This window comes from Pantherophis guttatus, chromosome 1 (genome assembly GCF_059756535.1).
Source record: "Pantherophis guttatus breed Tessera chromosome 1, ASM5975653v1, whole genome shotgun sequence".
NCBI lineage: Eukaryota > Metazoa > Chordata > Lepidosauria > Squamata > Colubridae > Pantherophis > Pantherophis guttatus.
The window spans coordinates 268,752,649-268,896,827 of record NC_142063.1 but is presented as its reverse complement, the minus strand read 5'-3'; the positions used below and the strand labels follow the sequence as shown (position 1 = coordinate 268,896,827).

Below are 144,179 nucleotides of genomic sequence, written 5' to 3'. Positions count from 1 at the left end.
CACAAGCTTCTCAGACAACCCTAGGTCCTACCAGAAAATGCTTTAGAATGGAAGTGCCACATGGACCAAGATTAAGTGTGGAACTATTAAATTTTCCTTCTTAACTTCTTCTCAGAACTTTATGATGGTTGGGATATATCCTGTTGGTATCTCATGACAGACTTCTTGTATCAATACACTCAATATGTACACTATTTCCTTCTATGTGCAACATAGACAATGTTCTCTAGTAAAGAAATAGGTATCCAGTTTCCTCCAGCTTTTTTTTTTTAACTGTAACTCTCATATTATTTGCCATGACAATTGAGTTGATGGGAGTTCTAATTCAAGAGCTGGGAAGTTTATCCCAAGTTACCTGTCCTTGAGATAAAGTGATGGGAGTGGTATAGGGAGAACATCAAATTGAGAAAGCTACTCTAAGAGCTTTAGAGAAACTGGACCAGTTTCAGAGAGGAGTATGCCAAAAGTTGTATACTGAAAGTCAGTGTTTCACTAACACTGCCCTTACTTGCACCAGGCCTAAATTTAGCAAGCATATGGTATTGCATAACAAATAGGGTGTCTTTAAGGTAGGTGTGTTTTTTGATTCCTGTGTCTCCTTTAGTATTCTGTGATCAGAGGGTAGTAAACTCATAATGAAAAATAAATGTGGAACTCCCATAGATGTAATACATCATACATACGTATCTAAGCATTATTTTCTATGATACAAAAATTTGATGACAAACTGAGTGAGAGTCAGCTTTAAAAAAAAGTCAGGCAATAATTTTGTTAACATCATATTTCCTATACCTTTTTAGTTCACTTCTATTTAATTATTTATGCCGAGTGTCAGAAAACCCCTCGACACAAGATCCACACAGGCGGTTCCAGAGGAAGCTGACAATTTAATTGTTTCATTAGAAATATTAGCTACAGATCTGCCAAACTCTTTGTATGCATAGGAGGGACATTTCTAATTTATTTATTTAGCAAGTTTACATAGCTGCCCAACTCAAACATAAGTAAATCCTTGTTCCCTCTTGCTGGTAATTTCCAAATAGTTTTTTTTAATGTCATTTTTGAAATAATTTTCTTAATTTCAGATAAATTTTGGAGTCTTGATTGAAGTTGACCTGATCTATCAAGACCATTTAAAGGCAGCTTGTGTTGGCTTAAGATATTATTACACTATTGTGCTTGTCACCATTTCTGCACAGATATGAAGTTATGCTACTCTGCTTCTAATTCAATTCTCTTCCCAATTCCATGAATTGTATAACGAATTGTATGGAGGTTTAGCATAGCATGTGCATTTACCATGTGATCTAACCAACTCATGCAAGAATACCTGGCTAGTGAATAACAGTATGTTTGACCCACCTAAGAATTCAAGATTTGACCTAAGATTTTTTTATAAGCATTGTTACAGTGCTTTTAATTGCATAACTTAATTCAGTTCTTCTCCAAAGCAATTACTCAGTACAAAGCACTCTCTGTATTTTTAAAATGAGGTGAAATATTTCTCTAATTGCTCATACTTGTAGAATGCATTGACTTTTAAATCTGGACTCAGGAAGTTTGCAGTTTGCTTGCATAATAGGAAGAGGTAAATGCTAAGTTTCAGTGTGAAATGGTTAGCAGAGGACAAACATACACAGGCAGCAGACAGAAATCTAAAACATTAGCAACTTATTTTGTTCTAAACTTTTTTTCCCTGAGCTTCATAAATGTCATTCACAGTATTTTAAAAAGTTTGTGTCTGAGCAAATAATTTACGCTTCACATAGATACGAGAGCAAATGGGATATTGTTAACAGCTTCCTCATTTATGCAATCTACAGTTTTCCCACTCTTTTTCAATACAAATTAATATCCATCCCCACACTTGTCACTCCCAGCAAGCTTTGATTATTCTAAATTGGAAACTATCTGCCTGTCAGAATAAGAGTTGGAAGGGTCCTTGGAGGTCCTGCTCAAGCAGGAAACCCTATACCATTTGAGACAAATGGCTGTTCAATCTCTTCTTAAAAGCCTCCAGTGATGGAGCACCCACAACTTCTGGAGGCAAGTCATTCTACTGATTAATTGTTCTAACTGTTAGGAAATTTCTCCTTAGTTCTAGGTTGGTTCGCTCCTTGATTAGTTTCCATCCATTGCTTCTTATTCTGCCTTGAGGTGCTTTGTAGAAAGGTTGACCCTCTCTTTTTGTAGCAGCTCTTGAACTGCTTCAAGAACATCTCTTCAAGACTGCTATAAATCAGGAAAATAGCTAAGTCATCATCAGTATGGAAAGTCAGTGGTGAGAGTTAAATGAGATTGCAGGTATGGCCTGGCTCCAACCTATAGCAGGTCTTTATGGGTCTTCACAGATATAATACCTAACACCTCTAACACCTTGATTGATTATAAAGAATCTAAAATGAAAAATGATAAGGTTGGTTTGGCCTTGAGGGTTGTTGAAGCTCAATACATATGGAATTCCTAAGGTTAGGAAAGTTCTCTTTTACATACAGGTTCATCTTTGCCATTTCAATAAAAAGCAAGCATTTTCTAATACTGAAATTCATAAAGCTATTTTTCATAATCTTTCCTTCTTTTCCAGCAATGCAGACTCGCAGTAGCAGTGAGATAGACAGCATAGAAAATGAATGAATGAATGAGTAAATAAATAAATAAATGTTTCCAGTATTAAGATAATGTTAGTTTACTAGGCAGTCTCCCTAATATGCAGTGATAAATCTTTTAAAACACTCAGGAATACTATGCCATTGTCACCTTTTTCCCACTGATTTGCATAAGAACTTAGGCATCTGATTAGTGTTGCTTCTGCTTAAATATTCAATCAAGTTGGAATGGTTAGCCATCCAAAATTGCTCCCTATTTTATAAACACATAAATAACACCTCCTCTCCCCAAAGGGCTTTTGGTTTACAAAAATAATAATTATGTCACAAGGAAACTCCTCTGCCTTTGTATAATTAACTAACTGAAAATAAACCTCCAGTTTTACTTAGACATCAACCACTTGTTGTTTGCCTGCAATATATTTATATGTTTCAAAGGAATCCCCTTTTCTTCCTAGAAATTCAAAGCAAAGCATGCAATTTATTTCTCATATGATTTTCCATAGCAGCTCATGGGAATGGCAAGTGTCCAAAGATTATCCAGTAAAATCTGTGGCTAACTGAAGAGATATGAGTTCAAATCATCAATATTGCATATTAAACATGAATAATAAAATTTAATGTGCCTATCTTGAATTCTTTAAAAAACATTAATATATTTCTTGATTATTCAAAATACTTATATCCAATCATTCCAAAATATTTACACTGCTTGGAGCAGTTACAAAAATCAAAAGAAACAATTCAAAACTGAAAACAGAATTAGCAAATAAAATTACATAGAGCCAGTGCAGAAATCACCATCTACCTGAGGATAAAATCTACCTCAAAACAGTCAAAATCTTTGAAGACAAAATTTACCTCAAACAGTCCAACAACGATAGAAGCTAACAAGTAAATGGACATTTTTTTGTATCAAAGAAGTCTACTATGCCAGCATGGCCATTAAATCTTTTAATCTCATTCATACCTTCACTACATATTGGATATATATCCCTATCATATCCTAGGAAGTAAGTAGCTGCTACTTGTGGTGTCCCCTTAAGTTACATCTGGAGAACATTTGGTCTGGAGACTCATCTGGCCCACAAAGCTGGTCTACCTAGCCAAACCTATTCCCCAAACCCATAAGATATATCTACAAGCATGACTGAGTCTTTGGGACATGATATATTCTCTAAGAGCTGTTCTGGATAATGAGATGGGTGATATATAAATTTAATAAATAAACAAAAGGAGAAGTTGAGATTGCAAGATGTTATGCTCCAAACAGAAGAACATCTACTTTCATCTCAGCTGTGCTACACCATCAGTAGAAGATACGGTACAGCAGAAGACAACTGAGACCAGAAGGTGCAGGCATCCCAGCAGAATGTCAGGAAGCATAGCTCTTTCACCCAAAGCATGGCTGCTCCATTCAGAAAAGAAAGAGGTCAGCTTTGCTCCAGCTTGAGGGCAGCAGTCTGGTTATGAGTAAGGTTTCCTTCATGCAGGGGAAGGCAGGGAACTGTCATTCACTTCTGCCTTCTACAAGAAAAATGCAAGTGTCAGGGGTAGGACTTCCTCTTCCTAAATTCCAAACCCCTGACTATCTAACCTGATAGAGGAAATGAAGGACTGAATCCAGTCCTCAAATCATAGTCAGTTCCCTATTCTGGCTTAAGTACTTTGGACTTAAGCCATTTATGGCTTTCAAAGTAATCACCAACCTTTGTGCTCAGAAACTTTAGTTCTCATTGCCACTGTTCATAGTTAAATATCCCAAGAGAACTTCTCCACTAAACTCTTAGGCTGGTCCAACTTTTTTAAAAATAGGCTTCTGTAGGGAGCTCTATAGCAGGGATGTCAAACTCAAGGCCTGCGGGCCAACGGGATGCTTAGATCTGGTCCGCGGGGCCACCCTAGAAACAGCAAAGGACTGGTGCTTGGGAGGGCCACATGAAGCCCTCCCTGGCTTCGTTTTCAGCCGTGACGGCCTCCTGCCACCCTCTACCAGTGAAAACGTAGCTCGGGGGCACTGCGCGCAGGCCCCCTGAGCTCCATTTTTACTGGCAGAGGGTGGCAGGAGGCCGTAACAGCTGAAAACTGAGCTCAGGGGCCTGTTTTCGCTGGCAGATCACTCAGGCCACCACAGACCCCCCTGACATGAGTGACGTCAAGCTGGCCATGCCCTCCCTGGCCACGCCCACCCCGGCCCCTAGGGTCAAACACAACCCTGATGAGGCCCTCAATGAAATTGAGTTTCACACCCCTTTTATAGGAAGCCCTGCAGTAATAGACTCTACCATGTTACTCAGGAATGTGTCTTCCTGGCCCATGTCATCTTGCTTATGAAGTTATTTAGACTGGTCTCAGGCTGACAAGATGGGATAGTGATGTTATCATTGTGCAGCACTTAATAAATTGTACATGTTCTAAACATAAATAAACAATTATGATCACATTTCCTCACAGAAAACATATGTATATTCCACATGAATAACACTGCATGACATCGATTGAAAAGGCTATAAGAAAATACTGGTTTACCCAAACATTACACCATGTTTACACCCACTTGCACATATACCTGCATCATATATTCCAATATTCAGTACAAGAAGCAATGTGTATCTGGATACAAGGTGCTAGATCAGGGGTGTCAAACTGGCAGCCCAATGGCCGGATGCGTCACCCGCAGGCCACACCCATCCCAGGTCCATGAAGAGAAAAAACATTGCTAAACATCATGTGGCGGCAATGTGACGCCACAAGTTTGACACCCGTGTGCTAGATTATATGCTCAGTCAAGTGCAGTTCAGTTGAAATCTTCCCTTCTGCTTTCCAAAAAAAGTTTTCCAGATTTTTCCTATTTGATGACCATTGGCCTTTCAAGCCGAGAATGGCAATCTCAAAATCTAAATTTTGACACTTAGATTTTATTAATTTCAATAATAGGTTAAAATAATTTTGTTAATCTTTGCCCATTAAGTCCCTACCAAATCACATTGCAATTAATTCTAAGATTTAACTGTGTGTGAATAAATAGCATATACATGGAAGGCAATCTGATGGAAATTATATGCTATAAATGTTAAGGCTTATTTCACACAAGCCAGGGAGGTACCTTCCTTTCCTCCATCTTTGCTTCCCAGCTATAGAGATAAAGTCTCTATGGCTGAAATGATGAAGTGCAATAATGATTTCAACTACCGTATTTTTCTAACAAAATATACAATTTCTTTTAGCAAATTTCATAAGCAAGTAAGCTTATGCATCTAGTGACTTGTAAATTACATAAACAAGTCACCAGATGTGTTGAGCGCACTTTAAAAGCCATGGAGATGCACATGCTTCATTGGTCATTAGACGTTTCTCTCCCTGACCATGTCAGCAATGACACAGTTTGGAAGGAAATGGACATCACACCAATATCAGAAAATTCAGGAGAAATGCCTATAGTGGTACAACCATGTTCCATGAGCACCACGCCATCACCTTCTACTTTAATACAGATGGCAAGTGCACAAATGGAAGGCCGAAGCAAAGTTGGCAAAATATAATACATGTGAACATGAAAATGTCCAGTTGGATCAGGATGCTGCATTTGGTCATCCTAGATGATGCTTGTTGATCCAAAAAGCAGACCCTACACCTGAGGAAAAATGTTAGGATGGTGATGAAAGAAGCAAATAAAGTTTCAGTTTGAGATTCATAATGTGGACATTTACTCACATGTATGCATGCACACACAAACATCACCTTCTTGCTATTTTGAGTCCCATACATACATACATACATACATACATACATACATTCATACATATACACATTCATAGAGGTTTCTGGATTCCTGTAGTGGAAAAATAGAATCCACATATGGAGTCTCTAGAAGAAGACAGGAATCTTTATTTCTTTTTTAAAAAACTTAAAGGAAAAAATATTTTTATAATTTTTATTTTAATTATGAATCAGGGTGCATTTTCAAGAGCTCTTTCTTATTCAAACCTACAATTATATGTAGACAATATTTCTTCACCACACTGAACTATGAATTGCTCCAAGTTAGCTTTGGCACCATTTTCTCTTCAATAATACTGTACTTAAGTGCAAATGCAAACCAAATTAGGGAATATAGTATCACTGGCCCAAACACTGCTTTGAAAAATTAATCCATTAGAATCAATTATCTCTAGCCAGCAAAGACAGAAACAGAGGCTGGGACTCTGTCTGCACAAACTACTTAGCCTTCAGCTCATCATTGCAATATTTCATGTTAGATGCATGCTTTTTGCTACCTAAACTGTGAAAATACAACTTTATATAAACCAAATTGAAGGAATTTATATCCCAGCTACAAATTTATGAGGCAAATACTTAAAGCATATATCAAAAGTTAAAAGAATTGTTTCATAGATTGAAAAAAAATAAAGATATAAAAATCTAAACACTGTTCTAAAAAAAATAATAAAATGGGAAGTATCCACAATAAAAAGGCCATTAAATGGACTGAGTGGAAAGCATATTCTTTTACACTTGCTCAGATTTTTCATTGCTAATGTGTTAGTAATTATAGCACATACCAAAGAATCCAATGTTATTATTGTTCCTGTATGGAATAGTATTTTTTTCCTTTGCTTTCACTATAGTCTTTAAAATCATATAGTGTTCATAGTTATCTATGACCAATATACTGATGCATCCTTTACAGCTGTCAAGATGTTCTACTATTGCATCTCAGCTATCATTCTGACCAGGCTTAGAGCTATTTTCTATATAATGGCAACAGTGATGGCATATTTGTTACTTTGAACATATCCCCCTCCACATATAAAGTACACATGTGTGGGGGGTGCAGATGTGGGTGGGTGGGTTTGCACCTAACCGAAGTAGAAATATGTGCTGAATGTTTTTTCTGCCAGGTCTCCATGAGTTGAATTTCACCTCATCCCATCTCCAATATGAGCGAGACAGTTTTAAGGTACCCAAAGCCATCCCCGTGCTAAAGTGTCCTACCCCATTAAGGTAGCAGCTTCTAATGGCAGCCAAAAGTTGTGTAAACTCTGTCATGCATTACCACCTTCTACATCAAGGGTGTCAAGCTCACATTGTCACTTAGTGACTATTTGACAAACGCCCTGAAAAAAATGACTTATGACTGGTTTTCACACTTACAGCCATTGCAACTTTAATTGCAGCATCCATGGTCACATGCTCAAAATTCAGACACTTGACAAAGTCATAAAATGGGACAAAACTCACTTAATAACTGTCTTGTTTAGTAATGGAAATTTTGGGCTGAATTGTGGTCATAAGTCAAAGAATATCTGTAAATCAGGATAGTACATTTGACACTGGCTCAGAAAAGGTGAAATAACGGCGGAGTAGGCATTGGCAAAAGAGATTTCAAAGTTCATTCCAGTATAGTGTTTTGCTGACTCAAAAGTGGGTCAATTACAATTTAATTGTGACCCATTGTAACCTCCCATGTACTTGCGTTACTCTTTTCTGCATTTTTCCTATTCTAGTATCCTGCACACTGACTTTTTATTGGTAACAGGAACCACTTATTTGAAAGCAGCCTCCATTTGAGGTTAAAATTTCAGTTATGAGAGTTTAAACTGAACTGAGCAAATTTAATTTTAAATATCTTGTGGCTTGACATCTGCATTCATTATTCGTAATAACACCGGCACAATGGAGTTACTATGCCTGCCAAGGTGCTGTGCATGGAAGAATGAGTCTTAAAGATTTCATGGGGCACTGGAAACCTTGTGTAGAAAAGTTGAAAGGCATGGAATGTACAATAAAAAGAACACTGTAGTGAATGTCTAGAAAGGTAAGTAACAGGAGTTTTGTGGCTGCTTGAAAACGATCAGATTGTGCTTTTGTGGGCAGGAATGGGCAAAATGGACAGAATATAGATAAAGATCTAGCATAGATCTTTAAGTGATTTATAATATATCAGCAGCGGTTTGTGATTCCCAATGAGAATCACCAAGCCACTAAAAGAATTTTATAAATTAAGTAGCTAAAATATTTGGAGGAAACTAATAATGTAAAAGATCTGATGAGCTTGGATTTGAAACTGATCATAAAAATATGGGCTATGTATACATATAACCTTCCTGAGTCATTGAGAGTCATGTGGCATCCAAGCTTAAATTATTATGGTTGGTCTCACAGTCATCCAGATGTCATCCAGACTGGATTTGGCATTTTTGTCCCTCTATAAAGCCATTCCCATGAATTTGGGATACGAAGATGTTGTTTGGTGGTGTTAAAGGTATCATCACAAGATGTAAGTTGTTCCAAGTAAAGCTGCCTTTTGCAATTGACCAATGGTGATTTTTGTCAATGCCAATGGTGTTCAAGGGATTGGATCCAAGAGGCCTACCGTATTTTCCGGTATATAAGATGACTGGGCGTATAAGACGACCCCCGACTTTTCCTGTTAAAATATAGGGTTTGGGCTATACTCACCATATAAGACTACCCCTCTTCCAACACACACCAACTAAAAATTTAAAAACATCAACTGGCTCACCCACAATGTAAAAGCAGCTGTGCTAGACCCAAAATGGCCCCTGCAACAAGCAGGAACCTCACACAGCCACAAAAAGCCCAAAAAACCAACTTTCACACTTTACACACACAAAATTCCACATACAGCTTTGTGAGATTTGTGTGTTTGTGTAGTTAGAGTGAAACACTACAGAAACACACTAAATCTCAGAAAGCTGCACAAATATTATTTTATGTTTATTTTTATATGAAAACTAAATTTAAAACTTCCTAAACTTTAAATGGCTAGGTCTAAAAAAGAACAACTAAAAAAACCCCAATTAACTATTTTTTTTAAAGCTCCCAAAGGGGAAAAAAACTTACCCAATAGAACAGGGGTCTCCAACCTTGGCAACTTTAAGACTTGTAGACTTCAACTTCCAGAATTCCTCAGCCAGCTTTGTTTTGCTGGCTGAGGAATTCTGGGAGTTGAAGTCCACAACTCCTGTCTGCTTGATTGCAGGCAGGGAGTGGCTTGCTGATGGAATGGATTCAGGCAAGCGAAGCAAGGCAAGCGTTGCGATTAGCAGCTAAGGTAAGCAAGCTGGAGGGGGAAAACTTTTTTCCTTCTCCATGGCTCTGGCGATCCCAGCAGAGTTGCCTGATTAGCAGGCAACTCAGCTGGGATCGTCAGAGCTTGCAGAGCCACGTAAAAGGAAAAAAGTTTTTTCCTTTTACATGGCTCTGGCATCCCAGCTGAGTTGCCTGATTAGCAGGCAAAGCTGGGATCGTCAGAGCTTGGATTGCCAGAGCCATTTAAGGCTCGTCAGAGTCTTTTGGGCTGGTCTGCCTGGTTACAGGAGAACGACACCCGGCGTATAAGACGACCCCCGACTTTTGAGAAGATTTTCATGTGTTAAAAAGTCGTCTTATACGCCGGAAAATACGGTATTACTATTTGAACTATCTTTACTTTCTTTTGCCAAAGTTGTTCTACTTCAATTTGCAGGTCTTTATATTTTGTGATTTTCTCCAGTTCTTTCTCTTATTTTCTGCTGTCTCCATATTCCAGTTATTAATGTGGTCCTGCAATGTTCACCAACTCAACAGAGTGGACTTAGTCACAATCCTGGCCCCCTTCTAGAACACATTATCACAATCAAAATGATGGCATCCACAGAGAGCAGCGAGTAGCATCATTTATCAATATAAGGAGCGATAATTTCCTCCATTCTTTGTCACTTTGCACATCCAAACAGACTAGGTGCGCTTGCCAAATGTCAGAGTTCTATTAAGAAAAAACAAAGTAGATTCACCAGGCTATTCACTACTAAACTGGAATCTATGAAACCTTATGCCACAATAAATGTTATTAGATTTAAATGAGTTACATATTGTCTCTGAATCATAAATATTGATTCATGGAAGTACTTAAATCCCTACTTGGACATGGATTATTTTATCAGAAAATCCAGGCACTCCATCTTCTTTTGATCTCTAGTCCTAATTGAACATTACAAGCTGATTCTGAACTGCAGTTCCTCTCATTCCATTTATGAAACAAACCAGCAAAGCCATCACAACCAGGATTTTCCTGTCCCTTTCAGCCAACTATCAGTGAAGTGGAATGGGGAAGCTGGAAGGTTCCCCCCGCCCTCAGGAAATTTATCTTACATATGTCTATATATGAAAAATAATGGTTAAATCATTATGAAATTATCTCTGTATTTTGTTCAGTTCCCAGAATAAGTAATCCTTGATTTCCCCATATGTGAAAAGCTGAAAAAAAGAGGTCATGAATGTAAACACTAATCTTTAGTAACATATATACCAAAGATATGAAACTGCATTCATGATTGGACAGGCCAAAGAATCCTCATAATGCCTAGATCAGGGTTTTTCAATCTTGACAACTTCCACATTGTTGGCTGGGGAATTCTGGGATTTGAAGTCCACTCATCTTAAAATTGTCAAGGTTGAAATACACTAGCCTAGGTCAATGCAAATTGTACAAGCTCACACCAAAAACACTATAAAGCCAAGCTCTGTGTATGCCAGAATTCCATCCCCAAATAAGGAGAGAAATTTTGATTTGTAACTATTTTTAGCATCTGTATGTTGTCCTACAAAACTGTTTTCTGAACAACCCGTATTTTAGAAAAAAACCATGGGGGGGGTGTATCAGCCCCAATCTCTCTCTCTTTCTCTCTGATCCCTTAAATCTAACCTTTCCTCCATCTGCTGTTTTCAGGATTTCTTTTTGGCATGGCTGAAAGAGGTCTTACCATTTGTTTTTCCAAATTTTTCAACACTTATTGGCTTCCTGAAAGTACCGTATTTTATGCCCTGTCCCAAAAATATCCTTTCTTACAGCCTGAGACCATGGATACAATTAAAAGCTACAAAAGCATGAACTGTAGGGATAGGCAAAATTCTCAGGTAGATCAATAAATCTTCTTCTTAGATATTTTTAAAAGAATTAAATGAGAAGTCAGCTTGCTATTCAATAAGGCCCAAGCATCTAGCATTGATTGCATGTCTCTGGCCCACCATACAAGCATTTTAAAATAAAAATAGTGAGTCACTGCAGCTCAGTGCTTTGTTTGCCAGGATGAACACATGCCTGCCCTACTCCCCCAAATAAAAAGGCAAAATGAGGCAGTAATAAACATCCTATAACATTAGAAAACATAAGAGGAGAATTGCAGCATTCTGCATAAAATGGATATTTCATGATTGGCGTATCACAACTGTTGTTCCAATGTATAAGCATGTCCATGAGAGCCATTTGGTGAAGACACCGATGTAACAAATGTACTCATTGGCTAATGAGTTGTCTACTTCTGTCCTGCAATATAAACATGTGCAGTTCAGATATGTGCCACGATATATGTAGACATCTGTGCTGCCTATAACACTGTTGGAAGAAATATCCTTCTGGGTTCAGCTCCAAGTGGGGAAAAAGACACTGGAAACATGGAAACTGCTTGGAAAGATGGTTTACTGGCGGACAGGATCACATGGTTTGAGTTCCTGAACAGAAAAGGGGCAAGATACAGTGAGTCCCTGGGTTTTATGCTCTCTCTGGCTTTGAACTTCCTGGGCCCCCAAAAGAGTATCCTGATTGGTTGTCAGACTCCCAGGGGGTGGGGGTCTTAGCTAGCCTTGCTGTCTGATATAATCTTCCCAGGTGCCATGTGGTGAGTTTTTGTCCTAGATGGGTCCTATTGTGTTGCAGATGATGGTCCTTTGACTGTGGCCCATTAACAAAGGGGGGGGAGGCAGGAAGGTGGGACCTGCTTTGTCTTTAAAACATGCTTCTCCATTTCTCATACATAATATTCTGCCTTTTTAATATTTCCTAAAATATCTCATTCTTCTAGGAAAGGGGTGGGTGCTAACTTCCTACAACACAACATACTTTAAGTTAGAACTGGAATTATAAATTTGCTTCAAAGAGTTTGCTGCTCATTCCCTTCTGAGGAACTTTGATTTATGTAGCAAAACAACAATTGGGGGTTATACATATATAGTATCAAAGAACTTTTCAATTATTTGTCCCTTTCTTCTGTTAGGACACTAGATAAAGCAAAGAAAAAGAGAGTATACATTAATGAATAATCTGTGTCAAAGTATCCAACCAGCCCAAGTAGTAAAGCATTTTCAGAAGATCAGTAACATTGTGTTAGGCCATGGGTTGCTTACTCTGTCATTGTTTCTTCTGCACTAATTATTTATACATCAAACATAAATAAGATGTCCACTTCAACACACCAATATTATGACACCATCTGCTTTTAAAAGATTCTTCCAAAATTTTGGTAAGCTCTCTCTCTCTCCTTCCTGATTTTATCTGGAGTGAAGAGACTACATTGTCCCCAGAATTAAAGCACCACAAAGCTATTGTATTCTGTTACTGTTTGGGGTAGGAATAGAACCAAGGAATAGAACTGTTTTGGGACAAATAGAGCCCCGAGTGAGCTTTCCCATAGCTGACAGCAATAGCAAGATTAAACTGCTGATGTCAAAAAGTTAAGCAATACTAGACAAGGTGAATATTTCTAGACCAGGAAGAAATCTTACAGGTGTAATTAGATAAGGAATAAAGGTACCAGCAAATTAGTTTCATAGTGTTTAAACAAACACACATACACACACACACACACACACAAACATTGGACCATCAAAGAGTTCAGGTCAAGATTTTATCTTGGTCCCCGAGTCAAAGTAATATGAGTATCTTCAATGAATTCCAGATAGGGTTCAGGTTATTGTTTTAATAAAATTGCTGCCCATGTCTATATCATTATATTGTATATTGTGATGCTGTGCAAATGCCTATGGCTACACTACACATTCATAAGGGCTAGGCAGAAAGAGAAATGATACTTTTTCTCCCACCTTTTGCTTCCCTGGGGTTGTGGCTTGGACTTCCTTTTTTACTGCCACCTGCTTCTCTTAGGTGATCCGTTTTCTGCTTCAGGAAGTTTGGAGACTTCTATAGCCTTCACTTGTTTGGTCCTGTTTCATTAAATTCTTTCCTCAATGAACAGGATCAATGGACTAACATGGACACCCTCACTGGGGTGGCAATGATAATAATGGTTTGAGTCAGAGGTGTCCAACCTTGGCTACTTTTAAGACCTGCGGACTTGAACTCTCAGAAATGCTGGCTGGGGAATTCTGGGAGTTGAAATCCACAAGTCCTAAAGTGACCAAGGCTGGACACCCCTGGTTTAGGTTTATCTATCTAATCTTAATGAATTTCTTTCCAAGACTATTATTACTTCAAGCCGGTTTGTGTCCTGGTTTCCCTAAGAACCTTTCCACTACTTCACCATCACTGTTGCACCTTCCTTCAACAAGGTACAAGCAGCGAAGTAACTTTTCAGGCTGCGTCGGGACAGAAGCGCCCGGCAATTGTGCGTGAGGGTGGAGGGCCGAAACGGACCAGACGCGCCTTCTTTCTTTCTTTCCTTAACAAGAATCTGAAAATAATTGTCCGGGCGCTTTGCAAATCACAGGACTCTGCCAGGCTTAACACACCCGCTGCGGGCATGTTAAATCTTTCTCCTCCGGTCCTCCTTTCTTCGGGTTGACAACCAGCTGGGAGGTCGCTGCAAGCTTTCGCGCGTTGCAGGCTGCAGCACGTTGGGCTTGAGGGGCTTCGGCGGCAAAGCGAGCGATCGGCTGCGCTCGCCCTCTCGACGCCGTCAGCCATATTGACGCGGCCAGCCGGGGAGGGCCCGGGAAAGGCACGCCCAGAGAAAGAGCCAAAGCAGCTGGAGCAACCGCGCCGCAGCAAAAACCGCTCCACCCGCTTGAAGAGAGAGGACGCGCCGGCGAGGTAAGGCCGCCGAGAGAACCTTCTCTCCGCAGGTTGCCTTGCGTTGGCGGGAAAGGAAAGCAGGTTCACCACCCACCCCCGCCCCCCGAAGGATCCGAAACGGTTTCGGGAAGCTCTCGCGTCCGAGGCGGGAAAGGAGGAAGAAGCGCCGGGGGTGGGTGGGTGGTGGGGGACTGACTAACAAGGCTTTGGCCACAGGTGCCGCGGCGGGGGATTCCCACGCTGCGCTTCTCTCTCACAGGGAATTTGGCCTTTTTTTTTTTTTTTCCGGAGCAGGATTTGCGCCTTCTCTTTTTCCCCCTCAGCCTCCTTCGGAGTTTGGGACAAACTTCGCGCTCGGCTTCCCGGAGGTTTGCGGAAAGTAGAAGTCTCTCGCTCCCTCCCTCCGCGTCCCACGGAGTTCAAGGAAACTTCTACTCCAGGAAGCGTGCGAAAGATCGCCGCTTCCTGGAATCTGGTTTTTTTCCACTACGGTTTTTTCCCCCACCCCTTTCCCTCGCGCGAAAAGCCCCTCTTGATTTAGGAAGACCCAGCCACCCTTCGGCGTGGGTGGCGTTGCGCTCCTCTTCGGGTCCGCTTTTTAAGAGCGCGTTTACGGACGTTGAACAGGCGAGCGTTTCGTCTGGTTACTCGAAACGGAAGAACTGAGCTACTGAAAAGAATCGAGCTCCCCTTTTCGCGCGCGCAAGGAAGGAGGGCGAAAAATAGAAATGCTGAACTTCCCTGTACGTGAACGTGAAGGTGGCGCTACCAGTACAAAAGGAGGCCATTTGTGTCCTTGGGGGAGGGGGGGCGGGCGGGGGGCGTTAAACGAAGGGGTCTTCCCCACCCCCCAAACATTGAGTCGCTGAAAAAGACTGCGGGTTACATCGGACCTACATCATCAGAAAATGTCTCCTTCCCCTGTTTACAGTAGTCTTGAAGGGCACCAGGGAACAATTACCGATGCCCCCCCCCCAGGGTTAAGATCGACCCCTCCGTGTGTTTTAGTCCTATGTGGACTGGGCGCCTGCAGCTGGCTTATTGCGGAATAGTCCTAATCAGATTGCAGCCATTGTCTTCTAAAAGGAGCCGACTTTGAGAAATACGAGCTATCAACTGGTGGCCTGAGAGGCTTAGCACAAGTTTTCCTTCCGAGGGGTTTCGTTGATTCTCTTGTTGCTGGGATACTGGCTTTAGATACCATCCCCGAGACAGTCTCTCTTTCTTTCTCTCCCTCTCCCTCCCTCCCTCTCTCTCTCTCTCTCAAGAATCTTGAAGCTGCTCTTATGGGTGTGGCTGGCAAAATGACCTTCTCTACTTACAATTGGACTCTTTTTTCCCCCCCCCTCTACTGGGTGAGGCTGCTGGTTCTGTTTCTTTGTAAAGTGGTAGTGTTACTAAGTAATTATTGGTCATGAGTGAATCATTTTTGCTTACTTAACCTGCCTAAAGCTCCTTAACTATGTCATGTGTCTGAGTTGGTCTTCCTTGTAACCCATTCTACCAGATCTCCTGGAAGCAAAGAGGATATCCATAAACTGCTGTATGAATATTTGGTCTTGGATCGACAGGAAAACCTCAGGAACCAAAAATGCCGAAACCGGTAAATAAAAACAAAGAGCTTTACTCTTGTTTTATGATATTTGTTCCATTAAAGTTCCCTTTAGTATGAGTTATAGAAATTATCGTTTAATTTCTTACATGCACTTACATGTAAGATGTTCTTTGGGGGCCTTCTGAGTCTAAAAATGCAAAGAAATTTATAATCTTTGATCAAAATTTAATCAAATTACACTATTAATTGTGGGTTTTTATCTTCTGATTCGGAATCTAGTCCATTTTAATTGGAGTAAACCTCCTTAACGTTATAAAACAACCCTGAATTGACAGGTATAAAATTGTCATTCATAGAAAAAACTGCAGTTTTTTTCCTGGCAAGAAATCTAGGGAGAGAGAGAAAGATTTGGATGTCATATTGTAGATATGAGACTAAATAGATTTATATAAAAAGTGGTTGCATTTGTATAGTTTATATATAAATGCAACCACTTTTTATATAAATCTGACACATTTTGTGCTTGTATATTGTCTGGCTAGATTTTGATGGTCCTAAGTAAAACTAACCACACTAATGTTGTATGAGATCTAAATTTCTCTTGTGTTGTTATTAATGTGGAAAGAATTGATTGAGGCTCTAACAAGTGACATGGAGGTAAAAAAAGGTACAGTTTCGGGTTCTTAAGGATTTTGACAATAATAAATAGCAGTTCCTACACAGGCTGGCTGCAGTGCTTTGATACAGTAAAAGGGAGTGGCAGGCTTTTGGCTTTCTTATTGATCTTTTCCCTCAACTTCCAATTCCTTAAGTATCACTGTTAGCACCATTTTGCAGACTGCACTTGAAGAATATGTTCCTTATTTCTCCACTTAATTTTCTTCATGCTATTACTTGACCAATGTGCATTTTTAATATTTTAGTTTATTAGAGCATGAATATTACCACCTATGGTTGTCTTATTGTCATGTATGGGCTGCTTATTGCAATTATAATAAAATATATTGTTGTCCTAGACTTGCATTGGCTTCCTGTTGTCTGTTGAAATGTAAAGATAAACAAGGACACCATACCATATAATTATCCTGAATTCTGCATAGCTTTTATGCATGCTCAAGTCTTGCTGGTAGATTGTGCTCCTTTAATTCATCATATGAATGTACATTTCTTAACAAAATTAAAGTTGGATCCTTTAAAAAAAAAGTTGATGTGAAGGAAGTCCACTGTTTCCAGATAAGAAATTGAGAAATTCTGTAAGACATTTCATGTGTTTTATCAGTTTCCTCTGTGATTCTTCTCTCTATATTGGAATGCTTTTTCCTTTGTCTTTGGTGGGGTTGATGATGTTATATTGTTTATTCTTTGGACCCAAGATTGCAGATATTGATTATGCAAGAATGGATTCCTCTGAAAATATCTGGACCTTGCTTTCTCTCTCCAACACCCTGTTGCAGTAATTTACACTAATTGTATCTGGCATGCTCCTTCCTAAGTATCGGTGGCATTAGCTATTGTTCTTTATTGATTGACAGGAGAGAAAAGCCTTTGTGCCTTTGACCATGTTTTTCTCTGTTTATTTGGGCAGTGGGGAATATTGGCGGGGGGAGTCCCACCTTTTCCCCAGAATTAAATTTAAAGACTTATCCAGAGCTCCCTAGATGACATCAAGTAATTCAGTATACCTTTATGAAGGCTTCCACTATTCAAGTGTTTCTTTTCAGTCCAGTAATATGTACTGGAACACCTCTTCTTGTATGAAATGTCATTTGATTATTTATTTATTTATTTTAAGAAATTGTCTCATTTAGTATGATTTGCTGAATAGCTGCACTTAGAATTCTAGTGTCAAGCATTTACCTGCATTTACTCTAGTGCTGACATCTAGCTTAGTCAAAAAACTTAAAGCAATTAATAACTGTGATTTTTTTAATTTAAAAATTGTATCCAACTGCTTTTACGGACAAAAAGGAGAAAGTAATATGTGCAAAATAGTCTGTTCCATGTCTAGTACACTATAAGCCATTTCTTGTCCTGAAAGATTAACTTCCGGAAGATTGCCAGACTAACCCAGGAATGGCTGGATTGTCATAGTCCAGAACAAATATGGAACATTCTGTAAATTCCTCAGAGGTTTGATCTCCAGAGCAGAATGTTTTGAACGGTCAAACTCTACAGGTAGTCCTCAATTTATTATTGTAATGGAGCCTGCCCATCACAGTCATAAGTCATATGAGTCTTAAAATGAGTTGGTCACATAACCAACCCAATTTTATGACCTTTTTGTAAGGGCCATTACATTAAGAGCAATTGTAAAGTGGTCACTGCGGTCATTAAGAATGCCACAAAAAGAATGGAAGTGCCAATTTTCAGAGAAACTATTGTAAAATGTGATCATGTGACTGCAGGACACTGCAAATGACAGTAAGTGTGGCTGTGATGCCAAGACCCATAAGTACCACTGGGGAAACAGCCATTGAATTTTAAATCCAGGTCATAAATAGCCCAAGTTAGATCCCGCGTAACTTCAAATGGTCGCAAGTCAAAGACAACCTGTAAAAAACCTTGGAAGGCAGGTTCTTCACATTTCTCATCCTGTAGTTCAAGTTGTAAACTTTTTTTTATATACACACAGATTAACAGGAGTGATTGCTGTAGTTCCCCCTATGACCTTGGACTGTGCATTTGCACTGAATGACTGCTATTCTGAATTACTTTTCCACAAGTCACATGGAAGCCAAGAATGTGCTTCTCCAGCAAAACTGGTATCTAAAAAGCTGTTTAATAATGAACTTGGAATTCTGAAAGATGGCAGAGTTCATTAGTTTCACTAAAGTAGGTTTCTTCCAAGAAGATATTGCAGTATTTGTCTGTGTGGTTAAGGCTAAAGGAGCTGTTATTGCGCAAACATATCTTGCTGTGCAATGGATTGCCAGAAAGTTTTATTAACTTTCCACAGAATGCATATTCATTTTTTGCAATGACAGGGTCAAGGCCTAGAGCCAGGGGTCCATAGTTACTGTTATTCTAGTCAGCTGGTTTAGAGAGATGCTTGAATATCGTAGTGCTCAAACTGCAGTTCTCATTATCCTATCCTGGGATTATTGTAACCTTTGCTTTCTGTGACATATCTACAGAATGCTCTCTTCTTCCTAGGCTCCAGTTTTCTATGGACACGTTAAATGTAATGGGAAGTTTAAAAAGCAAAGAAAAAAAATATTAGACCATAGGAGAACTAGAGTTCCAATGTTACAAGATTTATTCCTGAATATTAGTTGCTTTTTAAGAATGTGAAACATTTACTTCTGACAAGCACGGTAGTTATGTAACTCTAAAAACCTATTAGGCTATATTTGTGTTAGCAAACAAAAAGGCCAGCACAATTCATGGAGGGGAAAGGACCTGACTGATACCTTAAAAATCATGGGCCACAAAGGAACACCTGGTGCATTGATCAGCTGTTCAATGGCCCAGTCAATGAAGCCTGGAGGCACTGCAGGTGCTCAGCAGCTTGTCTTTGGGGGCAGAGATGGCAGCAGATTCTTCTGGCAGCAACAATGTTTAGTGGAGGGACTTTTTAAAAAACACCAGTGAGCCACAGAAGGCTGCTAGGAAGGCCATATTATGTGCAGACCTGTAATACAGTATACTAAATAGACTTGGTAATGTTAAGAAAATCAGACCCACTCCAAAGCTTTGGAAGACTGGAAAAGTTGAGGTAAAAGAGTCTGATGCTTAGCGGCATTTTGCTAGTGCAATTTCTACTTTTTTTAAAGGAAATTTGCAGGCATGAAATGGATGCAAAGATGCAGCTCTTTGACCTAAAAGATAAAATAGCTAATTAATAGGGTGAAGGTATAATGGTTCTATGTGTTCTTTACAGCTCATAACATATCTGCTATAGGGTTTTTTGTAGGTACAGCATAGATCCACAGGTTCAGTAAGCTGGACCTATGGAGCAATGGTGGGTTTCAAAATTTTTTACTACCTGTTCTGTGGGCGTGGCTTGGTGGGCGTGGCTTGGTGGCGTGGCTTGGTGGGCGTGGCAGGGGAAGGATACTGTAAAATCTCCATTCCCACCCCACTCCAGTGGAAGGTTACTGCAAAATCTCCATCCCTATCCCATTCCAGGAGAAGGTTACTGCAAAATCCCCATTTCCTCCCAATCAGCTGGGACTTGGGAGGCAGAGAATAGATGGAGGCGGGGCCAGTCAGAATTTTTACTACCGGTTCTCCGAATTACTCAAAATTTCCACTACTGGTTCTCCAGAACTGGTCAGAACCTGCTGAAACCTACCTCTGCTATGCAGATTGTAATAATTAAAGCTATGACTTGAGAAAAAGGAAGATAAATATGCTTTCACCAGTGCTGCTTTTTGTGTTTCCACAAAAGAAGGAAATTTTATAGGTAGTTAGCAAGTTAGCACCTTAACTTTGAGAGACAAAAAAAAATTAGGGTGCCAAGTTTTTTTGTATTTTATTTTTTAGAAAGCCTGAGGATTCCATTTGTCTTTTCTTCCTTCCTTGTATTTATTAATTAGCAGTTAGAGAGTTAATGTGATACTGAGCAAACCATGGTTTTAAAAGACCACACAACACAGGAAGCCAACCAACATACCCAAGTTATGACAAGTTATGACCCAAGATATTATCCTTAAGATCATTAGTATTGAAATGATACAGTTCTGTAATGCTGCGGTCTTCTTTGCTGCAATGATTAGGAGTATTATATAGAGTTCTGATTGTTAAATCTTTATGAGCATTGTGCATCTGGATAAAAGTTACAAAGAAAAATCAAATTTATCAAGCAATTGAAGCAAGTCCTCTCTAGGTAAAATTGGAACTCATGATGTTGACCTAGTTTAGGAATGAAATGCTGCAGGAAGAGAAAATAACTTGAGAATACCAAGAACTCAACACTGAGCTACATATATTCTTCATAATGGGAAAAATTTAACACATATGGATTTTATTTGGGGGGGGGAGTGATAAGGGTCATAAGATAAAGCTCTTTAAAATTATTCATGTTGTGGATAAAGCGGTTAGAGAGGTTTGTTTTCTCAAAATGCTACATGTGGAATCTACTTAAGGTTTTTCATAAGGCTGAATGATTGACAAACAGAAGTACTTAAGACAACATATAGGTAACATATGTTAAAATATGGTAAAATATGAACATATTTTTTTATAAATCTTCAGTTGATCATTGTGAGAAATCATTGTAAGAAATAAATTATTGGATTAGATAGATCTTTGCTTTGATCCAGAGTATAGTTTTTGTTTTCTTCTGTGTAGGTGAACTTTCATGGCCCGCCAATAAATTTATAGAAAGGTTTATAATTGGTGCATTTTTCTTATTATTTATTGAAGTATAGTAAGTAGAGGTTATTTTCCTAGCCGGAAACGTGAACTGGGAGTAATTTATTTTGATGTCTTTTATAGTAATAATTCAAATTAATGTTGAATTCAGTATATTTATTAGCACTTTCTCAAGTGTAGTTGCTGTACCTTTAAATATACTCTTGCTGTTTTCTGCTGCCATTCTATATTTCCACTGCTCCTTCACCTCTCGATCCTGAATAGTCTGCACTGATAAAAAGAAACTGCCCTCCTCTACAATCAGAGGCTTTCTACACTTCTCAATTAAGCAGCATAAAGCAATACAGTGAATTTGCTAATCAGGCTCTGTGATAGGGTTCTGTTTCAATATGACCTCCTGGACTTTATGTCTAAGTTACACAAGAATGTTCTGTGGGCTGAGGAAAAAGTTCCTTCATCTAATCAACAAAAGCTGCTTACAGTATGTTCTTAACCGTGCCCGAGTTAGATTTGTCACCTGACATTTAGAAAAAGTTTTTTTCCAGTCTTTCTTTTCCCCCTTTCTGCTGCTAATTAATGCTAGGAAGCCGAAATGCTGACGTATTCTGAAATGTATTGTAAAAGGAGACAAGAGGCACTGATTTTTATATTATGAATGTGAGGATAGTCTAAAATTTGTAAGCATGGCTGAGTACCTTAGTGCTGTCCAGGCTCATTTTTCTACCTAACTAGTAATTACTAAGCAGTTTTTTGACAGGATAATTAGAAAAGGAAAAGAACCATCATAGGGGATTACCCTGTTTTAAACATATTAGTCACCTTCTAGTTTCAGTAGGGAGAAGATGGGGATCATTTATCTTTTTCCTCAAGTTCTGTGGTTCCTATCCAGTACTTAGCTAGATGACCTAGGATTAGAAGTGCTATTGCATGCGAACCTGACCATTATAAATTGCCCTAAACACCTTGCAGTTTGTTTAGATTGCCCTAAAGAATACGGATAGAGACGTAGTGGCTCAGTGGCTAAGACGCTGAGCTTGTTGATCGAAAGGTCACCAGTTCAGTGGTTCGAATCCCTAGTGCCGCGTAATGGGGTGAGCTCCTGTTACTTGTCCCAGCTTCTGCCAACCTAGCAGTTTGAAAGCACATAAAAAATGGAAGTAGAAAAATAGGGACCACTTTTGCTCGGAAGGTAAGAGCGTTCCATGCACCTTTGGCGTTTAGTCATGCCAGCCACATGACCACAGAGACGTCTTCGGACAGCGCTGGCTCTTCGGCTTTGAAATGGAGATGAGCACCATCCCCTAGAGTCGGGAACGACTAGAACATATGTGCAAGGGGAACCTTTACTTTTTTAAAGAATACGGGTATCTTAGATTAACATGGCAAGGTGTCTGAAACAGACACCTGTTTTTCTTAAGAGAGAAAACCTTTGGAATATAAAGTGCCCACTGATCTATTTTTGTAAGTTGAAGAGTGGCTTACATATGGCAGCAGGCCTCAACTCACTGCAAAATAAACATTGATTCTTGAGCTTATTTTTTTCCTGAATTGTTCTGAAAGCCGTCCTATGATACTATGAGCCTATGAGCAGTGATGACGCAGTGGTTAGAATTCAGTATTGCAGGCTGACTCTGCTGACTGCTAGAAGTTTGATCCTGAGCGGCTCAAGGTTGATTCAGCCTTCAATTCTTCCGAAGTCGGTAAAATGAGGACCCAGATTGTTGGGGACAATAGGCTGACTGTAAACCAATTAGAGAGGGTTGTAAAACACTGTGAGCGGTATATAAGTCTAAGTGCTATTGCTATTATGTAGCTATATTAAATCATAGGCTGAAGGATAAGATTATTAATGCATCCTTGTGCTAGTCATTAATGATTGGATATATTCAATACTTATTGAATAGCTTTAAATTTGGTCTTAAGCCTATTCTAAAGCATAAAGCTAGAAAAAAAGTCAGATTTAAAAGTAATTAATTGGTGACAAAAAATGAAACCTATGTATGATCATTACATGGTTTTCCTATTTTTTCAAACTATTCTTTTATTATCTTGTCTTTCTTCTAGGAACAGAAAGTAGAATATTATACAGAGAAGTAGAATGGCAGAAGTTTCCACCAAGCTTCTGTAACATCAAATTTGCATTCTTTATGAATTATGCAAATTAGGGGATGTGTGTGATCTCTTGTTTTGCAGAAATTATTTTGCTAGTTATGCTTCACAGTCCATTTGTTTACTTAAAATTTTTGAGTTTCAATTGATATCGGGAATACATGTAAGAGAAAGCAGCTTTACTTAAAGAATATGAAAACTGAGTTTTTGAGTCGAGAAACACAAAATAATGATATTCAAAATAATACAAGTATTTTCTACATTTCTATGGAATTGTGGCTTGCATTCAATTCTATTTATATCCTTAGATGTTGGGCGATAATTGAATTGTAGATAAAAGAGAAACAGGAAAGGGATTTTTTTTTCATAAGAATGTAGAAAAAGCATCTATTTTCTCTTGCTTTGTTTTTGGGACTTGAGCTGGAGCGTGATTACATTGTTATAGATTAGCCATGTGTATCTTTATGTGCATGTAAGTTACTATTGCTTTGAAATAAACAGCAAGTTGGAATGGAAAGCTTATTAATCAATCCTGTTGCAATGGTAGCTGCCCAACTTAACTTGTAGTGTGTTATTAATTCAGAAAATCTAAATAGAACTAAGGGCTGAACTACAGAAAATTCATAGAATTATTAATAGTAACAATTATTTCATTAGATTAAATGGTAATCTAATTAATTCCAGTTTAAATTAACATATTAAGAGCAAATTTTTAAAATTCTCATACCACTAGCAAAATCCAGATTTCATTCTCGATCAGGCCTTCTAGCATTTGACACATCATATTAATTGGTTCTTGAATGAGACATATTTAAAAATATCAACATATTTCTTAAAACATATTTTTGGCATGCATAAATCATAACATTAGCCTCAAACCTATCCTGATATACCTTCCCCCTGAGTATTAAAATTGCATTGTTAGGATAGGTAGAAGAAAATCACCAGACTTACCGGGGAAGGGACGGGAAGGGACGGGACAGGAAATTTCTCTCAATTGATATTCATGCAGGTGAATATAATTCTAAGCACTTTCTAAAGCAGGATGTCAAACTCGCGGCCCACAAGCTGGATGCATCACATGCTGGCCACGCCCACACCCAGTTAACGAAGGGGAAAAAAGTTAGGATAGATCATGTGACGATGCGAGTTTGACATACTTGTTCTAAACGAACAATACAATAGTTATTTGGGCTGGTTATTGGGCTAGTAAGCAAAACCTGATGTTAACATCTTTATATTATTTGTGTTCCATTACATTTTATATTTTAGGATATATCAGAGCATTAGCAAAATCTTAGGAGAATATATCCAGTGGAAAGATTAGGAAAAACTGAACAGTTGGTTGTAGTACCAAAAAGAAATATAGGTGATCTGGAACATGTAAATTGTGTTTGAAAATGATGCTACATTATTGTCTCAAATATTCCATTTCTAGCAAACCTGATTTAAAACAAAATTTTCATTAGTATACTTAACCCTATCTTCTCAACATGCAACCCTGTCCCTCCAGATCTCCTCCTTTTTAATCAATATTTAATCTTCTACCTGTATTTAGGTTTCTTGCTGGGCTAATAAATCAGTTGGTTTACTTTGGATTTAGCACGTGGACCTTGTGGCTTATATACCATTATATATATGTGTGTATTATGTGTGTATGTGTATATGTGTGTGTATGTGTATATGTATACACATACACACACATTGTGTCACTGTATGTATACACACACACACATACACAATATATGTGTGTGTGCGTAAGCCAAATTGCTATGGCTTGTTTAGTACAATATGTCAAGATTAATACTATTTGCAGTATGTCAGTGTAGGAAGTTAGCACCCACCCCTTTCCTGGAAGAGTGAAATATTTTAAGAAATATGAAAAAGGCAGAATATTATATTTCCCTGAATGAGAAATGGAGAAGCATATTTTACAGACAAAGCAGCTCCCCCCTTCCTGCCCCCCACCCTTTGTCAATGGGCCACTAAGGCCTGGGCTAGTCTATTCTACATAACAAAGATCTGCCTCCTTCAGGCAGAGCCATAGTAGGAATTGCCATAGATCCAACAAAGATAGGATCAGCCCTCTACACAATAGCAGCAGAAACTCACCACATGTGACCTGGGAAGCACATGTGACCATCAGACAGCAAGGCTAGCTAAGACCCCAACCCCCTGGGAGTCTGACAACCAATCAGGATACTCTTTTGGGGCCCCAAGAAATGCAGAGCCAGAGAGAGCATAAAAACCCAAGGATTTACTGTATCTGCCCCTTTTCTGTTCAGGAACTCAAGCCATATGATCCTGTCCACCATTAAACCATCTTTCCAAGCAGCCTCCATGTTTCCAGTGTCTGTTTCCCCACTTGGAGCAGAACCTAGAAGGATGTTTCTTCCAACATCAGTTCACAAGTAAACTGGGCTTCACTGTGACCTAGCCATCTTTTCACGAAAAAGGTTCCATTTTATGAATTCAGATCAGAGAAGGGACATTTGGGATAAAATGTGATATTTTAAACATGATCTTTAACTTGTATAATAACACAAATTATGTTTCTGGAAACAAGAGTACTCATAAAAAGACAGTTTGTTGGGTTTTGTTGTGTGTGACACCCAACAAATGAACTGCTTTATTTCCAGTATTTAGTAGATAGAGATTGCTTCTTTTCTTGCTGCAAAGCTGCAAAGACAAGTAAGTAAGCTTTTGGAACTTAGAACTATTAAGGCTGAGCAACTGTTTTGTACCATCATCATTAAAAAAAACCAAACTTAAGTACCGATTTGCATACAGCTGTTAAAACAATGCAATCTGCTTGGGAAGACATTCGCTCAACTGCTGCTTTTTCTCTTTGTCCTTTTCCGTCTCTGCAACAGTAGAAACATGAATCACTTGTCATACTAATTGGACAGTGATAACCCAATCAGTGTAAATATATGCAGCATAATTCAACCTCAATTGTTTTAATTGCTTATATTCTGTGATGAGTCCTGCAACCTGCTTCGCCCAAGTTTAGCCCTACTTTGTGAATCAAGGCCCAATAACTAAAAGAGACTCCCATCCTCTTTCCAAAACTGTACAGCATACACCCAAACTTTGTCCCAAAGAATTGGAGGATTAACTAATGAAGAGAATATATTCTTGCATAAGGATGTTATGTTGGATGTCGCTCATTATCTGAAACAGTGCAGTGTCAACAACAATTTTAAAAAGTGGAAGACTCTTAAGAACTCCTCTATCCTATCGTTTTCAAAATGGCACAAATGCTACAGCTGCCACTTAGTATAAGTAAGTGGAATGAATTGAGGCATATAAAGACTTTGCTGAAAGGAAATAGAAAGCTTGATAGCAGCTTTCAGAAAAAAAGTGAGCCGCTTCTTTTAGATGCAAACCCAATAGGAAATTTAAAGATAGAGAAATAAAAATACATTTTTAATTGCATTATGGAAATTATTATGTAATATTTTAAATATATCCTTAAGCCAATCTTCCACAACCTGTTGCCTCGCCTTACAGATATTTTGGTCCAGTTCTTATAGTTAACAGGTTTTTGTTTTTGTTTATTGTGCTAGCATTTCAGACTGTTTGCTTTTTCAAAAGATTAAAGTAATATACCTTGAAACTAGACAGTATGTAGCATTTTCGCTTCTAGATTTTACTTATGATAATTTAATTGCAATGTATAAGAAATGTAAAAGGTTTAAACAGTTTTGGTTGCCCAAGGCTGAATAAGATCAGGGTTTTTAAGCTATAAAGATCAAAGTTCAAAATGTAGTTTGTGACTTTACACTCGTATCACTTGTTTTCTTCTGACAACAGAACACAGCATACAAGTAACACTTCTGCAGTTAAAAAATTAGAAATAATAAAATAGACTCAAGCAGCGAGGTTATTTTTTTATAATTCCTTTTAAAATTTTGTATTACTTAATATGATTAAATGTATAAAATCATGAGATTGGGAATAGATCACAAGAAGTAGAGTAATTGTGCATAAAATATAGAAAGGTGGAATTCTCAGTGAAAATAAAGAGAACATTCTTGTCAAGTATAAAATTTGCACAGAATGTTTACGTAGCTACTTAACTCCAATGTTCAGATGACCTGTTAGAGTCCACATAGTTTAGGCCAGTGATGGCTAAGCTTTTTCTCATGTACCGAAAATGCGCATGCTGGCACCCATAATGCAATGTACTGCCCGCGCATGCACACATGACCCCCCCTAACTCCCCCCGCCCCCCGTGAATGTGCGTGTGACCCCCCCCCGCCCCCCATTTTTGGCCTAGCAGGCCTCTGCAGCCCCCTGGACCCAAAAACAGGCCATGGAGGGCACACCGCACCCCCTGTGCATGCGTGCATGACCCCCGCACATGTGTGTGCAATCCCCCTGCGCATGCGTGTGCATCTTGCGCATGCGCACTGTCCGCCCTGTGTATCCCAAAAATCAGCTGGCCGGCAGGAGGCCTGTGCACGCATGCAGAGTGGAGCTAAACTGGGCGACGGCTCGCATGCCCGCAGAGAGGGCTCTGTGTGCTAGCTGTGGCATGCATGCCATAGGTTCGCCATCACAGGTCTAGGCCATTTTATCCCTTTTTTTCTACAATTCTCCATATTCTTGGAATTTAAAGCACTGTTGACATGAAATGGCTTTACAGCCATTATATTATCTGCAGTAAGATTTGATAGTAGAGAACAATCTGTTCCCCATAATCCTGTGCAATCCCTGAAAGTCTTATGTGCAATTACCAGATCTCTAAAATTGTGTAATGTTTAATGTAATAGAAGTGGATATATGTTATAAAAACTTGAGTAGGAAGTAATTCTTTTTTGTTGCATATAACAGGAAAGATTTTTGTAGGTAACAGCATCTAAGCTACTTGACTTATCCCCTCAAAATTGATAGGGTTATATAGACCAGGAGGGGGTAATTAAGATATAAGCTAAACTGAGAATTGCATAATAACTCAGAAGTGGCCATTGCAAATACCCTTCTGTTTACTGCTTTGCATGGTGCTAGTACTAAAGTTTTTGATTTGTTAACCTTTTAAGTTTCAAACAGCAAGGTGCTATTTTGTGCCTCCCAGGTTTTTGTTAATAGCTGCCTGCATACATGTGAGTTTCATTCAGAGCATCCAGGAAGAAGGCAATAATAATAAAGTAGTCTTTGACTTACCAGTCACTTAACAAATGTTAAAAGTTACAATGGATTTCAAAAAAGTTAGTTATAATCCATTCTTGAAGTTATCATTGCTGTACCACCCCAGCAGTCACAGTCACATGATCTCACTTCAGATGTTTGGCAGCCAGCTCCCATTTATGACTTTTTTTTGCCATTGTCTATTGGTAAACTGAATTCAGACTTATGACCATGTGGTTCACTTAACAATGTGGTGACTCGCTTAATAGACATTGTAAAAACAATTGTAAAATTGAAGTCACATGGTGACTAAATTTATGACTACAACAATGTACAGCCAAAGTCCCAGGATCAATGTGGTCATAAATCAAGGACTTCTGTACAGAATTCTCATACTTGTTCTGTGTACTAGTGCAGGGATCTCCAACCTCTGGGCCGTTTGTCCACTAGTGGGCCATGAGCTGTTTGCAACCAGGCCGCAGAAATGGTGGATGAGCGAATGCCCATCCCCACTTCCCACGAGCAAATGGAGCTGCGTGCACCCTTGCCAGCCACTTGTGCGGAACTGTTCCCTCTCCCTCCTCTCACCCGTCTACCAAGCTGGAAAGATTGGGGAACTCTGTACTAGTGTAAAAGTATTTCATTGATAAGTATAATTTAATTGTACATGGCCAACAACACTAATTGTTGTTCTATATTTCCAATGCTATGTTCTCTACCATATTGATAGCCATGAAAATTTTCTTTCTGTGACCTTTAATACAGTCTTCATCAACCTAGTGCCCTTAAGATGTGTTGGTGAGCATTAATCATCTAGCCAACAGGGAGTTGTAGTCCAGTAGTATTTTGGGGTATTTGAGAAGGCCACTCATATATTCATTATGCACACCCTACCATATTTGAATTTATAGAAGAGCAGACCTCAATCTTCTGAAATTAAAGAATGGGGGGAAAAATGGATGTGCCCAAAATAACATTTTCACATTATCCATATATCAGATGAAAAGATAAAGATGTGGCTGTCCTGATATAAATCTATTGATCTTTTACTAGCACCAAAAATTTAAGTACCTAAATGGTATAGTTGGTAATGTTTGAAAGAAATGTTGAAAATTGCAAACTAATAAGTTAATCTTAATGTGCAGTGGAATCCATGGAATTTAATGTGCTTTGTCATAAACAGCCAACTGATAACTAGTAATAATAGAACAAAAAATGGCCAGTACAAATTGCCAGTCATTTGTTTTGCAGAATGGGATTGTGTAATTGTCTTCATGGCAAACATTCTTCCTTGATTACATAATGATATGTTCAGTAAAAGTTAAGTTACTGTTGGCTTCTGAATAGGTAAGAAACCTGGTATCAGTCTTTCAATGTTTGGACTAGTTGTCTTACCATATGTGATATTCAGTATTAAATAGTATTCAGCATTCGAAAAAGAGGTCATTTCATACATTTTGAACCTAGAATGATCAGTTTTAATATTTTGCTAATGCATTGATTTTAGCCAGAATCATGTGCTAGAGCAGGGGTGTCAAACTCAAGGCCCAGGGGCCGGATCCAGCTCACGAGGTGCTTAGATCTGGCCCGCCCTGGAAACAGCAAAGGATTGGCCCATGGTGTTTCTGGCAGCAAAAACGGACTCCTGAGCTCTGTTATTGGCTGCAGTGGCCTCCTGCAACTCTCCCAAGCTCTGTTTTCACTGGCAGAGGGTTGCAGCAGGTCGTTGCAGCCAAAAATGGAGCTTGGGAGCCCGTTTTCGCTGGCAGAGCGCTTGGGCCACCACAGGTGCCCCCGACACGAGTGATGTCGACCTGGCCATGCCCACCCCAGCTACTCCCACCTGGCCCTCCGACATCAAACATAACCCTGATGCAGTCCTCAATGAAATTGAGTTTGACACCCCTGTACTAGAGATAAATGGATGTATGAAACAAACATTATAGCTCAGATTTTCAAATTAATATACTTTCCTGTAACTATCTATAAACTGGGAAATTATTGGGCCTATTTTTTTTCTTATGCATTATTTTAATCTTTTCTTCTAGGTCAATGTTCGAGTTACCACAATGGATGCAGAACTGGAGTTTGCCATCCAGCCTAATACTACAGGGAAGCAGCTGTTTGACCAGGTTAGTGTAAGCATGCATGGATTTTTTTTAAAAAAATTGCAAGTGAGAATTTGATTTCTGATAAAACATAAACCTGGAAACCATGGATACTACAGAATAGTATTCCTCTCCTTTTTATCTCTTCAATCCACTGACCATCTCTACCTATTCTTAAGCCCAAGAAAATAAAACTACCACCTATATATACTGCTATCAGCTGCAGATTCAGTAAATGTGGTAGTTAACATTTCCCTTGCCATTCTATTTAACGTTAAGCTAGGTTTTTGACCTTTCATTATTGTATTTTCATAATACAATACTATCAGCTAACAAAAGTTCTGCTGTGTCCTTTAATATATTTCTTATAGATTAAAAGACAATGTACATCCGTATCTTATTCTCCTTCCTATTCTGAAGCATTTCATTTTCCCAGACTCATTTCTTATAGCAATTTCTTATTCATTGTAAAAGTTCCTCCGAACAAATAACACAGATATGTTATGACATGTCTGTTAGCCTGAATATAACTAATATTCTGTCACCATTTGCAAATCAAAGGCCTTGTTGTACTGAAGAGAACAAATTTAAACTTAATAACTTTTGTTCTCCTTATTACTTATCTTACATTAGCTATCTGATCACGTATCCGTCTGCCTTTTTGGAAACTTGTCTGTTTATTCCGCATAAAACTCATCATTCTTCATAGGATATTAAGCAAAATGTTGTTTTATTTAAAAAAAAAAGTACCATGGTTTTTGTTTTTTGTTTTGCTTCTGTTTCATCTCTTCTTCATTAGTAGCTTTACCGTAGCTGTATATTTTCCCGTGATTTTTCCAAACCTCAAGTTGTACCTTATTTTTTCTTTTATTCACTATTTATTGATATTTTTGACTGAAATAGAAGGATCTAGGGAACCATATGCAGTCCACCGGTTGCCTGTATTATCCAGCTATAAAATATTCTATTAGCTTCTCCCCACACACACACACCATTGGGGTGGGATGGCATGTTTATTGGATGTTTAGTAAGTCTGAAAATATTGAGTTAAAGTTCTGAGGAACAAATCCTAATGCACTTCATTAGAATTCTAATTAGAATGACATAACATTAAATAGTCAAGACTGATTATTGGTGATGTTACCTTAATAAACTTTCAAGTCTTTAACAGCAATTTGCAAGATGTTCAGTCTAGACTACTATTATGTTCTCTGTTGAACAATTCTGCTGCTGTATCCTCCCACTTTTCAGTTTCAGGAAAGGCAATTTGTCTAATGGCAATAAGGCCAAGCGCTTATTTCAGGGTTCAAAAAAATATAAGACAGGGTCTTATTTTGGGGGAAACACGGTGTGTGTGTGTGTGTGTGTGTGTGTGTGTGTGTGTGTGTGTGTATAAAAGCACTAACATGGACATGTATTGCAGGCACAGCATTTTTTTTTTTTGCTTTTTTTCCTGCTTTTCCTGACTAACACCTGCTACAGATTCTTTTACAACAGGTTTTCCTTGCTAGTGTAATAACTATAAAACTTGCTTTGTTTCCCCTATTTGAAATTCAGCAGGGTTTTTTGGGGGTGGGGGTGTTTAATTACTATTTTTATTATCCTGAGCTACCTACTTTTTCTCAATGTTTTAATTCTGGTGCATATATTTTCCAGCTCAAGTAAATAACAATCAGAGAAATCATACACCTTGAGCATACCTATCTCTGAAATGTGTCTTTTAAGGAAGCAGTTCTCAACATTTTTTTTTCATTAATTTTTACAATCTTCATTTGGGAATTCAAGCTTCTATATGTCTTATGTCTTACTGCCATGAGGAAATATGCCCAGTAACTTTTTTATTTTTACCTTGCTTATATCATTTTCCATTTCCTACATGAAATGAAACCAAGTAATGCACTTTATCATGTATGATAGCTTCATGGTCATAGAGTTGTTTTATGATGATTACTGCTAATTAGAAGTTGGAAGAGACTTTATCTTAAATTAAATGCAGTAACCAGAGGGAAATTACAGCTACTGGATTATTGTTTGGCTGGAGGCAAGTTAGTCAAGCTATCTATCAATAGCCTACAATTTGTTCAAATTGGTGAACAGGTCAGAAAAAATAAATAAGTTAAAAGCAATTGTCGCGAACTGTAAGTAATCAGAACATTTGTCAATGCAATTAAATATTCATTTGATACAAAAATAAATTGATAATGCTAAAGTAAAACTTCAACAGTAAGATAAACAGCATATAAATGTAATGATAAATAAATAAATAAATAAATAAATAAATGTATTATTTTGAACCTGATTTTCTGCTTTAGCCATTGATTTCTCAAGGTAGGATGATCCCCTGAAGGCTTTCATATCAGTATACAAAATCTCTCTTTCTAATATCCCTACTACCATTGTTCTTCAGATTCTACAAATATGAATCATTCTTCTATTGCACAAAAATTTCCTTTCTATTTTGGCTGCTTACAGGAAAACTGCATTCCTCTGGCTTCTAGCTGCTCCACTCTTCTTCCCTTTTCTCTGAATCATGCTTACGATCCACATTGAGACACTCTAGCCGAGAGCTCTGCATTTCTCATCTCTCTACAGGGGCTTATCCTTATTGCTTGCCAAGTTTATTACCGGTATAAGTGAGCCCCATTTCTGGAAGGTGAGGACAGTGTCACCCACATATACCCAATCACAAATTCTCCACTTAGAGAACTGTATTTTCTTACTTCTTTTTTTTTTTTTGAATTTTTTTTTTTTACTTTACTTTACTTTTATTTGATTTATATACCGCCCTACTCCCGAAGGACTCAGGGTGGCGAACAGCCAACAATAAAATACATACATACAAAATTTAAAAAGCAGAAATAAAATCGAATTAAATAGTTTGGCCCAGACAGATTAAAACTCCAATCAATTTAAAACAAATTTAAACTTTGAATATTTAAAAATACTAAAAAATATTAAAAATTGTTTAAAAAGAGGGAGAAAATTAGACCAGGCCCGCCTGGTGAAATAAAAAGGTCTTTAGAGCGCGGCGAAAGGTGCATATTTAATTATGGTGCATTAGTCTTCATTGATTTATAAAAGATGCAATATTGAAACATCATTGCCATGTTTTATTAAGGTGTTGTCATTATTCAAAACTACAGTATGGGTCCAAACTGAATTTTCCTTGGACAACACTCTGAGCTTAATGTTAAATAAATAGTAGTACTATTATAAATGATCTTATTTCAAGCAGAATTACATTTTAGTTACTTTTAACATTTTGAATAGTATTCTAAATAATTGTTTTATATTTTAATCTATCAGCATGAACAGTATGTCAGTCTTCTTTTTTTTCTCAACCGAGTTTAGAAAGTTAAGCGTGGATGCAATACTTTTTGTCATTTGCTTGATATGACAAAACTTTAATGGTTTAATATTGCCTGTATGAATTGTCTTAGGAAGTGTTACAGCTTTAAACCCACTGCTTCAACCTTTCCTAATTCCTTTCAGGTGGTGAAGACTATAGGTTTGCGGGAAGTATGGTACTTTGGTCTTCAATGTATGGATAATAAAGGTTTCCCAACCTGGCTGAAGCTTGAGAAAAAGGTAATGAAATGAGCTCATTTTGATAGCAATAGCACTTAGACTTATATACCTCTTCATAGTGCTTTACAGCTCTTTCTAAATGGTTTACAGTGTCAGCATATTGCCCCCAACAATATGGGTCCTCGTTTTACTGACTTTGAAGAATGGAAGGCTGAGTCAGCCTTGAGCTGGTCAGAATCGAACTTCTGGCAGTCAGCAAAATTAGCCTGCAAAACTGCATTCTAACAACTGTGCCACCTCGGCTCTGAAATATTGTTGAAATATTGGCCAGCAAAAGCCAACAAGAATAGGATATTTGTCAATTCACTTACTCCTATCCCCTTTCTTTAGGATCCAGTGCTGTTAAAATAAAGCAATTTGTTGAGATGGTGTTTAGGTTGGGTATTGATAAGAAGAGATAATCACAGCTATTCATCTGTCATCTCACTTGAATAATAAGGGCATGTGCGCTTATAATTCAGAAAGAGTTACAGATGTCATTGTCCATGTGCTAGGACAATAATAGTCTGTGATGGACTGTAGGGCAAGAAGCCATTTACACCTTGAAGTACTCTTAGCAGACACAGCAGAACCATCTAAAGCAGATTTTCAGTACAACTAGCATTTGGTTTTGTAATTTCAGGTTTTTGATACCGTCTTGTATAGGAATTTCATTTTTTTAAATGTACAAATAAAGATTCTTGGCTGTCTGGTGGGGACCAGTGAGTTGGCAAACTGAGTGTGCACTCACAGTATATGCATACATACTGAGAATCTGAACACAGTTTAGTCTCAACATTCCTTTAATCTACTCATAATACGAGCATTGTGTTTATTTCAGTCATCTCAGTCTCTTGGTACATGTACATAAGTTTCTAAATACTTTTCAAGACTAGTCAATCTGCCTAGAGTGGTCTGTTCTTACAGATACAATGGAGACTAGTCAAGACATAGGACTTCATAGTCCACACTGATTTAAAGAATTACCTCACAAAATTATTTTTCCACTGACCTATTTGTAATCATTCATAGGAGGCATAAATAGTATTAATATCTGTTAAAGAAAAAAAGTGAAGATATAATCTGGTCCTGCACAACTTAATACTTGAATAGATTAAAACAGTATGATGGTATTTAAAAAAAAACATATGAAGTTTATGTTAGTTGTTCACAAGATTTTCCAGATTGTGCTCAGTTCATGCAAAATAGAAGTTTCCATCTCCCTCCCCTTAATTTTATAAAGCTATATATTTATAGATTTTGCAATCAATTCAGTTGAACTGACAATTGAAACAGCTATGTCAATTATCAACGTTAATTTAGTAGATGCTGTTTAAAATGGCTAATCCTATATGCTTAACACAGTTTATTTTGTGCATAGTAGGAGTGCTGATGCAGAAAAAGCAATTTAAAGGGACTATATAAATGTGTAAACTCAGGTTATGTTGTGATACCGAGATAAAGAAGTTCCAAGCAGTCAAGAACACATAATCTAAGCGAGATAATGTTTAAAATACTTAACACCATTTTATTTTTCATTATTGTAATCCAGATGTGTTATAATGATGGATAATTTTTCCCTAGTGGGCTCTTATTAAGCAAATAAACAAAGAACAAGCATACTCTGGTTGACACATGGAGGGAACAAATATTAGGAAGTGTCTCCAGCGTTCCTTACCACAAAGCCAGATGTGTAAACAGCAGCCTTTTTGATTTTTCGAAAAGACATTTCACTTCTGTTAAGTACTAAAGCAATTTCCAAGCTCAGAGAGCACCAAGGACCCTTTATGACCTTCCTAATAGTTACTGAGCAACATTATTGATCAAGTCATAAGAATCAGAAAGGCAACTGAAATGGTTGTTTTAACACTGGTATTTTGGGGGGAAGAATAGCTTTAACTACTTCAGTAGACGCAGTTGTTTTTACAGATTTAAAATAAGTTGATTCTTTGGAGTTGCAGACAACCATACAATTCAAAATATGTAATAACTTAATAATAAAATTTTATTATTGATTGGAATTGGGCAACACCTACATTGAATAAATAAATATCTTTGTTTTCAACAAGTTAGTATTTCATAATTTACCAATACTTATTATTGGTTTTCTTAATTTATCTCTACTTAGGTCTCTGCTCAAGAAATCAAGAAAGAAAACCCTCTCCAGTTCAAATTTCGGGCCAAGTTTTTTCCTGAGGATGTGTCTGTAGAGTTGATCCAGGATATCACGCAGAAGCTGTTCTTCTTGCAAGTGAAAGAAGGAATTCTTAGCGACGAAATCTATTGCCCACCTGAAACTGCTGTCCTTCTTGGATCTTACGCTGTGCAATCCAAATTTGGAGATTATAATAAAGAACTGCACAAGGCTGGATATCTCAGTTCTGAACGCCTGGTCCCCCAGCGGTAAGCACTTCTGTTGAAACCCTGAGGCCCAGCTCTCCCCAATTCTATTGAATGAACTTCCAGATAAGAATGTGGGATATGTAAAAGACACTAGAACAGCTTTTGCAACTGTTACAACTGATAGCCAGTGTAATAAGAAGAGAGTGACACAATAAAATAAAAAGTCAGATTTGTTTTTCAAAATGTTGATAAAGCCAAAATACCAGTAATAGAAAGGAACTACAATATGTTATAATTTTCATGAAATTTAGCACAATATAAGATTTTTAAAAATGTTTTAGAATATTAGGAATGTTCATTGCTTATGGGGTTCTAGTACTGCACATAATAGCAACTAAACATGGTAGTGAGGCTAACACTTAAGGTTTTGAATCAATCACTATCTCTCTTCTCAAACTACTTCAAAGGATGGTTGTTATAGGGAAAATTAAAGGAACTATGTGTACCACTTTGGGGTCCTGAAGTAAAATGTGATCTAAACCTAATGAAAATTGCAACAAACAAATGGGGAAATACTATCAACATAGAGTGTCAGTTGAATAGGTCTATTATTTCTCAATTCACTTCTGGTTTCAGTTAACAAACTAATAAATTGCTGCTACTTAACACTGCCTCAAGACATCAGTTTTTCCATGGAACATTTGAGTACAAAATTCATGGGCCCAGGGACCTTTGCAGACATCTGCACATCCTTAAAGAATAACTTTGTAGTAAAGCTAGAGTTTAATCATTAAAAGACTAGTGTTGGAACTTGATCAAGGTTCATCTTTTTTAAAAAAATCTCAAAAAAGTGACCTTTTTTTACTTTAAATGTTTTGTGCCATCTTTTCCATATACCCAACTTTGCAACACATAACATTTTTGTAAATAAAACAAATTGAACCTTAAATTTCATGGTATATCTTTATATTTTTAGAGTAATGGATCAACATAAACTATCTAGAGAACAATGGGAAGAAAGAATTCAAGTATGGCATGCTGAACATGGTGGAATGCTTAAGTGAGTTATATCATTGAATTTTTTTATTGACTTTTAAAAATTGGTCTTAATTATTTTCAAAATGTCCAATGTTTAACATTCTTATTCCAAACCCACATCTTATATGAGATATAAGCACTAGAGAAGATTTTTAAAGCACCACTTTCTTTGAAGTACCTTTTGTTCTGCACTCATATTAAATTACTATTGATATGAATAAGATATCCAGCATGTATATACTATATAGGCAAAGCCAAGATGATTGAGTAGAGTTAGTGAAATAATAGTGAACACACAAATGGGAGAAAAAGCATAAAAATTGACAAATGGTTAGTAAAGTGCTGATATTCCATAGGGAAGTGAGTTGATTCTTTTAGATCTATTACATCTAGCAGTCTGATTATTTTATTTTCCCAGCACCTCAAAGCTCTGCATCAGTCTTGAAAACAAGTCTTAACATTTCCCATTTCATATTAACCAGAGAAAATGCCATGCTGGAATATTTGAAGATTGCTCAGGATCTCGAAATGTATGGAATCAACTATTTTGAAATAAAAAATAAGAAAGGAACAGACCTTTGGTTGGGAGTAGACGCACTTGGGCTCAACATTTATGAAAAGGAAGACAAGTAAGTGGAGATATTTGTAATCCTTTGTAAGACTAAAGAGCTGCTCTTGTGCCAAAGAATTACCTCATCTGTGATGTGTACTTTTATAGAAATCATATCTGCTAAGGTCACCTTGCCTTTCAGAATATATGCTAAATAATATTGTGCTGGGGTGCATATGACTTCAATGTCACTTACCTTGCTTTATCTCTTTAACTGCATTGTTTTCTCCTTAAATTCATGTACAGGCATGTGGTTTCGGAAGGACAGACAGGGGCTACAGTGAAATAATCAGTGCATGGCTTGTCTTTATTATTATGTATCATACCTTAATGATAATTCTAAAAAAAAAATCAGAAGCCAAGTCCATTTTCAGCTGTCAAATTTTTCAACAAAAGCAAGAACAATCACCTGCATGATCTAGGCTTCAGATATGAGCCAAAGGATAATGTAGACAATCCATGATCCATTAGCACATTCTGCTTTCCATATATAATATAGGCTTGTGATGTTTGCCTCCCCTCACAAATTTCAGGAGAGCTCTGGTGAAACTACTTCCTCCACCGCTTCAGCTGACCTACAGAACTTCCTCCCATTTTGTTGGAGGGAGGAAGAACAAAGGGAGTGACAGACCACAAGGAAAACTGCATCCCCACACCCTATTCTGGCATGTTCCCAAGGGACCTCCCTCCAAGGAGAAAAATGGCTCACCCTTTGACCATCAACACACCCGTGCCAGCAGGCATCTGAGTCACTCATTCCTCCCTTACCGGCCACCACTGTTAAGAGATTTCAGATTTCAGCCTCAGTTCCTAAGCAATTGGGAATAGGGGCCAAAGGGAGATAGGGGAGTGAAGATAAAGTCCTCCCATTGTGCTGAATAACTTAAGGGTTTCTGGGAAGTGTACTCAAAAGGTATGCTGCTAAATTAGGCCACAACTCTGCCAAATTTTAATCCCTTGGGAATCATGGGTTCCAGTTGTTGGATGTATTCTGTAAATTAGCCTATGATGCATTGTGTCACTGAATTGAAGATTACAAAGTATCAAACAGATACATATATTATAGTCTTATAGTCTTAATAACCTGTTCTGTATTGCATGTGTTACATAGTCAGGGAAGAGTGCACATTTTACCTGTGGAGAGCCTCAGATTGAATTCCTGTCATCTTTAGTTAAGGCTAGGGGAATCTCTGTTTCGAGAGCTGTGGTTCATTAGAGTAACCAAGTCTGAGCAGAATGTATTCACAGTATCGCCACCGTGTAAGAAACCTTGCTTAATCATCCAGGATTCTCACTCAGCTTTCTCCCCAATGGAGAACTTTCATTATGCTCAATTGACAGTTTTTTATAATCGGTTATTCCATGCTAGGAGCCATTAGTGTGAAATGATTCTTAGCCAACAGGTTGGCTTTTATCTGGAAATAGCTCAGGTAAAATCAAGTTAAATCCTTGGAATACCAAATTGACAATCTTTGTTATTTTAAGCCATAGCTCTAGGGTTCCTTATTAAGGAAGAGATTTGAGGAAACAGCATAGTGATAATCTGGAAATGAGGCAGAAGTAATTGAATGATAACAATTGAATGTAAAAAGGAATGGTTCCTTTTCACATAATACTTGTTCAATACAGCAAGGATGTACAAGTTTTGAATTAACTTGAGCTTACCTTTGAAGCATAGTAAATTATTTATAAATAGTAACTTGGCTTTGTTTCCAAGACACATTTTAAGCCGTATAAACATTCAAACAGGAGAAATTGCCAGCAAACATTAAAAAAAGGCTACATGCTAGGTCTTTCTTGATGTTTTTAATCAAAATTATACCAAGATTACCGAATAAGGTTATTTTTTTTTCTAGCAACCCTATCACACCTAGAAAATAAGGAGTGTCGCTCTAAGGATTGCATGAGTGAAACTACTTCTAGATTCTTGAATGACAGGTCTCTTTGTGTAGCCACAGTCATTCAAACTGGTTTTACAAGCTATATAAAGCCTGCAGGAGGAAACATTTGCTTCTGAAGGAAAATCTGGGGAGGGGGATGTGCACAGACAATTAAACATTGGCACATCTAATGATATGGAAGTTAACTTGTTGCTTCCCCCACCTTTATTTTTTTTAATACATACATAGAATGCATAGAAATTGCTGGAGGATGGAATATGATAAGGCATACCTTATGATACTGAGTTTAGCATATAATACTGAGTTTAGCATATAAATAACAGCACTTCTATTTTTTTATTATTTTATTTTTATTTTTATTATAATACTATGACAAATACAAAACACACAACATACACACACTCTCTCTCTCTTTTTACAGCTATTTCGTGCTGGTCATCTTCTAATATTTACATTCTCCCCCATTTCCTTTATACTATTCCATTTTCTTCTTGTCCCTTTCTGTTTTAATCAATATGATTGTTAAAAAACAGCACTTCTATTTTTCATTATGAAAACTACCTTTGCATTCCAACACGTAATTACCGCATCGATATCTTTAAAACAGGCTGTATATGTTGAGAAGCATTAACACACAATGCTCCAGTTATAATATTCTGTGTGAGTTATATACTTGTGTGTATCTTTGTATGAGGAGGATTATCTTTGCTCAGATTTTAAGTTCTTACGTAAGCCCTGCTCTAACATGGATCTCTACCAGATAAAATTTACCTACATATTGTAAAGGAGATTTAAATGGATGAAACTTATGTGGAAGAGTCTTTTGTCTCTGTGAGGATGGCAATGTTCCACTTTAAAAATCGTGATGTAAAGATGAATACAGGTGTTAGAACTATAAGCGTACAAAGAGAGAAACTTTGAATTATTTCTCCCCAATCCCTGGTATTTGATGCTATGGAGAAGGGTATAAGCAGTCATGCAGCTTGTGTACTCAGAAATGCTATTTACTATTAATTGGTGCTAATGCTATTAACACCAAGTACCAAATTGTGTTTGGCAAAACACATATTGTCATGATGCCTCTTTGATCGCAAATCCAGGGTGGATTTGATTTAAATCAAATCGATTTAAATCATGATTTTTAAGAGCATCTCTGTCATCTCTCTCCTGCAGCAGCTCCTCCTCTGACCCGCTGTTGACTCACTGACAGTCCCAATATTGCAGAATATATAGCTTCATGCTACATAACTAAGCTCCATTTCATGCTGAATAAACTAAATTATTAATGTATCTTAAATAGAAAACTATCTTTAGATAGATTTTTACTCCAGAAGCATTTTATTAAAATAAATTTGATAAAAATGAAAAAAATTCCGATTTAAATTTTAAAAATCTGATTTAAAAAAAAATCATTGATTTTTATCCACTCTGCATTAAACCAAGTAATCTGTCTTTTTTTTGCTTGGTATCCATCTGGTAAAAGCCATGTTCTGATGTTTGTGAAGGTTGAAGTAACTTTTGTTAGGTGCCAGCTGTTCAACTTATTGCAGAAATCTATAACCAGATTTCTATAATCCGTGACTTATGTCCATTTGTTTTTAATGACAGTTTGAAGTTACAGTGCTCTTGGAAAATGTGACATGCCCATCCTCAAAAGTTACTACCATTACAACAACTCCCACAGTCACGTGATCGCAATTCAAGCACTTGACAACCAGCTCACATTTACAATGATTCAGTGTCTTGTGGTCACATGATCACAATTTCAACCTTCTCTGCCAGCTTCTGACAAGCAAAGTCAATCGGAGAAGCCAGATTTCTTTAATAACTGCATGATTCACTTAATGACTATGTGATTTGCTTAACAACCATAGTAAAAATATTGTAAATTTAAGTCTGACTTGCTTAGTGACCAAAATTCCAGTAGTTGTGGTTGTAAACCAAGGACTACCTGTAATTAAGCCAGATTTCCTGGACTGTGTTGTGGATTGTTTCCTTACCTGTATCTGCTTTGTTGTTTTCAGGTTAACCCCTAAAATTGGCTTCCCTTGGAGTGAAATTCGAAACATATCTTTCAATGATAAGAAGTTTGTTATAAAACCGATTGACAAGAAATCACCAGTGAGTATAACTGATAATAAGAGTTGCTCCTAATGAAAGAGAATAGTGGTTATTTATTTATTTTGTAAGGCCCCACCTGTTAATTTCCATAAATCTTAGAATGAAATTGCATGCTCATTCAGTAATTGAATTATAGTGGAAACACTGGTTTCTATAAAATAAATTTGGTTAATGGCTGAAATTGCTTCAACAAAATGCGGAATGCTCCCTTCTCTTCATCATGTCCATATCAGTATGTTAGACTGTTTGTTGAATCATTTTACTGTATTTATTGAATATTAATATTACAGTCATTACTTTCTTTCTCTTATATTCCACAAAATTGCAGTCTTAAAATTGCAGTCTTAAAAATGATAACTTGTAAAAAAAAAATTATCATAGAAATATTTCCTTATTCAGTAACAGCTTCTATCGTTGCATTGTAGAATTTAATTTTCCAGGTAAATTTGAAATAATCTTTCTGTAAATCTTTTTAAGAGGTTGGCATATTGAAAAAGATGTCTTGTTTTGCTTTCTTTTAAATGGGTGAATGGGTCTCACCAGAAGCTGCTTCAGTTTCAGAAACAACTTCCTCTCTTTTAAATATTTGATTAGTAGAAATTCTTTGCAGGTAAAGACAAAATTTAGTCATGTAGCTATTAACCATATTGAAATTTTGTATTCCAAATATTCACTGGAGCCCTGAATAACTTCATTGTGTTCTTTTTCTTAATGTGAGCCTCATTTTCTCCTTTTGGTATTTCATAATTTCCCTTCTGTCTTTGTTCCATCCTGCAAATGTACTTGCTCTCATACTTTGCTATTAAGAACCTAGGGACAGAAGTTTTGAATTTGGATGATTTCCATACCATTACTAACCCAGGCACAAAGCACAATGAATATCACAAAAGAGGCTGTTAGAGAAGTATTGTTGTAGCAGTTATTAAATTGGTTGGGCTCAGAAATTATTAATGTATTTTTAGTGCTGAAATTAGCAATCATCGGTCAGTTGCCGGAAAAGATCTAATCCCTATATGATTAAGCAGGTTAATTTGTTACTGCTTGGATTTTCCATTAGAAAGAACTAAGGGGCAAGTGAAAAGTTTTAACACAAAAACTATAAAGTAGGGCGCTGCAAGTCTGAAGGTGCATGGGTGTCTTTTTAACCTTTTCATCTCTTCTTGCCAGGACTTTATATTTTATGCTCCTCGCCTAAGAATCAACAAGAGAATCCTGCAGCTGTGCATGGGAAATCATGAGCTGTATATGCGCCGTAGGAAACCTGATACCATTGAGGTCCAGCAAATGAAAGCCCAGGCCCGTGAAGAGAAGCACCAGAAAGAGCTAGAAAGGTGTGTGCAGGAGCATGGGAACTACAATATGGTATAACTCAATTGGGCCCCCTACATTAAGTGTGATCATTCTGCAGTACATATGTTGATAGCCTTACCATACCATAGCATACATGGCAATTACAGGGTTACCAGAAATTAAACCTAGAGTGAGTATAGATTGGTAAGAGGTTGAGTTGCTTGAGACCTTCACATCTTCTTTGCTTCCTTCATGGTTCCTTAATAGAAAAGTTTAGGTCACCAATCATGAGTGATTAGAAATGCGATAAGGGGATATAATTAGAAAAAATTGGGATTCTGCTGAAATGGATAGACTAACTTTAAAAATTAAAGATAAAGAAGACTCAGAATATTATTGGACATGGAATAAATTTTATGAATGGATAGACACAAGAGGTAGAAATGAGAGAAAGTAAGAGTATGAATGTTAATAATTGTTAGTATGGAAAATAAAGATGTATAAATCTATAACTATAGTAAGGGATAAAAATTTAAATAAATAATGTAAGAAGAAATTTAGTTTAAGTTTTTTGGTTATACTATTATAATTACTGGTATTATATTATTATCGTTATTAGTTTGTGTGTTAAGATTTACTATTAATTTTTCTTTGATTTTGCACTATTTGTAAATGATATCTTGACAAGGCACTGTTTTTCAAAAAAAGAAATGCAATCATTATATAATAAGTACTACTCTTGATTTAAACAAATGTTCAGATACTTTCATGTTGTTCTGTCGTGGATATTATGAAAAAAATCAGAAAAGTGTGCTAAATGTTTCTAGCAGGTAAAAAATAAGTTGTAGTCTGTTCCAGTTCTAAAAAATAATTTAATTTTATATCTAAAGAGAGATGTTGGAAAATGAGAAGAAGAAAAGAGAGACAATTGAGAAGGAAAAAGAGCAGATGTTGAGAGAGAAAGAAGAGCTGATGATAAGGCTGCAGGAGTATGAAGTGAAGACACAGAAAGCAGAAAAAGGTAGTACTACCATTGTGTTGCCGAAACCGATACCCATCTTTCTATGTTCCCACTTCTGATCCGAGAAGCAGTATTTTTAACAAGCAATAGCAACATAAAATGTCATGGTAGTACCATGGATTGGGTTTCCTAATTAATAGAAATACCCAGACAGGTAAACGTGTCCTTCTGAGAGGAGAATAGTCTCACCCTAATGACCCCCCCCCCAGGACCTTGCTCTGAGGGAGAATCCCTCAGAGTGGGGAGCAGGAGAAGGGTTCATTTTGCCTGCAGTAACAGGGAATCATGATGTGCTGTTGCCATCTGGATCTGATGTTTGGCAGCAATGCTGCATAGTTCTAAAGTATCAGCCTCCTATGTTAATAATTTGGTTGATCAAAAAATTAATCATTGAAGTAATGTTTGTGTGGTGTCAAGGGCATTGAAAACAGAAGTAATCAGCACAGATTATCTTGGCAGATACTTGGTTTGGAGTGAGTTGGTCTAATACCGTGATGGCGAACCTATGGCACGCGTGCCACAGATGGCACAAAGAGCCCGCTCTCTGGGCATGCCAGCTGTCACCCCAGCCCAGCTCCACCATGCATACGCGCACATCTCCTGCCGGCCAGCTGGTCTTCGGGTCTCTGCCATGCATGCACGGGGGAGGGGCCTTCCCCGTTCTCCACAGTTTCTCACCCCCCCAGCGCGCCCTACCTTTCTCCTTCATTTCTGCCACCCGTGCCTTCCCCGATCTCTACAGTTTCCACCCTCCACAGGTGCCTTTCTGTGGCAGAAATGCAGGAGAAAGCTAGCCCACGCTGGGGGGAGAAACTGAGGAGATCGGGGAAGGCAAGGGCAGCAGAAATGCAGGAGAACCAACCTGGAAGCCAAAATGGGGGTGGGGGACACATGCATGAGGAACGTGTGCTCAGGTTGTATGCGCCGGGGGGCGCTCACATTGCATTTTCGGGATTGGGGCATGCTTGCGTGCCCCATACTCTTTGGGTACTCGGCACCAAAAAGGTTAACCATCACTGGTCTAATAGATACAGGTAGAAATAATCACACTATGATTATAAAACCCAAATGGATGACATCTGCCTTTAATATATAACTTGCTCACAACATGGACACATCCATGTTGGTTTCTTGGCCACAAAGCAAAGGTGATTTTCCTCTGCTTTCTTCTAAGATGTCCCAAAGGTACTTTTTTTTAAAGCCAACTGGGCTTTCTAGGGTTTTTTTTCTTTAAAAATGTTTTGCTTCTCCTCTAAGAATTTGGTTGAAGCTCAGTTCATGAAAAAAAAAACCCTTTGGGACAAACATGAACTGGATGATTGAGAATAGACATTTCTTCTAAGATGTTTTCCAGTCTTCCACTTAGTCAACAGCCTGGGGACTTCCTGCAAGTTGGCCAGTGCTGTCATCTCTGGTGACTAAAGCTGTAACTATTTATCTTCAAAGAATATCTTACACATAAAATGAGCACCAGCATTCCAAAAGCATAAATGTATGGAAGTCAGAAGTTGCACGTCATACTTAGCCATAAAATGATAAGGTGAAGGAACTGCTCTACCTCTCTGCAAATACTAAGGTAATCCTTGACTTACGACCACAGTTGAGTCCAAAATTCATGTTGCTTAGAGAGACGTTTGTTAAGTGAGTTTTGCCCCATTTTACAACCGTTCTTGCTACAGTTGTTAAGTGAATCCCTGAAGTAGTTAAGTTAGTAATATGGTTGTTAAGTGAATCTGGTTTCTCCATTATCTTTGCTTGTCAGAAGGTTGCAAAAGCTGACCCCATAACACTGCAACAGTCATAAATGTGAGTCAATTGTCAAGCATCCAAATATAAATCTGCTGCAATGGTCATAAGTGTAAAAAAATGGTCATAAGTCACTTTTTTCAGTGCTATTGTAACTTCGGTCACTAAGCGAACTGTTGTAAATCAAGGACTACCTGTACTACCTTCTCTCACAAGCAGCCAGACTGGTGCAATTTCTAAAGAGTAGTATTTTTTTTTAAAAAAATCAACATTTAAAATATATGTAGCTGATTTTTTTTTTCCTTTTTGCCAGAGCTCTCAGACCAGATAGAAAAAGCCAGGCAGCTGGAGGACGAAAGAACAAGGGCCCAGGTGGAAGCAGAGCGTCTGGAGACTGAGCGCTTGATGGCTCTGAGAGCTAAGGAAGAGCTGGAGAGGCAGGCGGTTGACCAGATAAAGAGTCAGGAACAGCTGGTATGGATCGGCGGCATTTCAGAAGGAAACTAGGAAAATTGATATTTTGTTTGTTTGTTTGTTTGTTTTTCAAGCATATATAAGATAACAGATAACAGTATAAACATAATTTGAATACATGAAAAGAGTAAGAGTAAAAAGGGACATTAGGACAGGGACAGTATACACGCTGGTGCACTTATGCATGCCCCTTACAGACCTCTTAGGAATGGGGTGAGGTCAACAGTAGACAGTCTAAAGTTAAAGTTATGGGGGTTTGGGGAAGAAACCACAGTCAGGTAGTGCATTCCAGGCATTGACCACTCTGTTGCTGAAGTCTATTTTCTGCATTCGAATTTGGAGCGGTTTACCTTGAGTTTGTATCTATTCTTTGCTTGTGTATTGAATATGAATCTTAGCAAAGTAGTTGGGCTAAGCTCCTCAAGCATCATCAGTGGTTATAGCTTTTTAAATCTTGCCTTTGGTTCTCAAAGCCTTCACGGCAACCTGTAGTGTATTTTCAAAGTAATTCTAAAACATGTAAAGATGATAACGATACCTAAAACGGATACAGTACAGAAAATGGACAACATAAGCCAAATATTTCCTGGATCAATGACAAAATAAAATTTAAGGACACATCACTTTTTACAGAACAGGGATTTCTACAATCTAGTGCTGCTAAAGAGAAAGTGGTTGAGCTGCATTTCGAAATAAATTAAACCCCTGCAGGGATCAATGATACCTTATAGAAAGAAATTATATTTTCCTATCACTCGTGCCGTCCTGAAATGTTGCATTACGGCTCTCAGACTTTCCAGCCGTTATGGGTAAAATCTGGCTCAGGATACTGATAGTTGCAGATCCATCATACCTGGAAGGTACCAGATTGGAAACCGCTTGCTCAAGTTATATTGGCTATAAACTAGTTTTTAATGTTCTAACTTACAGCCAGAAATAAAGTAGCCATTGTTGATACTGCAAGAATAGACAAATGGGTTTCTTATAGCTGGCACTGGCAAATTTTATTTGGGCGATATTTAATAAAACTTGTGAACGTTCTCTTAAGGCCAACTTAATAAAGTTGGATGTTAGTTGTCTAGCCTTAGCATAACTAAAGTTTGCCTGCCTATGTTTTACTTTTTTGTAGCTGCTACCGTGTCATTTTCTGATCCAAGAACAGACTCTGAATGTCCCACCCAATCCAAGCCTGGAGGCTCTAGGAATAGGGAGCAGTTCTCTTGCTGATCCAAAGTACTTCTATCTCATGTAATTTCTTTTTTCCCTCTCAAAAAAGGCTACAGAACTTGCAGAATACACAGCCAAGATTGCTCTTCTGGAAGAGGCAAGAAAGCGCAAAGAATCTGAGGTTGAAGAATGGCAGCACAGGGTAAGCTAATGTGTTCCACTCTGTTTTACTTGCAGGATTTTATCAACTTTAGGTCTTCCCTGGATCGTGATTACAACATGGTTCATTGGAAATATAGATTGTACTGTCTATTGTCCTATAGAATTTACTACACTATAAGATGAGCCACACTGCATCAGAACTGATATTCCATATTTGCTTTCCACAACGGCTAACAGAATGCTTCCAGAAAGCTTATAAAGAGTGCATGAATTGAGTGCTAAAGTGTAGGTCTGCTATTTAAAAAAAACAAACAAGTATTTTTTATTCAAACTAGAAGTATTTCTATAACCAGAAAGGTCCAAGTCAAATTCAGAACCATCCTGCTTTGACTTTTCTAACTTTCCCTTTGCAAGCTGCATGATAGTTCTGTTTGATAGGGGCATAACGTGGAATGGAATCCACGTAAGGAATCCATGTACAATTTTACAAATTGTCTGAATTCCATTCTACCATTGCAAGATAATCTGTTTTTCTGAAATTCAAATATATAACTATTTTGGCCAAGAAAATTGGCAAAATTTTCATATGCAATTCTCAGTTCTCCATTAGTTCTTCAATACATTTCTAATTCCTGACAGTCTAAAAAAATCTTACATGCTTGAACCATTATCTCAACTGAGCAAACATAACTAATCAAAAGACGTATTGTTGATCAGTAAATTTCCATTAAATACTTGACTGTGTGACTTCTATATTTTTATATATTTTCTGGACCTTGCTTTCTTTACTGAGGCCCTTTCAAAATAATTTTGTTTAATAATTATAAGGACCTATCATGTAATGTAACATATTTACATTGTTTTCTCTCAGACATCGATAATAATAAGACCTCATCCTATCAGTATCAGTACAATCCAAAACATTCATTTATCACTGTTAAATTAAAACAAAAACCTCTAGACATCTCAAAAAATATTATTTCCTTTCCAGGTTCATTAGAAATGGATTGCAATTGATAGTTTTACAACATTAGTAACCATCATTGACGCAGTCTGTATAATGGTTTGCTTAAAATAGCTTTCAGAGATTTATGATCAGGCTGTACTGAAACTTCTTCTCCATAAAAGAAAGCAATTTAAAAATCCTGACTCTACATGCATATAGAACTCCTCACTGAAGCTATACTGCAGCTAAACCAGATACGCTGCCATCCTCTGACACGGTTTTGTCACATTATAATAGTTGAATGCAGATTCAATCATTATTAACACTTAAAATTTATTAACTGCTTCTTGTACTGATACCCACTGAAATCCCATGTCCTGTAACAACAATTGACTTATGGAATTGTCACAGTAGTCATTCTTGGAAAAAAATTGGCCATACTGAAAAAATGCTGTTCACTTATTTTCTTCTTGGTAGTTTAACAATGGGTTCAATCTTTGTTTTTGTCAGGTTTCTTGCCACTAGAAGTTAGCAGATGTCTTAAGTACTTTACCTCAGTCCAAATCAATACAAGATTTAAATCAGTAATTGCTTTTAACTCTGAACAATTTTATACAGGCTATAAACCTAGTATTTATCCCCCTTATGAATTTTAAACATTACAGTTTTACATTAATAACTAAACAAACAGCACATTCAACTTCTAAACCTTCCATGTAATCAGTCCATTACAAAGCTCTGAGGAAAGTTCTTCTTCCTCATATAACATACAGTACATAATGTTTTAGTTTTAACTTTTTTTGTTCTTAGTTCTTCACTTTTTATAAAAAATTCAGCCACCCACATTTTCTGCATTCTTTTCCAACCATTGCCCAGGCGCCTTTGAGAAACTCTGTATCTCAGACATGGGTGTTTCCAATCTTTGGTCTTTGGCATTACAATTGATGACAGGCTTTCTCATTACTTCTCAAAATAACCAATTCCTTATCAGTACACCCAAGGTCTTTTAAGTGAGTTACAGCCTACTCCTTAGCTCTACAAACATCAACAGCATGTTCCAGTGTTAAATCATCTGTCCCTAGCAGTCTGACTCTTACTCTTTCAAGTCTTATTCCACGTAGTCACGTAGTCACGTAACTGTCCAAACTCACAAGACTGCACTAAAAGTTTTAATTCTGTTACGTAAGCCTCTGTTTCATTGTAAGAAATGTATTTTGTAATGTTCCTTTTGTAATGTCCTTGTTTGATACATAGCAAGTTTCAAATTTCTCAACACCTGCAAGAGCTGCTTATTAAATTTCTCTTCAAATTAGAATGTATTAAATATGTCTGTTGTCTCCTCCCCAGCAACAAGCTGAAACAAGACTGCTTGTAATTTCTTATTATTTGTATTGACCCTACTTGCCACAATAAAGCTCAGACCTTTGTTTCCATCTCCAAAATTCTAACAAAACCTAAACCTAGAGACTGTTGATTATACCTACACCACACTCAAAGCTTCTCAGTTGACTTCTAACTCTACATTATGTTTACACAACAGACATAAATAATAAGAAAGGCAAATTCAGGACACAGCTAGGCTTTATTGATAACTTGCAGGCTACATCAGCGATAGAGAGCATTCATGCAGAGATGACTCTTTTTATCCACTAATATTCTTCTTACATTACAACATATAACTATACCAATTTGTGTTTTCCAAATATTATATTCAAAAGCATATTTGAGAGTCAGGAACATAGTCATTGGGAAAAGGGAATGGAGGCATGGTTGAAAATTAAATTATTAATTGAGATATTATTAAATTATCATAAATCTGTATATTTTAAGATTATTTTGGGAACACATAAAATGTCATATCAGATATCACCTATTTTCTAAATAACATTATCTCTGGAAACATATTCTTGGTTTCCCTTTTCTAGGCTAAAGAAGCCCAAGATGATCTGGTGAAAACAAAGGAAGAATTACACCTGGTAATGACTGCTCCACCTCCTCCACCTCCACCTGTATATGAACCAGTGAACTATCATGTCCATGATAATCTTCAAGATGAAGGAACCGAGTCCTCTGGCTACAGTGCAGAATTCTCAAGTGAAGGCATATTGAACGATCGTAATGAAGAAAAGCGAATTACTGAAGCCGAAAAGAATGAGCGTGTCCAAAGACAGCTGAAGGTAGGATTTACCGCACAATCTGTTAGCATTTATTCTCATTCTGAGTACCATTTTTTTTTTAATTTATATGCCGCCCTTCTCCGGAGACTCAGGGCGGCTTACAATGCGTTAAGCAATAGCCTTCATTCTTTTGTATATTTTATACAAAGTCAGCTTATTGCCCCCACAAACTGGGTCCTCATTTCACCTACCTTAGAAAGGATGGAAGGCTGAGTCAACCTTGAGCCTTGGAGAGATTCGAACCAGCAGAAATTGCAGGCAGCTGTGTTAATAACAGGGTGCACTAAACCACTGTACTATCAAGGCTCTTTTTGTAATTTCCCCAAGAAGGGAGAAAGATGGTAATTGAAATTTATCTTTTTTTCAAAGTCTTAAGAAAGGTTTCACATTTTATGGAGAAAGAAGATAATGATGTAGGACATAATCTAAAAATCTTTGCCACCATGTATCTTATAGTGGAAGGTAGAAATGGGTTGGCAAATTTAAATGATTCAGATCTTGTATCTTTTTCTAACGCTAACCATTATAGGCTCTTAGATGTGACTATGCTTATGGCCATAGAATGATATGTACAAAACTCACCCTCAGATAGCATTTGCAGAATTTCATATTAGTTTTTGTGTTTTCCTCATAATGTCAGTTTCATAAATTTATTATTTGTGCAAGTGTGTAATACTGTTGTTTAAATGTTGCAGACGCTGACTGATGAACTAGCTCAGGCCAGAGATGAAGAGATGAAGACTCCGAATGACCTAATCCACACAGAGAACATGCGACAAGGCCGAGACAAATACAAGACACTGAGACAGATACGACAAGGGAACACCAAGCAGAGAATTGATGAATTTGAAGCTATGTAAATGTAGTTTCAATGAAGACTCTGGGAAATGCAGATTTTGAATGTTGACGTTTCTTCGTGAAAGGTCACTTGCAAAGTCATAGCAGTAAATAAAGAAATAAACTCCCACACTGTCAGGTGTCAGCTGAATTTAATAGAAGCAGCCGCCAGGATTTAAGTATAAGGAGAATGGTCACAGAGATGTAGTAAAATCCTATTAATATTGTGTCAAAAAACTAATGTCAAAGGGTGTCTCGGAATCACTTTTTTTCTACATGTTAAAAGAGTTTTGCAGCTTTAATAGAGGGCTTTTTACTACCACAAGTATATCCAGATTTGTTTGGGGTGAGGGAAAATGTTGTGCCATGTTTCTTGTTCTTAAACACTCATTGTATTTGAAGATTATGATGTTCTTACGTCTCAAGTCAGTCCTCCATCTCACTTCCTCTTATTGCTGTAAAAATGTCACAAAAGAACTCTAAAAACCTTTCATCTTGACTCGGACAGGTTCCCGGTAATCATTCAAAGGGAGTACATGATAGGCACACTTGGATGCCTCTCTTATATCACAGATAGAGGGAAATTGTCGGTGTTCAATATTATTCAAGTGTTGAACTGCAGCTTAACCAATCAGCTGTAGTATCATATTTATATAATATATATATATATATAGATACGTATATACATATGCGTGTTAAAGATATAAATAGCATATAATTCTAGTTTGAAAAGGTTTTTTTGCTTTGTATATTTTGTTATTTCTTGACTTGTTAAACGAATGATATTTGGGGGGAAAAAATCTAATCTCTTGGGTGAGGCACGATCTAGAAACCATTTGTAAAGATGATTTTTTTACTTGAAAGAAAATTGTAATGCATGCCTGTGATTCAATACAAATAATTTCACTATTCCTATTTTTTTCTAACAAATTTTCTAATTTTTAAAAAATGGTACCGTTTCAGACTCCTGCCATGAAGGGACTTTTATCAGCTTTTTAAAATGTCTCTGTTGAAGAGAGTTGCTATAGATTTGCCTCAGTATCCCCTTGCTAACCTCCATTTGACCACCATCACCTCCTAGCCCGCCCCTGCCTCCAATCCCATTTTAGGCTTTGGAAATCATCAGTGTCAAGAGTACCGTATGTTGCTAGTCCTGCTTTACATACAACTTTCTATGCTGCTTTGTATTTTGAAGTTTATACCTCTGGAATCCTGATATAGTGTGGTGGGATGATTTGTTGAATGCAATCGGCCCATAAATAAAAATCTGCAAGGCAACATTTTTTTTTCTCTTAAATTTCTCCATTTCTTATTTCTGAAAAACTATGAAGCAAACCATTTGTTCAAGCAACATGGAATATTAATAATAAAAGAAAAAGGTAAAATAATTATGGAAGAAATTATGACACTGAAGGTAAATTTTTAATAAAGTTCAGTATGTAAACTAGTAACACAGAACAGCAAAATGTTTGCCTTGGACGCAAGATAGAAATTAATAACTATAAGCTTTAACCAGTATGGTAAGGTTTCTAAATAGTATGACCCATGTTTAGCCTTAATCATAGTTAGCAACTGAACCAGCTGATTACTGAATAGTACTAATGTTAACAATAGGCATGGCAGCTGCCATCGCCTCTATTGCCAACATCAGATAGCCAGCAATCTGCACGATACTACTACTGAGGAAGGGTGGGTTTTTTGTTTTTATTTTTGCTTTCCTGTTTTCTGTAAAGAACAAAATCTGCAATAACCTGATCAGAGCCACCACACCCAGGAGTCTGAAAGGCTTATTGTTTGTTTCCCAGGAAAGATGCTCCTACCTGTGGGTGATGAAAAAATCAAAGTGGAATGAAAGAACTGGTGGCTTCTGCATTCAATGTTATTTTCTTGGAAGTCCAAGATTGTTTAACTTTAGGCTAGCCTGGGTTTGGAAAACATTAGACTGAAGCCGAGCTAAACCTGTAACAGGCCATAATTACATCTTATGAGTAAAGCATGTCTCCTTAGCCAGGGTCTAACCCATTGCTTAGATTCTCCACTTGAACTTCACATGATTTGTGGTCCTGTAAACGTACATCTTTGTTTCATCTCAGTTCTAGGTAAGTTTGCATTGTCTGTAGCCTTGTGAATACCAAGAATAATTACTTGATAATGAGAAAAGGGGTGGGTGGGTGTTGCCCCAACCTTTTTTGAGCTTCATTTGTTCACCAGGACAGCTGCATTCACATTTGTTCAAAAGCATTCTGCACTCCTGTTTTATCAGGACCTTGAAGATGTGTACAACCCAACGTGGTATTTTGTAATTGCCAAATTACCCATATTATTAATTCATTCCATTTTATTAAAATGATGTTTGTAATTTAGCTAAATGGGAAAGTAGCATACTGTAAAAATTAGTAGCATCTTTATTCATTTCCCAGATGATATTGGGTTCAATATAGTTCCCAAACATATTCTTAGTAAAAAAAAAAAAAATTGTAGATGGCTACAGATTCCCAGATATTTTTGCAGACAGTAGTGTTAAAAACATTTAATACTTCTTGTAAAAGATCTTTCAGAGTTACTATAGGATACCCTGAGTATATTTGGTATTAGTCAGTTTTCCTTTTAATTTTTCCTATCCTGAAATTAGAATATATGTAATACTTGCCTAAATAACTTAGCACTTCATAAAAAGACTGAAGAATGCTGCTTTTCTATGTAAAGGAATATAGGCATATGGAAAGGACAAGAGATAGACACAACTGTCAGTTGAGTAAATAAGCTGTTCAAGGATTCCTCCTGAGCTGCATTTTTATAAACAAAATAGTATATAACTTCCCCATAAAACTGCAGTAGTCATGGCCATGAGAAAAAAAAATAAAAATCAATACAGAAAATATTTTTATTAGGGCCAATAGAAGTTTCATAAAATAATTACAAGTTTCAAAGTTCATTTTTATATAATTTTATACAAAGTTTTAAAAAGGAAGATAAAAAAACTAACGCAAACAAAAGGAATTGGAAAGAAAAGTCTAATAAAGGGGGGAAAATAGAAGGCTTCTGATCTTTACAGCAAGTTATAAGTAAAATTATAAATTTAACTTTTAAGTTTACAAATGACTTCTCTTTCTATAATCTATTCTGTTGAATTATAAAACCATAAATCAAAAACCATTTTTCTGTTTTATGCAAAAAGTTCATAAAGGGGTCAGTAAATCATTAAGAAACATTGTCTTTTCTCTGACCAGAAAATATACATTGATATCTATTAATCTTTAAAATTCTCTGATACTGTATACCAGTGGTGGGTTGCCCCCGGTTCGCACCGGTTCTATAAAACCAGTAGTAAAACCGGCGGGAGGCTCCGCCCACTGACTCTGACGTCATCAAAAAGCTTCTATGTTTTGAACTCTCTGACATCTTTCCTCCCTGTAAAGGGTTAATTTGTTTTGTAAAGATTGTAAAACGTTCATCCTCAAAACAGGCATAATAAGAACCTGATAATCCATCTGGCCGGGTTTGCCTGGTTTAATCTTTTTTTATAGTTTCAGAAACTTTCTCTATTTTTATAGATCCATTATCTGCTTCTGTTCCTCTATAATCCTTGGTAATTTTTGTTTTTTTAGATACTCATTATTTTCTCCAGAGAGATGACACTTTCTTTAAACATGTTGGAATATTGATAAAATACTTTTTATATAACCATGCTTTCCATTAATACAGTATCTCCTTGAAGCAATTTGCCTTCAGTTCTTAAAGACTTTCAGATGGGATTAATTTACAACTAAAGAGAGAATTTTCTATGTGGCAGGATAAGACAATTCCATTTGGTGAATCAACATTTTCACTTTTGGATTACAATATTACAATGGCACCTATTTAAAAACTGCAGAGGGGATGAAAGGATCACCAGGGAGAGGAATTACACCAGAATTACTTCAGAAAATGTTTCAGAAATTAGGCTATAGGATAGCTGAATCCCTTGATAATAAATTGAGAGCAAAGACAAAAAAGGAGATGAAATGAAGTTGTAAGCTGTGTAAAATAATCTTCTGGGGATGTAAAAACTAATGACAAAGTGGTGATTCTGGAAACTAAGACAAAATTTAAAGGAAAGAGAATTGGAAAGACAATAAATAATTTGGCTCTATTGCAATTCAGAGGAATGAGATGTAGAGCAATCCCAGAAGATTCTGGTGAAGGTATTTGAGAAAAGGTTATTAAAGCTATATCATTTTTTTTTACTGGAATAATGGGGATACAGAGGCTCAAATATGGTTATAAGTAGAGGACTACCTGTACTGTTTCATAAAGGATTTACAGAGGGACTAGTAGGTTTCTCTTAGGAAATTGGTGTTTGGTGGAGGATTGGGATGGAGTGATCTCCACACAACTGGATAGAACTTTTGAGAAAAATATTAAATCAGACAGGTTTCAGAGTTCGTAAGAATTCTACACAGACACAATTCGTTAGAAACCAAACAAGATGAGGAAAGGAAAAATATTGGCCGATTCCTGAGCCACCTTTATCCCAGTTTTCATTCTTAGATGGATTATTCATTATTTCCTCTTTGTTTAATATCAAATAAAACCTACACAACTATTTTACAGTTGAACTGGATGTGGAGTAATTATTTGGTTCAGCTATACAACCTTATGCATTGGGTTGGCATTTAACTGTATATGAGTCATTTGGCAGTAAGGAAAGAATTGATTGCCACAGAAAGAGACTAACAGGATACAAATCAAGCTGAGAATTATTCCATTTACCATTGTTAGTGTCATATCTGCTTACTTTGGTCCTTGGGTTGTTTATTAAACAGAAGGCTATTAGAAAGAAGGCTATTACAATAAGGAGCAATAAAGTAATTTCAGCATGCAACAACTAGATCAGTAATTAACATGGATGGGTTTCAAAGATCATAAATTTAAAATGTGAGCATGAAAAATCAGAAAAAGGTCTTTAAAAAATCAAAATGGAAAAGGCAGTAGTAAAACAGAATAGAGCATGAGAAAGAAATATTTATTCTTTATATCTGTGATAGAAGATGTGTCAGTTGAAAAGTTCTCACTGAAGAAACTATTCCATTAAGAGATTGTATTAGCTAATAGCTAACATTACAGGAGTGTCTAATTCTTTGAAACATTGTGGGATGACTCTGGACTACATCATTTCGGATTGAAGGTGGAAGCTTACATCACTGAATATGTGTATGTGTGTGTTTTGTTTTTAATGTAATACATCAGGGGTGTCCAACTTGCGGTGTCAAGTCGCCACATGATGTATTGTGACTTTTTCCCCCCTTCACTAAACTGGGCCAGCGTGTGATGCATCTGACCCACGGGCCGCAAGTTTGACACCCCTGTAATACATTCAATCAGATGGTCATTCTCTTTGGAGTTTTTGGTGCTCTCTGAATCTGGTCGTTTGATTGCAGAAATTTCATTATCCACACTCCCTAGCACTGATGATGTTACCTAGAATGGTAATGAAACATCTGCAAGCAAACAACCAAACTCAGTGAACACAAAAAACTCCACAGTTCAATCCTGAGCTACATATATTCTCTTCTAGAATAGAGTAGAGTAGAGTAGAGTAGAGTAGAGTAGAGTAGAGTAGAGTAGAGTAGAGTAGAGTAGAGTAGAATAGAATAGAATAGAATAGAATAGAATAGAATAGAATAGAATAGAATAGAATAGAATTTTTTATTGGCCAAGTGTGATTGGACACACAAGGATTTGTCTTTTGCATATGCTCTCTGTACATAAAAGATACATTCATTAAGAATCATAAGGTACAACACTTAATGATTGTCATAGGGTACAAATAAGCAATCAGAAAACTATCAATATAAATCGTAAAGATACAAGCAACAAAATTACAGTCATATTGGAGTCATTCTATTGTATGAACTCTTAACCTCAGAAACAAGGAACAATGAGCATGTTTCCTGATGTTCCATGTGAAAGCTTTGTCACCACCTGAAATATTCTACAAAGTGTGTAATTTTGGGGGGGCATAACATAAACAGGCTGAGGACTAGTAGCAAAATTAGCATATATTGTGTTTTGTATTTTATGCTTAAAACTGTTACACAAGAAAGGTGATGTTAGTAATTTAGTTTGTAGATTTTACAGGTGAGGTAGATGTCAAGAGAATAATATTCAAGAAGAGTAGTTGAGAGTTTTGCTTTTAATGAGATGTAGGATATAAAATTGTAAAAATAAATAATAATAAATGCCACTAGCCCCTTCTGATGAACCATTCATATAACTGGCTGACATACATATAAGCTTACTTCTAGTAAACACATAAAATAAGAATACAGGAGCCAGCACCATCTTTTATTTATATATGTACAAAATTAGACAAGTGGTTTGACTTTCATACAGATCAAGCTGGAAATCTTCATTTGTTATATTTTGAGAATGAAACTGGCTTGGGGAATATCTTGCTACTGATATCAAAATAATTGTTATGTTGTTGTGCTTTTTCCACGCAATCAGGAAATGCAGTTTTCTCCATCTACCACCATTACCATTTTACTCATTTTCATACTTAGTTCTTAGTTGAACTGTGACAATAGGTCAGTTGGTCTGAATTGTAATTCTTAACAGACCAAGAAGCAGAAACTGAAAGTACTTCATGAAAATTCACTGAAATCATTGATGTTATTCCACTACCCATTTGAACATCAGATATTCACTAGCATAGTGGGTAACCCACTATACTAAGAAGTACTGGGTAGCTAGAATAATGATCTTCTCAAAAAAAAAAAAGAAAAGAAAAGAAAGAAAGAAAAAGAATTGACCTTGAATCAAATCTAAGGCCAGGAATTTACTACATCCATTCAAATGCCGATGACTTTATTTCATTAGATCTTTTTTTCCAGATATTTTCAAAATAGAAATCCAGAAGTATTGCATGAAAGTCATAGTTACCTCCAATTGTTTATCCTCCAATATTAGGTTTAGGTTAGGTTTAGGTTTATTTGATTTGTATACCGCCCTACTCCCGAAGGACTCAGGGCGGTGAACAGCCAACAATAAAATACATAAATACAAAAAATTTAAAAACCAGATAAAATCAAATTAAATCATTTTGGCCCAGACAGATTAAAACACCCCAATAATTTAAAAACAGATTAAAATTTACATATTTAAAAAGGGAAGAAATTAGGCCAAGCCCGCCTGATGGAATAAAAAGGTCTTCACAGCACGGCGGAAGGAGCGCAGATCCGGGATCCTCCGTATCTCCGGGGGGAGCTCATTCCAGATGGTAGGTGCCCCCACAGAGAAGGCTCTCCCCCTAGGGGCCGCCAGTCGACACTGTTTGGCTGACGGCACCCGGAGGAGTCCCTCTCTATGAGAGCGTACTGGCCGGTGGGAGGCTATTGGTGGTAGTAGGCGGTCCCGTAAATAACCAGGTCCTAAGCCATGGAGCGCTTTAAAGGTGGTAACCAAAACCTTGAAGCGCACCCGGAAGACCACCGGGAGCCAGTGCAGCTCGCGCAGGAGAGGTGTTACATGGGAGCGCCATGTCGCTCCCATTACTACCCGCGCGGCCGCACTCTGCGCCAATATTATGTCCATTAAACTCTGGACTAGTTTTTAATTATGTTCTCTAATGCAAGCTGATGGCTATCATTATACCTTGAATGTATTCAGTCCAGATTTTAAAGCAGATGCAATGGCTGTCTACAAATATTTAAAATAGTACAGTATATATCATATGACATTTTTTCTTTGCTCCAGGGACAGAAGAGAAACCAATGGGTTCAAAGGTATGTGAAAGGGAACTTTGATTAAACATTTAAAGAATGATGAAGCAGAATGCACTGAAAACTTCTGGTTTTTCTTCATTTGATATATTAAGCGGAATATATATTTATTTAAATAGTTTATAAAGCCATACAGTTCATAATAATAATTCTGGTCAGCATAAAAAGATTAAAACACAACAATAAAATATAACCCATGATATTCTGGTTAAAATGACAACCCCAAAACATAAAGGCCTATCATCAACAGTGCTCACCTAACTACCTGATCCAAATGCCAGGGGGAATAACAGGGATCTGCTGACCTAGATAAATCCTTAAAAAAAAAAAAAGCAGGGACAAACCTGGTTAATGCTTTGGATGGGACATTTGTGGAAGAGTCAGGAAATTCTATGGTCACAGGGCATATTTGTACTATGTGCAAACGTAAACTACTTGGATGTGTTTATGAAATTTCCAGGAGTCAAGCTCAGCAATTTTACCTAGCTGGCACAGGGAAGGGATTACATGATCTCTGGAGTGCATTCTAATTGCACTCTATGATTCTAGTATGAAAATACTTTACACCTACTTCATTGCAAGAAATGAACTGCTTACGGCACATTTTTTCTTAAAATCTGAAGAAACAGGAAACATGTATAAATACAGTAAACATAAATAAATCGAATGCAGTCATGTCATTTTGGCTTTCAATTGGTACCAGTTGAATGACTGAGTAGAGTAGTTTTCAAAATCCCAGGAATCAAAATCTATCACCACTTCTCCAAGGAATACAGGATGTCTGAAAATTCCAGTGTGCCAGACAGATATCTGAAGCTGTCGGGTTTGCAGTTGGGAATATTCAATATTGTACTACAAAGATAAATGGTGTTACTGATTGGTGTGAGATTAACAAATGCCATTTATACAGGTGCAGCATCATTATATAGCACTTTCACAGACTCCTGCAATAAATGACCACTATCTAAATTAGGGTTAAGGATGTTATGCCACAATTGATTGGGAGGTGGTCTAATAATCCTTTAATCCTCAACCAAGTTACATCTAATGTCCTTCTTTCTTGAAGAGTGAGGCTGCCCAATCCCAATCAAAGTTGATCCAGAAATGTAATGCTTTTTATTGAACCTCATACATATCAACAATTAGAAGAGCAACTATTTACTCAAATTGTAAAATAATTATGAAACCATTCCAAATGTTGCATATTCTATCATTTAGTAAACCACCTTCTCTTTTAGAGAGTGTAGACACTGGAGTATCACAAGATTTCTTCTTCAGCTCCAAAATGCTTAGACACGTTTACCTGTAAAGTGTGACTCAGTAAAATCTTTCTTACAAGTGTTACTCAGTGGGTATAAAGAGAGCATGATAGCATCTTTTAAACGAACAAACATTTCTCCCTAAAAAGGGTAAACTCCCATCTGTATATAAGAATCAATATCCAAGATTCTTGCAAGCCTATACTCAGAAATCCTATTAAATGCAACAAGTCATGTTCCTAAGTACATAATAGGCCATTGGTGTAAATGCTTAGATATTTCTTCCTTAAGAATTTTTCCCAGCTGGGCAGTTTTCTCTACTATCAAGCCACAAATATGAGCAAGATCAGCACAGTGGTGACAATTATTCCCACTCTTTGCATTCAGAGTACTAATCTCTGGACATCAACTACTATCATCCTATGTGAAATGCTGCGAAAATCCTACACAATAGCAAACAGATCTCAAAAGGCATACATAGGCTTCAAAAATCCAAATACTCCTCTAGAGGGGAGCCCAGAAATTTCCCTTTACTGTTATCTTTTGTTTGTTAGGATTTCACTGCAGATCTAATAATCCTAATACAGTAATACCTGTTTTTTAATCTACACAGTAATTTTATAGAACTGTTTTGAATTATCCCTTTTATTCTGATTGGAGCTGTTTTTATAAACTCATAGGAAGAACTTTCGCTCATAAATTTAAAAAAAGTATGTTGTGCTCTTCCTTGACTCTTCACAATATGACCAAGAATTGCTTAGAATACCTTTAATATTTCTTGGAACGTTGGATTCAGTGTATTCTTTTTGACAGAAGTCTTCCGTTTATTCTGAGGAGATTTATCAGGCAGCAAGTAAGTCTTGACATATCTTTCAATCAAAGATAGAGACAACAATTAACACTTGTGAAAAGAAATCCGGGAGGAAATAAAGGCATAAATAAAGGGAGCGTGGTTAATTAATGCCTCTGGTGATCAATTGCATGAAGTTTCTTTCTTAGTTTCATAAATGCAGTGTTGATTTTTTTTGTACTTGAAGAGTAAGGAAGGACTTCATAGGCTGCTTTGTAAAGTGTGGATGTTGGCCATGTTTTTTAAAAGAATAACTCAAGTCCCAGACACTAATATATCAGGTATATTTTAAGAACATTTTATTATCTGACCCATCCCCATACATATTTATACATATTTTGATATTTTAGGATTCAAGTTGCATGAGATCCTTTTTCTTAAATGAATACAAATTAAATTCAGTATACTTGTGAACTGAAATTGCCAAGTAATGTCTAGTATACGTTGATCACTGTGATGGAATTCTTCGTTATATCCACTTTTTAAGAGTGAATTAAGTTCAACAATGATAACAGATTGCTTTTTGTAACAAGGCTGTTTTCTTATTCATTTTTAAATTCTGTTTTGGTCTTTCTTAATTTTTTCCTGATGACTCATAATTAGTCAGTCTAGAATCTGTGTTCTTCAATCTAATCAATCCATCCATCAATTCTGAGAAACAAACTTAGTAATTACTTCATGAATTTGAAGAGCATTAAATCAACAAAACAGATACCATAGTTATCTTTAGGGTTTAGACAACACACACAAATTTTAGACATCATGAAACCGCCCTAGAGCTATCTGGGTTTGAACTTGTAGCTATGTTTTATATTATGTGACAGGCTGGATGCACTAAAGCGCCTTCCCTTAATATTATCATCTAGCAACATTTGACCCAGGGAGCACACTTTTTCCATTGTTGCCCCTGGCCTGTGGAACATTCATTCCCCAGAAATCTGGCAGGCCTCCATTCTTTTAACCTTCTTGGGAGGCCTTGAAGAGCTGGGTCTTCCTGCAAACATTGGGGAACAATGAGATTGCAGCCCAGCAAGGCAGAATGCTGATGGTTAAAAAGTGGTGCCCTGGGAATGCTTTAATGTTTTAGTGCTTTGTGAGCTGCACAGAGTTGTGATTTATAATATGGGGACCTATATATCTCTTTGAAATATATACCATACTTTTCAGAGTATAAGACTCACTCCCCCCCCAAAAGTGGGTGAAAATTGTGCGTCTTATACACCGAATGTTGCCAAAGCCCCACCCACCCGCTGGCCCCCATCCTTCGATCGTTTTCAGCCACCACGTGTCATGTTTTCGGCCACTGCACCCTCCATTTTAGACCTGTTCCAGGCTGCGGGGATCGCCACAGCACATTGCCACCAATCGCTGCCTCCATGCGTCACGTTTTCGGCCTCCGTGCATTGCATTTTTGGCCAGTTCCAGGCGCCAAGGATCGGCAGTGGCGGCAATGCCCACTGCCTGGAACTGGCCAAAAATGCAATGCACGGAGGCCAAAATCAGGGCATGCAGATGCCGAAAACCCGATGCACGGAGGCCGAAAACACGATGCGTGGAGGCGGCAATCGGCGGTGATGTGCTCTGGCGATCCCGGCAGCCTGGAATGGGTCTAAAACAGAGTGTGCAAAGGCCAAAAACATTGATGCACGGAGGCCAAAAATGCGACATGTGGAGGCAGCGATGGGCTGTGGCGATCCCCGCAGCCTGGAACAGCTGATTGGCAGTATTCCGGGAGGCCAATCCAACCTCCAATCAGCTGCTTGTGCTGAATCAGGCTGCGATAACATGCTGAAGCTGACCAGGCTGTTTGCTGTTTGCTGCAAGGACACTAGCCAGATGGATGCCGATCGATGCTGGTAGGCAGGGGCAGCATTTTTTTTGTTTTCCTCCCGAAAAACTATTGTGCGTCTTATACGCCGGAGTGTCTTATACTACGAAAAATACAGTATGTAGTAAAGTATATTTTATTATACTTTTGCTACTAAGTTTGTAAATATGTGCTTCCAAATAGTGTTGACTCCTTTAGTGATTGCCTGGACAAATCCCTGCAGTTTTCTTGGCAAAATTTCAGAAGCAGTTTGTCCTTGCCTGCTTCCTGGAGCTGAGAGAGATTGACTGGCCCAAAGTCACCCAACTGGCTTTGTGCCTAAAGGCAGGACTATGGTCATGGTCATGGTCATGGTCTCCTGGTTTCTAGCTTTATGGTTTAACCACTACTTCAAATTGGCTCTTGCTACTATGAATGAAGTATTGTTATGACTCCTGACTCAACCCCTGTGAATGAAAAATTGGTCCTCTGATCTTACGCAACACTCACATTTGCTACAGCTCAAAATCCATGGGCTGAAAATAAGGAAGCATGATGGAGAATTAGCCTACTCAATGTATAACAAAGGTGGGAGGGAAACAAGCTTATCAGTGTGTTCTTTCTAAAGCAAGGAAAACAAAACACCTGTCAGTTGCGAAGGGCATCAAAGAAGTAACACATTTAGCCATTTTTTTCAACATCACTAATGCAGCTGTCAAGTGGCCGGGATATCCGGAGATTCAAGCAGTTCAAATGAGTAGAAAGATTATTCTCTACAAGAATTTGGCCAACTAACAGTTAAGGGAAATGTGTGGGAGATAAGAGAGCCATTCAAGTTGGGCTGAATTTAGAAGGGCAGGGATTTGTGATTTATGACACATTTGACCCCTCCCTCAGGCTCAATCTGGTCATCTCCTACATCTGCTTCCTTATGGGCTGTTCTTCATGATCATGTTAAAGTGCATTTCATCTATCCTTGAGTTTGCAGAAATATTTGTCGGCATGATTAGTATTGTTCCATGAATTAAACCAAGCTTTCATTTGTCTTAGCAATAAATGCCCTGAGTGGTCCAGTCGTTAAAGCTTTATTGCAGAACAATTTAATGGCAGAGATTTTCCCGGGGGGGGACGGGGGGGGTTTCACACCCATCCAAAATCATCACACTCCTAAAAGTGTGGCAAAGCCAGTTTGGAGGAATGTGGTTGGTGCTTGGAAGAGAGGCGTCAGCCACCTTTCCAGTTGGTTGCATGAGTGATAGGTCTCCAGTTCAGAGAGACTTGGAGTATTTTTTAGGTGTGGGTCAACTGGGCTTCTGGAAAGACTAAGGGAAAAGAGGGGGGAAAGAAATGGGGTTTGTTGTTTTGTGAAAAATCATCACCTTTACTATTTGCAGATCAGAGGGCTTGGAAATGCTTTTAACAAGAAGCCCAAGTCCTATATTAGTTTACAAACTTGATTTAGAGGAGAATAAAAGCCAAGTGGAAGAAAGCAAAGCAAGCCTATTACTAATCTTATTAATGATTTTGTTTTTTAGGTTGAAAAATGCTATACCATCCACGTACTCACAGATGTATGTGTAGATGTTTGTTTCTAATGGTGGTGATATCAAAATAATGAAATGAGCATTGTGGCATCACATACCTCATAAGAGACAAAGTTTGCATCATGATATACATTTCATCACATAGCTTTCCTCTCCTCTCTCTGGGGATGCATCTTCACAAATAATACTGCTTTAGAATTAAAATACATCTTAGATTTTTAAAAAAGTAAATCAAAAGAAACTTACGGATTGCATTTCTTTTTTTCTTCCTTTCCGTAGGCCAAATTCTTGCAGGCACTGATGCATACTTCCAAAATGCCAAATTTGAAATTGTATCTAATGGCAAATTCTATTTCACCACAGACATCAGCTTTTGTAAAGTCAACAGCCCCACTGCAGACGCTGGTAATGCTGCATAAACTACCCTGTATAAAGGCAGTGAATTAAGACAATACAAAAGGGGGTCAAGTACATTAAACCTTTTGAGGTTTAATTTAGGATCCTAAAGTCTAGACTGACTAGATGGCATAAAGGGTTAGAACAAGGTTTCTCAATCTTGGCAACTTCCAGATGTGTGGATGTCGATGTGTAGAATTTCCCAGCCAGCATAGTGGCTGGTGAATTCTAGGATTTGATGTTCATACATCTTATGATGGCTGGGAAATTCTGTGGGTTGAAGACCACACATCTTAAAGTAACCAAGTTGTGATGGAATGTACACTTGCAGGAACAGTGGGGTAGGCTTTTGGCAACACAGAGCTTTCCCAGAAAGAGGTCCAGACGAAGAGACTATGCAGTCCCGAGATGGAGGATGAGATTAGGGGTTAGGGATAGAGATGAGGAAGAGGTTAGGGGTAGCCTCACCCTAAAATTGTTCAAGATAGACGGTATCTAGTAGGTCAGAAAGACATAGCTTTCATTTGGCAAGATTCTGTCAATTATGTATAAGTAAATAAAGGATTGGATTCAGTTGGATCTCACTGTCTGGGCTTGGGCCTAATATCAAGGTTGAAAAACACTGAGTTAGAAGGGGATTTTTTGCATCTCTTTACTGCCATTTATTACTTGTCCAATCCAAATTAGAATAAAGCTTAATATCTGAAGAAGAAAGATAAGATTTCCCACACAACTCATCTGAAGTGGTATTCTGCTCTGCTATCCAAAAATTTTTAAAGGCCCATTATAAAGAAATAAATAAATATTTAACTTTATATCATTATTTCTTTCTCTGAAACAGATGTTTTCTGAAGTTGTACATATTCTTGAGAATTATTTGGTATTTCTTTGTGAAGATAGTTAATATTGCCAAGCATTAAAAACCTATATTTTCTGTGCATAGTAATAGAAACAGGACAAACAGGATCACTACTTACACGTTTTTTATCTCCACAAATTAAGCCATCATTTGTAACTGTGGAGCATATGACTTCTTCACTTGATGCTTTTATGCAAGCAATTCTACTGTCATCTTGTTCTCCATTGATACTTGAAGATTTCTTTGTTTAAAAAAAAAGGAGGGACAATAATATAAATGCTACTTGTCTTCATAAAATCAACACATGGGGGCTTCTGAGATGCTGAATGATGCAGTCAGTGTTTAAATTGGAATGATTCAATAATGTGAGCCCGTTGGTAATTATAACAATGCACAGCAAAGTGAAGAGTTTAAAAAGGAGGCCAGCTACTCCATTCACTGCCATACTTGGCAATGGATTGCAAGTGAATCCATGGAGGTTAATGGAGACATTGTAGATATGGAAACTCCATGTGAATGTTTCCCCTTCCCATCTATAATAGGGGAGGAGAATAAATAAACTATGGTTTCCAAAGTATACACTAATGTGATTACAGCTATTATATACTGTAAACCTCCATACTTTGCATAATTTATTCAGTTCACAGAACTTGTTGCGTTTTCTCATCAAATCTGATCATGATTCAAGTACAGAATACCCAACATTCCATTAATATATTGCATAGTTAATATCGTTCAACAGTACCGTACCCTCGTTGAAATATCAATAGCTGTATCGGATAGGCTTCTCCTATCCTTCACTGGATCGTTATCTGGCCCATAATTTGCTGTGAGAAGGTATTTCTCATTGGCCACATCATTCTGTGATTTTGAGATTTCTAGAGGGGAAAAAAGTCAGAGAATTAAAAAAGTCAATTCGGTATGTTCATAATTGTAAGTCTAAAATTTATAATTGTTATAATATTTGCAAGGCTGAGCTGGCAGCATTTGAAGTATATTCTTGTTTGCATTTTATGAAACTAAAACAGACCTGTTAAATATATCAATTATATAATACTATAGCTTAGATTAGAGAGCAGGTTTGGTGTAGTGGTTAAGGCATCAGGGTAGAAGCTGGAGACTGGGAATTCTAGTCCCACCTTAGCCACAAAGCTAGCTGAGTGACCTTGGATCAGTCATCTTTCCAAATGATCTTGGATCAAGAGATAAAGCTCTTATAACAGAAAAATGGATATATTTGAACAAACTTTTTTTTTGCCCATGGAAAAGTCTCTCATGGAATCTCAGTTCTTGTAGAAGCTTAGTGCTTCATAGAAGACATATTGAAAAACCCTGCTTTAGAGGTATCCCAGGGTTAATGGGATTATACTTTAATTTGGAAAGCAGGCCCACAACACAGTCTACAATATCCATATAATAATTTTTTAAAAAAACCACATCCAGTCAGCTCCTCCTAGGAAGTACAGCCTATAAATAGGTCTAAATTAGAGTAACAGTTTCAGTAGGTATCTAGCCCAGAAGTACAGGATCAATTTTTATTCTATTACATCCTGTCTTGAAACATAAGTCTACTGTTATCACAATATCTATAGCACAGTTTCAAGGGAGTAGTATGAATTCAAAGGAATGCCTCTCCTAGTCAGTTTATTTATACAGTATACAGTGTATACTGTAGAACTGCAGTTTACATTGGCACAGAATGGAGACTGAGTTACAAATGGAGAGACTGAGAGCAAGAATATAACAAACACTTCATAGTTTGCTGTTTATTTTCTCTTGTGTGGCTCCACATCTGACTTAACAATAAACTTGATGATAAGGGGGGGAAAAATCCTCGTTCCAATTATTTCTCAAATAACCATAGGTGCAAATTATATGTGATTTTTTTATTGCATAAATTGTCTCAAGATTATCAATGCCATGGAGATAAGATTTGCCCCCACTTTGACACTATTTTGCAAGGCCTGGGTTTTGCCAACGGGTCTGGGGATGCCAGGATGGAGCCCATCAAATGATTCATTTGATTGCTGTCGCCAGGATGTGAGGATGGGGTTGTTGGTTTTTGTTGTTGTTTTTATTGGGTTTGTATTGTGGTAAGCCACCCGGAGTCACTGAGAGTGAGTTGAGCAGCCATATAAATTTTCAATCAATCAATGTTGCAACACTGGAAAATCTAAGAATATATTGACCATTTTGATTAATATTGTCACAAAGGGCAGAAATTAAGAGTGACTTTAATTTGTATCAGCTTGATAAGAGTATGCAGAACTCTTTCAAATGATGTAAGAATAATTCTTCAAAAACATCTCATATTTTTGGAGCATGGTAAATAATACAGTCCCACAAGCTGTAACTACAATCAGAAGTGGCATAACTAAGAAATCTCATTAACCTCACTAGAACTTACTAATACACGTTGTTAATGAATGATGAAACACTTTAATCCAGTGTCATGGCAGAGATGGTTTCAGCAGGTTCTGACCAGCTCTGGAGAACTGTTAGCAGAAATTTTTAGTAGTTCAGAGAACCGGTAAATACACCTCTGACTGGCCCCGCCCCCATCTATTCTCTGCCTCCCGAGTCCCAGCTGATCGGGAGGAAATGGGGATTTTGCAGTAATCTTCCCCTGGAGTGGGGAGGGAATGGAGATTTTACAGTATCTTTCCACTGGAGTGGGGAGGGAATGGAGATTTTACAGTATTCTTCCCCTGCCATGCCCACCAAGCCATGCCACGCCCACCAAGCCATGCCACGCCCACCAAGCCACACTCACAGAAGCGGTAGTAAAAAAATTTGAAACCCACCACTGTGTCATGGCCACCTTAGATTCTGCCTCAGAAGGGAATTGTCAGATGAGAAGTTATTATTTTGAAGAATGGCACTGGGGATGAGAAGCCTTATCGTAAACTACAATACTTGAAGTTCCAATCCAGGTTCTAAGATTCAGTCAGATGCACCTTTGATACTGGTTGGGAATCTCTTTCTTTAACTCCCCAAAAGCCAAAAAGATAAATAGTAAAATACAGTACTATTCTTCTAGCTACCAAATGACCAGACCTATCCTTTTAATACAACATCTTATTTCAGAATAGTAAAGACCCTTACTTTTGATATGTGTGGTAAAAGTCAGAAAAAGGTTTTCCATAGACTTGTGGAAACCTGGATTAAATTCCTGAAAGACAAAGAGACAAGAAGAAATAAATAGAATGGAGCTACCTTCTCAAGGTTTCCTGGATTATATAACCTCTTTGAAACTGTCAAGGAAGCACAGGTCCAAGCTTGCAAACAGAGCTATAATTCCTGTGTCAAAGCATTTAAGAGATGATACATGTTTATATTTGTTACTATTATATTTTTAGCCTACCTTTTAAATATTTTGGCCAACTCAAGGTGACAAATTTATTTAATACTCCTTCCTCCTCCTATTTTTCATACAATATTCCTGTGAGGTAAATTGGTTTGAAAGACAGCAAATGGCCCAAAGTCACCCAGCCAGCTTTTATGCCAAAAAGCAAATGCTGTCTGGTCCTTTGCAATTTAAAAGAACACAGTGTTTACCATAGTAATTTTATAAATCAACCAACATCCCAGTCTGGATTGCAAAAAAACAAATAACCACTACATTTTTGTCACTTTGCTGCCATCTAATGATCATCTGGATTTTTGCAACTCAGATCTGGTAACTGATTATTATAATTATTTTATATTTCATTTTTGAAAATACTTAAATAGGAAATATGATTCAATGTAAGAGTTCTAAAGCAATAAATTCTATCACAGTACATACCATCGGCTTTCTAGTTTTCTTTACTTCAATCACATTCTTACGTTCCTTGAAAAAATTAATCACTATTCTCTTCATTAAAATTTTTAAACCCATTTTAACTCAAATGAAATATTTAGCCACTTTCAAAATGAGACACTTATTTTTATTTGGCATGCAAGGCTTAAAACAGGAATCAAAACTCCCCAATTACAACAAAAGGCAAAATTTACCCAACACAAATAATAAGTAATCAATCATGATAATTGGCGTGACTCAAGGTTAGCTCATGGGAATTTCAAATATTGCTCCTTGCGTTATATTCAGAAAACAAAAACTGGTTGCAGAGTATGTACTGTTAACTAATCTTGGGAAATTGAAGAGAAGTAATGCAGACTAAATAACTTTGCCATCCTCATTTAACTAAATTAAATTTATCACGAAGATGAGACAGATGAATAAATCATGAATATTTCTATTTTGTAATAGGAAAGACTATACTGTAATATCCCTGAGTGTTGCAGAGGAAGCTCAGACTAAACAAAAGGCAACCAAAATTAATTCCTTTCCAAATTAAGGAAGAAATTGCTACAGAAAATGACTATAGCATGGTTATTGTTCCAGACAAGAAGAAATGTAAACAAATGTCTACAGTATTGAAATGAAATGAAGGGCGAGCCGAACATCGAATAGGAACTCACTAGTGGACAAGAAAATAGTTTCTATATTACAGCTGTATTCAATGTTCAATGTAGCATTTCAGGTGTATTCCAAGTGATAGTGGACCTCTATCTGCTACTGCAGCCTCCTTCTCAGATACATTCACTTTCTTCACCTGATCATGGTTAACATTGGAAGTATGGCAGAAAAATGAACAGCATGAAGAGAGAGGACACTCCTATCTATTTTTGTTCTTTAAATCTAGTCTCTTCCCTATTTCATACTTAATAGTTAATAAATGGATGATTATACAAATCAGTGGTGGATTGCTCCCGGTTCGGTCCGGTTCTATAGAACTGGTAGTAAAACTGGAGGGAGGCTCCGCCCACCCACCATGACATCATCATGGGTGATCTTCGCATGCGCAGAAGCCCGGTCCTGTTGCGAACCAGTAGTAAAGGTAAGTAGAACCCACCCCTGATAAAATTAATAGGTATGTCTACTACTTTAGGCTGGAAAAAAAATTAAACGTGCATAGAAATCCGTTTCTGGAGACTACCAGACAAAAAGACATATAAGATAAAAGAAAACACATTAAGTATAAAATCAATGATAGCTGAAAGCTTTCCGAGTAAAACAGAAATGCAGAGTGATACATTACCAATGCACTTGTTCTATTGATGGAGTCAGCAAAAGGTGGAGGAGTTGGAGGAATCACCGATACCTTGCTAAGAGTTTTAAGGAAAAAAGATCATAAACAAAGCAATTGGCAAATATATCTGCTACATTTCCAGAATTGTCTCCTTCACATTTCATTATTTATCCCCAATTTTAGAATTCAGGAATTTCCAACGTATTCCACCCAATATTCCATCCCCATGGTCACATGATCAAAATTTGGACCCTTGGCAACTGGTTCACGTTTACGATAGTTGCAGTGTTCATGTGATCCCCTTTTATGACCTTCAGACAAGCAAAGTTAATGAGGAAGCCAGATTCACCTAACAACCATGTTACTAACTTAACAACTGCAGTGATTCACTTAACAATTGTGGCAAGAAAGGTTATAAAATGAGATAAAACTCATTTAACAACTGCCTTGCTTAACAATGGAATTTTGGGGCTTCGTTATGGTCATAAATTGAAGACTACCTATACAAAATACACTGCTTTCTCTTCATTGTGCATGTATGATATTTTGTATTATTAACATTAACAACTAACTTCAGAAACCAAGTATCAAGCTATTAAATACATTAAAATCTCCATCTGAAACTTAAAAGACTGCAAAGGATTGTGAAGATTTTCTTAGGAAGAACTAAGAAAATGAAATAAAGGTAAAATTTAGGAGATAAATCTTCTCAGCCTACAGTAACTTCCTAGTTCAAACAAAGAGCAAGAACTACTTCTTGATATGAGAAATAAGCTAAGATTGACCTAAGATTTATAGGAACCTGGAACCTCACTTTGGAATAAGTTCATCTGTCCATCAGTCCAAATGTTTATCTACTCATGGGTGGATCAACATTTCTTCTCACAGCTTCCCATAATGTGACTATACTTGAGTACAACATAACTTGATCATTCAGAATTAAGACCCATAAGAAATGCTTAAAATTCTGCCCTGTGTAAACCTAGACTCACGATAAGTAATATATATAGCCTACAAAGAATATTTAAAGATTCGGGGGTGGGGTGGGGGAGGTGTTTGTCACTTAGATCATATCTGTGATTGAAACATGGAATTAGAATGTCTATGGAGATTCTCAGTCATCCAGGTCATGGTTGTCCCAAAAGTGCTTTTTCAAGAGGCAACTGGACTTTCTGGGGGGTTTTTTTGAAGACGTTTTGTTTCTCATCCAAGAAGCTTCTTCAGCTCAGAGCCTCTTGAAAAACCACCTTTGGGACATGGAATTAGGACATTTGTCACTTAGATCATGTCTGTGATTGAAACATTAGGACAATGTATGAAATGCCACAGAAATCTCATTTTAAACGTGCTTGTTTTATGTGTGTAAAATATGACATTACATTTAAATGGTAACATTTGCATTTCAATTCATATTAAAATGACTCTTAAATAACTGTAGGAAAGGATATCAGGATTGAAACTAAATATTTGATTGAATAGTTTGCTGACTCCCCAATTTCCCTTCAACATTCAAGAGGTAATACTATTTGTGGTCTGTCAGTTGCATTCCTGTTAGCCTTGGTATTTATTTTTAAGCTTTTTAACCTTTAACTTTTTCAGTGGAACCGAAACAAAACTTTACAACTTAATCCCTTTTACCAACTTTGTAAGAACAGTTTACAGTATCAGGGTCAAGGGCCACAGTGTTAAAGAGACGTCCCTTTACCCTTCCCCTACCACCAATGTTCTTGGGGTTGTGGGTTGTGGCTATAGTTAAAGCCATAATTACAGAGCCACACTGAGGTACTTGGCTAGACTGCAACACTGAGATAAAAGGTAGTGTTTTTGATGGCTTGAAAGGTAACACAAGGAAAACAAACAATTTCCCCAGGTAAATATTTGGACATGGAGATTTCATGAATCACTTTGCCAAAGACGACTTTCTTTCTTTCTAAAGTTGGACTTACAAATTCCAAGAATTGCAAGTCTTATATATCTGAATGAGGCCAAGTTGTGAAATGCTGCTATGGCTGAAGTTGCACAAGTTCTGTATCTAAAAAGAGTCCATGGCAACAAAATGTGTACTCTATCAACACTCGCTACCAGTAAAAGCTTAAACAGGCTTCTTGCACGGGATAATACGCACTTAGTACTGCATCAAACGTCTGTAGGACACGTCAACCTTCTTGTCCTTACCTTAATTTCTGATAAGATTTCAAGAGTTTTGCACCAGCAGTTTCATATCTACCTATCAAGAAAGAAAAGAACCCAAGGTCACTGATAGCAATAAACTTGTACTTGCATGCCAATTTTTTAAAAAAATCAGATGTATCAACCATTTTTATTACTTGACATTGCCAATATGAAAATGTGTGTGATTCCTGTTTTTGTTCAATCCTGTGTTATAATGGACTATGGAGACCTCAACTCCATAGTGACTGCCGTGGCCAGGGGGGATTTCTATCAGGTTCGCCTGGTCCACCAGTTACGTCCCTTTCTGGATCGGGACTCCCTACGCACGGTCACTCATGCCCTCGTCACTTCCCGCCTGGACTATTGTAATGGTCTCTACATGGGGCTCCCCCTGAAGAGCACTCGGAGGCTCCAACTGGTCCAGAATGTGGCCGCGCAGGTGGTTATGGGAACGTCATGGCGTTCCCATGTAACACCTCTCCTGCGCGAGCTGCACTGGCTTCCGGTGGTCCTTCGGGTGCGATTCAAGGTATTGGTTACCACCTTTAGAGCGCTCCGTGGCTTAGGACCCGGATATTTACAAGACCGCCTGCTGCTACCAATAGCCTCCCACCGGCCAACTTGCTCCCACAGAGAGGGGCTCCTCTGGGTGCCGTCGGCCAAGCAATGTCGGCTGGCGACCCCCAAGGGGAGAACCTTCTCCATGGGGGCTCCTGCCCTTTGGAACGAATTGCTCCCCGAGATGCGGAGGATTCCCGACTTGCGCACCTTCCGCTGGGCCCTCAAGATGCTCTTATTTCAACAAGCTGGGCTGGCCTAATTTTTTAAATTTTATTCTTCTTAAATTATTTAAATTGAGTTGTTTATTTTAATTATGGGCCAAACTATTTAATATTTTTAGACTGTTTTTAAATTTTATATTTGTGGGTTTTATGCTGGCTGTACACCGCCCTGAGTCCCTTCGGGAGAAGGGCGGTATATTAATTAATTAATTAATTAATTAATTAAATAAATAAATAAATAATAAACTACATTAAAAAAATTAAAAAGAAGTAAATATCAAAAATGCAAGACCACAAAATGAAAAGAAGCAACTTTCCTATGTAACACCATTTAAATGTCGTACAACTTTTCAGTACAAATAGTCCTGGAAAAATCTCACTGATTATAAAACTACAGAGAGGCAGTCAAGTAAAACACAATCAACCCATGTGATTCAATCCATCACATGTTGAAAATGATGAATGGTGTGCAGCAATAAAAGCATTGATTATTAACAATTACATTTGGAATGTGTTCTTATATCTGTCCACAAAGAAAATCATTCTGTCTCAGGTAAATCATTAACAATATAGAAAATAATTTTTTGGCATAATCAACTAAGCGGACAATAAAAATTATTTTCTCACACTGGCTAATCACTTGATCTTTCATATCAAGTGTGCCAATAAAACAGGGAAGTGTGTGTATGCTATTCAGAAGTCTTCTGGCAGTAGCCTTGCTACTCCAGATTCATTAATCTATTATATACAGAGAGAGCTTCTATATAAATCAACCTAAACTGTAATACCACAGCTAGGGTCATAAAACACAGCAACTGGACATTGAAGAGTGAAGGGAGAAAAAACTCAAGTTTTGGTGTTCCTAAGAAAAATAGCTACTGGCAGAAAAGATCCCACCAGAACCGAAAGCTTTAATCAGTTTGATCAGTAGTTAAATCACCAGAAATGGCTTCTTCAAATTTACTTCACAAACTAAACAGCCGCCAAATTCAGAGTCTTAGCTTTAAATAATGAAATGATCCTATTCACACACCTACAAAGTTGAGGAAAAGATTTTTGTGAAAGGAAGTAGAATCAGCATTTCAAAGGCTAAATGCAGGAGCTTTTTAAAAATACTTAGATTAATTGTTAACCAAGCCAGACTGCAAATAAAGGATGATGTTGATGATTTCTTCTCTTCTGAAAAACACTGCCCTGATAATTTAGGGTCAAGTCAAGCTTTATCCCAAAGCCTAAGAATTGTCCAAATATCACCATAATATATGTGTGTGTGGTTCTTGTTTTTTTGTAAAGGAGGTCAAATAAGTTCAACTTTATCAGCTGTTTTTACAATTCAATTGTTATAGTTCCTAATGTTGCAATAATTATGAGGAAAAATGTTGCTGGTTTAGTCCATAGTCTCTGTAATTCAATTGTTCAGTCCAAATATTAAACACTCCTTTCCAGTTCCTTTTAAGCTACTCTAGTGTCATTTAATACTGTCACATTTATAAGTAAACATTATAGAGCTTTTCTTCAACTATTGTGGTGGCCAGCATTTTATGCTCTAGATTTCTGTTCATCTCAATTTGAAAAGCCGATAGAATGTTTAAGTAGGCATTGTAAAGCATTATCTGCATCAAACCTGCTCTTCTTCTACCATGACTACTGCAATGCTCTCTACATGGGGCTCCCCCTGGGGTGCACCCGGAGGCTCCAGCTGGTCCAGAATGCGGCCGCGCGGGGGATTTTGGGGGCGACGAGGCGCTCCCACGTGACACCTCTCCTGCGCGAGCTGCACTGGCTTCCGGTGGTCTTCCGGGTGCGCTTCAAGGTGTTGGTGACCACCTTTAAAGCGCTCCATGGCTCAGGGCCGGGGTACTTACGAGACCGCCTTCTGCCACCAATAGCCTCCCACCGGCCAGTACGCTCCCACAGAGTGGGCCTCCTCAGGGTGCCGTCCGCCAGACAATGTCGGCTGGCGACCCCCAGGGGGAGAGCCTTCTCTGTGGCGGCGCCCGCCCTCTGGAACAACCTCCCCCCAGAGCTACGTACAATAACAGACCTCCGGATTTTTCGTCGGGCCCTGAAAACCCATTTATTCCAACTAGCTGGGCTGGCTTGAGTCAAATTTTAAATGGATTTTAAATTGGAATGTTTTAATCACGGCCAAAATTATTTAATTATTTTAAACAGTTTTTAGACTTTGTATGTTTGTATGTATGTCTTGTTTTTACCTTGGCTGTTCACCGCCCTGAGTCCTATATTGGAGAAGGGCGGTATAGAAATTTAAACAAATAAACAAATAAATAAATAAATGATAATGATAATATCATCATAGTTCTGATGAGATACTGTACTTAAGAAGGAATAAAGAATATTTTATTTGTATTATTTATTTATATAGTTTATTAAATTAAGAAGAGGTTCTTGTTGTGACAGAGTGATAGAGAACATGGCCAACTAGTATGAAGATGTTAGATTAAATGCCAGATAACTGATCATTTGAAAAGTTGGAATAGTCGATAATTGATTTAATGAAGCAATAATTTGGCATTCATAAAATAATTTCATAATTTCATTTTGGACTTTGGAAGTCAAGAGGTTGTCATCAGAAGCAAAGAGCAATGGGCCATTTTCAATCATTTGATTTTGGATTTTGGAATGTTCCTGACTGGGCCATGAATACCTAGAGCTTCTATCCATTTGTTGAATGGGTCCTTTTATTAAAGCTTTTTCTTTTTACTTCTGCTTTTATCAAATTTCCATGTTGCTGGTGGGGTTAGCATTAGTTGCTGGACTGAATTTATTTTCTTATATTTGTCATGATTAGTCATGTTGCATACTGTATGTCAGTTGAAACGCAGCCTGGAAACAGGGGCGAAATGCTCCCGGTTCGGACCGGATTGCTCGATCAGGTAACGATGGTGGCGGGTGGTTCGGAGAACCGGTAGCAAAAATCCCTGCCCCCGCCCCCCATGCCCAGCTGAGCCGCACAATCATCAGAGGCTTTTTTCTTTTTACTTTTAAAAGCATTTTTTCTACCACCTCTTCAGCAGAAGAGGTTGTAGAAAAAATGCTTTTAAAAGCCTCTGACGATCCCAGCTGAGTTGCCTGATCGTCAAAGGCTTTTAAAAGCATTTTTTTCTGCAACCTCTTAAGGTTGTAGAAAAAATGCTTTTAAAAGTAAAAAAAAAAAAAGTTGGCCACGTCCACCCAGTCACATTACCCCCACCACCACCAAGCCACGCCCACAGAACCGGTAGTAACAAATTTTACATTTCACCACTGCCTGGAAATCTCTTCTAAAAAGATCATTTTGCTTATTTATTTATGCCTGTCAGATAGGTAACTTGTTTTTCAAATAATGTTTTTGAACTATGTGAGAAATACCACCCTAATGCCACAAAGCATTACAACAGATAAAAATGCATTTGTGTTGAAGTTTTAAAATTAATTTATTATTAAGCAGTAAATGAAAGTGTAGATGATTAGTTTTCTATGAAAACATGGAACTGATCTATTGTCCTATTTTCTGCAGTTCCTTATTCTTAACACTGTGCCAGGTATATCAGGAATTTATTGGCCTTCTATAGTTATAAATACTATAAATTGAACCCAAGGGCAATTAACAGATAATAATTATTGGTATTATGATTAATACTTACCAGTCCGTTAAATTATTTTTGGCTTCAAGAGAGTTATAATTAAGGTTTAATTCTTTATACACCTGCAGCCAACCATATTGAAGTCAGTTGATTTCAATGGGGCATAAGCACAATCATGGCTGGTAGGTTAATTCTGGACCATCTTTTACATTTATTCAGCTTCTTGTTATTGTTCCAAAGTTTAGGTATTTTTTTATCAAGAGATATTATTTCCCATTCATTTTTCTTCATTTTTCAAGACTGAGAAATCAATTTGGGTCTATAAGACTATTTGAGTTTGTTTGAATTCTAATTCTGAGTAATATCCAAGATGAGTAGAATCCAATATTTACAACTGAATTTTCCTTTCCTGTCCATCACACCCCATTGTGCTTCCATCCTAATCTACTGCAGGACATCCCCATACCTGCAAAGCAGATTTTGAAAGCGCAAATGTAAGGAAGAAAACTTCTTTGTTCATTCTGCTAATATGACATTGCTATATCTGGATCGTAAAGATGCAAACAGATGAACACAAAAGAAAGAGTTATTTATTGGTTCTGTATTTCATGTATACTGTAGATAGGGTAGTTCTATGCTAAGGAAAGTCCTTTCTCTAACAGGACAAGTTAATATTACACTGCATTTTGGAACTGGATTAGTAAGAACTCTTAGTAATTTAGCATGTTTTTTCCTAAATTTTACCATATTAATGATTATATTACGTTCAACTGCATTTAAAACTGAATAATTTCTTTGGCATTATTATAAAGTACCAAAAGAGGGCACTGTTTGAATTCATAAAATAACACCTCATTTGTAAATTCAATAATCAACAATTTGCACTGAAAACTGCTAGAAGTCCAATATTTTTCTAGGAAAACAAGGAATTATATGAGTCACCTTGCATATTTAGATAGTTATTAAAGTCAACATCCTTGTTCTTATCAAAGAAGAAATCATTGTTCTTGATTACCAAATTTCTCAATTCAAAAATTCAGTTTTCTCCATTTTAAGACGTCAATTCTAGGAAATGTTATCCTCCCCAAATTGATTCCATTTTAAGTTTATAGAATTTGATACTGCATAATTTCTAGTCAGCTGACCCGGGAGTGTCCTGTACATCTTGAGGTGGGAAAAAGATTGATATAAAGAAATCTATCAACTAGACCAATGTTCTAGAAGACAACTTTTGACATGTAAATAACTAGATTTTCCTGTGGTTTTCCCCATTACATCCCACCCCAACCCAAAGTCTAGCAAGAGCTGTTGAAGAGATTGGAAGAAGCAAACCTGATGCATTCAAGAATCATCAAGGTGGGACAATGACATCAAGAGCGTGACATTATGTCAAAATGGGAAGAGACGGTACCATTACAAATAAAAATAATACTGATTTCTTTGAGGTGGGGGGGGTTACTTTAAGTATATACATAGATTTAGATTTGTTTTTATCTTATTCGTATAAACACTGTTTAACATATACATTTGAAATGTAATTAAAATTCACTTATAGATTTTCTATTATTTTTTAAAAAAATAATTGCAATATTACTTTACTTTCATAATTTCTTTTTCTTTTTTTTTAAATAATCTTTATTTACATTTCAGTTGAAAAGAAAAGACAACACAACATAAAGTGACACACAAAAAACAATACAATAATAAACATATGTACTTCCATATAGTACCTTAATGAACAAATATTCGGTACTATAACTCTAAATTATATTCCGGAAAAGACAGAACAGCTTATATACCTTAATACATCAATTAGGTCTATCCGACCTCACTTATCCTATATAATATAAATTTCTCATTAAATACTATTCCTCATCTAATGTGGGTTATAGTTTCCTCTTTTCTAACCATTTATAGAATTTGTCCCAAGCTAAACCTACTTGTGTTTGCTCTCTATCCTGTAATTTTTTAGTTAGCATATCTGCTTCCGCACATTCTAAATTTTTTTTTATAATAGCCTCCTCTGTTGGGATATTTTGATTTTTCCAGAGTTGAGCATACGTCAGTCTCGCCGCTGTAATGATATGTAGTGCCAAATACCATAAATCCCTTTTTATATTTTCCGGCTTAGCACTGAGCAGGCATGTCTCTGGTCGCCAATCGATTTTTAACATTAAGATCTCATTGAGCCATTCTTTTATTTTCCCCCAAAATATCACTGCTTTCGGACACATCCACCACTGGTGGTAATAGGTGCCATGTTCCCATCCGCATTTCCAACAATCCGCCGACTGCCCAGAGAACATTTTAGCTAGTCTATCAGGAGGCAGGTGCCACCTGTATATCATTTTATAGATATTTTCTTTATAGGCCGTGGATACTACTAATTTCATATTATCCCACCAAATCTCTTGCCATTTATCTAAGTGTATTGGATACCCAAAATTTTTCCCCCAAGCGATCATGGAATCTTTGACTATTTCCTCACCTATCTCTATTTTCATGAGCAATTTATAAGTTTTTGAAATATGATTTCTTCTTTTCCTTGCCCCATCTTATGTTTAAATTGCATTCTCTTTCTTCTCTTTGCTATCATTTAAAAAAACATACACTAAAAATATAGGCAACAACCCTCCATCACCTTCTGGGTCTCAACAGCAGCAATGCTTTTGAATAAATTCCACTTTTTTGCAACTAGAACAAAACTCAATTTGGCCTCTATCTTCCAGTGTTTTTGCAAGAGAAATGCTCTGAATTAATTGGGTAGATGGGGAAAAGATTAGAAAGCCAACTAAGCACTGACACTTGGTATAGGCAGCTTTGGCAAGAGTGTATATAGAAATTTCCACCTAAGAAAATTCTCATGATAGCTTTTTTTTTTAAAGGAAGGTGTATGATGGCCCATGAGGAAAAGAAACCCACATCCGTATTTAAGCAGAACATGGGCCAACCACACTGGCTAAGATATTGTGCAAGCAGGGGCAGGTTCCAAATCCCGTCGCTACTGGCTCGCTCATGCACGGGCGCACTTGCACGGCACTTCTGCGCATGCACAGAAGCATCCGGGTGGGTGGGCGGAGCCTCCCGCCATCGCTGCTATCAGTTCGCCTGATCCGCTGCAAACCGGTAGCAACCCACCATTGGTGCAAGCCTTCACGTTCTCCACAACTCTTTGTCAGACAAAAGCAAGAAAATTTAAAGTGTAGAGCACAACCGCAATTTGAATCATAAAGCCTGCTGTTTAAAGTCATGTTCCTACTTCTGAAAACACAAAGGATATATATCCCTATCTGTCTTCTATCATGGACAAAGCACATAAGCATCTAGCCTGACAAAGAGCAAAATTAAAGAAGATGTTAAAAACAATACAGAGGAAAGGCAGACGGTAAAGTTACGTGGTGCGCTAAGTTAAAAAAAGATCAATTCATTGTAACATTACTGTAGGAGATGACAAGGCTGAGCCTGAGGCCAGGGTCAAACGCATCATCAATTTGGAGTCTCTATGCCTCCATAAAAGATCTAAGTCCAGCCCCCCTTTAAGTCCCTTAACTCTTACCTGGCATCAATTTGCCTGGACCATTGGTAGATTAGATTCTTGTGTATATGTAGCATGAATTAAACTTGTAGTACTTTTGAACTCTATTTTGGTTCCTGATTTCTTGCATCTGACACTATTTAGGAACTGGAGAGATTTGAACTCTCAGCACGTTTTTTTTTAAAAAAAAAAGACCCCCTGGTATGAAGGCTCTATTTTTCTACCCATGAACCAACAAGGTTATCATTACAAATGAAAGCAAATATCCATATCCCAGGATAATGTTGCAGGATCTAATCTGGGTGGGTCACTGGGACCGGAGGTTTAATCTTCCAAGTTTTTAGACTTGTGCTGGAGCCCATCCTCGGAGAACTTTTCTCTACCAGAATATGTGCTTTGGGCTATTATATATTTATTGGTGCCTGGTTGCGTATAGCTTTTTAGTTTTTGATTGGGGTGTTGATGACTGGCTATTAATTATGACTTAATAGCCAGCCATCAATATCCCAATCAACAACTAAAAAACTACACACAACCAGGCACCACATAAATAGTATGCATAAAATAGCCCAAAGCACACATTCTGGAGAGAGAGAAATTCCCTGAGGATGGGCTCCAGCATGAATGTCTGAAAGCTCAGAAGACTAAACCTCTGGTCCTGGTGACTGATCCAGATTGGATCCTGCATGGTTATCATTGTTGTTCTGTGTCTGGGAAAATACTGTGCCCTACTGCCCAGGGTAGAATTTGCCACCAGAGAAAGGTCCACCCTGATAAGGAAATCCCTCAGCAAATGTCTTGCACTAGATCAGGGGTGTCAAACTTGCAGGCCAGATGCGTCACGTGCTGGCCCCATCCCCACCCGGTTTAATGAAGGGGGGGGAAGTCCCAATATGCCATGTGATGACACCGTGATGACGCAAGTTTGACACCCCTGCACTAGATGAAAGCAGTGTGAGAATAACTCTACAAGAATGTGCTTTCTATGAAGGAGGCCATCATTACTTCCTTGGCACATCACTGAGGCAATCATTACTTCCTTGGCACATCACTGAGTCACCTTTTGCTTTTTCTACTGCAGAAAGTCAATGGGAAATTGACCTCCTGGTATAATAGAGCAGCAAATAAACAAGTTCCTTCATTTTAACAACACATCATTTCTTTGTTTTATTTCTGCCCCACCATCTTTCTAAGAGGTACAGATGGCACATATTCTAACCTCACCGCAGCAACTCATGAGCTAGATTTGCCTGGAAGAGGGTGACTGGCCAAAAGGCATTCAGGGAGACTTGTGACTGAACACAGATTCTAATCTGGGTCTCCCCAATCCAGTGACAGCACCTTCACCAGTAGACAATGCTGGCTTTCTTCAGTTTATCGCTACTTTCACTTCTGTTGCTTCTCTGTTACAAAAACAGTGAATATTTCCATATTTCCATAAGGAATGGTTTTGATTTTCATTAAATGTTTCTTCTGAGTTCATTCTAACACTCCCATTACTGAATTATAGCTTCTCATTTAAAAATAAGTTATTAATATCATTCCTATCTTACTCAGGTAATTTTCCCCCTATGTCCAAAGCTCTCTGTGACACAGTTTTAAGAAGCACTGCTTACTGATCTTATAAAAATGAACTCCAACCTCCCAATGACTTCCCCGAATCTGTCATAATATCATATTGTTGTTGTAGTTCTAATATTTCTATCTATATGCAGAAATTTGCTGGAAATAATGGTGATGCGATTAATGGACATAAAGAGGCCATATCTTAATGCAAAGAAGGACAACCAAGTGCCTACCTGTAATTGTACTAAAATCATTGAATTCAGCACAAAAAATGAACTAACCTAACCAGTTGAGTGTTATTATCTATGACAAATGCATATATTTATGCATATAAGGCAGGGTGAATTTAAATAATTCAATACAATTGCTACTATTATAGCTCAATGACTATAGCCCTATGATAGCCCTATGACTATTATTAAGTGTTGTACCTTATGATTCTTGAAGAATGTATCTTTTCTTTTATGTACACTGAGACCATATTGTTGTGGCCCGTCAGCGGCCTGTGCTGCTAGTAGCTGATTCCGACAGCGAGGAGGCTGGTGTGGTGCTGCGCCAGCAGCCTGTGCAGCTGGCACTCGAGTCAGACAATGAGGAGGCTGGAGAAGATGTGGTGCCAGAGGCGGGGATTCAGCCAGGGCCTTCAGAACCTCCAGAAGCTCCCTTAAATTAAGAGGACGAAGAGGAGGAGCCTCTTCTCGATGCACGGGCACGCAGAGCTGCCAAAAGGTAGGAGTGGCTCCTCAGGAGGAAGTCTCCTCGAGAGTAAGGCTTGGGGCTAACTGGCCACTCCCTTAGCCTTTTTAAGGAGGAACGCCAACTGAAGCAATTTGCAGGGAACAACTTCGTTCACATACCTTCGTGTCTTGTCTTGCTTATCTTATCAGCTTCCTGCAAATTGCTCTGGGCATTCTGCCAACCACAGTAAGCTTTCAGTATTATTCTTTGAATTCTTGGCGGCTGTTAATGCAGTTAATTAACAGCCATTGTTGTAAAAAACTGGTTTATTTAGTAAACTAAGGTTTGAACGGACTTTGTGTATGCTGCGTTCTTTGGGGTCCGTAGTTGGGGCAGAACACATATGCACCAAGACAAATTCCTTGTGTGTCCAATCACACTTGGCCAATGAAGAATTCTATTCTATTCTATTCTATTCTATTCTATTCTATTCTATTCTATTCTATTCTATTCTATTCTATTCTCAATAAAATTGCATTTTGAAATCTCAACACTTATAAATTTGCATTCTTGAAGACTGTTTCTGCTAAGATAAAGCATGAATTAGAAGGAGAAACTTATCAAACTTATCAACTTATCTGGCATATGACTTAATGCTTCTGTTTTTATTAGTACCTTCAGTTGGGAATTTCTTTGCTCGCTCCTCAAAGAACCATTCACCTGTTTTTACTTTAATAGCCCTGCAAAAAATAAAAATAAAAATAAGTGCTTATTTGAATTTTAGACATGCCTTTTTTAAGGAGCAATAAATGGACTAGCTATAAAAAGTCAAATCAATTCCATCATGGTGATCAAGAGCCGTGGAACATCAACTCTTTTATAATCAGAGTTATGTATTCTGTGATTTTGCACTAGCATACCAAACCCCTTTCTTTTCAAATCCTACGCTAATTCATAATGAGACCACCTATTGCTGCAGTTTATTTTTGAAACTCCATTCAGACACCGTATTCGGCTACAAGCTCTACAACTATTTTATTAATAAAAAAAACAAAATTAGTTTTTCCTGAAAGTCAGCTCATACATATACCCATTTCAACCCTTTTTTCTTCCCTCCTCAGGAACTATTTTTTCCAATTCTTCTTCTGAAACCGTAGACTTATTGTTTCTCAAGCCCTTCTGCCATTTTCAGCAGCTGGCTGTTCGGAAACTCCTATAAATCTGATTCCCAAGATAGGGGTTCCCATTGTTAAATATATACAGGTGGCACTCAACTTATGACCACAGTTGAGCCCAAAATTTATGTTGCTAAGTGAGAAATTTGTTAAGTGAGTTTTGCCCCCTTTTAAGACTTTTCTTGCCACATTTGTTAAGTGAATCACTACAGTCCTTAAATTAGTAACATGGCTAAGTGAATCTGGTTTCTCTGTTGACTTTGTCAGGTCGCAAAAGGGGAGCACATGACCCTGGGACACTACAACCGTCATAAGAGCCGAGGTGGCGCAGAGGTTAGGGTGCAGTACTGCAGCTACTTCAGCTGACTGCTAATTCAGCAGATCAGCGGATCAAATCCCACCAGCTCAAGGTTGACTCAGCCTTCCATCCTTCCGAGGTGGGTAAAATGAGGACCCAGATTGTTAGGGGCAATATGCTATTTAGTATACTGTCTTTGGTGCAAGCCGCCCAGAGTCCTCGGAGAGTGGGCGGCATAGAAATATGAATAATAAAATAATAATAATAATAATAATAATAATAATAATAATAATAATAATAATAATAATAATAAAAATAAAAATAAAAATAAAAATAAAAAAATGTGAGTCAGTTGTCAAGCATCCAAATGTAAATCACTTGACCATGGGGATGCTGCAATGGTCCTAAGTGTGAGAAATGGTCATAAATCAGCTTTTCAGTTCCATTGTAACTTCAAACGGTCACTAAATGAACTGTTGTAAGTCAAGGACTTCCTGTACTTAGTTTGATGTGTTTTCATATCAGAAAACTACTAAAGAATAACCAGCAATTCGAGTATTAAACTAAGGTGGATTCTTACTCAGAAGCATAGCAGGCAGTGCATTTCCACAGAAAGGCATTTATAGTAATGCGACATTGAGAGCATATATGATGGCTGCATCCTTTGCACACTGCTCCTCTATCAATCAGGATTCCAAACGACTTCTGACAACGGGCACATGACCGTTTCTGAGATCCATAGTTGGCATTTTTTGTTCCTTTACGCCAAAGTTGCTGCAGTTGGATTTTCAGTTTGCTGTAGTTGGCCAGAAAGAAATAAGAATATTCACATATTTGCTAGATGGGACATGTACCAACACTACAAATTCTAAATATTATTAAGCTTTACCTGTAAAATGTGATACTCTGAGTTCCATGGAAAGGAACTCTTTTACTAAACCTCCAATGTCAAAGGTCAAATACCCTGGGAAATTACCCCCAGAATATTTAATGGCCCATTCTTGAACAAAGTTTTGGAGAAGATGATAGCATCCTAATTCCAAGCAATTTTGGATTATTCTGAGGAGTTGGATATATTTTAATTTGATACTTATATGCTCAGGGCATAAGAACCAGGAAGGATGTCAACCTACAAATTCTCATGAAAAATGGAATATTGTGCTGCATGGCTTGAATGATCTGAATGACTTGATATTAAGCAGATTCCAATTTGTCCTGACTAGTAATCTGGCAATCTGACCCTGTACCTAGATTATTTCTATATTTTTCAATGGCTTTCACATATGGGGCACTGCAAAATTCTATTCTATTTTATAACCCCTCTTACATCCCTAAATAAAGTAGATAGGGCAAAGGATCTGGAGATTTGGGTTCCAAAGGATCTCAAAAAGGGCATTCCTAATGTAGAACCCTAAACCTACCAGAATGGTTAGGGCCAAACAGCTCTAGCAGTTTTGTCAGTTTAAGGGCAAAACTCTACAGTATCTAACACTTCGAAGTACTCAAGATCTCTATTTGTTTTGTTTAGTTGCTAAATCGTGACTGACTCTTCACAATCCCATGTATCATGGCATGCTAGGCTTCCTGTCTTCCACTGCTTCCCAAAGTTTGCTCAAATTCATGTTAATTGCATCAATGACACTATCTAACAATGTCACCCCTTAAAACTACTAAACTCTCCTTCTAAACTTGGCCCTGATCACCCCTCCCATTTTTGCAACATGATCCTAATGTAAAGGCTAGGTACCATTCTTGAGCAAGTCAAGAATGCACACCTCTGAGCCTCATCAATGCAGAGACAAGTTCTAGCTTGCATTTTCATCTATTGATCATAGATAAACCATGAAACATTCTCTAAAAAGTAATGAGGGCGTTCTCGGTGAGCGCGCCGACCCTCTGGAATGCCTTACCTACCGAGCTCCAAACGGCTCCTGACCTCCGCTCCTTCCGCAAGGATCTAAAGATGTGGCTTTTTAAACAACTCATCTGATCTGCAGGGTGTTTCTGGTTGGTTTTAATATGGGTTTTAAATTGTGGGATTTTAATTATGCTAAATTAATTATATTTTTTTATTGTTCTTCGGTTTTTAACCTTTTGTGAGCCACCCTGAGTCCTTTGGGAGAAGGGTGGCATATAAATTTAACCAAATAAATAAATAAATAAATAAAAAGTGTTTTGAGGAGGGAGAATTAATTACGGTAAAGCTTTAATTGGTGGGAAAGCTGATAAATCTGAATGAACCCATTTACTCTGTTGTAAATGGGTTCATCTGAAAGATCAGTTAGGAGTTTTCCATAATTTGGGGCTGATATTTTTTTATTTTTTTATTTTATTGTCGAGTATGTATTAGATAATATATATAAGTATAAGCATGAATTGAATGCATAAAATGAATATAATTAAAGGGAACATTAGGCTCCCTTTAATTGTATTCATTTTATGCATTAGGACAGGGATGGTTGGCACACTGGTGCTCTTATGCACGTCCCTTACAGATCTCTTAGGAATGGGGTGAGGTCAACAGTAGCCAGTCTAAGGTTAAAATTTTGGGGGCTTGGAGATGAAACCACAGAGTCAGGTAGTGCATTTCAGGCATTGTAATAAATTGTAAAAAATTGTAGTAAACCAAACCAACCATGAAGAACTTTCTGCAAGCACATAAAATTGCACAAGCATTAAGATCTATCTTACTACTAGTATGAATTATACAACATCATTATTGGTATCCTATTATTTGTTCAACTTTGCCTTTAAGAATATGCTTGTCCAGTACAGTATCAATCCATCCTTATTTAAGGAGGCTTATGAATTTAATGAATTTTAAGAGTGACTGGTTTTGAATATAGAATTCTGTTTTCATGTTTAAAGATTGATGGCTAATTATTATAGTTGCTTTGCTGAATGTGTGCTTTCTTAATATTTAAATTTCTGATACTGTAAACTGTTTTGGAATATTATCTTGAAAATCAGCATGGAAGCATCAAAAGCCTTATTTTTTTTCCCAAAATTCTTAATTGCCAAGCTGACTCCACTGACAATGAATGATGGCACTTCCACACAGCCACCAGTTTCACTCCCTAAGCCACAAAAATACTTTGAGCTTGGTCTGCGAATATCTCTGCTTCTGCCTGTTTGAAATGTTGAGAAGCCACACAAACTACTGTCCCACTTCAAACTGCTGCAGAGCCTGTAATCAACAATCCACATAAAAGGGGAAGAAAAAGAACCAGTTATCTAGAGAGTGGCAGATGGACTGCTTCTGACTTTAGAGAAGAGGAAATTGACAAAACCAGAAACCAGTTTTACTCTGATGGTTTTATCTGAGTTACTTAAAACTTCTTAAGTCATCAGCTAGCATTTTCATGATATAAGAGTTGGAAACAAGTGGAATTCAGTCCTCAACTCAGGATAGTAATGGAGCCAGCAATGATAGTCATAAGTTATGACTGACATAAAATAAGTTGGGCACTTGACTGACCTGTTTTTACTATTTTTTCTGCAGCAGTTGCTAAACACATCACCATGTTCGTTAAATTAATCCATGAAACCACTTAGGTTTCTTCCTACAAATTATTTCATTTAAAATTTCAACACTAGAGGGTGTTTTTGTGCTATCGTACCACAGAAGCATTCAGAATAACTCAAAAGCTTGGACAATAAACATACATTTTTGCGTGCCATTTTGTTTGGTCCTCAAAAGATACTGTGTTATATATATATTTTGAACAATAGATTAGCTTACACAGCTCAGAAAACAACAGCAGCCTGCATTCCCAAATAAGAACACACCTACCTTACTCTTTGTTCCTCCAGTTTTCTCAACATCTCATCACGGCAAAGGACATTTAGAACAATGTTTTGCTCCAGTTCCTTAAGTAAGTTAAGGTTAAATTCTTGAGACATCTTCTCTTCTGACGTTCATAAAACAGAGAATCCAGTGTCATCCAGCAGGCAAAGGAGTTATGAAAACTTACATCCTTTATTCATTAGTGAAGCATTTGCAATGCATTCTTTTTAAAAACGGTAAAAATAGGTATGTATTTCAGACAAGCCTTTGTTTTCAGAAACTCATTATCTGTTTAATACATCTGCTCTTCTTATTAACAGTTGTCTGCTTCCTCCCATGAAGAAATGAACTTCAGGCTCCCAATCTACTGGAAGTAATATTAAATTGATAAAAGAAATAAATTAGTAATTCTGGTAGAAAATTGGTACGGGTATATTTTTGTTAACTGTCTCCTGGTTCTTTTGACTATAACTTTGTTGGTTCATAAGTGTAGTATGAAATGTGGTTTATCATTGCTCAGTTTTACTCTGCTTATACACCTTTGTGCACTTTGTTATATGTAGCTTTCAAAAAAAAGTATTTAATAGCCAATTAGAATAAGCAAAGTAATAAAAGGAAAAGGGCTATTTCCTAGTTTCATTTGTTTTGGGTGAGTGTGTGTGTGTGTGTGTGTGTGTGTGTGTGAGAGAGAGAGAGAGAGAGAGAGAGAGAGAGAGAGAGAGAATTATGCTTTGCCTATGTCTCTCGAGGCACATGAAATGGCTTTGCATAAAACAATGCAATTCTGACCACACCCCTCTCATACAAATCAAGAGGATGTCCTTTTGTTATTTCCAGCAACGTGTACTCATATTGCACCCATGTATATTGACTCATGAATTGGTGTACAATAGGAAAACCACAACTATCCTCGTCAAGTAAAAACGAGGGAGAATTTCAATGATGTAACTTGAAGAAAGAAATAACAACAGAGATCAATAGAGAGAGAACTATCTGAAAAATCACCATTCATCTGTAGTTTTGCAAATATGAGGAATGTACCTCCAAGCAACCATGTTTTCCAGGAGGCATAAGAATTTGCGAGCTGGAGATTATCTCTCTTTATGCAAAATGCACAATGTGTTTCAGATCAAAGGAAGAAGTTAGCTCTATCTTCATGCCACTTGATATGAAAAGTTAGCTTTATAATTTCATTGATTGCCTAGAAGACCAAAGAAGTCAAACTGATACTTCTTTATGTGTGAAAAGCTTGTCTAAATTATTTCCTATCAATAAAATCATCACCAAATTTAAGCAGATATCGTAGCATTCACACCTTCATCAGACATAAGCAGGTGCAGAATCTCATTGTTAACAATAACAGAAGTGCCTGTCTCTGAATCTTTAGGAACTGAACTGGAATTACAAATGATTTACTGTAGAATAAACACATTGGCATGAATGAGATTATTCAGAATTAAGGCATGATTGATGTTAGAAAGTTAAGTGTACCGTGAAGAGGAAATGAGGAAAGAACAGAAGTTGTGTAATGCATCATTTCATATTATGATTCTCCCTGTTTGGAAGTCAGGAACTCAACTTTTCACTTACAAACATTTTATCTGAATATCCAAATACATTCTATAATTTTGTTATAGAAAAAATCAAGTACATTTTCATTAGTAGTGGAAATGGTTTAAGGATCACTGACTTTTTTTTTTGCCAAATCAATTATCTAGCATTCTACATGTATCTCTCAAAATAATATTAACACGTTTCTTATTCTTGTGAATATAAAAAGGCAGAATTTATTCAAGTTTATATTCTATTGGCAGAATGTGATTCAGTTATTGGATAATTGTCAGCTCTTATACTACCTGTAGCTTTTGTTCATGAATGGCAAGAAGCTGACCAAATCTCTAAAATCCCTTTTGTTTGTTTATTCTTTTGTTTGTTTTACAAATGAGCTTAGCCATGTCTCTTATTAAATACACAGGTGCTAATCACATTTTGTCACATTATTTTAACTAAACGTAAACTGAAATTAAATCAAATCAGATTTCATTTTTGTGCCGGCCTCACCCAATTCTTTATTACCAGCTCTCCCATTCTTTAAACAGATCCTCAAGCATCTTTAACTGGGTCCTAATGTGAATGTACTTGCTTGCTACCCATTCATAATACTATAGGCTGCCGGTCATACCTTCACTGGTGAGACACAGAGGAAAATAATTCTGTGTCACATACAGAAAGAGTCAGACACCTCAGCCTCTCTTTGGTGACAGAACTCAGTTTGGCTGAGGAATTCTGGGAGTTGAAGTCCATGAGGCTTAATGTGGCCAAGTGTTGTGGCCCGTACGCGGCCTGTGCAGCTAGTAGCCAATTCAGACAGCGAGGAGGCTGGTGTGGTGCTGCGCCAGCAGTCTCTGGAGTTGGTACTCGAGTCGGACAATGAGGAGGCTGGAGAAGATGTGGTGCCAGAGGTGGGGATTCAGCCAGGGCCTTCAGAACCTCCAGAAGCTCCCTTAAGTGAAGAGGGCGAAGAGGAGGAGCCTCTTCTTGATGCACGGGCGCGCAGAGCTGCCAAAAGGTAGGAGTGGCTCCTCAGGAGGAGATCTCCTCGAGAGTAAGGCTTGGGGCTAATTGGCCACTCCCTTAGCCTATTTAAGGAGGAACGCCGGCTGAAGCAATTTGCAGGGAACAACTTTGTTCACATACCTTCATGTCTTGTCTTGCTTATCTTATCAGCTTCCTGCAAATTGCTTCTGGGCATTCTGCCAACCACAGTAAGCTTTCAGTTATTATTCTTTGAATTTTTGGCGGCTGTTAATGCAATTAATTAACAGCCGTTGTTATAAAAGACTGGTTTATTTAGTAAACTAAGGTTTGAATGGACTTTGGTGAGCAGAAAGTATATTTCCTTTGAGGGCATTTTTTTTTCTTCTGAATATATTAATAGCTCTCCTAATATTATTAACAATATTTATGTTAGCTTTTGAATATTAAATCATTAGACCTGAGATTGGTGGCATGGTGGTTAAGGCACCAGGCTAAAAACCAGGAGACTGTAAATTCTAGTCTGCCTTACCCCCAAATCCAACTGGGTGACTTCAGATAAGTCACTTGTCCAGAATGGTATAAGGTCTCCTGCTTGGTACTTTCAGCCCTATTCAATGTACTTTCACTCAGCCTGAAGAAAGAGGCAACAGCTCACTACTTCTGAAAAAGCTTGCCAAGAAAACTGCAGGGAGTCACCAGGAGGCAACACTGACACGAAAGCACTAAACAAACAAACAAAAACCCTTACTCTTAGAAAATAAAAACAGATCAGACAAAAATTCCATGAAACTACTTTTTCCTATTAATAAATAGTGACTTACCTGTTCCTTCCAAACCAGAAAGAGTGCCTCGCTTTATTGAATAAGAGCTTGTTACCACCTTCTCTGTTTTGCTGAACCAGAATTAACATGGAGTTTTCTCTGTGTGCTTCACCTGATTGTTGTTCAGCCATCTGCACTGGAAGTCACCATTAGTAACACAATTTACTCTCAGAGAGGCTCAACACGTTTTGGAAGAAGCCATTCACTCAGAGAAAAAAAAAACAGCTGTTCTCATTAAAATGGGTCTGAAACGTCTAAGTCATTGAACAGGAAGAGTAATAGCAGTTGAATGTAATACTGACAGCGTTTCCTCCTTCTTCCTCTCTAATATTAGATGTGTGCAATACTGCAAACCTCAAGTTTCCGCAAAGCTTCAGAATAAGAAACATACAATTATAGTCAATATGCCATTTACAAGAAACGATTGGGGAGGTGGTTCTTGACAACTTGGGCAATTAGGCAATATTGCAGTATTTGTTAATGTGGAGGTGAAATTACTGTGAATGTGCATGTTAGCATATATTTAATGGACAGAAGGATTTTATCTTTGTTATAGGGCCAAAAACAAATTCAGTACTCAAGAACGAGCAGCATCTTAGCTGCAGTCTCTAGATCTTCATATAATTACCTATATGTCTGTTTAAGAATCTTGTCCATATTTAAAGAGAATATTTTGGAATAAGTTAGCTTTGCAGTATTTCTCTTATTAGATAAATGATCCATCTGGAGTAGCATTCTGTTTCTCATAATGACCAATTCCCATTGAATCTGGAGATTAAAAGAGCCACCATGATTGTAGGTCCATTTTGTTGATATGAAGAATCACAGCTTTCCCAGAAAATAAACTTTTGGTTCTTTATTCTCATATTTCCAGTCATATATTTTTCATCTTTGCTGATGAAAGTGATTCATATAGCAAAAGTGTTCTATATGTTCCTGGCAGCCATATGGAAAAAAAGTTGCCATTGCTTTCTGGGTTATTTTTTCAACTTCCCAGTCTAAACTATAACCTTAGGATTTACCAGTCTAGACTATAACCTTAGGATATTCTTTCATCCTATTATCAATCAGGCCTGGCCTTTATCATCTCTTTGGGATCAGTTTTTTGGAACCAGTCAAGATCTACTTGTGCCTAGGAATTCTGTAGGGAATATCCCAGCATTGGGGATTCTTTGAAGGAGATGGTGCCAGAACCAATAATGGCAGAACAAGTCTCTTCAGAAATGATTTTATTGTAATAGATTTCAGAATAAGGTTTTTCCTGTAAAACAGTAAGTTCTGTTTTCATCACTTCTATTTGTTTATTACATGATAATCTATCCATGTATTATGGTGCTATGGAATGGAATGGAATGGAATGGAATGGAATGGAATGGAATGGAATGGAATGGTATAGAATAGAATAGAATAGAATAGAATAGAATAGAATAGAATAGAATAGAATAGAATAGAATAGAATAGAATAGAATAGAATAGAATACTTTATCTGGCCAAGTGTGATTAAACACACAAATTTGTCTCTGATGCATAGCTCTCAATGTACATGCAAAGCAATAGAATAATACTAATCATAATAGTGATACCAATAAGAGGGGGGGTAGTAGAAGAGATGAGAATAAATAATGATGATGATGATGATGATGTAATAATACAGCAACACAACAAGGATAGACAGGATTACATGAGGATTAGATATTCAGCAGAGTAATGGCATGAGGAAAACTATCCCTATGTCTAGTTGTTGGGCATGCAATGCCTATAGTAGCGTCTCGAGGGGAAGGGTTCAAGCAATTTATGTCCAGGATGTGAGGGGTCAGTAGTTATTTTCTCATTCCTCCTTCTGACCCATGCAATATACAGATCTTCTATGGAAGGCAGGTTGGTTGCAATTGTTTTTTCTGCAGTCCTAACTATCCGCTGGAGTCTCTACCTTTCCTGTTTAGTTGCTATGCTAAACCAGACAGTTACAGAAGTACAAATGACTGACTCAATTCCTCTGTAAAACTGTATCAATAGCTCCTGGGGCAGGCTGAACTTTCTAAATCGACTCAAGAATATTCTTTGTTGTCCTTTTTAAATAATGATTCTCATGTAAGGTGTCCATTTCAAATCCTGGGAGTTTATAGAATACAAAAACTTGAAAGATTCCACTGCTGATACTGTGCTGTCAAATATAGTAAGAGGTGGTAGAATACTAAAATCCACTGTCATCACAATATACTCACTATTCTTTCCCATGACATGTACCTACTTAAACTCTTTCTGCATTTAGCTCTGCCTAGACTACTGCTCTTCCACTCTAGACCTTTCCATGTACTCATAGGGATGGAGATCAAATATATTCCAGTAGAGGGGAGAAATATGTGGTCTTCTTCCTTGCATCTTGAAGACTGTAGCAGCTGCCGGAGATTCAGCTCTCTTGACCCTAGATGACTGTGACTTCCAGAGGCCTCTTCCTTGCCATTGCTTCACCTTGCCAGGAAGCATTTCATCCTTTTCCACACTCCGCTTCTAAGCCACAAGGTTCCAGATGCTATTATGGCCTCTTCCAGCAGCCCTTTGCCAGGGGTTACCATCATGAAGGCTCTTGTTACTGATTATCTGGGGGAAGGATTGTCCAATCCTCAGTTTCCTTGACCTCTCATCTACCATACATACATGTACCAGTTGCTGTTCTCTCGGTGTGATTTTCAGTTCTCAGCAAGACTCTTTTCTCCTCCCCCCACCCCTCGTTTAGTACTGCTCAGAGATTTTGTCAGGCTGAAGAAAACCCTTCACATGCATACCACACACAATGTTCAGTTCTATTGCTGACTCCTCTTTCTGAGCGGTGATGCAGTGGTTAGAGTGCAGTACTGCAGGCTACTTCTGCTGATCACTAGCTGCCAGCAGTTTGGCAGATCGAATCTCACCAGGCTCAAGGTTGATTCAGCCTTCCATCCTTCCAAGGTCGGTAAAATGAGGACACAGATTGTTGGGAGAAATATGCTCATTCTGTAAACCACTTAGGGAAGGTTGTAAAGCACTATGAAGCGGTATATAAGTCTAAGTGCTATTGTTTTTGCTGTTGTCTTTTCTTAAAAGATTTATTTTGGTCTGTCTGTTTGCCTTCCTTCAACTGAGCTTTGACATTTCACTGCTCTTAGTTTTGCTGAAAGAAACTTTGCCTCTGTTATTTGATAAAGTGAAGGCACAGTTTAACCTACTTAATGGTCTTGTTATTTCTGCCAAATAAATCACTTTCACAGTAGGGACTTTTTAAGATCTGTTGTGCTCTTCAATTTGCTGAACTCTGAGTAATTTTATAACACTTAGTGGCAGATACAAAGCTGTCTAGAAATGGAGCAAGGAGCAAAGAATGGTGCTGCATTCACCAGCCATCAGTGTCTCTATACAGAAAGCAAACTGATAAGATCGCAGAAGTGAAGAGGAGGAACATCTAATCTGATGCTTCTAAAAACTAGATTAATTTCAACAATCACAAAACTAAAAGTACAGAACAGAATAACAGAGTTGGGAGGGACCTTGGAGGTCTTCTTGTCCAACCCCCTGTTCAAGCAGGAGATCCTATGTCTTTCAGATAAGTAGTTGTCCAAGCTCTCCTTAAAAACCTCCAGTGATGGAGTACCCACAACTTCTGAAGGAAAGTCGTTACACTGATTAATCGTTCTGTCAGGATCTCCTTGTAGAGCAGCTCTTCCCAGCCTAGTGCTCCACAGATGTGGACTCTGTGTGTGTGCGTTTATGTGCCTTTGAGTCATTGTTGACTCCCGACAACTACCTGAACAAGTCCCTAAAGTGTTCTTGTCAAGATTTTGCAGAGGTGGCTTTCCTTTGCCTCCTCCCTAGGGCTGAAAGAGAGTGACTGGCTCAAAGTTACCCAGTTGCTTCATGCCAAAGGACTTACTAGAACTCAGTCTCCCAATTTCTAGCCTGATGCTTTAGCAACTACATCAATCTGGCTCTTCTCAGTTGTGGACTACGGTGTTTTTAACATCTGTAACAATACACCTCATTATCATTGACGATGGGAGTTATAAGTCAATATATGCCTGGAGGACACAAAACTGGCATAACTGGCTCGATCTGGAACAGATACAAGTTTCAAGCAGCTTATACACTGATAATTCCATAAATGGGGCTGATTGTTTTTGACATCACTAAAGGAACAGTATTATTATGGATACCCAACACATGGCAGTTTCCTATTTGGACAGTCATCTAAAAATAAATATAGAAGATCCTTGACCTAGAATCAACTCCATGTGGATAGAGGCAAACAGTATTGTTTTCTTGCTTTCTTCCTAGATGTTCATGCACGTGAGAGAAACTTTATCTCCTCATCTCTTCCGCAGCCCTGGGATCTCCTGTTGGGTTTTGTTTTGTTTTTTCCCACTTACCTATGTAGGAAGTTAGCACCCACTCCTTTCTTGGAAGAGTGAAATATTTTGGGAAATATGAAAAAGGCAGAATATTATATTTCCCCTGGGATAAGCATGTTTTGAAGCAGCTCCCATCTTCCTGCCCCCACCCTTTGTCAATGGGCCATTAAGGCTTGGGCCAGTCTATTCTACATAACAAAGATCTACCTCCTTCAGACAGAGCCATAGTAGGAATTGTAGGAATCCAACAAAGATAGGATTAGCCCTCTACACAATAGCAGCAGAAACACACATGTGACCTGGGAAGCATGTGACCTGGGAAGCACATGTGACCATCAGCCAGCAAGGCTACCTAAGACCCCCACCCCCTGGGATTCTGACAACCAATCAGGATACTCTTTCGGGGCCCCAGGAAATGCAAAGCCAGAGAGAGCATAAAAACCCAAGGATTTACTGTATCTGCCCCTTTTCTGTTCAGGAACTCAAGCCATGTGATCCTGTCCACCATTAAACCATCTTTCCAAGCAGCCTCCAGTGTCTTTTTCCCCACTTGGAGCAGAACCTAGAAGGAGATTTCTTCCAACACCTATCAACCTGGTCTGCTTCTATTTACCTTTCTCAAGATCATTTCTTTATCATTAGGCACCAGCGTGCCTACCGCCCCGGTCCTAATATTCCTTTTTTACTTACTCTTTTCATGTATTCAAATTATGTTTATACTTTTACCTGTTATCTTATATATGCTTGACAAATAAACTTATGATTATGATTTCAGACGGCAGATTGCTGCCCTCTGTTGTGAGCGTTAGCCTTAAGGAGTGCACCAAAATGCAAGCGGTGAAAAATTATGCCCCACGTCTCTTAAACCCCGGTTTTTGTCCACGAAAGCGTCGGATTTCCTTCGCCCCTTCTCGCGACTGTGGCACATGGGTGTTTTTCAAACTTGGCAAATTCAAGACGGGGTTGGATTAAAACTGAAACCCCATCTTTAAGAGGCCAAGTTTGAAAAACACTGCTGCGCGCGCACCCGCCGCCCTCCCACCTTTGGCAAGGCGAGGACTGAATATCAACTAAGCCTTCATCATCTCCTACTATCCGGCGGTTGCGAGCGACGCCTGCAACGTCTCACGTGAGAGGACACGTCACACTCAGAAAGGGGAAGCGGTGAAAAGCGAGAGAGCCCCGCGAGCAGAAAGCAGTAGCCCAGCAAACCCCGCCCCACTCACAGTCCCCCCCTCCCCCGTCGGGCATGCCTGTCTGCCTCGGGTGATTGGCTGAAGGCGTCGACCGCAGTGCGCAACCGCAGAAGGAAGACGAGAAAGAGGAGGAGGGAGTTCGTCGCGTAGCGGCAACGAACGCGAGGGGTTGGAGCCGGAGCTGAGTCAGAAGGAGGACGATGGATGAGCTCCAGTCTGCCGAGGAGGTAAACGCGAGCAAAAGGACCGTCGTCCCGGGACGTAGCTTGGTCGCAGGCCTGGCTGTAGCGGACCTTCGGGGAAAGAGAGGTTCCGGGTAGCCTCTCCGGTCGAGACACGCCCCTTCCCCATTGTTGCTCTTCTTCCCCACGCACCCACTTACTCCTGGGCTTCTCTCGCCTTCCCAAAGGCGGCGGAGAATGTCGTTCATTCGCGCCCCAGCGGCCTTCCATGGCCGCGCTGCTCTTTCCCAGATTAACGCGGGGGCGATGGGGTTATACATATTGAAATGGTATATAATAGGGGTTCCTGCCTAAGCAAGGGGGTTGGACTTGAAGACCTCTAAGGTCCCTTCCAACTCTAATCTCTCTCTGTGTGTGTGTGTACATATATATATATATACACACACACACACACACACACACACACACACACACACACACTGCGCGGCTACCATCAAATGAGAGCGCTGCTTTTGGCTCACGTTAAGAATTCAGAGTTTTTTTTAAAAAAAAAATAAAAATAAAATAAAAGCAGTCCTCCCTCCCAATGAGTTAGGCCATATATCTCTGTTGGGCATGCAGGGAACCCGTTAGGTTGCAGCCATGGTGCCTGCAGAAAATTATTGTTAGCTGGATGAGAAAATAGCCCTTTTTCTGCGATTAATGTCTGCGCTTATTATGCATTATTTTAAAATTTTATTTATACGACTTATATGGCCGCCTATCTCATAAAATGATTCTAGCCAGCATAGAACAATCCATAAAATCATGACTAAAACCAAGAATATTTTCCCCCACCCTATGACAGATCAAACATCCTCTCACTCAACCCTCATCCTAGCTCAACGATTTTTTATTTATTTTTATTTGATTTATATGCCGTCCTTCTCCGGAGACTCAGGGCGGCTTACAAGGCGTTAAGCAATAGCCTTCATACTTTTGTATATTTTTATACAAAGTCAGCTTATTGCCCCCACAAACCGGGTCCTCATTTTACCTATCTTAGAAAGGATGGAAGGCTGAGTCAACCTTGAGCCTGGTGAGAATTGAACTCACAGTAATTGCAGGCTACTGCAATTGGGGGGGGGAAGAATGGGGACCTCTGAAGGACCATTGTCATGTTGACTATTGTATTGCCATATCTGTCATTTATATACTTAAGGAAACATGGAGCATCTTGCTCCTTGCTTCTTTGTGAGAGGCTAGGAAAGTGATACAGCCTGTTAGGTCAAAATAAGCTGTAAGCGCTCAGATCAATGATCTTATGTCAATTGAATGAGTGAAGTATTTGTTGCAGTTGACATTGTTTTCAGTTTTGCATAATGTAATTTAAATATTTCTGCTTTTTTAAAAAAAAAAAAAAGACTGCATTTATTGTGGATGAAGTAAGCAACATTATAAAAGAGGTAAGTCCTCATACATTAATATGATCTTGCATCATTGTTACATCTCCTGTATTCCTCAGCCAAGTTGTTTTTAGGAAGGTGGTTCTGCCAGTTAACACTTTATTAATAGTTTATATTTTCATTGTACCAAACAACTGTTTGCATGACACTGTATCTCCCTTCAAAAGAAGAATTTATCACTTCTACAGCTTGAGTAACAAATATTGCACCAAATTTTAAATACAAACTTGCTTATTAATGGAAGTAAAACCTTGCATAATCATAGGAATATTTCTTAGTAAACATGACAAAAATAGTGGGCTTGCTTTACCAGTAATTTGGCTCATAGATTTTGAAGAAACTGCAACTTCCAGATAATCTCTAAAGGCTGGTCAGCATGTTGCAGCATTCCAGCCAAATCATAATCAGGATATGGGTTGTTATTACCAGGGCATCTTACTCTGGGTAGGGCTGAAACCCACATACTACTTGGAATTGGACAGACCCTGATTATGGTTTCCACTTCTTTTAAAGCAGGAATTATAAGCCTGGAGGAACCCACCACCGCCAGTCACAGACAACCTCCTTTAGAAGAAATATGATCCTGGCCAAAGTTCATTTGTGAATACAGTTGTTCAATCAGCTCTGAATCCATCTAATGGTAGCAAAGTCCAGCTTATATTTTGCCACATTCTATAGAATCCCATAAATTTCAGTACAATTTTTGCTATTTCATTTGAGATATTTCAAAGAAATTGTAACTTAGCTCCATAATAGTCCTAACTTTCAAGTAATGCTGTAGGGTTCCTAAATAAAAACATTAGGAACTAAACCAAAGTAAGTAAGCTTCATTCATAACAATATTTAGAGCATGTGGAAAATGTTTGTGCAAATGGAGATGGACTCCTGTTTTAACTGCATCAAGCTCCCTTTTTACAGAGCACCGTTATCTTCAGGAGTGGGTTTTCCAAAAGGAGCTGCATACAATGAGATAGAAACTGGAAATCCCTTGAGTATTCCTTCTAATGACATTTTAGGTGGACTTTAAAGCTATTTCCTTCTCCTTTGGAGGAGAGGGCTAGGCAGCAATAGCCCAGAATAAGTAGAAAAGGGAAACACTGAACATCAGAGCTATGTTCCATTTCTGAACACCAGCTTTTCTGAATTATTTTTGATGTTTCCATAATGTTGGTTAACACAGAAAAATAACTTCATGGACACCTGCCTAGGTGTTTCTGAATCCCAGCCAATATGTATCTTTTGATGTCCTAAGAGAACTGCATTCATAAAAAATACTACTATTGCTTGAAATGGTTAAGCATATCCAACTCAGAGCTTTGTCTCATGTAATTAGATCTGGCCTCTAACAATTTGTAACCTATTAAATCTAGATAAATAGTGGTGGGAATGAATTGATTTCCATGCTTGTGGCTCACTCGGGCAGAAGAGACTATTTTGCTCTATTAAATCCCAACTTCAGCAACAAATTGTTAGCAACTTGTAACTATAGAATCTTTTTTTCCATGTGTGTCTCCTGGATGAGACATGATTCAGATTTCTCAGATAATGACAAATCTTTTTCTTGTATGTGGAGCTTTGATTCCATGTCATAAATTGTAATACATACTCAGGCAAAAAGTTTGACAAACTCTTTAGCCATGACTCTCAATTCCATAGCCAGTTCTTCAGTGACTTCAAGTTATTGCTGTCCACGTACATCCTTTTCCTCCATACCCATTTCAGTTCAATATTTTGTAATAAAATTCTTACTGTCCTTTTGGATAGTTTAGTCTAAATCCTTATTGATGGAATGTAAAAATTATACCTTCCGGTTTATGCCATTGGAATGGAACCATTTTCTGTTTCAAAGCTGTCTTTACTATAGAATCTGTGTAGTTCATTTTAGCGCAGATTATAGTTTGGTTAATAGTTGTCAAGGTACCAGTGACTTATTTGTTAATCTCTTGTTATAGCAACTGCCCTAACAATTCAGAGGAAGCTTAGAACATGCCCTGTTATGCTAAGCATTACAATACAGAAAGCACAAGACATCCTTTTTAAAATTAAGTTATAGTTAATAATTTGCTAAATCTATAAAAATAATCTCTGAGACAAACTCATTTCTGTGAATTCCAAGGCTTATCAAATGTAAATGTTCCTCAGTAATAGTTTGTTAATTTTAAAAATCCTTCAGGAGGAAAAATACCCCTAATAACTAAGGCTTGATAATATGCAATGAATGACTGTCAAAGACTACACACGCTAAATATATAAACATAATCTCTATGTAAGCATGCCCTGATTACACCCATTTTATTTTAAGAGGGGATTAATTGTGGCTGGTCTGCATTAAGACTAGAATAGAAAGGTTTAATTTCATTCGAAGAGAATAAGAATAATCCCACTTGGGTTATGCTGTTTTTCCTCTCCCACTGCTAAGAATCTTATTGGCTGCAAAACAAAAATACCATAACACTAGTTAAAATGAAAGATGGCAAGAATGACAGATTGGATGGATGGACGGAAGGAAGGAAGGGCTGTCCCTCTTCAACAACAGATTGGGGGCCATCAGGATCTTGGGAGAATCTCATTACAGTGGGCAGGCACTGCTATAGATCGGGCATGCTTCCAGGGTCCTTATAGATGATGACATTCAAATTGACCAGCCAAATATTTGGGAGACAGCAATAATTCAAATAATCAGGCCCTATGCCATATAGGCACTGCAATAACCAGACAAATGGAATTGTTATTAGTGGAAGCCAATTTAGGGGAGGCAAGACGGTGGAATGGGATATAACTCATTGCATACTAAAACAAGAATCTCTTGCATAAACTTCCTAATTGATGGGGATGTAAGCATCAATATGTTGAATTGCAAGATAGTTTCAAAATGGCGATTCCTTGCTTGTATAGTTGCATGTGTATCTTCTGACAAAACTGGGCTGTATTGTGTTATGTTTAGCCATATTTGATAAATGCACTCAAATGAACCAGTTCCTTTTTTATAGTTAGCAAGTGACATAGGTAGGAGTAATGCTTCTAACTGGTTTAGTGAATGTGGGGAAATTCCACATCAGGAGTTTCAGATGATGGAAGGGTTAAAGGAAAGTTTGTTTGACTTGTCCCTCCAATAGCAGGCAAAGAGCAACTGAATCTCAGGGAATTCTGGGGACCAAACTCTGTGGGACCAATTGAGAGGTGAGTTTCCCCTCTCGAGTCAGCTTTGAAAAAGAAAAGAAGAGCCACCTATTTGGTTTTGTACAGCATTGCTTACGTCCAAATAAGCATGATGGCAGCTAATCCACTATTTTTGCCTGCTCCTTTAAATTATATTGCAGTTATCTTCTTTGCTCTTGAAGTTTTAATGGCAGTGCTGTTAAGGTAGCAGTTATCTATGGGTTTCTCCCCACCCCCAGTGCCATGGATATGGAGAATTCATCCCCACAATAAAAGTTCAAGCTTGTATAAATATTTCTTTTTGTCAAAAATGAATTAATGGGGAAGAAAATGTTTGCATGCCAATTCTAATTTCTGAGGCTGATGTGTGAATTTTAAGATAGAACTATGGGAATTTAGTGATCTAAATTTAATCTTTTTCTACCTGTAGGCCATAGAAGGAACAATAGGTGGCAATGCATATCTGCATAGCAAGGTGAACCAATGGACTACAACTGTTGTGGAGCAGATTTTAAGTCAGTTGACAAAGCTGGGTAAACCATTCAAATATGTTGGTAAGTTAATTATGTATTTTTCAGACATTTTAATTTTTTCAGAAAAATAAAGCTTGAAATTGTAAAGGTGGGGAGATTCTGATAGTAATTAGTCTTAACACTTTGATCATACCTCATGTACTCTATATCCTTTGCAAATCAGATATAATTGTGTTGCATGGACAAATACTTTTTTTCTAACAGTATTTTGTCTCTATAATTTCTAGTGACCTGTGTGATTATGCAAAAAAATGGTGCTGGACTTCACACTGCAAACTCTTGCTTCTGGGACAATGCCGCTGATGGTATAAAACTCTTTCAAAATTGGTGTTGCTGAACTTTTTTTTACAGGAAAAAAATGTATAATTCTGGAAGCTCTTTTGGGTAAAATAATTTTATTGCAGTCACCTGATCATGATTCATGGCTGCGATGACTTCCTTACTGGGTGTGCTTCCAGTTTAAATAACAATAGAGTTTGTGTATAAGTACTACTCAAGCTTTACCACAGACTTAAATGTCTGGATTACAGTACAGATGCACTAATCTATATCTTGTGTTTATGTGACTAACTGGTTGCTTGTTTTTGCTTTTGTAGGAGCTTGCACTGTAAGATGGGAGAACAAGACTATGTACTGTATTGTCAGTGCCTTTGGACTTGCAATATAATTGCCTTGAAATTCTTCAGATCTTATCATTGCTTTAAGTCCACTAAAACTGAATTCGGTGAATAACTAAGAACTCCCCATTCTTTCTGAGGAAAAATAGGAGAGAAATTTCAGTACTGTTATGTAAGCATGATCACATCCAAACTCTGTCTTAACACTTTAAGGACTTTTTCTCAAGGTGCTAAAACCTGAAATTTGCTGCACTTCTATAGCTTTACTCCACCTGTGTGGGTAAGACTGATTTTCACTCTAGATTTGTTTGTTTATTAAATTATTGAAGCTCTGAATGTGTGTATGTTCATTTCTAAAACTTAAAAACAATTAGAAATGATAATACGATTGCAGTGGTGGCTGACCTTTGCTAGATTTGAAAGTAAGCAGATTGAGGCCAGGATAGTATTTGGGGTCCCCAATAGAAATCCCATCTTTTTTTAAAAAAAAAATGCTATTGGTATGTTCGTGTGATCACCAGGAACAGAGTTTGATTTGAAGGTATCTGCCCTAACTTTTAATAGTCCGGTATTTAACATACTGAAGTTTTGAAAGAGTATCATTATTCCTTCATCTCATTAGCTTCCTAGGTATTTTGTTTTGGCTGGCATTCCCCTGTAAAGCATGGGCAAAATCAAAGAAAGGCTAATTGACATTAATGCAGAAGTTCAGTATAAAATTTTATTATGAATAAATTGAATTTCATGATTTTTATTTTGCACTATTTCTAGTATTTGCTAAAAAAAAAACCTTTACATTACATTGAATGTTACTTTTATGCTGTGGGAAAATTCTGTTTCATATTCCAAACCTCACCATAATTACAAACAGCAGATTCCCTGAAGCCCGGAGATTACACATTACAATAAACCATGCATATCTCTTCTTCAAGCAAAATTAAATTTACAAATGTACTCATTAACATAGCCATTTTGAAAAAGCATTAGCCACATTTTGATATAAAATTTTCTATATTTGCCTTGTTACACAGCTGTTTAAAAATATTGAAATCTGTTGAATAGTGCTGAAAGGAATTTTCCATATATATATTGGCACAAGTGGAGCATAAGACAACAAACACAACAAAAGAGCCATAAAGCTAATGTGCAATGATTGCACAATCTCATGTATTTTTCCTCCTCAGGTTTTGTATCAAATATGACCCTAAAGCTTAATAGCATGTACTTCTGAATAAACATGCACAAAATTGGAATTAAAATCACCATTAAAAGAATTGGTTTTCTTTCAACATACACCTAACCTAATTCCCAAGCATGTTATACTTAATGGTAACTGTTATTTTGTTCTTGGTGGTACTGAAAAAGCCTCAACTTTTCAAATATTTCTATGAAAATGTGGTTAACCTCATTAACAAAAGCTAAACTTGATTGGCTTCATGGCAGTGTAATATGACATTATCTCCCTGTCCTACACAATCTGCTGCTTTCCTAGTTTAATCAGGCTATTCTATCCAATCATTGATTTCCTAAAAGAGCAGCTGCTTTCACTAAAGGAAACACGGCATTGTCAGAGGACATTTTAAAACAAAATATTCAGGCTTGGGAGGGAGTAAAATTCCTGCTGCTAACATCAAAATTATTGGAGTCCACCTAAAAATTGGTTAAGGGATAGTATCTTGTACCCATAATACTTGTCAGCCATTTTATAATGAGAACCACCTTACACACACACACACACAAACAAAGAACATGAGAGCTGTAAGTGAAAATAGTATTTAAAACCCTTTTCTTTTACTAATAGCTCCCTAGCTTCATACTGGGAAAATATATTGGTATCCAAGTGAATGTTCTTAACTGAAAGAGTGCTCTCTCAGTATTCCCTTAACTAAAAGCATGAAACAGATCCTGTCTCATTACACCATTGTATACTGTACATGCAAAAGTATTCTGTGATTAATAATGTGCCTGAAAAATAGTCTCAATTTCCAATAAGGAGTGAGATACAAAAAGAGCAATAGCACTCATCTTTATTGGATTTTCCCAGTTAGATGTCATTTTGTATGTATTTGGAAGTTTCCTTTTGAGTTTTCCAAAACGGAAAAATACCACATTACATATGAAAAAGGCAATACTACACTTGTTCCTTACAAAAGTGATCACCATTGGACTTGCCTCTTTTCAAACATGAACAAAAGGAGAGGGGAAGAGATGCCTAATTCATCCCATGCAATAGCACTAGCACTTAGATTTATATACCACTTCACAGTGCTTTATAACCCACTCTAAGCAGTTTACAGAGTCAGTGTATTACCCCCAACAATCTGGGTCCTCATTTTACCAACAGCAAGGCTGTTGAGCCGGTAAGATTCGAACTGCCAAACCTCTGGGCAGCTGGCAGCAGAAGTAGCCTGCAGTATTGCATTCTAACCACTGCGCCACCATGGCTCTTAAATACTAAATTATTTAAAGAAACTACCCTGTTTCCCCCAAAATAAGACATCCCCTGATAATAAGCCCAATTGGGCTTTTGAGCGCATGGCAATAAGGCCAAGCGCTTATTTCAGGGTTCAAAAAAATATAAGACAGGGTCTTATGGTGTGTTTCAGGAATACACAGTAATCTAGAGGCAAATTCATCAGAAAACTAACTCATAAATTTACAGTTTACAAAATTATATAAAATAAATGGTGTATAGGTAGTCCTTGACTTATGACCCCAATTGGGACCAGACATTCTGTCACTAAAGAGGTGGTCATTAAGTGAGTTGTGCTCAATTTTGCCACCTTTGTTTTTGCTGCAGTCGTTAAGGGAATTGCTGGCTGTTAAGTGAACCATGCAGTTGTTAAGTGAATCCAGCTTCCCCAGTTGGCTTTGCTTGTTGCAAACTGGCTGGGAAGATTGCAAATTGTGATCACTGCAACAGTTGCAAGTGCACAGACTAGTCGTAACTTTGTAGTGCCATTGTAATTTTGAATAGTCATTAAATGAATGATATTAAATCAAAAACTACCTGTAACACAATTTTTTAAAAAATATTTTTTATTCTTTTATATCAATACCTTGGACACCTAGAACGCACACTGCTCAACATAGAAAGGAAATGTATGATATAAAACACAATACTAATCATTGTTTAAATGGGAGAGATTTAAGAAAGTGCTTGATTTTCTTGCTGACAATGCCTCCTTAAAGTAATAAATCCAGGATAAATTCTAGTTGTATACTAAAAATATCAAAAGGTCAGACAAACATTTTGTAAATAGGAAAAAGGATCAAAACGTTTTGAAAATAGCATTATGTTTGCTAGACATTTTCAGTTGGTTGAACTGGTGCAGGCAACTTCAGTGATATTCAGTTTACAGCTAACACTACCAGGTCAAAAACGAAAGCCACCTGAAATTCCCAAGGTCAAATGAATTTAGGGAGCATTGAATTGAATACACAATTCTACAGAAACAAATGAATTCAGGATAAAATAACTTGTGAACCATATAAAATAAACCTTGGACACCTTAGTATTGAATCTAATGCCATTTGTCAGCAAGACATCGCTGGAAGTCTACTTTTCCTGTCACCAATTTCAAATGTGCTCAGAGAGATTAAGGAAACTTCCAAGATTTTTCTTTTATCCTTTTGCACAAATTGAATGCAAACCTTAGAAAAGCAACTTGAAATTACATAAAACAATATATACTTTTTTAAAAATCAACAACTTTTCATGAGTCAGCAATACAAAAAATTAGAGGAAGGTATTCAGTCTTATCATTTTATACACTATAAGCTTGGCACACTTAAAATATTACCATAAAGAAAAACTAGACTTTTCACATATACCAAAACATGATTTACAGTAAGTAATACACAGTACAGAACTGAGCTGATCATATAATTATACATATGGAATATTTGACCTGCAATCCGTACGTCATCCTTTTTAAGTATCTGTGTTTGAGTAATTTAGAAAAATTAGTTTATCATTATATTAATAGCTTTGGAATATTTCAGTTTTTATTACATACTTGGGTATGTCTGGGATCCAGTCCCTGCATGCCTATTAAGCATCTTTACTATAATTTCTTGCATGCATTGAAGAACCATCAGATTTGCATGTGATGGAGCCGAGAATACGAACTCCCCTCAGCATAAAGGGAAGTGCTTTCTAATCGAGGCCTTGGAATTAAATAATTAGGCTGCTTCTGAAGCTTGAACTTAGAACAAGACCTAAAGCAAGAAATGACTATCAAAACTCAAGGGTGAACACTGGGAATGCATTTAATTTTACCTGTAATTTAAACAGGGCTTTAATTCTTATATATCATTCAAGTTTTACTTCACAGGTTATAAGAGCTTCTTGTCTTTAAGAAGGTTACTGAAGTAATTGAGGAGGAGGAAAATGTACTATGAAAGCACGGAAAATAGAGATCCATAATGTTAATTCAATGAAATTAATTCACAGAATTAGATTTAAGAGTAAAAGGTATTTTTAGTGCACTGTTAACTGGTAACCTCATTCCAGTTATCACACTGAAATGCAGTAGTTTATTTTTCTAGCAAGGAGTAGAAAGTTGCAGAAGAGGTTATTTTATTTATGTTTGAAGATAAGATTTTAAAAAGCCTGAGAAATACCGTTCAAGATAGCTGCAATTAAAATCAAGAAATCACATCATGATACGCAGACACTTGCTGTTTGCTGCAGAGCTCTTCGTTCCTATTCTATGTACAATAGGAACAATTAATTCCACATTATAGCCCACGCATAAAGCAGCCATGAAGCAAAAGCCAGTCTGAGTGTCACATGACCATATTTTACTCATATAATTCTTCCAGAATTTTGTTATCTGAATGCTTCTTGTGCAAATCTGAAAGTTCTAACTGCCAATGAAGTGTTCATCCAATAAAAATGAATCAACCACCATTTTGGATCCTACCAGATTATAAAATGAGCGAGTCCTTATTTCAGTAGCCATCATATTTAACATTTACTGTGTATTTCTAAACTACGGTACTTAATAATGTACTTAATAATGTTCAATTTATTAAAATATTCAGAATGCTTTTCTGATGGAAGAGTATGTGATATATGTTCCCTTAAAAAAAACCTAGCATTAGCAGAAGGCTTCGCTTTTAATTCAAAATTGCCATGCATTTAAATGTTAGCATTATTTTAAGATAAATCAGCTTACAAATAATTCCTTCTCAATTTGTCCTGCCTTCTAAACCAACACAGCTACACTGGTATCTCAGAAAGAATGAGCTGCTGTGGTAATAAATTGTCCACAGTAAAAAACAATAGGAAGAAATTTCAGTTTTATGAATTCAAGACCCCAGTTATGTATTGAATTATTGGGAGATCTGGAGTATGTCATTACTGCATGCCTGTGGTAATACTCTGCTCTTTTCTTCAGAGCCAAGAAGACCAGCTCAATTTCCACCTAACTTTGGAATCTAGAGAAGTTGGGAGATGGTGTATTGTCCTGATGCTACAATAAATTACTTTGGCATTTTTAAAATGCAGAGTATTGCTGCCATTTAAATAGTAATGAAGCGCAGTCATAAATAGTAATGAAGCATAGTAATCAAAACAGTAAACCACAACCTAATCAAGGAACAGTAAACCACAGCCTAATCAAGGAAGAAAAAAACACTCCCACCAACACTGACAGGGCAAGCCACCATATATAAACAGAACAAATCCTACTCCCTTTTAGCACTAAACATGTTATCTAATTGGGTAATGAAATGTTTACAAAGAAACAACCAAACTCAGAGAGCACCAAAGACTCCACAGTTCAACCCTGAGCTGCAAATATTCTCTTATATTAGTAATGAAGCAATTAGGAAATCCACTATTCAGTTGTTAATCCATAATAAAATAAGACCTCCAAACTGTATTGATTTAATAATCTAATTCCAAAGCTTTCTTTTCCGTGAATGCATCCTGTTGCTACTGAGTTTTACGAGGGGGGTTTCTTTAAATGTTACTAAACATTCATTTCTCATTCCCATCCATTTTAGTTTTGTAAACAGAAAATGACTGGAATAAAGGACATACTTCCACCAAAAGCAAGGTTCACTTGACTATAGGAAAGATAACATTACTCTTGTTCCATATTCTTGGCTGCTTCTGTGCAAATTTAATCACTGTCCGATTCTTCTTTGAACTTGGCTCTGATAGCCTGACCGTTCTGAAGTGGCATTTCTTCGTAGTCACTCCTGTCCAAACATATTTAAGAAATGATACTTTACACATAAGCAACAGAAATATTATAATTCCATACAATTTAAATTCTGGAATATATTAGCTTTATTATTTTCAATCTGAGCTCTTTCCAGGTAAGTATGCAAACTACTGTATATTCCTTTATTTGTTTTCAGCCTGTTTGGAACCCCCCCTTTTTTGGGGGGGGTGCTTTTAAAAGTTATTGTTTTAGAAGCAGGGTATAATCAGTGTAATTTAATTTTAATTGTATTTGTTTAAAGCAACATTTATTTCAAATTTTGCAGCAGTCAAAATTCATTAAAACATAGAGATTCCCGGAGAGTAATAAAAATCCTGAAAAAAATGAGCCCCAGACAATTCAAACAGGGCTGATACGTTCCACAGCTACTTATGCTGCACTTGCCTGAAAATGAATAGCTTGTAAAACTAATTTCACAGACATCAAACTCAGAACAAGGAAAAAAAATCAGGCCAATCATCATCATCCAAAAAGAATCAAGGTTAAGATTGGGAAAAGACTAACTAGGATCAGTCATAACATTCTGAAAAGGTCCACACTTTGGGAAATGCTAATAACTTTCTTTCAAGCCAATCTAACAGACTATGTTCACTATTTTTTATTTTACAATATTTACAAGCTACATTTACAGATCTAAACAAGAAAATCGCTTTTCTCCCTTACACAGATCTTTCTAATAATTCAACTGACTTAGTAGCTGCCTGGTGAACTTCTTAGATTTGCAATCTTTTTATAAAAGTTTTATTCTTTTTTGGGGGGGAAACTTACACTCACAACAATAGTTTCACAATTGATGCTTCAATGACTACCTTTGCCACATATTCATTCCAGAAGTACTTCCTTATCATTTATTTTTATTACAAAAACAACTTCTGGGACAAGTTCTTTTTAAAGTAGAAAATGGAGAGGTCTGGCAAAAAAAATATATGAAGATATGTTTTATAGAACACTATGGAAACAAAGGGATTGGTGACATTATTGGAAGTCTTACTTACCCATAGATAACATCGTCATCTGAATCGTTCAACATGGAAAAGGCAGGGTTGTCTTTCAACTGAGATTCTGAAAGATGTTTTGAAGAATATGGTCAATAAATACATCTCTCTTCCCCAAATATCAGTCATGTAATTAAAAGACTTTTAATTCAGGTCTTTTCTTGTCACTCTTCGGTGCCACTTTAATGAACATTAAATCCTCCTCTCTTTGCTTCAGTGTTTTATTTATTGTTATAGATCAGAAGTGGGCAACCATTAGGTGTTAAGGGCACTTTGCCTTTGTTGATTGCTGTAGAGAGGGGAGGGACGCACTACACATGTGGTTGGGACTGAGATTTTAGGGGTAGTTTCAAATTTTGCTCTGTTACCCAAGAATAATGGAATACCCAAGAATTTTAAAGGCTCATTCTTCCCTCACATTCCCCATTTCAAAATGCCTGGAAACTATGCCAAGCTCAGATTATCTAACAAATTTAGTTCAGAACGTTATAATAAAAAATACTTGATATATCATCTGAATGCCCACAAAGAATATTATTTTACTACATAGTACACCATTTGGTACTAAACTTCATAGTTTATTCATAGATCAGTTAAACAAAACTAAAACAGAATTTTGCCAAAAGAAACAACAGAAATTAACTTACCATACAGGGCATTTTTTGATGGTGAATACACAAAGGCTAATGTGTATAGGTAGAAATTTAATAGTCCATAGAAGGATAAGAATTCTGCAGGTGATAACTGTCAAGGATATCATTACATATGAAACAATTCAACATGTCATCAAGATCTAAAGAGAACCATTCAAAAAGCCGAATGAGCCCCACTTTTTAATTCTCACCCAACAGTGATTTATACATTAAAACACCAAATAAAAAGCCAGCCTCATTAAATCATTTGCACACATCTGTTTCCTATGATCCTTTACAGCAGGGGTCCCCAACCCTTGGTCTGTGGATTGGCATAGGTCCACAGCATGCCAGAAACTGGTCCGCACAAACAAGTGAAGTCCCATCTATGGGATGCAGGCAGTACACGAAATCACGCCCCCTCCAGTCTGCGGGAAAACCTCTCTCCACAGAATCTATCCCTGGTACCCAAAAGGTTGGGGGACCGCTGCTTTACAGAAGTTTGCCAACATTCTACCAGCATTTAAATCTACATTTGTTTGGGATGCCTTAGTCTTTTGAATTATGACTGCCATACCATTTGATCGAAACTTTGAGCAGGATGTCACAGTGAAAGGATATAATTATGATAATGGGTTGAAAGCTCAGCCACAAAATTGTCCTGAAGAACCTGTGCTCCAAAACGCAAATAAAATATAGCGATGCTGCAAGAAGAAAGGAAAATAAATCAAAGTTCATTCTACATTTTAAAATCCTTTTTAATTCCAAGAGCAATTAAATAAAAATCAGTATTTAAAATTAACATTAGGAAACTATTTCCCAAATAAATCACAGAAAGCTGCAAATGGGCCAATTATAAACATATGTCTCCAAGATTAATACAAGCGCCCAAGTAAAGTGGGAATAAGTTATATAAGACATACACATAGTTGAGGGGAACTATGGAGAGGAAAAAGGTTGTGTTTAATCTTGTGGCATTTCTTACAAAACACCTCCTAAAATATGTTAATGGTTGACAGCAGTGGTGTAAAGTTTACACAGCAAGAATGTCAATTGTTTTAATTCTGTTCATTGAGTTTCCTCATTTTTATTTATTTATTTATTTATTTATTTATTTATTTATTTATTTATTTATTTATTATTTAAATTTCTATACCGTCCTTCTCCAAAATAGGACTCAGGGCGGTGAACAGCCAGAGTAAAAAACAATACATACAAAATTTAAAAGCAATTTAAAATAATTAAATATTATTGGCCGTAAATTAAAACAACCCAATTTAAGATCAATTTAAAATTAACTCAAGCCAGCCCAGCTAGTTGAAATAAATGGGTTTGCAGGGCCCGACGAAAAATCCGGAGGTCTGTTATTGTACGTATCTCTGGGGGGAGGTTGTTCCAGAGGGTGGGCGCCGCCACAGAGAAGGCTCTCCCCCTGGGAGTCGTCAGCTGACATTGTCTGGCGGACGGCACCCTGAGGAGGCCCACTCTGTGCGAGTGTACTGGCCGGTAGGAGGCTATTGGTGGCAGAAGGCGGTCTCGTATTTTACCATCAGCACCACCACTTAAAAAGAAAATATTACCAAAGCGCTCTATCTAATGCAATGGTACTTTGGTACTCATTGTTAATTGATTCCAGGAGACGCGATGAGTACCAAAAATGATGAGTACCAAATTTTTCCCATACGGAATAATGTAGTGAGTCACAAGGCAGCCGATAGCTTGTGTGTTGAGTACCAAGCAAATGATAAATACCAGGACAAAATGTTTGCTTCAAAGTGCATTGAGTACCAAATTCAATGAGTTTCAAAGCAGTTGAGTACCAAGGTACCACTGTATCTGCTTACAAGGGAGGTTGATCCAATGATCCAGTGCATTTAATATCTTGCACAATATCTTTCATATTTCACATAGAATACTAAAAAGGTAAAGGTTCCCCTCGCACATATGTACTAGTCGTTCCCGACTTTAGGGGGCGGTGCTCATCTCCGTTTCAAAGCTGAAGAGCCAGCGCTGTCCGAAGACATCTCTGTGGTCATGTGGCTGGCATGACTAAATGAAAAAGGTGCAAGAAACGCTGTTACCTTCCCACCAAAGTGGTTCCTATTTTTCTACTTGCATTTTTTACGTGCTTTCGAACTGCTACGTTGGCAGAAGCTGGGACAAGTGATGGGCATTCACCCCATTATGCGGCACTAGGGATTCGAACTGCTGAACTGCCGACCTTTCGATTGATAAGCTCAGTGTCTTAGCCACTGAGCCACTGAGTCCCTTATAATAGAATATTATAATATTATAATAGAATATTAGGAATGCACAAAAAGTACAGGTCTAGTAAATGTCAGAAATTGCGTTTGTCTTCCAGACTAAGTTGACCCAGCCATTCCAGAGCAGGAAGGGGGGTGTAAGGAGGGGTTGGGTCATTTTACAGACATATATCTTCCAAAAGAGGAAGTAATTTGTGTTTTAAACATAGTCCATCCCTCAAAAGGAGCATTTTGCACACTTTTAGATATAACTGAATAATATCTTCAAGTGAATAATATCTCACCTAATAATAAGTACTATCAATGTCAGCGCAGTCAAGAATTTCAACCTGAGATCTGAGAAAAGAAGAGCAAAGAGTTATTTGAAAAATAACACAAGTATCTTTCTAGAAGAACAACACATCATCGGAAATCACAGGGAAAGAATAGAGCTTACCAACGTAGGGCATATTCCGAAGCTCTGAGCACGCCCGGATTATTAGAAATAAAAGGTACAAAATATATACTGTTGCCACCACAAGGAAGAAGATTTTCATCCCCTGTTACAAAAACAAATTTAAAAACCATTTGAACATTATTTTGATAGCATTTCACTTTCTTTCTCCCACATCCATGCACTATACCAGGAGCTGACAACTGTCTCAGGCATTTACCACTATCCTTATTTTTACGTGATTGAAAATTCAGGAAATCGCCAAAGTTTGCAAGATTACAATAATCCCACCCCAAGGACTTCAGTGAAGTCTTGACCATTTTAAATTTTATTTTCAGTTATTGGGAATGACACTACATCAAGAACCTCCAAATTGTACACAGAGACCATCATCTTTACAAGTCTTAGTAGAAGAGAATATAATACTGTTTGTTTGTTTTTAAACCCAATACCAAGGCCATGTTAGCTAGCACTCATGGAATTGGTAGTCCAACCTATCTGGAAGGTATCAAATTAGGATCTTTGAGTGGGAAGCACAGCATGTTGGCTTTGATATGGAAAAGCCTTAAAATGGAGAAAAGAAGCAAAAAAATAGCAGCTTCTTTTGTAAAGTTGAGCAATTCTCTGGAGTATGTGCAAAATTCTTAAAAATTCATAGATAGCAGAACTTCTTTTCATGGGTGTTACTTATAGATTATTTTTTTAAAAAAACCTAATGACAATAAATAAAGAGAAAAAGAGAAAGATATATTTGAAATATCAGAAACTTACTGGGATAAATAAAAAGGAAAAATCTTAAGAATAAATCTTAAATTTAGGATCCAAATAAATGAAATGTAATTTGCTATCTTCAAAGCAAATTGCACTGCCAGAGAAGTAAACCAATTTTTAAAAAATCTTTTTTGCAGTAGTAGCTTTGAAAACAAGCAAAGTTTAAGCTCTGGTACAATTCTCCCTAATATATACAAGTAATTTTAGATGTGGATTAAGCAAATTTTTTTAGTTAAATAGACAGGTAAAAACAGCTCTATTTTCAAAACCTGAGAGTTCATTCATCATTTCCTATGCAAATCCAAACCTGCTTTATGCTAACATACCTGAAAGTTGCTTGTGTCAATCTCATATTGGTATGTTGGATCACGTAATTCATTGACCCTAAAAAAACAAAACATACTATGATCATGAATCTAAACATTTATCTGTAACAATCTAAATTAAAGGATTGAGTTTGATATAGTTGGCTTTTTATTTTTCCAGAACTTTTAATATATTTTCTAAGATCTCTTTCTGGCCTTTTTAAAATTAACATTTTAGCTCCCTTTTTCATTTTATTAAAATATTAATATCCATTCCAATATTATTGTTTCTATTCTGAATTTTGTAAATTGTTTTGAATTAATGATAATGTAATAATTAGTGTCTAACAAACACAAAGAAGTAAATTACTTACGTCTGCCATATGCCTAGTGTAACAGAAGCCAGCCACAGGAGACCAACAATAAGGAATTTGGGAAAATAAAAGGTCATGCATTTCCTTTCTCCCTAAAAAAAATGGAAAAGAGAAAGAAAGGGCGACAACCATATTAGATTTGCTTTACAAATATCAGTTAAAACTCTGTAAAAATATTTTTTATTTAAAAGGGAGCAAGATTCCTATTGCTTCTACCCTGTTTCCCCCAAAATAAGACATCCCCTGATAATAAGCCCAATCAGGCTTTTGAGCGCATGGCAATAAGGTCAAGTGCTTATTTCAGGATGTAGGGAATTGAAATACATGACATCGGGCAGAATGCAGCAAACTGCTTCCGTTTCTGGTGTCATTGTATCTTCTTCTTGTATGATCTCATTCTTGCTCTGGTCTGTGTTATCTGACCTTCTTCAGAGAAGGTGAACAGGGAGGAGGATTGTCTAATTAGAACCCTGTTGCTGTCCTACCTTTTATCTGCCTGTGTAAAACTGTATAAAAAATAAAGCTCTCTGCGAGAGCGAGAGAGAGACATCTTTGATCAGAGCAAAAGCCTGGACTTCTGTTTTACAACACAGGGTTCAAAAAAATATAAGACAGGATCTTAATTTCAGGGAAACATGGTATGTTGATGTTAAATGCAAGGAGGAGATATATCTCAAAAATAAAATTCTCTATTAATAGCAGAAGACGATGTCAATCTGAAGTTTAATTATTCTTTAAGCAACAGCTGTCAAATCTGTGTCAGTTTCTTTGCAGAAATACAACTGCCAATGTTTCCAAAATCTTACAGATCTCACTTATGGCTGCAGATGTTTCTTTGAAGAGGAGAGAGATTCTGTGAATTGTTGCATAATTTTTTGGAGAAGTGAAGCAACGAACCATTCCAACGCTTATTTCATTTTAATGTGGTTTTTTTTAAAAAATTCAGGATTGTAAAACATGTTATTTCCTTCAAAAGGACCTCCAAAGTGGTGATCAGTGTAACAAGTCAACTCCTTGACTATGGAACTTCATATTCTTATAGAAACTTTGTTCAATCAAAATGTTATCATTTATGACACACAGTTTTCAGTGTGAGCCAAATAATTAACCAAATAATTAACTGCAGAATTAACTTGACCAGAAGGGCAGAACCAAAACAACAGAGTTACTCAGCCAAGATTTTCAAGCCCTTCCTTCACTAAAGGAAGGCACATCATTTGTTCCCCTATGAATAATGGAAATTCTTTGGGCTGCTGGCCACATAGAGTGAAATCCAAAATTATGTAAGTGGATTTCTTCTTGAACAAAAGAAGCTTTCATCTTCCTCCTCTTCTTCTTCCATTGCCTATCCCATAATTCAGTGATGGCTAACCTTTTCCGGACCAAGTGCCCAAAGCGCGCACACGCACGAATGCATGTACATGCGCCCAGACCCCCAAAATGCACCACCCACACGTGTGCATGACCCCCACGCATGCACAGAGCTGTGTGCCCCGTCCCCACACATATGCCCTACCCCTGCTTGCGCCCCCCCTGTAAATGCACCCCCCATGCACCCCCGCACATGCCTGTGCACCCCGTGAGCCCCACCCCCGCCCATGCGCAACAGAAACCCGAAGACCAGCTGGTCAGCGGGAGGCATGCACACATGCACGGCGGAGCTGAGCTGGGGCGACGGCTCACATGCCCACAGAGAGGGGACTGCGTGCCACCTGTGGCACGCGTGCCATAGGTTCACCATCATGGCCATAATTTTTCGTTACACTTATTCTGAAGGCTGCCCCAGTACTCCAAAGGCAGTACACATGATGCTAGGGATAGAATTCTGTTCAGAAGTAATGTTCATTCCATTGGCAAAATACCAGCATTCAACACCTGTTCAGTTGCTAAATGAAGCAAGCAAGTTTCACTGAAAAGATTTAATGAGAGGATGGGATTTGGGATTAGGGGGACCCTTGTTCAGCCATGAAGCTCAGTAGATATTTCTAGACCAACTGCCATCTTTTAGCCTAGATAATTTTGTAGAGTTTGTAGAAGAGATAAAAATTATACTTTTTATGTGTTAACAAAATGGGCATTATCATGGAGCATAAACTACAATGAAATATTATTTACTCCTATCATAACAAATGTGTTAGATGAAAGACCCAACTTTTCCAGCAATCTTCACTTACGTTGTTCAAGAATAAGTATGATCCTTTTTAAAGGCAACCAAGTTGATTGCTTATTACCACAATCTACAGCAGCAAATTTTATTGCTCAATTTCACAACATGTAATTCAGTAATTCCTTTATCTCTTTCCTACCATTTTACAGGAGGAAGAACTATCCACTTTATCCATTCCACTTCCCTAATCCCATCCTTCTTTTTTGTATTAATTGTAAAAAGCTCCAATTACTTTCATTTCTCTAGCCATTGCATCATTTTGAAATGCAGTGTCCAGAACTTTATTCTGTCCTCACCTGTACTCTGATCCCGTGGTAGACGCAAAGCCAGAACAGCAGCAATGCACACAAGAACAAAGACTGAAAGAGGTCATCTAGCATTCCAGGAAACCAGCTGTTGATTAGGAATGAGAGAGGGAAAAACGGGTCTGTAACAGAATGGGAGAGGGAGAGAGTCAGAAGGCATCACTGCTACCACTCACAAGCATATTCTGTCTTTTCTACGGCAGACAAGACCTAGATGTTGTTAAGCTACATTAACTCAAGCCAGCCTTGCCAATACTGGTATATTGGCTGTGCAGGTAATACACCATATAATACAGGTGTGCTGGAAAATGTAGATCAGCACATCTGAACCAGGGGTGGGTTCTACTTATCTTTACTACCAGTTCGCAATGGGATCACACATGCACGATCACTTTGCTCGTGCACGCGCCTTCTGCACGTGCACAGATCGCTTCTGATGTCAGGGTAGAGTGGGTGGAGCCTCCTGCCAGTTTTACTACCGGTTCTATAGAACCGGCCCGAACCGGGGGCAACCCACCACTGATCTGAACCCTGTGCAATCCCAATAGTTTAAGAAAACAACGTAAAGCATGTGCCAGGTATTTTCTATATGGTATTTCTAACATACTTTATTACAGATTTAAAATGTATTCTAAAAGGCAATTTACTGAGAAAACATTTGCTAAACTTTGGGCTGGATTTGAAAAGAAATTGACTTTCTCTCCCATCCCAGCTTATTATGGCAGAATTCAACTGAAGATGGCCAGGAATTGGAATTGAGCAGGAATTTTCAAAAACTGGACAAAGGCACTGCGTAACAACTGAAACCCCCCCCCCACACACATATATACATACATATCCTTCTAGACACATTAATTGCTCTAGTGGGCACCAAGCAGGGAAACAAATAATGGAAAATAAGTCTATCAAGGAGGACCAATTTTGAATTAAGACAGGTTAATACATCAGGCTGGAAATTGGGTGAGTTCTGGTCCTGCCTTAGGTACAAAGACAGCTGAGTGACCTTGGGCCAGTTACTTTTTCTCAGGCCTAGAAAGGAGGCAATGGCAAACCATTTTCAAAAAACCTTGCCAAGAAAACTGCAGGGCCTAGTCCACACAATCATCAGGAGTCAACTGTAACTCAAAGGCAGAGACAGAAATAAAAGTCTAACAAAGGAATGTAAGATAATTAGATTGTCATCTCTGTTTCCAGTGTTACAGTATATGTAAGGCTACTGCCTGATGGATCATTGCTATTGATTCCTTTTTCAGAAATGATCATGCACCAGAGGCCATGCTTGTGATTGCAGAAGGACTGGAAACTTCCTAATGGCTACCTTGAACTCTATAACTCTTCCTTAAGCAAGACATCAATGTCCATTCAAATTGGTATGTTATGTGTTACTTCTGCTCATTTGCAGAAAAATATTGTGCAGTGCAGAACAATACTGAAAATGAAAAATAACAAGGCAGCCACACGGATAACAACTGCAACTCTGATGAGCCAATTTTTCTTAATTGTTTTTCTAAGAAGCCATGTTTTCAAAACTTTTTCAAAACTGTAATGGGAAGGCACCCCAGAAAGTGGGGGGGGAGGGGGCATCACCAACATGAGCACAGGTTCTCTGAACATTATATTTTAGAAGAAATGGGTTTTGCCAAGCCCTCCATCTTTCAACACTTCTTTTTCATTAGAGTAAGCTGCTGGCCTATTTCACTAATCAGCTTTTTTTCTACTGAGTGATAGTAGAGGTTAACTTGATTCCATATATTAAAGCTTTTTGGCTACTTCAAACACTCTTAATTAGTATTAAATAGAGGGAACAACCAAGCGAAACATTTTTTTTCAATCAAATCTGAAAACGCCATCAGATTATGCTAATCAGCCAAGCCTAATGTTTCCACGTGCTTTTAGTTGGAATTTTAATTTTCATCAATCTCTCACATGTGAAAGTAGGATAACCCCCAAATCCCATCATATCAGGATATAATTGAATAAATACCATTATAAAGTAATAGCAGGGGGAGGAGGATTGACATCCATTTCTGCTCTATCCCCCAATCTCGCATGGAGAACTTGCGCAGGGAGTGAGCAAAGAGACACTGCAAAGGAAGGAAAAAGAAACATGTAACAATTATGCGGTATCTGTTCAGCATAAGAGAAGGGGTGGAAATATGGAAGCTTCCAAGCTTGGAATACTGCATCCCGTTTTGGTCACCACGATGTAAAAAAGATGTTGAGACTCTAGAGTGCAGAGAAGAGCAACAAAGATGATTAGGGGACTGGAGGCTAAAACAAATAAAGAATGATTGCAGGAATTGAGTATGTCTAGTTTAATGAAAAGAAGGACTATGGGTGACATGATAGCAATCTTTCAATATCTCAGAGGTTGCCAGAAAGAAGAGGGAGTCAAACTATTCTCCAAAGCACCTGAGGGCAGGACAAGAAGCAATGGATGGAAGCTAATCAAGGAGAGAAGCAACCTAGAACTAAAAAGAAATTTTCTAACAGTTAGAACAATTAATCAGTGGAACAACTTGCCTCCTGAAGTTGTGAATTCTCCAACACTGGAAGTTTTAAAGAAACATTTGGACCACCATTTGTCTGAAATGGTATAAGGTTTCCTGCCTGAGCCGGGGGTTGGACTAGAAGACCTCCAAGGTTCCTTCCAACTCTGTTATTCTATTCTATTCTAACATGTGTGATTTGAGAGTATGTGCAGTATGAGTGATTTATACACCCAAAACTGAATCCCTGATTATAGAGCATGACCAACCATAAAATCCTATCTTAACTCAGGCTACATCTTGCTTAAAGATAATGGGAGAGACCAATAATCGAGAGATTCAGCTAACCTGGCCAATAAGGAGGGATATTTGTAATATTCAGCGATGTTTGAAAGTCACATACATAACCATAAAACAGCCACTAAGTTGAAACTCAGCTTAAGTGTATGTGCTGTATCATGTACAAAGAAGACACACACATAATGTTACAGATTTCTTCTATTACTTTCTTTTCTTCACTTATTGTATCTACTACATATTGTCTCATCTTCAACTCTGATCATTTTTCTTGTCTCTCTCACTTGATAAATAAATATTTTGCCACAAGATTGTTTAACAAAAACCTTCCAGCATCAAGCAATTCTAATTCTAATCTTCTGGTTCAAGGAGAATGAATAGCAAAGCAAAATTAGAGAATTAAACCAACAGCAGGTGTAATTAAACAGATACTGATTTGTCTAAGACAGGCAAACATACCAAAATATATTATTAAAACTAAACAGAAAGCTGATACTCACTGTGACTATGAAAGTAAGAACTACAAAGACAAATCGGAACCAGATTTCCACTTGGGAGAAGGCTGGGTTATAAGTTTTCCACTGAAAAAAAGATGTCAGAATGTCAACCAAAGTTTTGTGAATAAAAATAATACCAATGATACTTTGCATATTCAATGTTCTTTTCCCACTGAGGGACCTTCAAATACACATAGATGTGTATGTTTATTATGGCAATTGATCAGAATACAACAATTAATAGTAGATGAAATAACAAAAGTGTTGGTGAATAGTTTATTGATGTGATCAAAGTATACCTAATAACAAGGTTTGGCCACATTTATAGAATGTCTGGTCTGGTAACAGCTGTGCATAGAATAAATTGGAGTTGCCTGGTTATTTTATTAATTGGTAAGTGATAAAAATGGGTCTTTGCATCCTTATAAAATGTACAATATTGCATGGTTTATGGCAGGGGTCTCCAAACTTGGCAACTCTAAGAATTGTAGGCTTCAACTCCCAAAACTGTGCCCCTTTCCACCTGAGCTCATGTGGAATTTGTTCCTATCTTCCCTCAAGAACTGCCATAGGGAGTACATTAAAACATGCTACGGTTAGTGCTCTCTGGAATTTAGGCATGGTTATGTGGTGTATGTGTCTTACTGAACTGAAAAACAAGCCTGACAGCTCAGGAAAAAATTATTGGATTGGGCAGATTGATCCAGTTGGGCTTCCAGATCTCAGGCATGTTCCTGAGTCATCATTAAAAATGCTTCTCTAGAAAGACCACAATATTGTTGGTTAATTCTCCCTTCAGTCAGAGATAATCCACTAGGCTGAACCAATAGGGTGGAGCTTTCTTCACATAGAAAGATGTCAATCCACACATTACAATGCAAACATTATTTCGAGGACCTCTGAATCATGTGGACAGGATCAATTTCCCTTCACTTGTCTACCATTCTTTAGATACAGTGGATTACAAATCTCTGGCAAATCAATTGCTTGCTCCTGAACAACAGCCAAAATCTGAAGTCCCATCAACATCTGGGGACCAACCACCATTTATTAATTCTTCTAATCCTATTTCAAACTCAGCTTCTGAAATACAGCTCACAAAATTAAAACATGAACAGATAATAATATTGAATGGGCTCCAACAGGAATTAGATTCTTAGAGGCTCTTTTTCCCCATTTCTGCCAAATTCTGAAATGTGCCTGGAAAAAATAAATGTTTTTTTTTCTTCCCTGAAGGTATTACCATTGGATTTCTTTCCTTCCCATGATTTGCTTGCTCTTCTTTATAGAGTCCATTCATTGCCAGGCAAATGTATCATTATTTAGGCAAGGCTAATCTATCTGATTACCCAATTTTCTTTACTGATCAAGGTGTTTTCATTATGTTTTATTGCAAGAAACAAAATCTATCGTATTTTGGAAAAGAAAAGGATGAGGAAATAATTTTCTCCCTCCCTCTTTGCAGCCTCCAACTCTACTCCCTATGCTCTCTATAGTGTTTCGATTTACTTTTTTAGTAATTACACTTAGCACAAGATTTTTTTTCAGATCAGCACCTTACAGTTTGTCTTTTATGTCAAGTCATATGCCTGTAAGTCATATCAGGTTCAGAATCAAGTCAACTGTAATCATGTTTAGTATGTCATTTACTTCATTTCAGTGTTTTAAAGGGGGTTTCTGCCACTCCTTAAAAATAACATCAAACAGATATTTGCAATTCTCTGCTTGCTAGCTTATTCAGAAAGATTTTATAATTACTGTCAACTGCTTCAGGGTTTTCTGTAGAAAAACAACACAAAGAAACTTCCACATAAACCTGAATCTATATTTCCTGATTTTTACTATTTACTATCACTTTTACTATTTATACTATATATATATTTATACTTACTGTGAAGTTATAACTCTTGAGGTGGTAGATCTCAGGAAACTTATCAAAGGTAACAACGATATTGTAACGAGTGAAATTCAAATAACCAAGATGAACCACAATAATTTCATCACAATCCTGTGAATTGGCAGATGAAAATTGGTTAGTAGACCAATAATAGCCTTAACTTCATTTTGATTTGGAAATGAGTGAATAATTCTAAAACACATATGGTTTAGATACAGCCTCTTATTTTTTTAAATGTTACTGACAAAGAACTCATCCATATGAAATAATATTGTCTTTCTTTACTAATAATACTTTTTAGATTTTCTACCAAACATATTGCCATCACTCCTCCTAGAAAGGTAGAAAGGCAACTTGTTGAACCTGTGATTAACCATATTAATCAATTATTAAATTGTGGGTTTATCTAACAGGTATATGGTTGCACATTTACCTTTTTAGCATTTTTAAGAAAAAAAATAAGAAGTTTTAGTGTGCCTACCTTAGCACAGTTGAATATCCTTGTCCGGTTGTGAGTTTCTCTGTTATAGTACCGTACACTTCCATTCTTTAGTACACCACGTATTGTAACTGACATAATAAAGCTAATTTTCAAGCTATCCAATTTGTTATCTGAAACATTAAATCAAATACTTGTGATTGAACCTTTTTTTGGAACCATGGACTGCGCCCCCCCCGCCCTCCCCAAATTCAGTTGCATGGAGAGATGCTCTAAAGCAAAGGTATCAAACTTGATCGCATCACATGCCGGATTGCGACATATTGTGATGTTTTTTGCCTTTGAGGAGCTGGAATGGGCATCGCCTGAGTGGCTGTATGCAGCTTGCAGGCCGCCAGTTTGACGGGCCTGCTCTAAAAGAGCCTAGGAGAGGCCATGACAAAAACTATTTTTTTGTTTTGTTTTAATCAAATATAGGTAATAAGACTATTTCCAAGTATATAAATACTTTCTCCCTTCTACATTAAAAGATTCAATTCATTAACAACTTCAAGAATTGTTCTGAAAACCATTTCCTAGGGCAGTGGCCCCCAGGGACCATTTCCGTGAAGAAAGATTTTTCTGTGGTCCAGGGTGGAGGTCATGGCCAGCAGTAATGTGCTGCCTGCATCCTGCAGATGGCACTTCACTTGTTTGTGTGGACCGTTTCTGGTATGCCATGGACTAGTGCCAGTCCATGGACCAGGGATTGGGGACCCCTGCCCTAGGGTTTTGAAGCCGCAAGTCACCCAGGGTCTCAGATTGTGTTCCCCTCCTATAAGAGGGATAGTGTAACATAGAGGAAAAGAATAAATCAGGAAGGATGGAAATACATCAAGAAACATTTAGCCTGGCTTAGTGGCTCAGTGGCTAAGATGCTGAGCTTGTCGATCAGAAAGGTCAGCAGTTTGGTGGTTCGAATCCCTAATATAGGTCTCCTGCATGAGTAGGGGGTTGGGCTAGATGACCTCCAAGATCCCTTCCAACTCTGTTACTGTTAAGTACAGAATCAGTCAAGTCAGCAAGAGGCTTTTGAAACTGGTTCACTTTGAAATATGCTTCCAAATTGGCGCCACATTTTTCAGGCATTACCGTGTTTCCCAGAAAATAAGACCCTGTCTTATATTTTTTTGAACCCTGAAATAAGTGCTTGGCCTTATTGCCATGCGCTCAAAAGCCCGATTGGGTTTATTATCAGGGGATGTCTTATTTTGGGGGAAACAGAGTACTAACCTTCTTCTATGACTTATGATAGCTTTCTTCAAATAGATGTCCCCCAGACATGTTGGATGACACCTGTAATATTCAACCAGCACCAGGAGAGCAAATGGCTGGGTTAGGCTGATATTTGCTCGATATTTCTGGAGGCAAGATTCAGCTAGTTCACAATCTTTAGACCAACAAAAGTACTCATTAATTCTAGTTCTTTTATTACTGGATCTTTTATATTTCATACATCTGCAAATTTGTCTTACATATGTGAAATATGTCACATAATCTGTTATCTGGAGAAATTTACCTTGCTTATTTTTTTAAAGAAGGAAAAATCTTACAAGCTAAGGCAGATTAGAAACCTAATCTGTTGTGACAAAACAAAAGTGATGCATGAGAAAAGAATTTATGGTGACAAGGCCGCAATGTATCAGTATCTTGTCATCTTTTCATCTCCTGAGAGTATTATTCATTTTGTAATCTATATACCTATTCTCCTAATCTCTTAATGGAGAGGGAGTTTGAAAATATTTTAAAATGTTGCTTCTTTCCATGAGTCAGTCTAAGAACAGGTGTCTTCCTTTAGCAAAATATCCAGTTTTCTTTACAGAACTTTAATACATGGCCTCCTTAACACTAAGTTAATCTTCAGGTAACTACTATTACTCATTTATTTGCCCTCATTCCATCCTTTTTAAAAGTATACAATGACATGAGCATTTATTAGACTCTTTTTAAAAAAAAAAAGTTGTTTGATTGTATGCTGTCCAGAGTCACTTTTGTGAGATGGATAACTATATAAATTTGATAACAACTAAAAATATACAATGATATGCACTCTAGCATGTGCATGGTACACACAGCAAATGCTGGCAGTTACATGCAACTGATGTAGCTAAAGGAAATGTAATTTTGCAATAGGGTCTGTCTTCAGCAGAAATTTCCTCCAATGAAAAATGTATTTTCCTAGTTAACCCAAAGTACAGAAGTAACATAATCCATCTTTTCTTGGCAACCTGATTTCAGTGTTTTTCCGACATATGTTCCCCAGCTACAATAACAATGGTACATAAATTGCCTAGTTATATCTTGATATTAGTAAAAGAGTAATGTGTTGCAATCCACTCCTTGCTTACTAACTCCCCATTTCTATTGGCTTCTTTTTATGTAAAGTGGTAGAGACAGGGTTATCAAATACCTAAGATACTGTGATATAAAACCAGTGTATCAGATATGTCTCTGTTTTCTCCATGCTAAACCAAAATGGGACACAAACACTATATATCAGGCCTGTGCAATCCGTGGCTCATGGGCCACATGTGGTCCTGGACAGCGAATAATGCAGCCTTACAAAATCATAAACTTTTAAATTGTATGATTTATAAATATTAACCTTATTATATATAGTGTGTGGCCCAAGACAATTCCTCTTCATTCAATGCAGCCCTAGTAAGCCAAAAGGTTGGATATCCATGCTATATACCATTAACAAGTATATATGTAATTAAAATAATGCAGCACAACAGCAATCTACAACTAAACTAAAAAATATCCTTACCAGAAGGTTGATCCAAGTGCACAGTACAGGTAAGCCATAGTTGCTGATTATAAGTAGATACTGGTGGCGAACTTAAGGGAAACGACTTTGTCTACAACAAAATGGAAGTCAAAGGTGCAATCATGAAATCTTCCCACTAAAAATCATTCTAATGGAAGTATAAGCTAGTCCACTTTTTAGCAGTATCTGTTAAGCATTAATAGTACAAATGTTACCTGATTCAGGTTCATTGAAAATGTTTTCAGAAATACAAGGACATGTATTAAAAATGCACCTCCATCAATTAAAAGCACTATCCAAATGTAATTTGTTAAAAGAAAAAGTGTCATTCACGCAATTCATGGAGCACAGTGGTCCATGCGTGGTTAGGATGCTGGGTTGGAGGTTAGCCAGCCCGTGTTCAAGATCCGAGTGGGGCTGTAGGGCAGGGTTGAGCTCAGGGGTGGGATTCAACCGGTTCAGACTAGTTTGGGCAAACCGGTTATTATGATTTTGCGCAGTTCAGAGAAACTGGTAAAATCAACCACTGGCTAGACCCACCCACCCTGCCTCGCCCTGCCCCACCCTGCCTTATATATTATCTTTCCTTCGCCATGCGGTCCAGCTAATCTCCGTGCCTCGCCTGCTCTGCTCACCATAGGTAAGCATGCCGCCCACTCGCCTTTTGTCTTGGGTTGGGGCCTGTGGTCACACCATTCCCCAGCTCTGGACTTGCCCCAGAGCCTCCAGTGGCTCACTGCCCGCCTCAGCCAGGTTGGGGAAAGCGTAATTCCCCGGTTACGGCCTTGCTTCAGGTCTCCACCCACTTACCGCACACTCAGCCAGGTCATGGAATGAGCCATTCCCTGATTCCAGCCTTGCCCCGGGACTTTGCCTGCCTGCCGCTGCCTCCCTCTGGCCTCAAACTACTGAACGGTTCTTCTTAGCTGGCTGCAGCAGAGATCTTGCAGCTGTCCCTTGCCGAGGCTTGGTCGCTCGCAGAGACACTCCAAGTGGTCTCCAGGTCAGCAGCTGCTTCTCTCCACTGCTGCTCTTGCTGGGAGAGAGAGCGTCACTTGTGCAATTTAGCAGCTGTGAGCCGCCGCTTTCCTCTAAGTCCCACCTGGAAAGTGCGCAGCACAGAGAAGCAGTAGCCATGTTGAATGCTGTTTCTCTGTGCCACAGCACTTTCCAAATGGGACTTAAAGGAAAGCAGCTCACAGCTGCTAAATTGCACAAGAGGCACTCTCTCTCCCAGCAAGAGCAGCAGCGGAGAGAAGCAGCCGCTGCCCCAGAGAGCAGAGTTGGAGCACAGCAGGCCACGAAAGGCTGCTCGGTCGACCCTCGCCATGTGGTGGAAGCCACGCATACGCAGAAGTCGTGCATACACACATGCGCACGCACTCACATTTTCGGCGAAACGGTTGTGAAATGGGTTGAACCCCACCACTGATTGAGCTCCCTTCCTTTGCTCCAGCTCCTGCCAGGGACATGAAAGGATCCCCCTACTGGATGTTCCCCAGGCAATGGTGATGTCACTGGCTAATCCTTTCAACCCGTAATCCCACAGCGCTTCTCATACACATGTTAAGAGTTTCATTGTTTTGTCCTTAGCCATAAAACATATTCTGGTCCCTAAGAAATCTTAAAAATCTGCATTTCATTAAGACAAAGGGGTTCATGATTTACGGTAGTCCTTGGCTTATGACTATGAGACCAGAATTTCCATGGCTAAGCAAGGCAGTTGAGTCACACCTAATTTTACAACCTTTTTTGCCATGGTTGTGAAGCCAATCACTGGAGTTGAGCGAGCCATGCAGTCATTAAGTGAATCCAGCTTCCCCCATTGACTTTGCTTGTCAGAAGCCAGCTGGGAAGATCTCCAATGGCAATTGCATGACCCCGGGACACCGCAACTGTCATAAATATATGCCAGTTGCCAAGCAACCAAATTTTGATCACATGGTCATGAGGATGCTGTGACCATCGTTAAGTGCAAGGAATGGTTGTCACTTTTTTCAGTGCTGTTATAACTTTCAGTGGTCACTAAATGAATGGTTGTAAGTGGAGAACTATCTGTATTTGGTATGGAAGTAGAAACAAGGTAACTGGTGTTACCTTGAATTACAGCCCGGGTGTCAGTAGGAAGAGACTTGACCTTTGCTACTGAACCACTGAATGGTTGCGCAAGCTGTAGTCTCAAGATAAGCCCAATGCCATAGTTAATATTATTCTGAATCTAAGAAATTGTTGGAATGATAGTAGATTTTTATCTACTGTTATTTGTATACCGGTTAAAAATTGCCTATAAAGTCAGAATACATCAAACCCAAAAACAAAGACAACAAGCCTTACCTTTGAACCATTATTTATCGGAGGTATTTCTGATATGCATTCTATGACTCTGGGACCTGAATGAGACATAAAGGCACACAACGTAATCTTGGAATGTAATCTATGAACGTAATCTATGAACGGCTGTGGAACTCTGGGAGTCCATACCACTGAAAGCTGATGACGCTCAGAAATATTTCTGTAAAACTATCAAATGTTTGGGTTTAAAAAACAAAACAAAAACAACTTCAAATGTTTTTTGAAATACATCGTTCAGATAAGACTACGGAAGGTATTGTGTAAAATTGCAGGACAATTGAATCTACTTCCTGTGAAAGCAAGACAGATTTTCCAGCTCCTGAAAAACCTGCCTGCCTCGCCAAAGGAGAGAATTTTGCATCACCCTTTAAAAGCAAACAGTGCGTATCAGACACTCAGGCTGGCTAATTGTGTAAGAGGAAAGCATCTGAATCAGCATCTACTTCCCCAGGATAACAAAGGTCAGGGCAGGTTCACCCTTCCAACGTGACACCAAAGTGCACATACGTGGCCCTGGAGGTCAACTGTACTGAAGGAGTTTTGTCAGCAAACTGCAGATGAACCCTGCATGCTTTATATGTGTTTAGAAATCAGGTGTGAGTAGCCAGTATTTAAATACAGGTAGTCCTTGACTTACGGCCACAACTGAGCCCAAAATTTCTGTTGTTAAACGAGACATTTGTTAAGTGAGCTTTAGCCCAAAGATGCTTTTTTTCAAGAGGCAACTGGACTTTCTGGTTTTTCTTTGAAGACATTTCGCTTTTCATCCAAGAAGCTTCTTCAGGACTTTGCTTTCAGAAAACAACTGAGACGGTCGCAAATGGCACAACCCCCCGAGGCTGCAACGGTTGTAAATACATGCTAGTTGCCAAGTGCCTGATTTTGATCACGTGACCTGGGGATACCGCAACTGTTGTCAGAATGAGGATTGGTCACAAGTCACTTTTTTCAGTGCTGTCGTAACTTTAAATGGTCACTAAATGAATGATCGTATGGAGTGCAAATTCAAGACGGGGGAGCACATTTGAGGGTCACGGGCAGTAGTCAGTTCCACTTATCTTCGCTACCGGTTTGGAACTGCGAGTGTGCATTTGGTGCTTCTGCGCATGAGAACCTTCTGCACATGCGCAGAGCGTCCGTGATGACACCTGGGTGGGTGGGCGGCACCCCCCGCCACCGCCACTACCAGTTTGCCCAAACCGGGGCAAACCAGTAGAAACCCACCACTGGTCACAGGTGACTTTGTTTCTTAAAGGTCACCAACTATCACTACTCTTAAAACATTAGCATCTTTCAGTACAGGTAGTCCTTGACTTACAACTATTCATTTAGCAACTGTTCAAGGTTACAATGGCACTGAAAAAAGTCACTGACTGATGACTGTTTTTCACTTACAACCATTGCAGTATCCCCATGGTCACATGATCAGAATTTGGACACTTGACAATTGGCTCATATTTATGATGGTTGCAGTGTCCCAGGGTCATGTGATCCCCTTTTGTGAACCTCTGACAAGCAAAATTAAAAGGAAAGCCAGATCTGCTTAAGAACCATGTCACTAACCTAAGAACTGCAGTGATTCACTTAACAACTGTGGCAAAAAAAGGTGTAAAAAAGTGTCTTGCTTAGCAATGGAAATTTTGGGCTCAATCATGGTCGCAAGTCAAGGACAATCTGTGATGCCTAAAGTTCGTTTCTCCTTTTTGTATCAAGATACAAATAGGGAATATCTTCAGTGGTTTCACTGTTATAGTAACATAATCACAAATGTAGCCAAGGAACAGAATCAAAAGCAAGGGAAAAAAAATCTGGAAGAAAAGGTGAAAATCTTACCTGCAATGCCTATTAAGACTGTCAAGCCAAAACAAATGAAGAATACTACAAAGACCAAAACAAAATGGCGCTTGGACAGAGTATACAATCGCATTGGAGCCAGTCTGCAAACAAGGAGAGAAAAATTAAGTTACAGGTAAACATCCAGCAGCAACTTTATGTTATCGGGAGTGGGAGTGCCTTTTTCTTCCAGATAACCAATTCCAAAATTAAACGAAAGAATTTCTGTCTAATGTACTTGGCCATTAATTCATGTTTTTGAACAGGTTTTTTTGGACATCACTTTGGAAGGGTTTGTATTAAACACTAACATATTCTTATCAAATGTATAAGTCAACCTTCGGAAATGTATGCATACTTTATTCCTGATTTACATAAAGCAGGCTATGTCTTAATGGTAAGTGCTACATTTGATCCAATTTGTGACCTTATCGTTGTCCCTGTGCATAATCAGAAAATGATACCCAGATGTTCTTGAAGGAATCAGAAAGAAACAGTAGAAACACACAAACACTTCTATTTCTATATTCCCTTTATAATGTGCTGATGTTTACATGAAGAGAAATTTAGAAGAAATGTTGAATGTTCCTAGATCTCTTCACTTATTATGCCTTCAGGTGCTTCAGTAAAAAGCAAAAAGACTCGGCTTTCATTATAATGGTTAGTTCTTGCATGATAGTGTAACGTAGCCAACTGTTAGAACACATATCTAATCTTGCCTATCCCCAGCATTAACATGGCTTTGGGATCAAGAAGTTAACAATGTTTCATTCTGCATACAAATACAATGCAAAAAAGGAAATCAACATTCGGTATGTCTCAATCCACACTTTTTAAAAGCATCCACAATTTTAATAAAGACATAAACACAGCTGCTCACAGAATAAGTCCCTTCCTCCTAGGTCAGCAACAGAGAGGAAGAGATCTTTCCTGGGGCCTTGTTTCTAAAATTAAAGTTGACACACCTCATAACTCCCAGTGAAATTACATCTCTTGACTTGGCAGCTCTTATCCCAATTATAAATCAACAAATTACAGGCAGTTTTACATAAGACAAGCTATTGCTTTCTGATTATTTTATCATATAAATTCTGTTTTTTCAGTGACAGATTAAGCTATGGCTCCGTTCAAATCCTATATGGAAGTCGAAAACAAGCCTGCTTTTCCATCAGCTAAATCAACTTTTTTTCAACCCGGTGCTCTCCAAAGACATACTATATAGATCAGCATTTTTTTTTCAACGTCAGTCGCTTTCAGATGAGTGGACTTCAATTCCCAGAACTCCCCAACCAGCATGAGGGATTCTGGGAGTTGAAGTCCACACATCTTAAAAGTTGCTGAGGTTGAGAAAACACTGCTCCAGCATCGATTAGGGGAGCCCAATAATCTGGACAGTATCACAAGGAGGGAAGATTGGACCGGAGCTACCAAACTGCTCTTAACGACCCTTGGGCTGAGCCTTAATTTCCTCCTCAATGTTGGAACCGGCCACGGAATCCGGCTGGTATGTTGCAACGTAACCGGAGCACATCAGGCTGGGAAAGGTTTTACGAAGTCTGGCCTGAATTACGCACAGTAGGATGGGAGCAAAGTTGCAAAGCGAGAGCCACGCAGCCCCTCTTTCCTTCCCTCGAGTACATCCCACCCCCTCGGCGCTGCCCAGGGAAGCCCCCCCACCCCGTTGCCTTCTCAAGCGCAGCTCCTCCCCAACTTACAGCTCCATGTCCAGGCTGCACATGCGCACCAAGGCTCCTTCACTTTGCCAGCATCTCACCTGCAGCCGAGGAGCCGCTCCACTGCCACCTGGCCCGGTCGCCAGCTGCTCATCCCACTTCCGCGTGCGTCACCCGGCTGAGGGGGACAGGGCGAGAAGAGCCCCGCCCAGCCGCTCTTTGGGAGGAAGGGAGGGGGGGAGCAGCTACGCGCTGACAGGAAAGATTTCCACCGCTGCCCCAGCCGGCAATATGAAAACCTCTAGGGAGGGACGAGGGCGGGAAGAATGGCTGAGCCTCTAAAGAAGCTCAGGAAGCCTCGTTTCCCAGGCTTCTTTGCCTTTAAAAAAATAAAAATCTCCCTCAAGTTGGTACGAAATTCTAGCGGCTGATGTTCCTTCCGTTATTCTGTAGGAAGTTATTCTAAGTCTAAGTCTTCTTTGAAAATCACAGGCTTCACACACCAAACCCAAAACAAATGAGCCAGAATAAGAGCATAACAGAGTTGGGAGGGACTTTGGAGGTCTTCTAGTCCAACCCCCCCCCCTGCTCAAACAAGAGGCCCTACTACACCATTCTGGACTAATGGTTGTCCAGTCATTTCTTTAAAAAAAAAAAAAAAACTCCAGTTTTTTAAGCACCCACAATTTCTGGAGGCAAAGCATTCGTTCTACTGGTTAATTGTTCTCACTTGTAGGAAGTTAGCACCCACCCCTTTCCTAGTAGAATGAAATATTTTAGGAAATATTAAAAAGGCAGAATGTTACGTTTTCCTGTATGAGAAATGGAGAAGCAGGTTTTAAAGACAAAGCAGCTCCCACCTTCCTGCCTCCCCCCCCACCTTTTGTCAATGGTCCAGAGGCAGAAACTCAATCTTTGTCAATGGACCATCATCTGCAACACAATTGGACCCATCTAGCAACAGAAACTCACCACATGACATCTGGGAAGATTACATCAGCCAGCAAGGCTAGCTAAGACCCCCACCCCCTGAGAGTCTGACAACCAATCAGGATACTCTTTCTGGGCCCCAGGAAGTTCAAAGCCAGAGAGGGCATAAAACCCGGGGACTCGCAGCATCTCGGCCCCTTTTCTGTTCAGGCACTCAAACCATGTGATCCTGTCCACCACTGAACCATCTTTCCAAGCAGTCTCCATGTTTCCAGTGTCTTTTTCCCCACTTGGAGCTGAACCCAGGAGGATAGTTCTTCTAACACAGACAGGAAATTTCTCCTTAGTTCTTCTCTCCACATAATCATCGGGCACAAAGATAATTGATTGACTAATTTCATTGATTATATGCTATTAAGTAAGTGACGGCTCTTAACCAGATAGATTTTGTCCATGACACTGTACCCAACCTAGTTGTTCAGCACTTCAAATGGCACACCCATTTCTCCTGAGTCCATCCAAGTTGGTGCAGGTCATCCTTCTTTTGCCCCTTCCATCTTTCTCATCATTACAGTCTATTTCTCAAAAGAGTTGAATTTTTGTATGAAGTACCCAAAGAATGATAATCTGAGTGTGGACATTTGTATCTCTCTTTATTGATTTGTCCTCTGACCCACTTGCCTGCTGTCTTGACTATTTGTAGTATTCTCGGGGTTTTCCAACACCAAAGCTCCAAAGCATTGGTGCTTTTTCAAATTCCAATTTGTGCTTCACAGGGGAAATAATTCCCTGCATGTTTCTGATCTTTGTAGCTATAGATGCATCCCAGCATTTACTGATGTTGTCTCTAAGGTGTTAGAGTTTGATTGCTTCTATGTTTGTTTTGTTTTTTGTTTCTTTATGTTAATCTGTGACTGCAATAAAGATCATATTCATCTGAATAGCTTTTCCAAGGCCTTCTTGGCTATTCTATCGGTCTTTATCCCAGTCCACTATTCCATCTTGTTTGAAGGCTTCCACCATTGTTCCGCTGCCAAAGAAGTTCCCTAGCAATAACCTCAATAATTACAGACCAGTGGCATTCACTCCTATCATCATGAAGTGCTTTGAGAAATTGGTCTGTCAGCACATCACTTCTGGTCTTCAGCATACATTTGATAAACACCAGTTTGCATACAGAGCAAATACCCCGAAAATAAGAACCTGTCTTACATTTTTTTGAACCCTGAAATAAGCACTTGGCCTTATTGCCATGCGCTCAAAAGCCCGATTGGGCTTATTATCAGGGGATGTCTTATTTTGGGGGAAAGAGGATAGATCTACAGTGGATGCTACAGTCATCACTCTTCACACTACTCTGACCCATTTGGAACAGTGGGGGGCCTATGTAAGGATGCTTTTTGTAGATTTTACCTCTGCATTTAACACAATTCTTCCACATAGACTAGTGTCTAAACTTATGGAACTTGGGCTTTCTCCTTCAAACTGCCTTTGGATTATGGATTTCCTGTCTGGCCACTCTCAGAGGATCAGATTAGGTAATCATATCTCTTCAGCCCTTATTCTTAACACTGGTACACCACAGGGTTGCGTGTTGAGCAGGGGTGAAATGCTCCCTGTTCGGACCAGCTTGGGCGAGTAGGTAGCGATGGCGGCGGGCAGTTCGGAGAACCGGTAGCAAAAATCCCTGCCCCCGCCCCCCATGCCCAGCTGAGCCACGCGATCATCAGAGTCTTTTTTTTTTTAAATGCCTCTGACGAGCCAAGCTCTGACAATCCCAGCTGAGTTGTCTGCTGATCAGGCAACTCAGCTTGGATCGTCAAAGCCAAAAAAGTTTTTTTCTTTTAAATGGCTCTGACAATCCAAGCTCTGATGATCCCAGCTGAGTTGCCTGATCGACAGAGGGTTTTTAAAAAACCCTCTGACAATCAGACAACTCAGCTGGGATCGTCAGAGCCTTTAGAAAGCATTTTTTTACCTGGTTTTACATGTAAAAAATGGTTTTAAAAGTAAAAAAAAATTGGCCACGCCCACCCAGTCACATTAACCCCCCCCCCCACCAAGCCACGCCCACAGAACCAGTAGTAACAAATTTTAGATTTCACCACTGGTGTTGAGTCCCTTATTCTATACTCTTTATGTACATGACTGCATTCCCATTCATGCCAGTAATACTATTATTAAATTTGCAGATGATACAACAGTGGTAGGACTCATCTCCAGGGGGGATGAGTCTGCCTATTGAGATGAGGTGAATTGGTTGCTTTTGTGGTGTGGAGACAATAACTTGGTCCTTAACACCAATAAGACCAAGGAGCTTATAGTGGACTATAGAAGGAATAGATCAGACATCCAGCCCTTGCTTATCAATGGAGACCGAGTGGAGCAAGAGCCAGTGTTAAGTTTCTGGGTGTTATCATAAAAGGGGACCTGACCTGGGGCGCTCACATTGCAGCACTGATCAAAAGGGTCCAGCAGAGATTATACTACCTGAGACTTCTCAGGAAACAACAACTGAATGAAAAACTGCTGGTGACCTTCTACCGCTGCACCATTTTAACTTACTGCACCTGTGTATGCCAATTGCACAGTGGCAGATAGGACAGTGCTTCAGAGGTTAACATCATTGCCCAGAGGATTATTGGTTGCCCTCTTTATAGCTCCCGCTGCCTTAAGAAAGTTCAAAACATTCTTAAAGTTCCATCTCATCCTGGGCATCCTTTTTTTGAACTATTACCATCTGGCAGATGGTACAGGATAATAAAAACAAGGACAAATAGGCTGAAAAACAGCTTCTATCCCAGAGCAGTAACTATATTGAATTCTACTGTATAGTGCAATATTAATGCAATATCAGAGGTTTCAATTCAATTGTATAGAATGTGGATGTGGTTTTTTTATTTTCATTTTTTTATGTATAATGTACACTGAAGATGGCATTTAATTTCATTGTACGAGGTGCAATAAAAATAAAGTAAACTACAGTAATTAAACTAATTAAAGTGTTAATCTGCAGTATCTTTCCTGATTGCTGGTTCTTTTATTCTTAATACTGTACCTAATCATAAAAATCAGACATTATGGGCCATATCAGCATCTTTATTGTCAATTCTAGGGCTGTTTTCTTTTAATTTTGTCATTAGTTTGACCTTATTTAATCTGATTCAGTTTTTTGACTGTGCACCTTGATTTTTATCACAAGAGGTTCATTTGCATTTTTTCAACCATCAGAGCAGTATCACCACCATAGTGCATGTTACTTAAGTTTCCTTTCCTAAGTTTAAAATTATGTTTCTTCCAGTTTTGATTGTATGCCATCAAGTCATTGTTGTCTCCTTAAAACAATAGATTTTTTTCATACCTTCCACAATGCATTCATCACTTTGTCACTGATTATCCTCTTCTTCTCACTCCTTCCACCTTTCCAACATTACAGCCTTCTCCAGAGAAGTAGACCTCAATACTTATTCAACATTTTTTTTCTTTTTATAACCCTGTAGTCCCTTAATTCGAAGTAGAGTAGAGTAGGGGCGATTGGATGGAGCTGAACATTCTCTGGCCAGATGCCCTTCCTGATGCCTTTATTAAGCATATAATGTTGAATAAATTAGGGGATGGGTATACCCTTGTCTTTTGCCATCTGGAGCCCATCTCTATTGCCATGTTCTGTATGTAGCATGATTTTTGTCCTGTCTGAGATTTTTAAATTAAATATTTTGGGATTCTTATTTTCCTAAAGACTTTCCACACTTCAAATGGTCAACACAATCAAAGGTCTTTGTATAATCAAGAAAATCAACATTAATAACAATACCAATAGTGTTTAGGTTTATATACTGGTGCATAATGTTTTAACGGTACTCTCTGGGTGGTTTACCATGTAAGAATTATTTGCGTATTATCCCCAACAATCTGGGTCCTCATTTTACTGGCCTCAGAAGGATGGAAGGCTGAGTCGACCTTGAGCCCTGTCAGGATCGAACTCCGGACTGTGGATTGAATTTGCCTGCAGTACTGCACTTTAACCACTGTGCCATCAGGGCTCTTTAACATTAACTTTTAACATTAAACATTAGCTTCTTTTTGGTATTCTTTCTTTCCTTATTTATTTTATTTTATTATAAAATATATTGGCCAACCATTTTACCATAGGATAACTCTGGGTGGATTACAGTCATAAAAATATGTCTATACATGTAGAATTAAAACGTAAATAATTAAAATCAAACCTAAGGTCACATGGGGAGGGTGGCGGCAGAGTAGGGGGAGATGGAATCTGTTGTTATTTAGCATGCATGAGCTATAATATTTATTTCCTCAACATATTCAAAAACTAGCGTGGACATCTGGCATTGCCCTCTCTGTGTAGGACTCTAATCTGTATTAGATAATTCTAAACATTATTTTGCTGGCATGTAAAATTAAAGATATTCTGTTGTAACTTGTACTCTGCTAAATCTCATTTCTTCTTTGAAAGACTGTCCTCTTTCAATCTCATGTCACTGTTGGTTTATATGGATATGGCTTAAACTGTTGCACGTACTATCTGTTGGGTTTTGTAACCTATGATTTCTGTTTATCACAGTGTGTGAAACATGTCAGTGGAAGTTATTTAATAAACCATAATTAAGCCAAAGTTTAGTGCAATTGTAAACTTGTCCCCATGTCTCTAATGTGTGAAAACCTCCCACGTTTTCACTCCTGGTGACGTAATGGTAATGTAAATCAACTCTAAAGGAGGCTAAAACTACTGTTATTGAGATGGGCTATAATAACAGAGCCTTGCAATCCTGATTATATTGTATCTCCTCTCCTTCTTGTTCTTCAATGAATCTTGATAATATTAAGAAGTTTGAACTGCTTCTGAATATTATCAAATCTTAAAATATGGTTCAGGCTCTTTTGCCTAGGACATGGTTCTTGCATATTTCCCTCAATGTCATCTTCCTTACTCTCTGCAATAACTGCCTAAAATAATTGATTTTGAATAAGTCAAAAGAAAGTAAGTAGATTCTTTAGGGACTAGATGCCTTATCAGACTTCTATTCTCAAAAGGTAAGATATTGCATACTGTTGCATACTTAGTTGAAGGGAGGCTGAGGTGCCATTTCCTTTTTCATCTCAAGCACCACAAGCAGTAAAGTACTTGGGGTGCATTTAGATCCTTATAAAACATTACTATACTTTAGCCAACATTAATACTCAGCCAATACAGAAGTTTACTATATTAACATTCTCAAACATTGGGGGGGGTGTTTCTTAAAAATATTACACTGTGATCCTTTTTTAGGAAAAAAGATTGATCTATGGCACAGTTAAATCTATATAAATAAATATATTTATAAATAAATGTAAAATTAAATTTTATTATATGGTAATAGAAGCTAAATTTTATTTTAAGAGCTTATGATTAGCATAAAAATAACTATTGATTCACTTGTAGTTCCCACCAAGAGTATTGTTAATGCATTTGGTTAGTAAAGATTTTGGCCAGTGGTCGTGGAACTTTGTCTCCAGATCAAATACTCCTCCCCTGGATGTCAGTGAGAGAGCAAAAAGGAAGAGAGAACTTTTATCTCCATTATGACACCTTGGAAACTTTTGGATAAAGCTGGCTTCTGCAAGAGATACATTCTTAACTAAGACTGTGATTCTATATATATTAATTGAAACTGTTTACTGGGGCACACTGTATGATAGGTAGGTGGCCTGGGCAATTCTAGTTTTCTGTATCATTTTCTGTCACATAATTTCTATGCACCTATTGGGAAGTTAAACTCCAGCTTCAAGAATACACATTCCTTCAGAATAGTCAAGCACAGACAGAACTCTAATCTGAGGTTATCATCCAAACATTTAGATAAGGAACATATTTTTCAATCACCATCGGGGTTCAAGAAATCTAAGAAAGCCTTCCCTTTTTAGGGAATATTTTAAATCTTCAGTGAAAATAAATTAACTCAGCTGGGAGAAATCAGAGCTCTTTCCTGACAGCCATTTTGTAATGAAAGGGAATTGTTTTCATGATACTATAAGCCAAAGCGGCTTTTCTAAGATTGACATGAGGACCCTGTTGCAGGCGCCATCTCCCACTCCCCCCACCCTGACCAAGATGGGAAGGCTGCCCAGAATGAGAAAAGCTCCCTGAGCATATGATCTCGCCTAAATCGCCCATTGATGCTTGAGAAGCTAGCTGATGTCACGCTAGTCAGTTCCCCTGGACCTTGAATGGAAGAGCCTTTTCCCACAGGCCCAACTGCTCATGCACACAATCCTCTTAGGGAACATTAAAAAGCTCCTGCTCTCAGCCTGGCCTTTACTAAAAACTGGGATGGGATGTGTTGGGATGGGTGGGATGCGGGGAGTTAGTGGCCCACCTATCTGACGCCCCAAATTGAGGGAAGCTTCTTTTGCCTCCCTTCCAGGATGATTCAGGGATGCAGTTTGCCCAGCACCGTTCCCTCACCCTCTCCTCTTACCTGTAGTAACGATCATCCTTGTAAGGGGTGAGATCTTCTTTGATCTCCTTATAGGTCTCTTTGATCCTTTGGTAAATGTGCTTGAGCTCGCCGCAGAGCGGGTTTTCAAAAGCGGGATAATCGCCCTCCATTCCGCACCCTGATATTAGAAAGCTCTCCTGCTCCAGCCCCTTGACGTCGGTCCCTTCCTTCGCTCAGCCATGAAGCCCTCTTATTCCTGTGCCCCCCAAAGCTCTCCGGGCTGCCGATAGGGCCATCGAAGGCCACCGAGACGATCCGGGAAACTAGCGCTGGAATAAATCCGCCTCCCTCTGTACTTCTCCCTCTGCCTCGGTCGCTCCTTCTCACCGAGCAGAGCGCCGCCCCTGGCGCGGAAAGGAGTTTCGTATGAAAGCCGACGCTCGGTCTGCACTAGCTCCGGGAGCTGAGGGAAGAGGGACCTTTGAAAGGCAGACGAGTGGAAACAAGGCTGACAAAGGCCGCGATAACTGAACCGAGAAAAATATGCTAACCTTTCGCTCTTTCTTTCAAGCCTTGAAAGCCTTAGGAGTCCCGAACTGGGCCGAATTATGGGGGAGGGAAATCAGCACCAAGGATAGCGCCGAGGAATCCTGTCTCAAGGCGGACGCAACGGACCTTCCTGGGCGTTAAGAGTCAAGGGGAGGACACCCCTTGTTTGCCCTCCACCCCCCTCCCTTGAAACACAGCCACACGAGAATTAACCTCCCATCGCAGCCTTTTCAGTCGGTTGTGGATGGTTTCGTGTTTGTTCTTCAGTCCTTGCTTGTTTTACCCAAATAAATGTAGTTTGTGCTGCAACTGGGTTAGTGCCTTCTGCACTTTTCCAGAATTTAGCGGAAAAAGACTGCAACTCGGTTGCTGACTAGAATTGACAGGTTAAGTCAGAATGAGTTTAATATCATTTCCATTAATATCAGATGTGCAGTGGTTTTAACTATATACAAAATATATTTCTGGTGTCATTTAACTTACTTTTTACTTTTATTTAACACACCTTTTTCTCTTCCTTACATTTTATCATTCATCCATTCATACCACCTTGCCCACATGGTATAGTATTCTGAATTCTCCTCATTGTTTATTTCATGGGTTAGTTTGGTCATCCCTGCGCACTCCAGTATTTTCCTAGTTATAAGCTCTTCTGGTGGCTGGGTTTTCTCTTTCCAATATTGTGCATAGGCCAATCTGGCAGCTGTAATTATGTGTATCATTAAATGAATCCTTTCCTTTCCATATGGCTTCTTTACTATTCCTAGGAGAAATATTTCCGGTGTCAATTCAATATCTTCCCCAGTTATTTCTTGTAACCATCTCCTGATCTTACTCCAATATCCTTTCGCTTCAGGGCATGTCCACCACATATGAAAGAAGGTGCCTTGACCATGGCCACATTTCCAGCAGTTGGGGTGTATATTGGGATATATCTTTGCTAGCCTAGCCGGGGCTAAATACCATCTGTGGAGCATCTTATAATGATTTTCCTTGTATGTCGCGGCTCTGGTCAATTTAAGGTTCTTATTCCATGCCTCTTCCCATTCATTAAAATTTATGTCATGTCCAATATTTTTCTCCCATGCACTCATTTGATTCTTTGTTATATCCTCAGCCCTATCTTCATCTAATAAATAATTGTATAATTTAGCCAGGATCTTTTTGCCTGTTCCCATCAGGACTTTATCCAACCCATTAAGTCCTAATTCTAAGCCTCATTGTTCTTTATCTTTCTGATACCTGGATTTTATTTGTAGATAGGTCCACCAATCTAAAATTATTCCTTGCTCTCTCAAAGCATCATTTGATTTAAGATTTCCTCCTTCATCTAAAATGTCTTTATACCTACTCATTTTCTCCATTCCCCATCTATTGGGATAGATCAGGGCCTCCATCGTGGAGAGCCATCTTGGAACTTTTTTATAGTATCTCTGTCTAATCCCAGTCCATGTTTGTATCAATGATGGAGTTAAATTAAATTAATTATCTATGCAATTTTAAACTGGGCTCTTGGTAATTACCTGAGCTAACAATTTCCCTCTCCACCCCTATTCAACAATAATTTATAATCTTTCCGAGGGGCGTGCTGTACTCTTATTAGTAATCACCCACCTCCTGCTCATTGTCTTCCATCCTTCTGTTTCCTTTAACTCGCCAAACATAATTGGTTTTAGGTTTTTTGAGATCTTCTCATATCTCATATCCAAAATATAGAAGCTTTTTTGGCTGATTATTGCTTCAAGGAAGTGTGTGGGTGCACTTTTAAGTCAGTCTGTTAACTGCTTGGACAAGCCTCTGCAGTTTTCTTAGCAACATTTCTGAACTGGTTTCCTTCACTTTAAATCATCTTTTTCAAGGTGTTAGTTATCACCTTTAAAGCGCTCCATGGCTTAGGACCTGGGTACCTACGAGACCGTCTTTTGCCACCAATAGCCTCCCACCGACCAGTTCGTTCTCACAGGGAGGGACTACTCAGGGTACCGTCAGTCAAATTATGTCGACTGGCGACTCCCAGGGGGAGAGCCTTCTCTGTGGGGGCTCCAACCCTTTGGAATGAACTGCCCCCGGAGATACGGAATATCCCTGATCTCCGTGCTTTCCGCCGTGCCCTCAAGACCCTGATGTTCCAACAGGCGGGGCTAAACATACAAACATGTGAATGATTTTTTAAATGTTATCTAATTCTGGGTTTTATTTAATTGACCAAACTAAGTAATAATTTTAATTAGCAATTTTATGATGTTTGTGTGTCTATATTTTTCTTGACTGTACACCGCCTTGAGTCCTACGGGAGAAAGGCGGTATAGAAATATAATAAATAAATAAATAAATAATAAATCTTGCTTTTCCATTGTCCATCTTGAATTAGCTCATCTTCTGTGTTTCTCACCCCTTTAAAAAAAAAAAAAGACTTCCAGATCATATGACATGCTTCTACACCTGTATGTCTCTGTTCTTCTTTATAAGATCTTAAGGAAACTTTTATTCCATAAGGAATTAGTGTCATGGCTCAATTGTTTTCACATTCATTTGCATTACTTCCACTTGTACTTTTACAGTCTATAGACCAGACAGTATGTATGCATTTTATAAGAAGTTATTTGCTCTTCAGCTGCTCTTCCCCTGCAACTCTAAACAGTTCAAAGAATGTTTTATCTATAAATGCCATATTTTGACAAATGGCCAGTTGTCTCTGAACCTTACTGTCTATTGGGGAGAGTTCCTGAATATGGTTCTGTTGTTCTAGAAACCCATTTGTAAAGGAATCCAATATAATTTTTCAGTATGGTTATCTCCTAATGCCATTTCTTTTTAATAGATCACCTCTGATTACTTTTTAGTATCACTACCTTGGCTATATATTTTCCTGTAATTTATAATTTAAATCATTTATTTTCTTAAAATCATTTTTGGTTCTCATATTTTGATGTCGTATTCACTGGCATTTTAAAATGTATTTTCTTGACATTTGTTGCTTGACATGGGAAGTGAGTGTATATCCTGTGGGATCTTTCCATAACTCCGTGATTTCCTTTTGCATGTATACTGAATGTACTTTGTCCTTTGAGTGTTAATGCATTACAGATCAGATCTTGCTGGCGCATCTATTCTTTATTGATCTGAATTTCACCCATATATTGGATTCACTGTTTGTTCCACAATCTGCATCTTGCAGTGTTATATATGAGTGGACTGCACTTTTTCATCTTCATTTCCTATCACAAGTAGTCCTTGACTTACAACTGCCATAGAGCCCAAAATTTCCACTGCTAAACAAAACAGATGTTAAGTGAGTTTTGTCCAATTTTATGACTTTTCTTACCACAGTTGTTAAATGAATTGCTGCAATTGTTAAGTTAGTCACACGGTTGTCAAGTAAATCTGGCTTTCTCATTGACTTTGCTTATCAGAAGGTTGCAAAAGGAGATCACAGGGCCTCAG

At 38.0% G+C, this 144,179-nt stretch overlaps 4 protein-coding genes across 9 annotated transcripts; 2 read left to right on the top strand and 2 right to left on the bottom strand.

Moving 5' to 3' along the window:
- Nucleotides 1-14,174: 14,174 nt before the first annotated feature.
- Nucleotides 14,175-53,319, top strand: EZR (ezrin). 2 transcript variants are annotated; one of them, XM_034428548.3, is made up of 14 exons: nt 14,175-14,436; nt 15,926-16,021; nt 30,580-30,663; nt 34,132-34,227; nt 36,335-36,609; nt 37,526-37,609; nt 38,070-38,216; nt 42,123-42,219; nt 43,387-43,550; nt 44,400-44,530; nt 46,590-46,750; nt 48,027-48,119; nt 50,951-51,202; nt 51,898-53,319. In XM_034428548.3, exons 2-14 carry the CDS (start codon nt 16,010-16,012, stop codon nt 52,060-52,062), a joined length of 1,761 nt encoding a protein of 586 aa, XP_034284439.1. In that variant the 5' UTR covers nt 14,175-14,436; nt 15,926-16,009; the 3' UTR covers nt 52,063-53,319. The 2 variants fall into 2 exon arrangements, with proteins under 2 accessions (XP_034284439.1, XP_034284440.1); XM_034428549.3 differs by lacking the exon at nt 14,175-14,436 and adding an exon at nt 14,606-15,161.
- Nucleotides 53,320-60,343: 7,024 nt separating this feature from the next.
- Nucleotides 60,344-92,792, bottom strand: SYTL3 (synaptotagmin like 3). Of its 2 annotated transcripts, XM_034428550.3 has the most exons (12): nt 92,532-92,792; nt 89,179-89,539; nt 85,966-86,181; nt 84,588-84,652; nt 73,768-73,819; nt 71,602-71,668; nt 69,623-69,689; nt 67,268-67,395; nt 66,636-66,758; nt 65,509-65,687; nt 61,828-61,930; nt 60,344-60,654 (listed from the first exon to the last, which is right to left on the bottom strand). In XM_034428550.3, exons 2-12 carry the CDS (start codon nt 89,286-89,288, stop codon nt 60,475-60,477), a joined length of 1,290 nt encoding a protein of 429 aa, XP_034284441.2. In that variant the 5' UTR covers nt 89,289-89,539; nt 92,532-92,792; the 3' UTR covers nt 60,344-60,474. The 2 variants fall into 2 exon arrangements, with proteins under 2 accessions (XP_034284441.2, XP_034284443.2); XM_034428552.3 differs by lacking the exon at nt 92,532-92,792 and having other exon boundaries at nt 89,179-89,874.
- Nucleotides 92,793-97,953: 5,161 nt separating this feature from the next.
- Nucleotides 97,954-104,381, top strand: DYNLT1 (dynein light chain Tctex-type 1). 2 transcript variants are annotated; one of them, XM_034428555.3, is made up of 5 exons: nt 97,954-98,336; nt 99,695-99,736; nt 103,326-103,449; nt 103,656-103,733; nt 104,025-104,381. In XM_034428555.3, exons 1-5 carry the CDS (start codon nt 98,310-98,312, stop codon nt 104,093-104,095), a joined length of 342 nt encoding a protein of 113 aa, XP_034284446.1. In that variant the 5' UTR covers nt 97,954-98,309; the 3' UTR covers nt 104,096-104,381. The 2 variants fall into 2 exon arrangements, with proteins under 2 accessions (XP_034284446.1, XP_087738997.1); XM_087882871.1 differs by lacking the exon at nt 99,695-99,736 and having other exon boundaries at nt 98,188-98,336.
- Nucleotides 104,382-104,746: 365 nt separating this feature from the next.
- TMEM181 (transmembrane protein 181) lies at nt 104,747-140,571 on the bottom strand. 3 transcript variants are annotated; one of them, XM_034428556.3, is made up of 17 exons: nt 140,226-140,571; nt 131,144-131,247; nt 129,293-129,348; nt 126,959-127,049; nt 124,192-124,322; nt 123,705-123,821; nt 121,817-121,897; nt 120,515-120,614; nt 118,522-118,652; nt 116,059-116,150; nt 115,706-115,763; nt 114,612-114,714; nt 114,460-114,511; nt 112,533-112,615; nt 111,927-112,016; nt 111,280-111,346; nt 104,747-110,258 (listed from the first exon to the last, which is right to left on the bottom strand). In XM_034428556.3, the coding sequence occupies exons 1-17, from the start codon at nt 140,354-140,356 to the stop codon at nt 110,180-110,182; spliced, it is 1,566 nt and encodes a 521-aa protein (XP_034284447.1). In that variant the 5' UTR covers nt 140,357-140,571; the 3' UTR covers nt 104,747-110,179. The 3 variants fall into 3 exon arrangements, with proteins under 3 accessions (XP_034284447.1, XP_034284448.1, XP_034284449.1); XM_034428557.3 differs by lacking the exon at nt 140,226-140,571 and adding an exon at nt 132,918-133,184; XM_034428558.3 differs by lacking the exon at nt 140,226-140,571 and adding an exon at nt 132,859-133,016.
- Nucleotides 140,572-144,179: the final 3,608 nt, after the last annotated feature.

Coding starts and splice junctions, on each gene's coding strand:
- DYNLT1 (XM_034428555.3), top strand. CDS start 98,310: ATGGATGAGCTCCAGTCTGCCGAGGAG. Junction 103,450..103,655: donor TAAACCATTCAAATATGTTG/GTAAGTTAATTA, acceptor TATAATTTCTAG/TGACCTGTGTGATTATGCAA. Junction 103,734..104,024: donor CTGGGACAATGCCGCTGATG/GTATAAAACTCT, acceptor TTGCTTTTGTAG/GAGCTTGCACTGTAAGATGG.
- TMEM181 (XM_034428556.3), bottom strand. CDS start 140,356: ATGGAGGGCGATTATCCCGCTTTTGAAAACCCGCTCTGCGGCGAGCTC. Junction 131,248..140,225: donor AAGGATGATCGTTACTACAG/GTAAGAGGAGAG, acceptor CCTTGTTTGCAG/ACTGGCTCCAATGCGATTGT. Junction 110,259..111,279: donor GATGACGATGTTATCTATGG/GTAAGTAAGACT, acceptor ATGTTTGGACAG/GAGTGACTACGAAGAAATGC.
- SYTL3 (XM_034428550.3), bottom strand. CDS start 89,288: ATGTCTCAAGAATTTAACCTTAACTTACTTAAGGAACTGGAGCAAAAC. Junction 86,182..89,178: donor CTGGAGGAACAAAGAGTAAG/GTAGGTGTGTTC, acceptor GGCCAACTACAG/CAAACTGAAAATCCAACTGC. Junction 71,669..73,767: donor AAATCTTATCAGAAATTAAG/GTAAGGACAAGA, acceptor TAAAACTCTTAG/CAAGGTATCGGTGATTCCTC.
- EZR (XM_034428548.3), top strand. Junction 42,220..43,386: donor CGATTGACAAGAAATCACCA/GTGAGTATAACT, acceptor TCTTCTTGCCAG/GACTTTATATTTTATGCTCC. Junction 48,120..50,950: donor TTGAAGAATGGCAGCACAGG/GTAAGCTAATGT, acceptor TCCCTTTTCTAG/GCTAAAGAAGCCCAAGATGA.